The following is a 144,179-nucleotide window of genomic DNA, read 5'->3' as shown; positions in this document are numbered from 1 at the left end:
ACGCTACAATGAATGTAGGAGTGCAGATAGTTCTTCAAGACACTGATTTCACTTCCTTTAAATATATTCCTAGAAGTGGGATTGCTGGTTCATATGGCATTGCTGTCTATTGTCCCCTCAGTTCTGTTAACATTTGCTTTTTATATTTAGGTTCTCCAATGTTGGGTGCATATATATTTACAGTTGTTATATCTCCTTGATGAATTGACCCCTTTATCATTATGTAATGGCTTTGTCTCCTGTGTGAGTTTTTGCATTAAAGTCTATTTTATCTAAGTATAGCCACCCCTGCTTTCTTTGGTTACCATTTTTGTGGAATCTTTTTTTTAATTTCAAAATATTAAGGGGGTACAAATGTTTCTGTTACATGGATACCCTGTATATTGCTCAAGTCAGGGCTTTCAGTGTGCCGGTCACCAGAATAGTGTTCATTGTACTCAATAGGTAAGTTTTTACCTTTCGCCCTCTTCATGGTTTCTAATGTCCTTTACATCTTTTGTGCCTGTATGTTCCCATCATTTAGCTCCTAATTATTAGAAAGTACATGTGGTGTTTGTCTTTTCATTCCTGAGATAGTTTACTTAGGATAATGGTCTCTAGTTTCATCCAAGTTGCTGCAAAACACATTATTTCATTCCTTTCTATGGCTGAGTAGTACTCTATCATATAAATATATACCATGTTTCCTTGGTAGGGCTGCAAATTAGTACAAACTCTTTAGAAAACTATATGGAGATTCCTCAAAGAAATAAATGTAGACTTACCATTTCATCCAGCAATTCCACTACTAGGTATCTACCCAAAGGAACAGAAGTCATTTTATAATAAAGACACCTACACTCAAATGTTTATCACAGCACAAGTCACAATTGCAGAAATGTGGAATCAACCTAAGTGCCCATTGGTAGATAAAGAAAATGTGGTATCTGTATACCATGGAGTACTACTCAGCCATAAAAAGTAATGGGATATCTTTTTTCATCCCTTCACTTTCCCAGCCTGTATGTCCTTACAGTTAAAGTGAGTCTCCTGTAGGTAGAACCACAGTTGAGTCTCTTTTTTTTATCCATTCAGCCACTCTGACTTTTAATTAAAGAATTTAATCCATTTACATTTAGAGTAGTTATTGATAGATAACAATTTGCTATTTCTATTTTGTTAATTGTTTTCTGACTGTTTTGTTGTTCCTTTCTTCTTTTATTCCCCTCTTTCTGTGTGATTTGATGATATTTTGCAGTGTAATGCTTTATTCATTCAATTCTCTTTATCTTTTGTATCTATTAAAGATTTTTTCTTTGTGGTTACCATGAGGCTTACATAAAACAGCTTACAGTTACAACAGTCTATTGTAAGCTGATAACAATTTCACTTTGACCACATACAAAAACTGTATACTCTAACTTCTCCTCTTCTCACATATTATCTTACTGATGTCAAAATTTGCATCTTTTTTATTGTCTATCTATTCACAAATTATTGTGGTTATGGTTATTTTTTAACACTTCTGTCTTTTAAATTTTATACTAGAGTTAAAAATGTAATGTTTTACATATTACAATTACAGTATTAGAGAATTCTAAATTTGACTATATTCTTACCTTTACAGTGAGTTTTTTACTTCCATATTTTTATAATGTTAGTTAGCATCCTTTCATTTCATTTTGAAGAACTCTCTTTGTATTTCTTTTAAGGCCAGTCTAGTGGTGATGAACTCCCTTAGTTTTTGTTTGGAAAGGTCTTTATCTCTCTATTTCTAAAGGACAGATTTGCTGGGTATAGTATTCTTGATTCACAGAGGTTTTTATTATTCTTATTATTTTAACACTTTGAATATAACATCTCACTCTCACCTGACCTGCAAAGTTTCTGCTGAGAAATCCACTCATGGATTTATGGGAGTGTGCATGGGACTAGTCGCTTTTCTCTTACTGCTTTCAAAATTCTCCGTTTATATTTGTCTTTGGAGAGTTTTATTGTAATGTGTCTTGGTGAAGATTTATTTATTTATCTGAGATTCTTTGGACTTCATGGGGCTGGATGTTCAATTTTCTCTTCAGATTTGGAAAGTTTTCTGTCTTTATTTCTTTAAGTAGGCTTCTGTCCCATTTCTCTTCCTTTGCTTCTTCTGAAACTTCCATAATAAATATGTTAGTTTACTTGATGGTGTCCTACCAATGCTATAGGCTTTCTTCACTCTTTTATTCTTTTTCCTTTTTCATCCTCTGACTGGGTAATTTCAAACAACCTATTTCTCAGCTCACTGATTTTTTTCTTCTGCTTGATTGAAACTACTGTTATAGCTCTCTATGGAATTTTTTAGCTTAGTCATTATGTTCTTTAGCTCCAGAATTTCTGATTTTTTTTTAATGTTTTCTATCTTTGTTCACCTGCTTGTTTTGTTCATGTATTATTTTCCTGATTTTATTTCATTGTTTATTTGTGTTCTTTTGTAGCTAGCTGAGCTGCTTTAAGACAATTCTTTTGAGTGCTTCTTCAGGCAGTTCATAGATCACCATTTCTTTTGGGTTGGTTACTGGTGCTTTATTTTGTTCCTTTGGTGGTGTCAAGCTTCCTTGATTATTCATGATCCTTATAGCTTTGCATTGGTGTCTTCACATTTGAAGAAGTAGGCACCTCTTCCCGTTTTCACAAACTGGCTTTGACAGGAAAAGCCCTTTGCCTATCACCATGTCCAGAGACTCTGGGTGAGCCATCTGATAGGGTTCATGGATTGGCTTGATTCTGGAGTCCTAAGGTGGACTGGCCTAGTACCTAGGTCCACAGAAATATAAAGCAAAACAAAAATATCAGGACCCCCCAAGTCCTCATGCAAAAGGGAAGATCAAGCCTGAACACTGAGTCATGCAAATGATTCCCCCTTCCAAATGAATAACTGGTGCTAACATTATTCATTAGCCAGATTCCTATGGAATGGCAAAAAGCCTCAGGCATCTATGAAGGACTGCCTCCACAGATCATTCATAAGAAAATTCTTTGCTGGCCTCACATTAACAAAGACTTGTAAATTATAACATTGGGTATACAGGCTAAGTCTAGCTCCTAAAACTAAAGTCTGTTTGATTCCACACTAATAATGTTGATTATAAGTTTAGGTTCCTAGGTGCAGAATAGAGATAGGACAAGATCAGTCATTCTTCCACCTATCCAAGGACATTTGCATAATTGATTCTTCATTTACTGCCTTTTTCTCTTCAAACATTCACTGTATCTTCAGTAAAATGTAGACTTTTTGGACACTAACTAAAGTCTCACAAGAATGTAGCCATTTTTCTTACTGCCCACCTGCCCCTCATTCTACATCCCTCACCTGCTTTAAGGAAATGTACAAATACTAAATCTCTTAAAAACCTTTTTAGAAAAAACAGTCACAGGTGCTTCTGTGGCTTGTGTTTTTCCTGGACATGGCCTAAACCTGGCTTAATAAAGCTTGATTGATTGAAATCCTTGTCTTAGTCACTCATTTTGGGTTATCAGGGACAAGCCTGGATCCCTGGTCTAGTAGGGCAGGTCTGGTAACTGGGTCCCTGGGAGTGGGCCTGGAACTTGTGTCTGTAGGGACAGGCATGGAGCCTGGGTCCATGGGGGCCAAACTGAAACCTGTTTCCAGGAGAGATGACCTGGTGCTAGGGCATGACTTAGGCATGAATCCATAGGGACTAGCCTGGTACTGAAGTGGGCCTGGCACCTGGGTCCCTGGAAGTGGGCCTGGCACCAGCATTCACTGGGTCAGTCCTGAGGCTGAAGTTGGTAGTGAAGTTGGGTGCTCACTTCACTCTTCTTCCCCCAAGTGGGGGTATCTCTCCCCATTCTGTGCTGCCCAGGTTTGGAGAGGGGCGATGCAGAGAGGGTGAAACTGTCCGTCCTACCCTCTTCAGTCTGTTTTTCTGACTTCTGTGCTTTACCCAAGTAGTATAATCTCTCATGTAGATTCCTTAGCTCTTGTGAAGGTGTTTTTATGCATGGATGGTTGTTCAAATTGATATTTCTATGAAAGGACAAGTACTGGAAATTCCTATGTCACTATGATGCTGGCATCACCCTCCTGCTCTTGTTTTTTAAGCTATCCCACAGCATGCAGTTCTGTGTATTCACCAAAGGTTATTTAGCTAGATAGCTTATGTTTTATTTTTTTAAGAGAGTAAGGGCATAATGGAACAAAATAATTAAAACAATACAGAATGATAGAAATTACGAATAATAGTCTTAGAGGTACAATAGATACCCTGAGAGGTAGGGAAGAGGCTGGCATCTGAGGATTAGCAATTTCTCTTGAGAGCAAGAATAGGCCTGCTGGTGATGAGCTTTTAAATCTTCTGTTTAAATTCAGTGCTAACCTCAGCTCAGTGAGAATTTGTAGGGAACATTTTATAGCATTTATAGAATAGAACTTTACTAATATCAGAAAATGTCCCCCAATGTTGTGATTGTCCCTAACTGATCTCAGCTAATTTTACAGCAGCTCAGCAAAGGTGTCAAGAAGTAGGAGTCAGAGTCTTCAAAAGCCAGCCTTTTCTGCTGTAGCAGGAATCAAACCATTATAAGGGCTTGTTATTCCCTTGATGAACATTTCCCCTTCATCCAGAACTGTGCTTGCTGACTGGGGGGAAGCTGGGAGTGAGTTTAATGGAGTCTCCCAAGTGGAAACAGCCAACTGGAGCGCAGTTCTTAATGGGCTAAGAAGAGTCACGCTTCCCGGCTTCCATCGGTTGCGAGGCAGTGAGGAGTCCCAGGAGAAGAACATTGGCTTTGGGGTCAGACCATGCACCTGAGTTAAAATCCACTCCATGCAGCCATGTGTCCTGGGCATGACTGAACCCTCCGAGCCTCTGTTTACTCATGTGTAAGGGGAGGTATATTAATTCCTTCACTATAGAGCTACTGGGAGAAGTAAACAGGATTGTGTATGTACTCGTGGGCCAGACCCCACGTGCACTATGTCCAGCACTGTGCTGGATTTCCAGGGGCGAACGCACGCTGAGCACATGGTAGGCGGTCACTTAAGACTTTCTGAGTTGACTTGATCTCCGAAAGTAATTGGGAGACTCACAAAATGAACAAAACAAAGAATGTACTCGAAAGGGCTTTGCAACTATGTATGAGACAGGAGATTAAGTGACCCTTTAAACATAAGCTCCTGGGCCTCTTTTCCCAAAAATAGAAATGGAGAGAAGAAGCAGGGAGAAGAAAAACAAGATTTTTTTGAGGCTAAAAGAAAAAGATTCATAAAAATAACGTATATGGTATGTCCACTGCAGCATGAATCCTGGGCCCTTTCACTTCCAAGATGTGGGTATTTAGAGCAGCATTTCTCAACCTCGGCACTTTTGACATTTGCAATAGGTAATGCTTTGCTGTCGGGGACTGTCCCATGCATTGAGTGTTTAGCAGATTCCTGTCCTCTGCCTTCTAGATGCCACTAGCACCCTCTACCAAGTTGTGATAATGAAAAAAAGGCTCCAGATATTGCCAAATGGTCTTCGGGTAGCAATATTGCTCCTATTTGAGAACCAACGCTCTTGGATCTATTGAACCAAAGAATGTAAGAAAAAATATTTTTAAAAAATTATATTCCCTAGAAAGAGATTCAGCACACAGGCTTAGCCCAGTAACAGCACCTCAGTTGGTGGGCCATGTCTGGCTGCAGATGTTTCTCCCACCCAGATTTGACCTCAGTCAGCTGTATGTTTGTGCCCAAGGGGCAAAGAGACTACAGAATTTGGAAAGGTCTATTTTTACCGAAGCTGCTCAGAGCCATTGGGAAATATCGCCTTTCCTTGTCTATCCTCTCTCCCTCTTGCTAACTGCACTCTAGCCACTGCACCCCCTTCACGTCCCTCAAACACGCTGGACGAGTGATGTCTTATTCTGTATATTTTACTGCTTTGACATCTTGGGGTCTTGCTGACCCTGGAGGAACTTTCCCTCTTAGAGCTTGCTGATCCCTAAGATTGCAGACAGCTCACCTGTGAGTGTGTCTTTTATATACAAACTAACCGATCCCTCTGTTGGGCTCTCACCCTCAGGGCCATTATACTTCTTCCCTAATCACCCCAGGGCCAGGTACCAGAAAACCAGGGACAGCCCTGGTGCCCTATAGCCACTGAAATTATTCCAACTAGCCAACCCACAGCCACAGACCCTGCCTCTCCTGTTCCCTCCCGTGGACGTGACAGTAAAAGCTCTTTCTTTCAACCCAGCCTGGCTTTGCACCTGTTGTCCTCACGCGTGTTCACCCACAGCCCAGGGGCAGTCCCAGTTCCTCAAGCGAACCTCGCTCCCTCCTGACACAGCACTTGCCCTGAGGCCTCCGGGCCACAGTCTAGGGTCAGCCCGTCCGGGTGGCTTCCTCTCTGGTCCTCGTGGTCCTCAATACAGTCTGCGTTTGCCCACCCAAGTGGTTACTTGATTAAGCTCTGCTTCCCCTTTAAGATTAGAAATGCTAAGAGGGCAGCAGCTATGTCTGCTTTTTCTTATTATTGCATTGTGGGCACTGTCCGGCACGTGGTCTGTGCTCAATATTCATGGATTGAATGAATGGACGAATCTCTTGGAAACTACTAGGAATGAGAGGAGTCTTTGAAGTCTCGCAAAAGAAAGCCGGAAAAGAGTCAGAGAAATACAGTTTATTACTATTAACACAGTCTCCTTTCCCCCAAGCAGCTGGATCATAAAAGACAACATAAGATGTTAAATAAATAAGAGTACATACTTGTGATGGAATAGTATACAACAATTAAAAATTATGTTTACAATCTAAATGTCTCCTAAGTATGGCATAGTTAAAGAAAGAAACACTAACTAGATATTCAGATTATGCTGCAAATTTATGTTGATTAATATGGATAATGGTCCTGTTATTATTATTCAGTTAAAAAAAGCAGATTATAGGATAATCTGTACAGGTGATATTGGTTTGTTTAAAATTGGCATAAAATTATAAATATGTGCTTAGGATATGCAAGACATTGTAAGAAACATTTTATGTTTACATTAAATATAACAGTCCTATAAGGAAATTATTATTATTATTTCTTTAAAATATCTAATTTTAATGATAAAAAAGGAAGTTTTTAGAGGTAAAACATTTGTCCATAGTTCAGGGCTAACTAAATATGATTATCTCCAGTTAGAATTATCTTTTTGTAGCTTTCTTTTTTTAACTTTATTTTCTAAATTCTCTGCCACAAACATAGATTAATTTTACAATAAAACAAATAATTTCAAAATAAAATGTGAGCCATTAAAGCATTAAAATATTACTGAAGGCAATTAATTTAACATTAATTTAACTTATACAGATTATTCTATAATCTGCTTTTTTATTGAACACTATATCAGGACTATTTTTCTATGCTAATAAACATGACATTAAAATGTTAATATTTTAGTAAAATATTTTTATGCAATGTTTTCAAAACACAGTAGACTAAATTATATACATAGATAACTTCAATTATATTCTTTTTAAATAAAGAGAGAATGGGAAAAGGGTGCAAATATTATAAATGAGTCAGTTTTCTCTTTACTCAGGCATTTTATGGTTAGTTCTTATCAATAACATTGTATCTACCATCATAATTAAGCAGTTTGCCAAAGTTGCCTACTATTCATTTCAGACCAAATCCCCAAAAAGTATCTGAGGCAATTACAACTCTCATCTCACAACGTCAAATGTGTAAGAAATTTTAAGTTTTTTTTTTCTTTTAGTAAAATTAATTTTTATTTCAAGTCCTCATTTTGCAAGAGTGGAAAACCTTGATCTCAATAAATTTCATTCTCCTTTTGTCCTCAGCCGACCTCTACCTTCATCCTTGCCTGGAGCCTCTTCCTGTGGATTAGCCTCACATTTTAGTACGTCTCACAATATCAGGGAAACAGCAACATATGTTAGTATTTGAGAAATATTACCCTTCCTTATGCCTGCAGCACTGAAACACCGATGACAAACAATCGGTCCCAAACCGGACGAACCCGGGTTCACCCTGCAGAGGGAACAGCACGCTGGCCACTGCTGGGGAGCACTAAGTCACAAAAGTTCCACCCTCCTGTGACTTGAGGTCAGCCAGGTTTGCCATGACCTCTCTGTTTTCAGGTTGAGGGTTTATTGTCAAACGGAGATAGAATCCTCTTTGCTTAGAAAGGGCGGTCACGCCAGGTCATGCTGGAGGGAGCTGAAAGGGAACATTGAGCCTGAGCTGGCAGCTGCCTCTGCCCGTGAGGTCGTCCTTCTGCTCCAGGGCAGATGGCGCTGGCAGTGCCACCTGAGTCCTCCTGGAAAGACACATTTGCAAGTCGCCTTTGACTTTCCACGGTAAATGTCCTTTGAGAGAGAGAGTGTGTGTGTGTGCATGTATGTCCACAAAGATATACACATGATTGGCATTTATGTAACGCTTAGTGTGCAGGCTGGTCTGTCAGTGTATGTTTGGTGCCTACTTAACCCAGCGCTTGGCACACACTGTGCACTCAATCCTTGTTTGTTTCATCAATGAATAAATAAGTGGAAAGTACAGGAATTCACCACCTTTTCATGAAAGGTGACTAGCCACAGAAAACACGCCATAGCTGTGACACGGTTCAGAAGTATTTTATCCATACACCTGGAGTTTAAAGGGAAAGGCGTGCAACGAGCTGCTTTGCCCAGAGCTCCAGAGTTGGAGCAGAGGAATCTGCTGCAGCGATCCTTCTAGAATAGGAAATCCTTAGGGCTGTGCGGTGCAGGGTGTGGGGAGGAGGGAGGTCCTTGTCACCCCAGAGGAGCACTTCTGAGTGGAGCCCTGCCAGGGGACCGGAGCCACCATGAAGGATCTACTCAAGCTGGGTTCGGGTCAGACTCAGGGGAGGCCCAGGTCGAGCGCTGTTTCCCCGGTGTCCGGGGCGGCCGGAGCACGCAGCTAGGGAGGGGGTGGCTACAGAGCGGAGGGGTCTTCTGAGCCTGGTATTGCAGCCCGCCAAGAATTCAATCCCGAATAATGATTTGGGAATTTGGAACTGGGTGCCTGGCAACACCTTCTGTTTCCATTATTGTTGTCATGATCATTAACTTTGCAATTACAGTTCTTTGAACACCTAGAGACCAGGCACTACGCTGAGCACTTTGTTTCTTTGGAAGGTATTATTATCTCCATGTTACAAGAAAGCAAATTTAGCCACCAGAGAGGCTAAATAACTTTCTCCTGGCTTCCAGCTGAGAACAGGCTTGCCTTCTCAGCTCCAACTGACTCCCCATCACCTACGTTGCAATTTTTATTTAGATTTCAAAGAGCCCTAGGACACCGTGCCTTAGGAAACCATAACCCTGTTCCTGAGCACGTCTGACCCTATTGTATTGGCCACACCGCTGTTCCTTAAATACGATTCATGTCTGTTTACCTGCATGTCTCTTCTTCGCTCTCCCGAGCTCATGTTGTTTGTTTTTCCACCCACCTCCTAAAGCTTCACCAGTTCCCCTGCCTGGAAGCTCTCTGATGTGCTCGGAAAGCACAGAACACTTTGTCTTCATCTTTTTTATGAGACTGATTTTATACTCCTTTGAATCAATCACACTTAATTGGAGTTTGTATACTATATATCTTCTTCCCTGAGACACACATATAAACCTGAATAATCTATACTTATTTAGCTTCCTTGCTCAGGTTATTTATTTACTGAAGATCTTTACAAGGAATGGAAAATCAGGACAATTTCCTAATTTGGTCTGATTAATTTTGGCTGTTGTTTTAATTGTAAATATTTACGGAAATATATATTCATAATATAAACATCATGTACCAAAATTAGTATGAGACAGATCCAATGAAGAATCAGTGTAATAATTAGATAACTAAGATGAAATAGAGTCCCAGAAAAACACAACTGTAAAAAATCAACATAAGTTGAAATAGAAAATCTTAAGAACTCTGCATTTATTAAAGAAATCGAATTTATAACAAGAAATCTTCCCTCAAAAAAAAATCATGATTCAACTTCTTAGGAAAATAGCTAGGATGTCTGGCACACAATATTGGAATCATTTTTAGACAGTAAACCTCGGTAAGTGTATGGGATTTTAACTCACTCATAAACATTCTTTATACTTTTTATGTGATTTATGTGTTTTTATTTCGATAGGTTCTTGTGGTTTTGCAATTTTTTAATCAAAGAACATTCTGTGTTGCTACATTACCTTCTTCATATTCTGATGAGTCAGCAGAACCAGTTGGCCACTGAGAAATGACTGCACTTGTCAGCGTCAACCGAGGTACTACTCACGTCCAAGGGCAACTGCGAGCATTTGTGCAGGTGCAATATGACTCAGAGGAAATATTAATCAGAGGAAATGTGTAATATGCAAATGATTAGAGTATGCCCTCTATTGATAAATTACATGAGTAGTTCTCTGATTTCTGCTCCAGTATCTTATAGCTGCCTGGTAATACCATCAGAATAATCCTTTATTTCTACCAGAATTTGATTGCCTACCTTGGTTTAACGTTTGAAGGAGGCAGAAATGAGGCAGAAGACGGAAGCCTTGAGACCACAGGGGTGAGAGGGTTCGTTTCCATGGCAGCAAGAGAGGTGAGAGCAGTGAGGGGGAAGTGCTGAGTCCCCCGATGATGTGTCTAGTTGATGGAGTGTGGAAACAAACAAAGACCAACCAAAGGAGGAAAGCAAAGGTTTTCCTTCTGAGCTTGCTATAGCAAGAGAGTCTACAGCATCACTTGCTTTTTGGCAGAGACTCAAAGGCAGGCAGAGAAGTGGGAAAGCTTTAGAGTGTAAGAACGGGAAGTCTCAGGTGTGCCCTGGTTGGAGGCTATTGGCCTGAGGAAGCCAAGGTAGGATAACCATAATCCAGGTGTCCTTTGTGATTGGTTAGGGGTGCATACCCAGCTTTCTCCATTTGCTCCTAAATTGGAAGCAGGAACAAAAATTAGGGAAGCTCTCAATTATTTATTAAGTCTTGGGCATTTGGGAATGATTGTTACAGAAGTTATTGTTTGGCTTCCTGGATTGTCACTACAGATAGGATTGTCACTAAACTGAGCAATCAAGCTTTCTGCAAGTACAGCTTACGTGAGGTTGGCTTCCTGAGCTGCTGATTGCAGATCAGGAGCTAGTTTGCTGGGCAGGTTGCTGCAGGTTGTGGGTCAAAGTTCTACTTTTTTATATGGTCTGGCCGTTGTCCGCTTGCGTGTTAGTCTCTCGGGAGTCTCTATCAGTCGTATTCAAGCTGGTTCTCCACGAGGCCTGGCTCTCTGATTACTGAGACTGTTTTTCCTTTACTTTCTGCTACTGAAACAATTTCTGTCTCAAAAGTGGGACTGTCTTAGGTTTAGCACAAAAACCCTTCTATCCCAGGAAAGCCCTCAGTTCCAGGCAAATGGGGATGGCCGGTTACCCCGCCTGTATGTACCCTTTCAATAGCCCCAATTAACTGAGTTGAAGAGCAAAACATTGATGGCTTTCAACATCTCATCCTGTTCGATTTCTCTGTTCCTAGAAAAATTAAAAAGCCTAACTAACAGAAGGCAAAGATGAAGCTCTTGTTTCTAATAAGCAGAGTAGTAGAAACTATTGTGCATTTGTTTGATTATAGATTTATTGAATATCATTTGAATATTAGGTGCAATAGAATGTTGCACCAGGAAGTGGGAAGTCTGCACTGGCTGCCAGGCAGCTCTGTGAGCTTGGGTAAACTGCAGAGGAGTGTCGGGGCTCAGAAAATGACACCGCAAAGTAGGGTGCTTTGCATGATGAGGGCTCTGAACTGAAGAGGAACCCAGGTCTCTTGCCCCTTTTTCTTCCCCAAGCACAGGGAGGGGCTCTCTCTAAAGTTCTCTTATCTCACTACGGGAAGCTCTTCCAGAAGGAATGGCATTGTCATGAGACCCTCTCTGTAGGATCTCATCAAACAGGGAAGAGCAACTCACAGGAAAGAGGACCAAAGATCCCTGCCACCACCTATTCTTTTGAGCGCTGCTACCTGAGAGATTTAATGAATATAACATGACACCTCTGTGCATCAAGCAATCCCCCCCCCCACAGCTTGTGTGTGTGGCCACCTCACCGTGAGAAGCCCCAAGCCCCTATTTCTTTCTGTAGCTCAAAATGCTATTTAAGCTTCAACTTCTGGCCCTTCTTTGAGTCTTGTATTTTGTGAGGCTCCTGTGCATATACACATAATAAATTTGTATGCTTTTTCTCCTCTTAGTCTGTCTACTGTCACTTTATCCCAGAGACTCAAATTGCGGAACCTTCAGAGAGGGCAAGGAACGTTCTCTTCACCCCCACATGGGCATGATGGTAGCATGCACAGTTTCTGGAGACAATGTACAGACCTGGTTTTGAGAATTCATTTTCTATGACTTTGAGAAAGTCATTGAACTTTTTAAGCTCCACGTTTTCTCGTTTGTAAAATGGAGGTTCTAATAATCCAGCTTTTCGAGTCCCTGTGAGAAGTATATCGTCTGTGTCAGGTCTCCACCCCAGCTGGAAACAAAGAAGTGAAGGAGACTCTGTGAACTGCCTCTAACGGCTCACACCTTGTTGCAACTGTCAGAAGTGAAAACCTTGGGTCCATCACACCAAAGTGAAGAGGGAGGTGTCCCATGGAGGAAGAGGACCCAAGCCCCCAGTACAAGGGGCAGCCTTTAGGCAATCTAAAGTATCTGTTTAAGGAAAAGGGAAAAATGAAAATGTTGATATGTTTTCTAACCTTTCTTTGATTATTTGTGCTGTCTATAGGATAGAGAGACAACTCCTTAGTGAGGATTTCTCCGTGCTATTCAGACAGATCTTCTGTTGATCTGTCTGGCTGCTGGGTTTGTCATCCTAAACCTTGTTTGGTGTGAGTATTTCTGCATATGATTTCTGAATTTGCAGAAGCCAGTCTCTCGGATCCCCTACAGGGTGAAACTAGTAGCTCTTCACTTACAAGTCCCGTGTTTCTTCCTAACCCAGCTCTGTAGCAGATATTATGTACAAGGTGACAGTCCATGTCGCACTGCCAATTCTTACTGCTGTTGCTGTTGCTTATAACCTTTTTCCACCTGCTAATCTGTTGTCTTAAATATACAGCCAAAGCTTTTTAATGGCATATATAAGTATAAAACTTCCATCTGAAACATCACACCCATTCAGCAGGAAGCAGATCAATGACTACATGGCCCCTGCTCCCGTAGATATGGAAGGGAAACATTGACAATGGGGAATATGTACAGAGGAAATGACCTAGAAAAAAAATGGCGGACATGTTTCATGTCTCTTTAAAACATCCCCCACTGCTTTTGGAGAACTAGGACCTGCGTCATCCTCTTGGCAGATTGCTGTCCTGGATCTTTGGCTCCTTGCTTGGGAGAATCACAAGCAGAGCCCGCACATTGTCGTGACCACAAACAGGGAGCAATTTCACACAGTTTTTATTACAAAAAATAAACTATACAAAGTGAAAATACGTTTCAAAGAGGAAGGAATGAATCAGTCTCCAAGGGTGGAGAAAGACATTGCAGGCTCCCGAGTGGTCTCCTTTTGTGGGCCGGGTCTGGGGAAGGGTGTGGGGTGTTACCCAATGACCGATGTACATGACTCACAGGTGTTCTCACAAGGTTGCCCTCATTTATGCTCCACACATGTGTAAACCTCAAGGCCTCAGATTCCTGGTTTTCCATTGGCTGCATTTTCCCACAGTCCCTTTTCCTGATTGGTCTCCTGGCTTCTCCACCCCTAGGAGCCGCCCTCCTGAACTACACCTGCCACCTGCAGATTTTATCGCTCCTAACAATCCCTGCCTCTGTCCAGCAGTTGGGAGGGGTGGGGGAATGTCTTTTGTTCTCTGTGCTGCAGGAGATGGTCTACATTAGGAAGGTCGTGGTTGGAAGTCATAGGATTGTCTTAGGCAGAGATGGTACAGAGATAGGGCGATTAGAATTACCAACCATCGTTGAATAGCAATTGGGTAAAGCTGAGAACCCACCCTTTAAAAGCTCTGCATTTCTGCTTACTATTAGAATGATGGCATTTTTAGACAGTAGTCTCCATCTTCCTCATTGCCAGCAAATTAATAAATCTCTTTTGCCTTCTCCTCCAAAAAAAAAAAAAGAAAAAAATATATATATATATAATGTATGTAAAACAATTGTCCTGTTGCCTGGCATATAGTATGCTTCAATAAATTTATATATTTTGAGATTGAATTGTGCCCCTTCAAATTCATATGTTGAAGTTCTAACCTCAGGATTGACAGTATTTGGTTGGAGATAGGGTATTTAAAAGGTAATTAGGTTAAAATGAGGTCATTAGAGTAGGCCCTAATTCCATATGACTTGTTTCCTATGAAGGAACGCAGGAAATTTTACCCCAAAATCTGACTCCCTCATATAAAGAGTATTAAAGGCCCTTAGAGATCATCAAGCCCTTGGAAGGGGCTTTCCCTCTATCTGCACAACCAGACAGACCCATCAAAAGAACAATTGACTTCCCTTCCCCTCCCTGTTATCTTCATATATTGCAGGAAAGATCAAGAATGCAACTCTATCTGGCCTGAATTATTTTAAACATAATACCTGTCTCTCGGGTTAATTTACAAGTCAGTCTGTTTCCCCCATCCATTTATCCTCCCTAGCAACTATTTCTTGACCCTAAACAGAATTACCTGTGTTCCTCCTCCTCCCCTCCCCTCTAAGATGAGAGTATAAAAATTTCTGGACCTCATTGGGATATTGGGTAATCACTCCCATTGGGTGATCCTCCCCAGGTGCTTGGTAAATAAACTTCTTTCTTTTAATAATCTGCCTTAATTGTGAGTTGATCTTTAAGCAAACTTTTGGGGGAAAGAGGAAGTTCTCCCTCACTCCCCCACCTTGTAAGAAGAGATGGTCAGGGCACAGATGGGGACAGAGGGAAGACAATATGCAGACACAGAGAGAAGAAGGCTGTCTACAATGTAGTCGTGAAGAGAGACTTCAGACCCCTTGATCCTGGGCTTCTAGCCTCTAGAATTGTGAGAAAATAAATTTTTCCTGCCTAATCACTTAGTCTGTAGTACTTTTATATGGCAGCCCTAGCAAACTAATCACCTCCTAAGATGATAACATCCTAATTTAAATAAGCAACTAGCTTGTGCTAGAGTAGCAACATAATACAATCTGCAAATGGACAAATTATTGTTTGATTTGATCTATATCTGATTCTCATAAACAAGAAAATGTCATGCAAAATGTCTCTACTCAAGAGATCTCTGTATTGAGCAAATATTTGAATATAATCAATGAGTTTGATTGAAATTACAATATTTTCAAGGTATATATTTTTCATAAACACCTTATTCCTAATTTCAACAAACACAGCCAGGTGCAGTGGCTCATCCCTGTAACCCTAGCACTCTGGGAGTGCCAAGGTAGGAGGATCGCTTGAGCTCAGGAGTTTGAGACCAGCCTGAGCAAGAGGGAGACCCCATTCTCTACTAAAAATAGAAAAAATTAGCCGGGCATGGTGGCGCATGCCTGTAGTCCCACCTACTCGGGGGGCTGAGGCAGGAGGATGGCTTGAACCCAGGAGTTGGAGGTTGCTGTGAGCTGGGCTGACGCCACAGCACTTTAGCCCAGGCAACAGAGTGAGACTCTATTTCTAAATAAATAAATAGATTCAACAAACACGAAAAACGATGTTTCAGAAAACTGCCTACATATTCCATGAAGAACACAGAACGCTCTCCGAGCCAGCCAGGCCTCTTAGAAGACATGGCTGTTGTTGCGAAGGATTCCTGCTTTCCCATCTTTCACTCTCAGTTCCTCCACCGTTCCCTGGCCCCGGATACAGTCAGGAATCCTCCCGTGCGAAGGAGCTCCAGCTCACCAATAGCCGGGAAGTGGGGGGCTGTCATCTTCATCCAGGAACCGCTGGAGAGGGCCAGGGAGGCTGTTGGCCCGACTCTGTCACCCCTGTGATAGGTTAGTTTTCGATAACACGCCCAATCAAGGAAGGGCAGGACATTTCAATGATCGCAGTTCAAAAGTCAAGGCTGCAACCTCAATGCCCATTATATTGTGAAGTCCCTTTTCTTCACTGTCTGGTGACGGCGGGGCACTGGCTACGTGCAAACGCCCAGCTGGAGAGAGACTGGGCTGCAACTCTGCAGCAAGACTTCCCACCCCCCAGAGCAGAGCGTGAGCTGCCGTCACTAGGAAGCCAAGCATCAGCCCAGCCTGTGTGTAAAGTCCCTGCGCAAAAGCAAGAAACCGTGTAAGAGAAGAGACCAACACGAGACAAAGCAGGCAATCTTGCCGTGCTCGGTGGCAGTCACGACTGAAACAGGAAGCACACCCTCCCAACACGAAGACACGCTCAATCTGGACGCCTTGATGTGGGACGCACGCACGCCAGAGCTTTGAAACAAAATAAAACAAAAAAAACCTTGAGACATCGAAGCTGGTGGAGGTTCAAAAAACAAGCAAAAAACGGGGAGCACCCCGGAGGGAGCGGAATGTCTGGCTGTCACAGGCAGAGTGCCAAGGCCTCTCGGTGGTGCCATGGCTGCAGGCTCCAACTGGGTCAGGCATCTACACCCACGTCACACGCTCCGATCGACTACGGCTCCGGATATTCCGTCTCCTGTGAACTCAACCTCCCTGCGGCTTCTGGTCCGGATTCTCTCCGCTCCTCCTGTCAGTCGCGGGAAAGGGACCCGGGTGCAGGTCGCAGGGGCGCGGACCGCTTCTCTGGCTGTCAGGGAGGCAGCGGTCCCCTCCTGGCAGGGCAAGGCTTCCGCCTGAAGACTTTTCTCCAGTGCTTTTTACCTCCTTTGCCCATTTCCAAATTTTTGTTCTATAAACATCTGGGTAAAATTTGGCTTTACTACAGCAAATAGCTAGATCATTGACTCAGTTTTTAAGTGGCTTTTTAAATATTTTGAAGTCATGTAGGTAGGGCTATCATCTGAGAGTGTTTAGTTTGGGGAATGTTTTGTTCTCCAAGAAGCCAAATGGCAATTCCCAACCCACAATTACAAAGCCAGGGGAAGGTCGGCCGGGGCTCCCAACTTTCTCTGCCAAAGGAAGAGGACAGTCAGGGGATAAGAGAGTCTTTATCTTTAGTTTCTGGAAAGTTCTATCAGTCTGCAAAATCCCCATGAGTCTTTTTCACATCCCTTACACGGTGGCATTGGTGTGCTGATGACCATAACTTAAGTAGGTTTAGTAACCTTCTCCAGAGGTTTTTAATTCAAATTCAATGATTTTAATTCAAATTCAAACTAAATTCAAATTCAAACTAAATTCAAATTAAATGATTTTAATTCAAATTCAAACTTCTACTCACCCAAGCACTGACTTTTTCATACTAGATTTAATTCCTTCGTTGCCTAATGCTATGTAATAATTTTAATATGACTCAAACTAAAAAAATAAAAATTTCAACCACATCCTTGTACTTAATAAGGTCCTACTCTATCTACACCAAGGCCCACCTCCGATCTTTCTAACGATCCTTGAGAATGCTTCTCCAAACGGATTTAGTCCCGTGAGACTCCCACAGCACCGCGCCTGCCCATCTGCAACGGCGCTCGGCATATCAGAGATGTCTCTGGCCACTAAATTACGAGCTCCTTGAGCAGAGCAGTGTGTGATTTCTCTCTGCATTCGCGGGCCCTGCCGCAGTTCCTGGAGCAGGAACTTAATCCTTGCTGAACTGAATCATAAAGGTGCCATCGACGTCAAAGACGCTGGAGGACGCCTCTGTGACGTGAACACGTCCCTGTGATCAGGGCGCTAAATGATAAGGGGCGCGCCAAGCCCCCGATAACAAGCGGTGCTCCTTTTCTGGCGTGATTTCCTGTGCAGTAACGGACACAATCTCAAATCTGGAACATGATGAGGACCATTGTCCTTGGAAATTATGGATCATTGAGGAAAGGGCCGACGTCCAGGTCGTCACACCTCTGGGAGCCATAATAATGTCACAAGAATGACCCGAATCACGTTAAAGACCTTGTTCTGAGTTCTCTCTTTCTCTGTTTCATCGAGTGAGGCAAGAGTGAAAAAGAATCGGGTCGAGTCTTTGCCTCCCTGCTCGTCTTCACGACCACGGCATTCTCTTGCTTAGTCATAGGCACGGGTGACGCTGGAAAAGGGCTTATCATTTTAGGATAAGTTCTCCTGCTTTGATCATGCTTTGACTTAACATTTTAGGGCCTAATTCAACAGATATGCGCGATTTACTGTTTGCCAAGCACAAAAAATGTTGGAATTGTAGCAGTCGCTACTATTTCCCCACCCAACATTCAGTCCCCTTTCCCCCAACTTCCTTATGGTTTGTTCCAAGTAACAATGTGTCTGACTAAAAATTCCGACTTCCTAAACTCACTCTGAGTTTGCAGGGTGAGGGGGTGACACTGTTGCAAAGTGACACGTTGTGGACAATAAAATACAAACTGAAAGTGTCTGGGAAATAACCCTCATGAGTTTAAGCCAGTCTTGGAACAGTTCCCTGTCAGTGGCAGCTAAATGGGTTGTGACAACACAGAACAGGCAGCCCACGGACTGCTGAAGAGTGGCGGTTCTCTGTCAGAGGAATGACAGGGCTTAAACGCTGACGTCTCACATCCTGAGCCTTTTATTTCTAGACCAATCTGAAATCGTAGTGGGTGGATGAATGAGAAGAATTGAGGAAATACACCTTCCCCTGTTTCAGGAAAGGAAGCGGATTACAGGGCCATATTCCTACCACGAGGCCTCGGAGCAGCGGGCGTTTGTCACGAGGGAGGGGACTTGCGTGCCAGCGGATCCTCTCGGAGCCTGTGTTCCCTGGACTGGGAAGAAGTGAAGTTGCACGTGAAGGATCAGTTCCCATGCCGCTATGAAACTCCTCCTGGGCAACAATCTGGCACTTCCAGATTGTTCTGCAACACTGTTACAGCAGGCAGGACCGGGAAACAAACCGAGAGCCACACCAGGGTACTGCAAAACAGGCTTTTATTATGCCGGCGGGCTCGTAGGGGTCTCGCCTCCAAATTCTGAGCAAAATGGGGTCAAAGCGTGGTGGCTTTTATGTGTTTCATTAGGAGGAAGCTGGTGGTTACAGAAGCAAATGGTTACAAAGTCTGCACAAGATTGAGGTCCAGTCAAATGCTACTCTATAGTTGCCTAGTCATGCTATTTTGCAGTTAGGAAAGGAATTATTAAGAAATATTATTAGGAAGTATTAGGAAGGGAGTGGAAAAAATTCTCCCTTATAACACAATCATTATAGGAGGGCAAAAAAGGCTTTTTCTCTCTCTCACCATCCTGGTTTCCTTGCAGACATTGCCGTTCTACTGCCCTTTAGAAGAAGGCAGACCGGGACAAGGATTTCCTTATGAGCAAACAGGTTATGGCCAGAAAGATGAAATAGTTAATAGAGCAGACGTTGCAGAAGTATTTGGTTCGGGGCGCGGGGAGGGTGGTGCTGAATGCACTGAAGTGGGGATATATTGCCACTGGATCATCTTTTATGTTCAAGGTGTTGTGATCATCACTCACCTTGACTGCAAAAGCAACCTCATTCCTACTGGCCACGGGAAACACTGTGAGACACTTGCAACACAGCGCCTTTGAGAAGCCAGGTCTCCTGTAAGGAGCAAGCTCGTCTCAACAACAGAGACACAACCAAGGGGCCTCCAGCGGGCTGGCTGGGAGTTCTGGAACTCAAACAGCTGCTTCCGGAGGCATCATTCCCACCTTTCACAGCCTTTCAGCGGAAATATTTATTGGCTCACTCACAGGATAGAAAATCTTCCCAATTAAGCAAGTTGGTGAAGGGCACAAGGTGGGAGCCGGCCCAGCTTCCTGGAGGAGCCCACCTCCAGCCCGGCCTGGGGCGGGCCGAGGGCAGGCACGGCGCTGTGTGCAGCAGGTGGGACAGCCACAGGCGTGGGGCCAGGGCGCCTGGGACGGGGTCCTGCTTGTTTTCTCTGTATTGTCTCGTTTCTGATATTGAATTCTTTAGCTTTTCTAAACCAGTATGTATGGGGAGGACCCATAATTCTCCCCAGGCGGTTGTAAGTGTGTGTGCATATAAGGATGTGCTTATATTTTTGGAGAAAAGAGAAAGTGGGCCGGGCGCGGTGGCTCATGCCTGTAATCCCAGCACTCTGGGGGGCCGAGGCGGGCGGATCGTTTGATCTCAGGAGTTTGAGACCAGCCTGAGCAAGAGGGAGACCCCGACTCTAGCAAAAATAGAAAAAATTAGCCGGGCATGGTGGCGCATGCCTGTAGTCCCAGCTACTGGAGAGGCTGAGGCAGGAGGATCGCTTGAGCCCAGGAGTCTGAGGTTGCTGTGAGCGAGGCTGACGCCACGGCACTCACTCTAGCCTGGGCAACAGAGTGAGACTCTGTCTCAAAAAAAAAAAAAAAAAAAAAAACAGAGAAAGTGGAAGGGAAGAAAGACCCTCCTTCTCCTTGGAGACTGATACATTTGTAGTTATTGAAGACAGTTATAAGTAAATATATGTGCCCTATTGTGTGTATGGCTCAAACATAAAAAATAGAAAAGAAGGATGGACTAAAGTAAAAAGTGAGTCTTATAAAAGGGCCTCAGTTGAAGAGCAGCTAGGTCTGAAGAGCAGTTTTTTCTCCGTCTGTCACCTGCCTACCAGGTCGTGGCCAGCACAGCCTGCCAAGGCCAGTGACTCAGCAGAGCGTGCGCCCAGCAGCTCCGAATGACAGCTTGGAGCGGTTTCTGCAGTCTCTCCACCCCTGCGAGCACTGCGGCGACCCGCGAGGCGGTGTAGAAGCTCCTGCTGTGTCCATCCTGCAGTGCTTGCCCACCGCTGCGTGTGTTTTCGGTGCGTTTCTGCGTCGTCTCAGTGCTAGAAAGCAGCGCAGCGACGTGCTGCTGTGGAGGCCTCCCGCAGACTCAGTCTCAAGCCTGCTGTCTCCTCTCTGACTTGGCATTTAGGACAGCTGGACGGCTCCAGCCCCTGCCCATCGTGGCCTGGAGCTGTGTGCTGGGGGTGGCTTGCATAGTGGCTTGCTCTTGCATAAGTAAGAGCATATGCTTTCGCTTTCGTTGACTTTCTACAGGCCCAGAACTGAAATCCATCCAAGCGGTGAAACCCTGATGCAGCGAACGATAAGCCCCAAGGCTTGCTGCTGTCACGGACAAAGCCCGAACTCGGCTCTCCTGACACCCTCGGGAGAGCTCGCCCTTCACTTCGGAGCCGTGCATTTCCCTCGCTGCTGAAAAGCACGTGATCGCCATTAGATGGAGCTCGATGAAAGAAGGAATGGACGAGAGGATGGGCTTTTTCTGGGTTAGAAAGAGGTTTTTCCTAGAAAGTCTGTTGGAACTGTGCTAAGGGGCAAGTTTCATTCTGGTACGTGCTTCTCCAGAGGGAGCCTCCGTGTAAACCCCAGACAGCTCTCTGACAGTGTTATCAGTGCAAACCATAAGCACTAACATCAGACATGAGACTGGCAAGTGTGAGATATGAGGCCCTAGGAAATGACATAAAAATCCAGCAGGATAATCTAGTTTATGTTGTGTTAGAGTATAGGAGCGAACCTAGGTTTCCTTATAATTTGCAAAGTGCGATCTTGCCTATTCTGTTTCCATTTCCCTGCTCCTCAGTTACCCCGCCACCAGGAGATGGCGTTCATACGTGGAAAGGGCTAAAGTCACAGAGACGTGCAGCGTGGGAGGAGAAAGGCCACCTAGTGTGAGTGGTGGAAGGAAGTTTCCAGTCCGGCGTTGTGTGAGGATGGGCATCACGGCTGAGCCGACGGCTACAGCCAGGCAAGATTTTTCCTTTATGGCTGGGATCAATCAGAACGTGTGTGGTCCTGTGAAATAGGCAAAATGTATGTGTTACGGGAAAAATCCAATCCTTCTGAGTATCAGAGGGGGGGAAATACTGAAGTATTTGTTAATACTCAACTAGTAATATATTTTAATTGTGTCATAACTATTTAGTTTCCATTAAGTGATAGTGGGAATTTGTGAAGGACATTTCATTTAAGAACCTCTGCATGCTGAGGTTTTATACATTACCATAAAAATAAAATTATCAAGGGAAATAAAATAAAAATAAATCATTGTACTGCATGTATTTATATCTACATTAAACCATAGTAAGAGATTTGTATGCTATAAACTATGAAGAGTCTATGGATTTAAAAACTGAGCTTGGTTCTATGGACTGATTTGTATCAGTCAGTTTTTGAAAGAAGCCATTTTCCCTCTCTTTTCCAACATGTGCGTCTATACAATTCTTCCACCAATGGAGGGATTGCCCACTGTCCTTTCACTCCACGCACACCACTGGGCTCCTCAGAAGAGATCTGCCTTTCAAAGAGTTGTTTGTAGATCAAAATATATTGTAGTTACACTGTGAGGGTCTCTATTACATTATTGAGAATCATGTCACAAGCAAAACATCTTTTGGAGGGTGAATAATTAAGCTACAGTACGTTTTTTGATATAAATAGGAGTTTATATAGTAAGTGTGCATAAAGCAAAACACTCCACACAAAGCATGGTTTGTGGTACACTCTCCGTGTATGGAAGACATTCCCAGTTCAGCCAATTAGCTCACATTTTACAGAAATACGTACCACAGTTCTTCCAAGACTCCAGCTTGGGGACTTAAGGAGCCAGAAGGAACTCTGACAAAGTGAAGCCACCTGAGCTTCTCCCTAGCCCTCAGGCGATGACCTCACATTCTGATTCTCACTCTGAAAACAACTGCCCAACCGACTCTGAGAATGTCTATATCCAAAAACAAAGGTGGTAAGGTATCAGGAAACGAGGGACTTGTTACTGAGCGTTTGGAAGATATTCCCTCCCCAAAAATAAGGGAATGAACCTTAAGGAGTAGGAGGGAAGCTGGAAGTAGAGGAAGACAGCACACCATAAGAGTGTTGTGATACCAGCCTGTGATCCAACATTAGATTCCTCAGTGAGTGCTTGGGTGGAATGTAAATTTGGATTTATATTCCTGCATTGAACCTCCTTTAAGACGAAAAGACATGAAGATTCTCCTCAGAACTCAGTGACAAACTGGGGAGTGAAAGAAAGAAAAGGGTCAATGATGACGTGGGTCTCGTGACTTGGATGGTGGTGTGGCTCACTGAGATCACAGCGGACACTTCCAAAAGTTCAGTGCTAGGTTGACAAGTGTGGACTATGTCTGTCTATGCTTGGCAAAAGGCAGTGTCATAAAGAATAATGGTAACTATAGCTTATATTTATATAGTGCTTTCCAGTTGCCAAAGTGTTTTCACAAACACAGTCTCATTTGATACTCACAGCAGCCCCATGATATAACTAGGTTCGTTATCAGTAGCCTTGTTTTAAAGATAAGGAAACTGAGGCTCTAAATGCTTAAATGATTTTCCAAAAGTCACAGATGAAATGAGTGTTAAGGAGGAAGGGAGAGGGAAGATGCTTGACCAGAGACATCAGCTGCCAGAGTGTCTCAGTAAGAAGGGAAACAAACAAACAAGCATAGATCGGGTGTGATTCTGAGGGAAGGGTGCCAGAACCTACAAGAGACTCCACAGGATGAAGTTGCAGAACAGAACTGGAAGGAGCAAGATATGGGCAGAGATCAATCCCCAAGAGGCTTGGTGTCCAGTGGAAAGGGTGGGTGGAGCCATTTGTTCCTCCCACCTTCGCATCTCTGACAGTTAGCAAGTTCCCTAGCTGCTGGAGAGGCTTTCTCCCCTGTTCATGAACCCCAAAACTGCTGCCACCAGTGAACTGGGAGCTTCTTGTGGACAGAGCACCAGGTCCCAGCCCCCTGGGGCACTTCCCGTCACCACAGACCCGAGCCAGGAGGCAGGCGCCATCTTGCTCTTCTGTCCGCTGTGCATCTTTGTGCCCAGGGGCCTTCAACTCCTCAGGTTTCATCTTGCTGGTTTCCACACAAACATTTCCCAACTCCGGCCCAGACTGCCAGAGCCAGAGGGGTCCAGTGGGTCCCAGGGAATGTGTGTGACTCACGGGCCTGGACATTCCAGGTGGGCTGCTCCCAGAGAGAGGGACAAGGATGACCAGAGTACTAGCTTTCCTCCGCCCAGACTCTTTTCCTCCCCTTCCCCTCCCTAACCTGTGGCTGCCAGGAGAGACAATTAAACCATCACACTGAGGCTTCCACAGAGAGTGGGGCTTAAACGTTTCCTCTTAAGGCCCAGCAGTGGACTGAGGGGCGCTTGGACTGTGAGCTCCTGGCCCTCCCTCGTGCTGCCTGCCTGGTGGCTGCATCAGAGCAGGACATACATACTCTGAAGTGGAGGGACATCAAACATGCTTGAGCACCCCATAGGCAACCCGGGAGCAGCAAGCTATTCCCTGGCACCATCAGGGATTGGCCTTTGGGGAAGGGGGTATAGGCCTGATCTCATACCCCCAGGTCTCGATCATGTTGCTTGGGGGCATGGAGGGGAGATTTGGGAACTAATCTCAGGAGAGGAGAGTGCAGTATGCTGGTCCCAGATCCACCTTACTCGTGGGGCACCCCTCTCCCCACAGGAAGGCCAAGCTTTCGGCCCAGGCTGGGATCCTAGGTGGGGAAACTCCCAGTCTGCAGTGCAACTGTGGGGGAGCTCAGCTAGTTTGAGCTTCTGCCTGCCGGCAGATGCCAAAGAAAAAGCACAGAGCAGGGGAGAGGACAGCCAACTCCTGACAGCCAACTTGTGAAAAGAAAACTACAGATCAATATCCATTATGAATATAGATGCAAAAATTATCAGTAAAAAAGCAAACTGAATTCAACAGCACATCAAAAAAATAACCCACCATGACCAAGTGGGCTTTATCCCAGGGATGCAAGGATGGTTCAACACACATAAATCAATAAATGTGATTCACCACATAAATGGAAGCAAAAACAAAGATCATGTGATCATCTCAATAGATGCAGAAAAAGCATTCGACAAAATTCATCACCCTTTCATAAAGAAAAAAAAAAAACCTCAGAAAACTAGGCAGAGAAGGAACAAATCTCAAAATCATAAAAGCCATATATGACAAACCCACAGTCAGTGTCATACTGTATGGGGAAAAGTTGAAAGCATTCACATTAAGGACTGGAACAAGACAAGGTTGCCCATTATCTCCACTTCTATTCAGCATAGTGCTGGAAGTCCCAGCCAGAGCAATCAGACAAGAGAAAGAAATGAAGTGTATCCAAATCAGGAAAGAAGAGGTCAAACTATCGCTTTTTGTAGAAGATATGATCTTATAACCAGAAAATCCCAAAGATTATCCCAAGAGACTCTTGGAATTGATAAATTTTGCAAAGTCTCAAGTTACAAAATCAATGTACCAAAATCAGTAGCATTTCTACATACAAATAACAGTTAAGCTGAGAGTCAAATGAAAGACTCAATAACATTCACAATTGCTACAAAGAAAATAAAATACCTAGGAATATACTTAACCAAGGAGATGAAGAATATCTACAAACAGAACTATGAAACACTGATAAAAGAAATCACAGATGATACAAACAAATGGAAAAACCCATTATGCTCATGGATTGGTAGAATCAACATTGTTAAAATGTCTATACTACCCAAAGAGATTTACAAATTCAATGCAATCCCCATCAAAATACCAATGTTTTATTTCACAGATCTAGAAAAAATAATTCTGTGCTTCATTTAGAACCAGAAAAGAGCCTGAGTAGCTAAAGCAATCTTAAAAGAAAAGTAACAAATCTGGAGGCATCACATAACCAGAATTCAAACTATACTACAAGGGTATAGTAACCAAAGCAGCAAGGTATTGCCACAAAAATAGAAACATGCCAATGGAGCACAACAGAAAACCCAGCCATAAAACCATCCACGAACAGATAACTGATCTTTGATGAAGCAGACAACAATGCACGCTGGGGGAAAGAATCTCTGTTCAATAAATGGTGCTGGGGAAATTGGATGGCCACATGAAGAGGAATGAACAGGGTTCATATCTCTCACCACTCACAAAAATCAATTCAAGATGAATAAAGGACTTAAAGGTAAGGCATGAAACCATAAGAATTCTATAAGAAAATGTTGGAAAAACTCTTCTGTATATCAGCCTAGGCGAAGAATTTACAAAGAAGACCTCAACTGCAATCACAGCAACAACAAAAATAAATAAATGGAGCTTGATTAAATTAAAAATCTTCTGCAAAGCCAAGGAAATAATTTACAGAGCAAACAGACAATCTACAGAATGTGAGACAATATTTGCAAGCTATACATCTCATAAAGGACTAATAATAAGAATCTACAGAGAACTCATGAAAATCAGCAAGAAAAAAATCAAACAACCCCATTAAAAACTGGGCAAAAGACATGAACAGAAGCTTCTCACAAGAAGATAGGAAAATGGTCAATAAACATATGAAAAAAAATGCTCAATGTCCCTAATCATCAGGAAAATGCAAATTAGAACCACAATGAGATATCACTTTACCTCAGTCAGAATGGCTTTTATTAAAAAGTCCAAAAACAACAGATGCTGGCGTGGATGCAGAGAGAAAGGAATGTTTATACACTGTTGATGGGAATGAAAATTAGTGCAACCTCTATGGAAAACACTATGGAGATTCCTCAAAGAACTAAAAGTTGACCTACCATTTGATTCAGCAATCCCACTACTGGGTATTTACTCAAAGGAAAAGAGTCATTTCATCAATGAAATGCAAGTGCAAGACACCTGCACTTGTGTTTATTGCAGCACAATTCACAATTGCAAAGATGTGGAATCAGTCCAAATGCCCACCAATTCATGAGTGGTTTAACAAAATGTTCTATGTGTATACCGTGGAATATTACTCAGCCATGAAGAAGGGTGATTTAATGCCTTTTGCAACAATTTGGATGGAACTAGAGATGATTGTCCTAAGTGAATTATCTAGAGAATGGAAAAACAAACACCAGATGTACTCACTATTAAATTGGAACTAACTGATGAGCCCATGTGTGCACAGAGGGAAGTAAAATTCAATGGAAATCAAGCATTGCAGAGCAAGAGATGGGCAAAAACCTACCTAATAGGTACAACAACCACTATCTGGGCGACAGGCACAGTTTTAACTCTGACTCAAGCATGACAAAACCGATCCATGTGAACAAAACATTTGTACCCCCATAATACTTTAAAATTTAAAAAAGTAGGTGAGGCTTGAAATTCTGACTCTAAATCTTGACATCACTGAGTTTAGTGCTGAATTCTGTCTCTTAACGTCATGAATGTTAGCTTACTATTTTCCAGTTAGAGTATATAGTCTCTGAGGAAGAGGATACTAGCATATATTTAGTCCTGGAGGTTTTCGATGGGCACTGTTGATCTTCGGGCCAAGGGTTGTCTTTTGTATTGTTGGCGTCTAGAAGCATCCCTGGCCTCTACCCACCAAATGCCAGCAGCACGCCCCAAGTAGTGACAACCTAATATGTCCCTAGTCATTGCCAAACATTCCCTGAAGAACAAACTTGCCCCTGGTTGGAAATCACTGATCTAGTCCTTTTACAATTCTGGGTGTATAGGAGAAGCCCTATAAATTCTTGGTGAAAATGAATATGCATTCTGAAGCATTTTTAATAGAAACTGGTCAAAAGATGAAGTTAAACTGAAGGGGAAGGTCAAATAATTGTCCTTTTTAGTGCCTAACTTGCCAGGGAAGACTGTGATGGTGGCTGTCCTTGTGCTGATTAGTGGGATGGTGTCATACGGAGCAATTTGGGAAGGCAAGAGAGGACCTTGTTTCTTTCTAACGTTGATATGTGCTGAATTTTCAATGCACTTGCACACTGAGGCGGTGGGTCTTGATACAGAACACACTTGTTTAGCGATCCCAGGCACCAAAGAAGAAGTCATTACGGGGCTGGGAGTAGAAGGAGCCCGGGATCTGAGCACCTGGGGCTTGGAGTCTATTTCTATCTCTGCTACTAACCGAGTAGTAAGACCTTTGGCAGGCCACTGCACTTTTCTGGACTCAGAGTCCTCATTCATAAAAAGAGAAGGTTGGAATATATTATCTCTTAGGCGCCTTCCAACTCAAACGTTTATTTATGATTTTATGATACAGGTCCTCGATTCTTATTCGAAAACCTTGGTATCATATGTTGCACGTGTTACTGAATTCAAACTTTTCACATCCCTTTAGAGGTATTAAAATGCACAAACTATTTTTTAATAACATTTCTAATGGGGGCAACAACCTAAAATTAAGCACATAAATATTTCTTTAGTAAAATGTATGGCTGTTCATACTCAGTGAGATAAATAAAGATTATTAACAGCCTTGTGTTAGTTCAGGTTAGATTTTGTTGCCAAATGAGTTTGTAACAAATTCAAACAGAAACTTTGGCTTTCAGACTAGACTTCAGAATTGTAGATATCCAATTTTGTATGTGCAGTCAGTTTTAATTATTGATAACTGATTAATAAATTCTCTTATAAATAAGTAAAGTCTGCTAAATAAACCTAGGATATCCTTTATTTTAAAACCCTCTGGAAGATAGAGTTTCATTAAAAAATAAAAGTTCTTTTCTTAATATTTACTGTCTCGGTTCCCAAATTTTAAATCTGCCATAATAGGCATTCTCTCACACCTTTATTTTTATTCTAATATTTTATCACTAGGAAAAAATTTATTAGCCTAGCAATACACATATATAGGAAAAATACGAATGAAAATTAAAAGAATTACTTTTTAACCTTAATGTAAAAGCATATGACAAATTTCATAAAAGCCATAATAAAATGAAAACTTATCAACATAAATAAATTTAACAAATAAAGTAATCTTGTTTGTTTTGTTTTATTTTAATTATGGTCATATCGACCTGTACTTTGGTCACGTGAAAAGAAAAAAAAACCTGGTGAACACTGTTTGCAGAGCAATGCTACCAAAGAGCCAGTTGTTCTGGCTGGCGCAGATGTCAGGCTCAGGTTGGACTTGAGTCTTACTCCTACGGGTCTCAGTTCCCCAAACCGCTATTAATAGTGCTGCCAACGCCGGCACTTTCCTTCACTCGCTCAGCGTTTTCTTTCACAAACTAATAATACCCCACAACAGAAAACACCGTTGAACTAAATACGTCAAAGGCCTTTACCAAACCGCTAATGTACGAAAGGGAAAGGAAGGCGGGTGGGCAGCCAGCAGTTAAAGTCACACAGTCTTTTTGTCGGGGCTAAGCGCACAATTCCAATTGCCTCAACTCTCTGTGAGCAGCAAGCCTAAAACTAAAGCTTTAGCTATTTTAAATGATAGAGAAATTGAGGAGAAGGGGTCGGGTGAAAGACAGAGGAGGAAGGAGAGGAGGAAGGGAAGAGCTGGTGAAATGCTATTGGTCATGGACATGTACCAGGAAATACCAAGCAGTTATCCATTAATTTTGTCTCATTCATTAGTCTAATAATGATAAATTGTAATGAGAATAAAAATTGTAAATGTCAGGGATAGTGGTAGGTGTCAGGAGTACAATGATGAACAAGACATTTGAAATGTACACATTTTCGTTATTTTTAACTTACACATAATAATTGTACATATTTATGGGGCATTATGGTGTGATATTTTGATACATGTATATAATATGTAATGATCAAATTAGGGTAATTAACATATCTGTTGCCTCAAATATTTATCATTTCTTTGTGATGATAACATTAAAAATAGTCTCTTCTAGCTATTTGAAAATATACAATAAACTACTGTTAACTATAGTCACCCCACAGTGCCGTAGAAATGAGCTATGATCGTGCCACTGCACTCCTGCCTGGCCACAGAGCAAGACCCTGTCCTCCCTCCCACACACACACACAAAAAAACCATGTGCAGGTGATTCTGAGGCTGAAAAATTGGCAGATCACACTTTGAAAACACTTACTTGGAACTTAAAATTTAGCATAGTGGAGGTTAAGAGAGTGGGCTCTGCAGCCAGGCTGCCTGGCTATCTACGCTGAGCTCTGTCACTTCCCACAATCTCCAAGGCCAGCCTATGCCTCAGTTTTCGCAGCTGTAAAAGGGAGTCATGGTACCCACCTGACTGCCTTGTGATGAAGATTAGACAAGTTAATAAATGAAAAATATAGCGTTTGACACAGTTTGAGCACTCAATTAATGTTAGCAATTATCAACTGCAAAAGGATACCAATATTGCTTGAAAAGTGTTCAGTGCAATTTATATGTGCAATTCCAAGCCCTGTGGGTTTTTGCAGTGCTATACATATACAGCACAACAAAGAAGAAAAGTTATATCAACATCCATTTTTATCTCAAGCATTCTTTCATATTCTTCATTGTCACTCTCGGCCTATCTTGAATCTCTTCAACTCGGCAGAAGTATTTGAGAACGTTAAAATGGGAGGAAGTTAGCGACGCTATTGGGAATGCTGAACGAACGGTGGTGGAGACGACCGTCCTGTGCTACTGGCTTCCTGTCTGTCCAGCTTGGAGGGCGGCTTGCACGGAGACCCCGCCGGCCTGCCCCGCCCACGTGCCCGTCTGTGGGCAACGTCCGGTGCTGGCCCCACGCCCGCACTGGCACAGGTAGGCAGACGCAGCGACAAGGCCCCGCCCTCTGAGTCACTACAGGACAGGATGATGACAACCGACGCCACCCTCGGTAATTCCAGGCCACTCTCTGTGCAGGAAATCGAGGCAGGTGGTGCTGTCCCCATTTTTATGAATGAGGAAGTTGGAGCCCCAAAAGTTTACGTGGGTAATAAAAAAAGCAAGTTAGGATGGAAACCCAGGTCTTCAAATGCACTCTAGTCTCCTTTTTCCCCCTTACTGCTCTTTCTGTGCAATAAAAGGGGAGGCTACTAAAAATAAAAATCGAGCTAGAGATTAGAGTAGGACTCAAGAAAAAGAGAGAGAGAGACACACACAGAGAGAGAGAGACAGAGAGAGAGACAGAGAGAGAGACACAGAGAGAGAGAGAGAGAGAGAGAGAGAGAGAGAAAGGGATAGCTATGTACTCCTGTGCACATGAAGAGTAAGCGGGTGGCATCCAAGCCCAAATGTGTAGGTACCCTCATCTGGAGGATGTTTGAATGACACAATTACGACATTAATCTGTATATAGAGAAAATGATTTTGAGCTGTGCAGGTATGAGAAGCAAACGTTATGGCAGCTGCTGAAGTCAACTGAGTAACACGACACAAGTGGGGTTATTCGATGGTTGTAAGGCGACTCTCTGACAAAGGGTATTTTCATACCTGCTTTGGGGGACTGTGTGGGGGAACCACACTCATTACTGTTTATGGGGCACCTACTCTGTACGGGAATTTTAAGTAGGTTGACCTGAGTGACCCTGAAAAGAACCAAGAGAGGGAGGAACTGGCTTCCGCATTAGCAGAGGAGCCCGAGCCTCGGGGTGGTTTGTCCAGTGGGGCAGGTCTTGTCTGCAATGGAGGGTGCACACTCTGGTCTGCACATTCTTGTCCTGCGCCAGCTGCCACCAGTTAACGGACTCAAAAGAAATCTCATTTCTTCGTATCCTGATTCTTTAATGCCAAGTGTGCTGAAACCTATTCTCATTACTTGACGTTTCTCCCAAATCTGCCTCTCCTCGCGTGTTTCTTCTTTCTGTGACCCCCACCCTCCCAGCCACGGCAGCATCCCAATTACTCAGGCTCGACCCCTTCCATCAATCCTCCTCCCCATCCAATCTGTTTGCAAGTCCCGGCAGTTCTAATTCTGTCTTCATCTTCACGTGGGGCCCCTAGCTCCATGCCAGCAGGAACCACCTATGGCAATGCCGCACAACTGCCAGCTTGCACGGTTGAAACAACCTCAAAAATGGCCTCCAAGGATGCCCAGCTGCTGGGGTTCACACCCTGGTGGAATCTGCTTCCGGGAGTGTGGACTGGGGCTGGCACCCGCTGCAGATGAACAGAGTCCGGCATGAGGAATGGGGTCCAGAGCATAGGGTGGGGTGTCGCTTCAGAGATCAGGCAACAAAGATTCTGGTCTCCGTCTTGCTCCCCCCGCGTCTCTGTCTCCCCTGTTCTGAGCCGGCGGCCATGTGGCGAGCTGCCGTGGGAAGGGACTGGGGACCCTCGGGCCCGGCGAGTGGCCGTGGAGTCGCTGAGGCTCCTGTCTGGCAGCCCTGGGAGAGCTGAATCCTGCAAACAACGACCCCCAGATTCCTGACCTACAGAGACTGCGACTGACGAATGCTTGTTGTTTTAAGCTGCTGACTTTGGGGATAATCTGTCAGGCAGCAATAAATAAATAATATACTTTTTAATGGGCATTCCCATTAAATCCAGAAGTTGTTCATTTTTCTGCTGCCAAATGAAATTTCTGGAAATACAGTTCTGTCTATGTCATTTCCATGCACAAAACCCTTCCATGACTCTCCATTTGCCTTGGAAAATATCTAAGCTTCTCAGCTTGGCAATGAAGATGCCTTATCACCAAGTCTCAGCATAGCCGTTAACAATTAATTAAGAATTATTTGATAGTTGAAGGCAATAATGTGTAATTCAGATATCAACCAAGCCCACGTTGTTCGCTTAAGGGCTAAAAAAGATTGGCTCCAACCGCTGACACACATTTTGTGCAAGTTCTAACACTCTTCCCAATATGTATATCAATTTCTAGTGGGTTTATGTTCTCATACTCCCCTGTGGCTTTCTTTGGCTTTTGCTGAATTAATTCAATACGTAGATGCTCTCTCAATCCCACACCTGCCTCTGCTCCTGCGTGCAACGTCCACTCAGATTTGGAATTCGAGCCCTTTCCTCGATGCTCACACACCCACACACAGACACACCGCCTACGAGACTGTTGTGGGAAGCAGGGTTTACTAGATTTTGAGGATTATCCTCACAGCTCCAATAACAAACTGAATATTAAACATCACTATTAAAACATTTTTAAGGTGATTAATAACTCTATTTTGTCCCTACTCTCAACTTTAGCTCTAGGCCCAGCTTGAACAAAGCACAGAGAGAAACCTAACAGTGGCACTTTTAAATGCAACTCCTGCCTGACTCTCCCAGTCCCAGCACACAGAAGAAGAGGAGACTAGTGGGAAGGAGTTGTTGAAGAGGCTGTGACATTACAGAGAAGGAGGAAGGAGGAAAACTGAACAGGTGAGAAAAAAAATATCAAAGGCAAATTGTCCTTAGTAAATAACTTTGCTTGAAACCAACTTGACTGTATTCTCTGGTCTTCTCCTGACATCTCTTGTGAGCATGTGTCCCAGATAAGCCAATAAAACCTCAACTGTCTCTGATGAAAGAAGTTATTTAAGTGACTTCCAATTCTGCAGTGTAATTTTAAAACAACATCAGAATTTTTTTTTAATTGCACAAAAATTTGAACTGGCACTTCATGCCAGACAATATGCAAATGGTAATAAATATATTAAGGTGTGCAATTTCATTAGTCATCCGGGAAATGAAAATTAAAACCACAATGAGATGTCTTATGCACTTATAACAACTAAAATGTAACAGACAATACCATATGTTTGCAATGTTGTAGAGAACTACTGGTGGAAGCGTAAATTGGCACAATCACTTTAGAAAATGGGCAGTATCTACTAAAACTAAACCTCAGCATCACAAGAATATCCTTTGACCCAGCTATTTCACTCCTGGGTATATTCCAAAGAGATCTGTATACATATGTGCTAAAATCTAGAAGCTTCTCAAAATGTCCATCAGTAGCAGAATGGAAAAATTATGGATTCCATGCAATGCATTATTATATAGCAACAATGTTGCTGAAAGCTTGACTACTAGTCCAGGAGGCTGAATCAGAAGAATGAAGGCAAGCTATTTGAGGAGGAAGGAAAGAGAGTTTACTTTGCTGACAAAGGAGGAAAAATGGTAGACCTTCTCATCTCAAAATCCCACATTTCCTGAAAGGCAGAAATACAGAGCTTTTAAAGGCAGGGTTCTCAGGTTCAGGCAGCTACTGTGGTTAACTATTCTAATCCTCCCCTCTCTGCCTGTGAACTCCACCAGCCACCCACCTGGGGCTTGGCACCACTGGGAGTTTTAACAAAAGACTTAACCTTTCTCAGGGATGCAGGTCAGGCTGCTGTTCCCAAAGGAATGGGAGGTGTTTTCCAGGCCATTCCTTCCATCTGTTACAGCAACAATGAGCAAACATGATATTAAGTGGAAGAAGCCACACACAAAAGGTTCTGTATCAGCCCATTTTCTGCAGCTATAACAGAATATCACAGACTGGGTAACTTATAAAAAATAAGGTTTTTTTACTCATAGTTCTAGAGCCTGGGAAGTCCAAGAGCACAGCGCCAGCATCTGGTGAGGGGCATCCCATGAGACATCACATGGCAAAATTCCATGTCTCCATGGCATTTACATTTGGAAAAGGTAGTTTCAAAACTACAGATAAATAAATGACAATTCATTTTTGGTACTATAACAAAATACTGGATAACATATAAAGAACAGAAATTTATTTTTTCATAGTTCTGAAGGCTTCAAAGCCCAAGTCAAGGCACCGGCAGATTCAGTGTCTGGCAACGGCTGCTCTCTGTTTCCAAGATGGCGCCTTCCTGCTGTGTCCTCACGTGGCACAAGGTGGGAAAAAGGGACGAACACTGTGTCCTCACGGGGCAGAAGAGTTGGAAGGGCCAGGCAGCTCTCTGAGCTTCCGTTATGAGGGCATGAATTCTGCTCATGACGGTGAATCCCTCAGGGCTTAATCACTTTCCCAAAGGCCCCATCTCTTAATACCACCACTATGAGGATATGTTTCAACATGAATTATAGAGGGATACAAACATTTAAACCATAGCAGATACTAAAAACAAACTTGTTGATAAGGTCTTAATAACCTTTTCTGGAGTATAACTTACTATTTGTATAACACACATACAGAAAAGTACATACATCGCTTTGATAAACCTTCACAGTGTGAACACCTCCATGAAACCAGCACCTAGATTGAGAAACAGAGCAGAACCATGACCCCAAAAGTCTCCTTTTAGCCCTCCTCCCAGCGATTATCCATCCCCTGAAAGTAACCACTGTCTTGACTTCTCACATCTTAGTTTTCTGGTTTTCAATTTTATGGAAATGGAATCATGGAGTATGAACTTGCTACGGTATGAATGTGTTATCTGAAAGTTCATGTGTTGAAAATTAATTGATTTCATGAGTGAAATGGAAATGATAATGCCAACTACCCCATGAGTTAAGGAGAAGAGTGAGAATATGTTAAACATTTAGCACACTGCTGGACATATTTTGAAAGTGTTCCATAAATGTTTTCTATTATTGCTTCAAGTAACAGTTAATTTGTTTATAATTTCTATGTCATAAGATGATTTTTTTTTTAGTTTTATGTAAATGTAACTATCTTTGAGACATTTAAAACCCTCAGTTCTACTGGTTACTTTTATTCTGCTTCTTAACCAGCTGTGTGACCTTAGGTAGGTCACTTCACCTCTCTGAGCCTCATCTTTCTCAGATGTCAAATGAAGAAACTGAAATAAGCAATTCCAGTTTGAAGGTCCTGACAATGCCCACAGTCTATACAGTCATGCTATGGTTTCTGCAGCTTCCTAACTGCATCTCACCACTATCCCCCAACCCCCTTCACACATCCCATATGTTAATCAAAAAGAAAAGCTCACAGTTCCAAACATCTTCTCCCACCTGTGCGCTTCCACTTTTTTTTTTCCAGAATATTACAGGGGTACAAATATTTTAGCTACGTGATTGCTTTTGTACTGTTTGATTCAAAGTTACGTGTGCCCATCACCCAGATAGTGTGCATTGTATCCATTAGGTATGATTTCACCCACCCCCTCGACACCCCTCCCATCTGCTTGATTTCCACTGAGTTTTACTGCTATCTATGCACATGAGTGCTGATCAGTTAGTTCTAATTTAATAGTGAGTACATGCAGTGTTTGCTTTTCCATTCTTAGATACTTCATTTAGGAGAATGGTCTCCAGTTCCATCCAGATTGTTGCAAAAGATATTAATTCATTTTTTATGGCTGAGTAGTACTCCATGGTATACATAATACCACATTTTATTAATCCATTCATGAATTAATGGGCACTTAATTAATGGGCACCAATTAATGGGTTGATTTCACATCTCTGTGATTGTGAATTGTGCTGCAATAAATATTATAGTGGAAGTGTCTTTTTGATAAAATATCTTTTATTTCTTTGAATAAATACCCAATAAAGAGATTGCTGGATCAAATTGTAGGTCTACTTTTAGTTCTTTGAGGAATATCCATACTATTTTCCATGGAGGTTGTACTAGTTTGCAGTCTCACCAACAGTGTGTATGTGTTCCTATCTCTCCTCATCCACACAGTATCTATTGTTTTGGGATTTTTGATAAAAACCGTTCTCACTGGGGTTAGGTGATATGTCATTGTGATTTTGATGTGCATATCTCTGATGATTAATAACCAGAATCTACAAAGAATTCAAGCAAATAAGCAAGAAAAAAATCAAACAACCTCATGAAAAAGTGGGCAAAGGATGTCAACAGAAGCTTTTGAAAAGAAGATAGACTAATGGCCTAAAAACACTCTTCTGCTTTTATCTCAGTAGATCCATATCTATTTTTAGTGCTTCTTTCTTTAGCAAACTTTCCTTTTTTTTTTTTTGCCCTGTTGGATATCATGTGTATCTCCTCTAAAATCCTGTAATATTTAGTCTGTATGTGTCTTGTGGCAACCATCTTCTTTACTTTGTGTTTTATTTACTTATATATTGTTTCTTATTCAAGACTGAGCTCTTTTGAGACAAATGTACTTGTATTGCCTAAATGTGCTTTGCCCATGATAGATGATTATCAAGAATTTGTTGAACTATTAATTCACCTAAGAATGTTAATTAATAATATTGAACCATTCTTTACACCACAAAAGAAATCTAATATAGGAATTTCTCTAAAATATCTGAATAAATGACCAAACAGTCATCATCATTTTATAGCTCACTATGTTCCAGCATCAAGGTTTCACAAGAGACAACTAAAACAATCGAGTCTGTAGTTACTATACCCCAGCGCTGTGATCTAGACAGATTGACCTTAAGGCAGACTGACTGTCTGCCTAAAAAAGTGTGTGTTCGTTTCTGAGACTGAAATTAACTCCCTTCCTAAGTAGGGCAGCAAGAACACGGCAGAAGAGCTGACTTTATTTGTCTCCTGTTGGTTCTCTTTCCTTCTCTGGCCTCCTGGGTGTAACAGATGCAGAAAAAGGCTTTGCACAGTTATAGGGAAGCCAGGAGAATCATCCCCAGGGACGGCTCAGTTAACCTTCATTAGTTGCTAACTATCTTTTGCAGGTTGTTTCTAAATTAAGTTCTGTAGACTAGCGGCTTTCAATCTTTCCACGCTCGAAGCAAACTGTTCTTGCTCCTGTGAGTAATCCCTAAGGAAGTCACAGTCGTGATGATCCATGCGTGGGTGAGAACTAATCTCACCGGAGGGGTTTCGGGGTAATAGGTGTTTGTTTTTTAATGTCACTTTCAGTTAGGGATGTAACTTAACGATGGAGAATGCTTAGCAATTAAAATGCACATATCTCTCAAATAGGACAGATACGTGCTTTTACAAAAATCTTTTACAAAAGCTTTACAGAGAAAAGGCAGGTTGCATCAGTAACATCATGGAAATCGTGACAGTTGACAGTCATGAAGAGGGGCGTGAGCTGAGCAGCTCCTTCTCTGCTTCTCTTACGTTTCACTGTCTGGAAAGGCAAATGTCAGACCTCTCATCTCAGGTGGGGTTTCTTCGATTCATAGAAGAACTTTATCTTACTGTGAATCCCAGTCACACTGTCAAGGATGATGAAGGCTATGTAGTAAAGATGTTATGCTGAATTTGTTACAAGAAACCTTAATCTTGGGTTCAACTATCCTGCAGAGGAATCCGAAAAGATGTATTCAAAGTTCTAAAATGTGTCTGTGCTTTGACCAAGAAATTGCACTTCTGGACATTGAACCTGAAGAAATAGTTAAGGATTTGTTGCAAATATATGCCTACGAGAATATTTGTATCAGAACAATTTGTAAGAGTGTGAAGTCAGAACAAACCTAAATACTCAACAATAGAAGATTAATTAAATTAATTATGGCACAATTGCAGCCTTGAGTACTATTCAACTGTTTAGGGAAGTGTTATAGAAACTCATCTGATAAAAAGGTATTCACAATAGATGCTTACCTTAAAAAATGTAAGTTACACCTCATTAAAAAATCTAAACAGCTGGAATGTGTTGAATTGTGCTAGATACTCAGTCAGCCCTCCATATCTGTGGGTTCTGCAGACACGGATTCAACCAACTATGGATCAAAAAATTTGGAAAAAAGAAAGAATGGCTGTATCTGTGCTGAACATGTACAGAATTTTTTTCTTGCCATTATTCACAAAGCAATACAGTATAATAATTAGTTCCATAACATTTAAATTTTATTGGGTATATAGGTAAGCTAGAGTTGATTTAGTGAGTGGGGGAGGATCTGGGTAGGTTATATGCAAATACCATGCCATTTTGTATCAGAGATTTGAGCATCCATGGATTTGGGTATTCATGGGAGGTCCTGGAACCAATCTTTTATGGATACTAAGGGACCACTCTACTGCTAAGCATTTATATGCATCTTTAATTCTAAAGCAGTTTTATGAAGTGGGTACTTAAGCGTTGCTTAATGATGGAGATACATTCTGAGAAATGCTTTGTCAGGCAATTTTTTTGTTGTGCGAACATCATAGAGTTACTTACATAAACGAGATGGGACAGCCTCCTACACACCTAGGCTATGTGGTTTAGCTTGTTCCTTCTAGGCTACAAACCTGTAAAGCATGTTACTGCACTGAATACTGTAGGCAACTGGAACACAACGGCAAGTATTTGTGCATTTCAACATATCTAAAAATAGAAAAGTACAGTAAAACTAAGGTATAAGAGATAAAAAAATGATAATCTGTATACAGCACTTCCCATGAATGGAGCTTGCAAGACTGGAAGTTGCTCTGGGTGAGTCAGTGAGTGGTGAGTGAATGTGAGGCCTAGACCACCACTGTACACCACGGGAGACTTTATAATACTGCACACTTAGGCTAGATAAAAGAAGTTTGAACTTTGAGGTCAAACACAGCATGGATTAAATTCTAGCTCTACTGATTGACTGTATTCATCAAACTTCTCTCTCTCTTTCACCATCGGTTTCTTCATTTAAAAATGGGGACAGTGGCCGGGTGCAGTGGCTCACACCTGTAATCCTAGCACTCTGGGAGGCCGAGGCAGGTGGATCATTCAAGGTCAGGAGTTCAAAGCCAGCCTGAGCAAGAACGAGACCCTGTCTCTACTAAAATTACAAACAAATTAATTGGCCAACTAATATATATATAGAAAAAATTAGCCGGGCATGGTGGCGCATGACTGTAGTCCCAGCTACTCGGGAGGAGGCTGAGGCAGGAGGATCGCTTGAGCCCAGGAGTCTGAGGTTGCTGAGAGCTAAGCTGACAGCACAGCACTCTAGCCCAGGCAACAGAGTGAGACTCTGTCTCAAAAAAAATAAAAATAAAAAATAAAAATGGGGATGGTAATACCTAACTCAGTGAGTTACACAGAGAATAAAATTCAGATAATGAGTAAATGGGAGTGAACAATGTATTTAGACTCCTCACAGTAGCCCCTGGCACAGAATAAATGCCCAGTAAATGGGGGCTAAACAATGCACATCATCACAAGAAGCAGACAGCGTATAAAATGCAAGTAAATAAAGGTCTGGGCCAGGGAGCTTAGAGAGAATGTTTGGAGAATGGTGGGCGAGGCCAAGAAAGTGCTAGGAGAGTCCTAACCAGACACTTAAGGACCCGGGGGCTCCACGTGGATAAGAAACCAAGTGTGGCAGCCTGCAGGCGACTGAGATTAGAAAGGCCACCTTGCCCCCTGTGGCGGGCCACACAGCTAGGAAACCAGAGGGAAAGGGGGGAAGAGGCCCACGGCCTCCTCTGCAGGTGTGCCGAGCCGCAGCCCGGCGCTCCTGCCTGCACCCTCGCCCGCCGGGACGCGAAGGCCTCTCCGAGCAGGGACGCGCTGCGGCCGTGGGCCTCTCGCGTGGCTCCCGCACGGGGCCTGTCCCCTCCTTCTCGTGGTCTTCGATTTCCCCTCTCCTGGGGGAGGCAGTTTTGACCATCGGAAAATCCTTCCTACCGGCTGTGCGCCCGTGCCGCGCGGGGTGTAGACGGCTCCCGGCCTGAGTGGCAGTTAGAGGAGGACAGGGGAGGCGGCCACACTGCAGCTTTCTTGGAGAGACCTGCTGCTGTCTGTTGTTTCGCTGCAGATCTTTGCCTGCGAGGAGCCATCAGCTGTTCCTACCCTGCAGCGTGGCAGGTCTAGGTCCCACGATGCCTGTGCCTCCCCTTTGGGCGCTCTTCCCTGGGCCCCCCACGACTCTGCCACCTGTCAGCCGACTCCTGCCTGGGGTGCTGTCACCTCTCCACCGCGCAGGGCAGGAGAGCCTTATCCCGGGACATTCCTTCTTTACACGAATACAAATTCTCTCACCTCCCCCCACAGTCCAATGCATCTGTCTATTCCCACGCCGTATATAGTTTCCCAGCTGGGTTGCTGTAATTATTTGCTGAGAATTATTTTTGATGTAAACTAATATTACTATTAATATTTGCCTACCATCTTATCAGTATGATTTTTGGGGGAGGAGAAAGGCTGAAATATCTCACCTTCCTCTGTGCAGATCTGTGTGGAAAGAAGGGATTCCGGAGAAAAGCAATTTTGCACATTCAGAGAACTTGGAAATGAAAGTTTGCATTATTCATAGTATAAAAATGCTTTCCCCCTACAACTCCAGAAATCCTTTATTCAAGTCATTTACTGTGACATAAATCTTGTGGCTGAAAGTGCAAGCCTTTGGCTTCACCTATCCTTCAATTCTGAAAGCTGTCTGTTCATTTAATTAATGTTTCACTCCTCAAATCACATTTATTAGCTCATGGAAACACTAACCAGGCTCCAATACCCCAGAGTTCTGGAATCCAAACACAACTATGAAATCCAAAGTCAGTGTCATTTATTAGTGATCAATATTTGCCAAGAATCGGGGCACAACTTGATGGTTTTGATCTGTTCTGTCCAGGTTAGTTCAATGATCCGAATGCATCATGCCAGGCAGAGGGGACACAAAGACACCTTCATGTACGTGAGGGTGCCCTGGGGGTGGATCCTTTCGGCCCGATGCCATGCGCCATGGCTGTCCTTCGTGGTGGTTGCTGTGCAAATACAGAGAGCGAATGCTTCACCAGGGAGCAGTTTGGAGAAGATCTGGAGGAAGCGCCCACCAGAACGAAGCCGAGAAAGATGCGTAGAAATTGATCAGGCCGGGAGAGAAGGCGGGAATCTGAATTCCAGCAAAGGATTTTACCCCTGTGTGTGAAGTATGAGCTCGGGAAGCCGGAGAAGCTTTAGGTTGGCCAGAAAGCATTCTTCTATTCAACAGAAAAATGCAACAGAAAGCATCTTCTATTTGACCTACGGAAATGGCTAATTCACACGGTTCTAGCCAGTGGAGTTGGTGATGGACTTTTGCATTAATTCCAGGTTAAGGAACTTGGGCTTTATCTTGCACGAGATGAAAAACTAATAAAGGATTTTAATCAGGTGATTTTCCTGCCAGCTCCGCATTTTAGACAGATAGTTCTCACAGGCTGAGAGGGTGGCAGAGACCAGTTTATCCCTCCTCACCAGTTCCTGTCTCTCCTCTTCCCTCCTCTGGGGACAGCCCAGCTGAGCGCAGGTGGCAGCCTGCGTTAGGACTAGAGGACTAAAGCAGAGGAGGGAACAGATGAAAACACGTCATCACGAGAAAAAGCCCGTCAGGTTTCCGGTTAGTATGACTGGGGGGAAGTCAGAGCCACTAACTCAGATGAAAAAAGGAGAAAAATAGAAGCAAGTTTGGGCATGAAAATGGGATATTTTAGACATGTTGATTATGAGGTACCTGTGGAATATCCAAAACAGAGATATTTGTCCAGAAGGAAACGAAAATCAGCATCTAGTCCAAGGAGGACTCATGACTGGGAGAGACGACGTGGCTGTCACAGCATCGTGGCGTGGCCGGGTGGGGGGCGTGGGGCGGGTGGTCACGCGCACGAGAGTGGCTGGCTGGCACTACCTAGTGGGTGGCACACAATCTGCGAGGGGACTCTAGAGAGCCAGTGTTTTCTTGACATGCTCTTCAAAGGAAGAACCTTTAAGAATAATCCTACTCAGAAGTCCAAAGTCTGAAAAAGAGTTGCTCGGGCTGAAATGGGGTGAGAGCTACTCCTTTCTCAGCCCTCCAGGTAGCCGCAGAAATCTCTGAGGAATAGTTGAAAATGTGTGATCCAGACCAGGTTCAGAAAACCACCTCCCACAGGCTAATCCAGCCTACCGCCTGTTTGTGTGAATAAAATTGTGTCAAAACACAACCACGCTCATTTGTGGATTTCTCCCCACACTTGTTGGTCATTTGAATTTTTTTTAACTTTTATTTAAGTGTGACAATGACAGAAACTACCTGAAACACAGCCTAAAACATTTACTGTCTCATCCTTTCCAGAAAAAGGTTGCCAACCCTTCATTCCAAGGATCCTCAAACTTTTTAAACAGTGGCCCAGTTCACTGTCCCTCAGACAGTCAGAGGGCCATTGGAGAGTGCGGGCACATTCCACACATGCGCACTGTGGGCCCGGGACCAGTCGGCTGCTAAGCAGGACAGGCAGCAGCGGCAAAAACACCCAGCGGGCCACATAAATGTCCTTGGCGGGCCGCATGTGGCCCGTGGGCCATAGTTTGAGGACGCCTGGTTAGACTAAACCGTTTATTCTATAAATGAGAAAGTCGAGTCCAGAGAGTTTGAATGACATCTGACAAGCTGCTCGGGGCAAAACCCAAGTCTGGGGATACAGACTCCACTGTCCTTGTTTGTAAAAACTAGAATTAGTCATCCATTTGCCAAAGAATGAACTGATCCCTGCCCTCTCAAAATAAATCTCATAAGACCAGCAAACTAACAGCTCTGAACTTCTTTTCACTATTGAACAAAAATTGGTTTTCATGAAGTATTTTTGTTGGTATCATCTCTAATACGAACTTAAAACTGTCTTTATCTTATGCCTGAAGTAAAACATTGGATTATTTTTTTTACTAATTGTTCTTCCCTAATTCAAAGACCAATTTTATTTTAAAGTGTGAAGTCCTGTGTACCCTCCCTCTCTCTGACAGTAAATGACGTGGGTTGAAAAATGAGCTCTCCAAGGCAGAGCCACCATGGCAGTTCCCAGAGGGGACAGGGCCTCTCCGGGTCAGACTGTGCCCTCCGCACACCCCTCCATGCTCCAGCCTCGCCCGTCACTCCCATCCCTCCCCTCATTTCTCTTCTTCCGTGCATTGCTCCTGTTGGTAGACGGCATGTAAAAATTGGGGCCAGCAATGAGCTAGGGGAGCAGAGCACAGGCCCTCCAGCCCAGAGGACTGAATGGGCAGGGGACAGGTGCGGGCCCTGCAGCCCTGCCTCGATGTCCTCTCCCCGCTCCAGCAGCTCTTCCACATTTGGGCAGAGACAGAAGCACGAGGCAGGAGGCGCCCAGCACAAAGTTCTAAATGTGGTTCAGGCAGCACCAACTGGGAAGGAAAAAATTTCCTGCGGTTCACTAGAAGGATTTTTCGTGCAGTCAGTTAGAGATCTGGACTTGAAGAAACATAAATTCAGTCCTGGTTCACCTACAGACAGAGCAATATTGAAAGAGACACCCCATATTCTTCAATAGATCTCCTGGATTTCTAGAACACAAAGACATGAATAATAAACACTTATTTGTCATGTTCCTTGTCAAAAAGGACAAGGGGGCGTGATCAGTCATAAATGAAAAGGAAAGCATTATCTTTCTTCTAAGGTCTTTAAAAGTGTTACGGTAAGATTCCCAGTGTTTAGTTTAGACATATTTATAGATCACAGTAAGTGGGGAAGAAAAGCGTGAAGGAAAAGAATAGAATGAATTCATAAGAAGATGAGTCATTTAACTCTTTTTTTATAAATATACCAACCCACTTAATACATCTACCCTCACTTATGTGAAGCATTAGTTTCACTTCATACTGTTAGCCACGTGATTTTAAGTATAATAAAACCATATGGAAGGTTAAATTCAGGCTTGAGGATGAATATTTTAGTATTATGCATTTATTTATCAAATACCTATAGAACTGTTTATTATGTGCTGGGAACTGTTTTAAGCGCCACATAAAGATGAATTCTGTCTTTAATATTTATGGAGTACATCTGAGAAATAACTGAACGCTGAAGGATAAGAGTTGACACAAAAAATATTAACACATGGTTCAGAAGAAAATACTAGCAATATGTTTAACAACTGGTGCCTTTACGTTTCTCATCTTACTTCTTCAGAGCAATTCCTTTCCTGATTATTTTCTTCCTAGCTTGCTCAGCTTGGAAGGTGAAAAAAGCTTTCTCCAATAAGTGACATTACAGCTGTGATCCTAATGAATTTGTCCATGTGACACTGTCCTGATTTTCTCTTTTGAATCTTTCACCCTTGGCCTCCAGCCTTCTCCCGGCATCCTTTGAGGGAGGCGCCTTTCTCTGTTAGCAAAACTAGATGAACACACCTTCCCCAGACCTTTTTTCAGAACTGGAATAACTTGCTTTCTGTTGTCCTTTTGCCTTCTTAAAGTAGAAACGAAAGAGTTGTAACCCCTGGTGGCCTGCACGTGGGTGCCTGGGCCATGGACTGTGCTCTGACTTATGGTTAAAATAACACCCCTCAATAGATCTGTCCCCACACCCAGCCAAACCCAGCACCGGAGCCCACGTGACCAGTTTTGTCATGTTTCCTACTCAAGTTTCTTCCTGCCCCCAATTTTTTTCACATTTTAATTTTTATTTCTTATGACCCCCTCGGAGTGGCACCCAAGACTCTCGGAAGCGCCCTCCACTCTCACATCCCTAACGCGCTCTACTCTACCCGGTGCAGAGCACGGGGCGGGCACGCGGCCACCGTCAGCAAGCCACTGCCTTCCAGATGCCGTTCCCTCGCGTGGGGAGCGAGGGCCATGCGTCTGTTTCTTTCTCTTGCCCCGTAACAAATCGCCACGAACGCAGCAGCCTACACAACGCACGTTTATTGTCTCATGGTTTCTATGGGTCAAGAGTCTAGAGAAAAACACGCTTCCAACCTGCTTGCGTCTGTTGGGAGAATCCATTCCCTGGCAGCCGCAGGGCTGGAGATCCTGCTGCGGCAAGCGTTACAGCTAGCGTTACAGCTCTTGCTCGTTTGACCAGGGAAAGAACCGAGCGTCACGCGAAGAATCGGAGAACAGCCTTTTATTCTTCCACAGCAGGAGCAGCACACCCAGTGTTACAGTTCTCTTCCCGTCTTCTGACCCTCCTGCCCCCCTTCCTCGGTCTCCTCCTGCTTTTATACCTTTGGGAGGGCTCAAAAAGCGTCCAATCAACACCAAGCTTTAACATCCAATCAACATCAAGCTTTAACATCCAATCAACACCAAGCTTTAACATCCAACCAAAAACAGTGGGATTCAAAAATTACCCAATCAGGACCATGCAAGCAGCGTGGCCGGAAATAGGCAGCGGCTCTCTGCCTTGGGGCCCAGCCCCAGCAGCGTGCCTTCCAACTGGCCACGCGCAGCGCTGGCCCTCGGAGATGCGGAGCAAAGGAGAGGTGGCAAGCTGCCGCGTCCCGGCACCCAACATATGGTTCCCCCTTTTGATGCCCTTATCAGTTACACAGAGGCATCAACCTCTCTATGAATCTAATAACTGCATTGGGCAAGCTGGGTCCCATGGTTACCATCAGAAGGTTCTTTGACTTTGGTAGTTACGATTCCTGATTGGTTTACATATTCTTCCCCAGAGAGCCCCAACCAAGAACACAGAGGCACCCCATGTAGACCCAAAAAAGGATTCCCAAGAAGTTAGTCCAGTCTCTTGGGGTGAAGGCCCCAAGTCCAATTCCCATGAGAGTCTAGATAAGTGGTCCCATTCAGCCCTGCCAGATTTAAGGACAAGCCACATACATTGGCCCTTATGTCTTAGGCATACCTGAGAGCCTGGATGAGCACACATAACTCTGCCCTCTGGGCTGACATCCCTGAGGCAGAGGGGCTGACGTGATGACTTCGCTCCCTGTGGTGACTGCGTAGCCAGCCAACTGTTTGCCATCCTGGATGTAGCTGCTGCTGTCCGCATAGAGCTCCAGGTCGGGCGCCAGCAACAGACCATCCCCCAAGTCTGCCCGGCTTGCACAGACCTCCTCCACGGCCTCAGCACAGTCATGGTCCGGGGGCCCTGGCCCGGTAGGAAGGAAGGGGGCAGGGTTCAAGGTCCACACACGGACACCCTGTCCAAATGCAAGCCAGTCCACCTCCTTAACCAGCAAGATGGTCACTGCCAGTGCCCGCAGACAAGGCAGCCATCCCAACGCTACCGAGTCCAGCCACTTGGACAGACAGGCCACTGGCCCATAGTCTGTGCCAGTACCCCCATAGGTACCTGCCTCTCACCTCTGAGGGCAGCCTATTCAGCTTCAAGCTGGGCCTGGAGCTCCTGCACCATCTGTTCCAGCATCTTCTTCATCCGTTCCAGGTGTGCACTTGTGTCCTGCTCTTTCAGTTCCTCAGCCACCATGGTGGCATCGGTGATGGCCTTTTTGGCCTCCTCCACCTCCCCACTCAGAGCTTCTTCTTCTGGTTCAGGAGGCCTGTGTTCTGCAAATCCAGGAGGTTGAGGTATTCAGTGGCCTCCAACAGTTCCTGCTCCGCCAGCTGCTGGCTGTGCTCACCCTGCTTCAGCGCAGCCTGCAGCTCCTCCAGCTCAGAAGCCAACAGCACAGCCCAGCGCTCCAGGGCCTGCGCCTGCTCTCGGAGCTCAGCTGCCAGCCGCTGCTCCTCATCCCGCCCTGCCTGCTTCTCCTTCAGTTGGGCCTGCAGCAGCTGTGTGGCCACCTGGGCCTCCGTGGCCTGCTGGGTAGCATGGCCAGCTGTAGCTCCCTGAGGTTGCCCTCCATCTTCTCCTGGAGCCTCAGTGCTTCATTGTGGGCCTGGGTCTCCGCATCCAGGGAGGCCTGCAGGGACGCCACTGCCCACTGGTGGCTGCGCCTCAGGTCAGCGCACTCCTTGTCTTTCTCTGCCAGCTTCTTCTTGGCCTCCTCCAGCTCCTCAGTCCTCTGGATGGCGTCTGCCTCATACTGGCTCAGCAAGTCCCGTCCCAAGAGAGGCACCGGACAGTCTGGCATGTGGAGGACCTCGTGCCTTATAATTGAATGTTCTGCTCCAATGTCCACAAATGTCATTTGTTGGCCCCCCACTTGCATCTCGACTGTGGCTTCCCAAGGGCTGAAGGAACCCGGTCGGCCCAACTCGGAGTCACTGCCAGTGAGCCCCACTAGCTCTTGGGCTTCCGGTTTCTGTTGGGTTGTCCTGAACAGGGCCCTCCCTTGTGACAGGTGACTTCTCTTGTGGGGACATTCACTCTTCCAATGGCCAAACCCCTTGCAACTGGCACACTGATCTCTTGCCAGAGGCACCTGTCCTCTGGTTCCCCCCTTTCGTGGGGGTCTGGGCCACCTGGATGGGTCGGGTCTACCGAGGGCAGCAGCTAGGAGGGCGGCCTTTTCCTTCATTCTCTGGTCTTCCTCCCTCTGAGTGGTCCAGTCCCGGTTGACGTACACCTTCTGGGCCACCTCCAATAACTGCATGATGCCCATGCCTGCAAATCCTTCGAGTTTCTACAGCTTCCTCCGAATGTCAGAGGCTGATTGCTCGAGGAACGCTGCATTGACCATTCTCTGGTTTTCGGCTGCCTCCGGGTCGATAGGTGTGTATATTCCGTGTGCCTCACAGAGGCGCTCGTAGAAGTCATACCGTGACTCCTCTGGCTTCTGGGTAATTAGGGCAACCTTGTTCGTGTTGGTCGGCTTTTTGGCCCCTTCCCACACTCCGTGGAGAAGAGCCTCTCGGTACCGCTCCAGTGCTGCTTGTCCTTCTGTGCGTTGAAATCCCACTCTGGGTTGGTCTCAGGCTCCGCTCGTGATGCCCACTGTTCCACATCCGGGTGCCCGCCGGCGCCCGCTCCTGCAGCCACTTCCGAGTTCCAGTCGTGATCCGACGCCGTTCTTCGGTACTGAAGAGGGTCAGCAGGAGTTGCCGGCGATCTTCCCACGTGGGATGGTGAGTCTGGAACAGTAACTGCCCACAGATTATTGCAGCTTTCATTCGTGTCAGTTCATTGTTGCAATATTTTCAGTCTTTAAAGAAGTATGCTTTCAATAAAGCAACCATTCAGTGTGCTTGTCTGTTTCCGTGGATTTTTGGGCTCAGGGGCATCGAGAGGCTGCTCTAGTACTTGAAACTTCAGCTACACCATACTGGTCGAGTTGGTTTCAATGGCTTCCAATCAGCTGAGAAGTATTGAGCAAATGGGGCCATGGTGGGAGCAAAAGAGATGCATGATCCCGCCCCCGAACATGCTTGGCTTCCGGCCAGACAGACCAAGTTAACCTTGTCAAAACAGTGAGAGGCCAAAAAACGCAATTCGAGTGGCGCTGAGAAGCGCAGCAGCCCAGAGGAAGGAGAGAGGGTGTGGTTGGCCTGCGTGGATCAGGGAAGGCCCATGGAAGGAGGGCAGGTCTTGGGTTGGATGGAACAGTGAACAGAGTTGGGATGGAAGGAGGAGGGCCCTGCAGTCAAGAGGAACCGCACAGGCAAAAAGCATGGACGTTTTCCCGAGCAATTCCATTTGGAGGATGAAAATCGCCAGATTCCAGCCTTTTCCTCGCCTTCTCTAAAATGCATGACTACCTGCCCCCCATGGGGTTCCGAAAACTCAAGCCTGAAATGTGTGTGTAGTGGGTGAGAGAACATGGGCGAGTCTATCCCTGGAATAGTAACGAGCAGGCTCTTGGTTTCTCCACTGTATTTTGAAGAAAATAAAGGAGCAAATGTCACATTCAAATAGCTCCCTCCAGCAGGATAAATTTAGTTGGCTGCCCGGGACTGGAAGCCTGTCTGGGCACGTATGAGCTCACGGATATCAGTTACCTTTGGTTACTGAAGCAGAGCAGGTGTCCAAACAGAGCTGCTGCTACTCAGAGTGAATCAGAGTGACACCGTGCCCCTCCGCAGCCCCTGGGACCAGCGGGCTTGTGGCAGGTCCAAGAGCACAGCCTTTACAGATGCCTTTTGAGGACATCTGGCCCTAGTCAACTGCCACAGCCGGTGGCTGCCTCTGACCCTGACATTTGTCCTGAAAGGATCACAAAGCTGTAACAGTGTGACGCCGCTGAGCTTGGGACCAGCGACGGTGACTCCAGGACGTTTGTCCCAGGTTCTCTTGGCTTCTGGCACTTCGCTGGGTCTCTCTGAGCTGCGGTCGAACCCTAAGTTAGGCGGATGTGCCACTTGTTACTTCTGTGCTGTCACTTTTTCCATGTGTCAAAGTATGTTCAGTGATCGCTTACGCTGCGCACAGCTGTCTGCAGATGTTTGCGGGAAGAAGGAAACACAGAGATGAAGGAGGTGACCGGCCCTCGAAGAGTGCAAAACCTTCCCCGGTGGCCGGACACAAGGAACACAAACCAGACAGGGCAGAGTGAGGCCCACGCTGTAGGAGAGATGAGGGCCGGATGAATCTGCTGAGGGAGGCAGGGGCTGGGGGACTCGTTTTGAGAGAAGCTTTCTGGGGTGACCCCCACAGATAGCTGGTGACTTGTGCTTTGAAGAACAGGCAATATCATTCTGGACTGACTGGGAACAGAAATTTTGAAAAAAATAAATAAGCAAATGTCAGATTCAAATAGATCCCTCAAGAAGGATAATTTTAAGACAACAGATGACTGAAAATAAATGAAGGCACAAGAATATACAAACGCATGATGCATTTGAGAAATGATGATGAGCCCTGTGCACTTGGAGAGAATATGATGGAAAAAATATGTTTTCCAAAGTAGGTTGGAGCTACATGATGAGGAAACTGAGAGCCAAGTTAAGGATACATGCTTTTTCCTATATAAAATAATAAAGAATTACTCAAAGTTTCGAGCAGGAGGATACAGCATGATTACACATGAGCATTAATTTGCTCCTAGGAACGTGAATGGTGAACTGGAGATTTTTCTTGAAGGCCAGTTAAGACCAGATCCCCGTATTCCTAGAACGAAGCGATGGAGGCCTGACTTGGTTCAGAAACAGCGACAGTGGCTGCAAAGAGGCCGGCTCAGCGTGTGGCAGGACACCGGCAGGAGCAGGAGGTGGCCGAGCGCCTGGCTGAGCTGGCGTTGGCGTGCACGCCACACGCTTTTCATGAGCGTCCGTCTCACCGCCTGGGGCCAACGCCTGTTTCCATTCACAAATCAAGAGACTATAGTTGCAGACCTTCTGGATCTGTCCAGACCAGAATGAACTATTAGTAAAGCAAGACTAGCAAAGAATCTGAGGGCAAATTTGGTGACTGGGAAGAGCAAGATACTTTAAACGAGGAAGAGGAAACGGAAAGCAGAAACCTTCACAGGGGAAGGCGCGGGGCCACACTGGATCTTAGGCTGCAGTCGTCGGGGTTCAGTCTGAAAACGTCGGTTCTTGGCGAGCCCATGGCCAAGGAATGACCAGACACGCCAAAGTCAGGCAAGCACGAAATGAGGTTTATTGAGGAGAAAGGTAGGATTAGAGGGCAAGCGCAAGATATGGGTTTACAGAGCATGGTACACACGCCACAGACGACGGCCAGACCCAGGTCGCAGCAGGGCAGGCGGGAGGAAGGGCCAAGAGAGAGCTTGGCTATGGTCTGTGCCCTCTTTGACAGTGTCCGGATAGGGACCTCCCTTGTGGTTCAGAGGTCACCATGGAACCACTTTGATTGGACAGTTGGAGTCACATGACCTGAGCCGGAACTATACATGTGGGTTCTAGGTCACTCTATGGTACCCATGCGGCTTGGCCCGTGGGCCAGAGCGTCCTCTGCACCCTTCTGCAGCTGGTGCGCCAAGTTCTGACTGGCAGATTCGTAGGATGCTCCCTCTCCCCCAGTATGGAGAGTTAGGGTTGGGCAGGACCAAGATGGGGACAACAGCACCCACTTTCATCCCCAGGAGACCCGGAATCCCTCACTATCTACCTACCACGCTCTGGCAGTAATTAGAAATGCTCTCCTGGTGTTCTCTCGTGGTGTTCAACAGAAGTCACGGCTGCTGGTTCAGATGTGTGGGAACATTTAGGATGCTATTTTGTTTGCTTCGAGTCATTTGTTCGTTTGGGAGGTTAACCACTGGAGCAACATAAGACTGTTCCGGTTCTGGCTCATCTTCCAAATTGGAGACAGACAGGAAAATGGAAAATATCCTCGGAGAGCAAATCTTTTCTAGAAAACTTCAACAGAGTGTTGAGGCAAATACTGCATGAAATCTTGTAACAGAGGTAGGGAGGCCACGATCGTTTGCCTTTTTAGGGGGAGGCCAGACAGCACAGACTGAGGTTCACTTTGTTAGGGTAGAAAAGCTTGCAGGTGCTCATGACGTGGGTGGAGACAGAGATTAAGATATATAAGTAAAGTCTGTTTTATCCTTAGAAAGACACAGAGGGAGAGAGAGGAGAGGAGCAGGGAGGCAGTGGCATCCCAAAGAAAGAGCAGGGAGATGCCAGCAGGCCACATGGCTTGCTGCTTTCCCACGGACAAAGAGAAAGAGAAAAACTAGTCATTGTTGTGGGGTCATCAGCAGGCAGCTGCCAGACTTCAGGTTGTCTTTCTTGTTTCTTGTTCCTTCTGTTCCTGGAGACTTGGCTATTTCTGAAATGTAGTCAGGCTCATGCAGGCGACCTGATTTTGCTCCTGAGATACAGTTTCGGGGGGGGGGGGGAAACTAAGGTTTCCAGTTGACCCCCTGCTGTCTGTCCAGGAGCTGCTGGGAACACCCTGGGGCTGTAGAGACAAATTCTCGGGGCTATGAGCTGGTGACCTTGAAGAGAAAGACTGGCTTTACCTTTTTGTCTGTCTGGCTCCTTTCAGAGGCTGTGAGAGGACCCCACGGGGTGCTGCTGACTAGGGAGGGAGGAGAGAAGACTGATCTTTAGCTGTTGCTAGAAAATTGTGGGATATTTTCCTGTTATTTCAACAAGGCGGCCCTTACAGCAACACCTGTAGGTGATCTTGCCTAGCATCTGGATAATCGTCTAGAGCAAATTAGGTGACAGCATTGCCTTTTACTGCTTCTAAAACACTTTTACAAAACATTCTTTTTTTAATTTTTTTTTTTTTTTTTTTTTTTTTTTTTTTTTGAGACAGAGTCTCGCTTTGTTGCCCAGGCTAGAGTGAGTGCCGTGGCGTCAGCCTAGCTCACAGCAACCTCAAACTCCTGGGCTCGAGTGATCCTTCTGCCTCAGCCTCCCGGGTAGCTGGGACTACAGGCATGCGCCACCATGCCCGGCTAATTTTTTTTTTTTTATATATATATCAGTTGGCCAATTAATTTCTTTCTATTTATAGTAGAGACGGGGTCTCGCTCTTGCTCAGGCTGGTTTTGAACTCCTGACCTTGAGCAATCCTCCCGCCTCGGCCTCCCAAGAGCTAAGATTACAGGCGTGAGCCACAGCGCCCGGCCTTAATTTTTTTTGAGACAGAGTCTCACTGTGTTCCCCGGGCTACAGTGCCGTGGCATCAGCCTAGCTCACAGCAACCTCAAACTCCTGGGCTCAAGCGATCCTCCTGCCTCAGCCTCCTGAGTAGCTGGGACTACAGGCATGTGCTACCATGCCTGGCTAATATTTTCCATATATTTTTAGTTGGCCAATTAATTTCTTTCTATTTTTAGTAGAGATGGGGTCTTGCTCTTGCTCAGGCTGGTTTCGAACCCCTGAGCTTGAGTGATCCTCCCGCCTCGGCCTCCCAGAGTGCTAGGATTACAGGCGTGAGCCACCTCGCCTGGCCTACAAAACATTCTCGAATGACAAAAACGAAAAGTATAAATAAAGCAGATTTGAGACGCCCCGATGTGAAATTTGGGTAAGTTCATTCGTAGTTATACTTTGGCAGTGTGTTGAACCAATTGACACTTTATAATGATACTTGTTACTTAGACCTCCTGAGCAATTGTGAGGGGTGTGTGTGTTTGATGTTTGCCTCCACTTACAGCAGAAAACGTGCATAACTTTGCCATGTAGGAGACACTCTTTATCCACAAACATTTCTTGATTCTTGTGCTATTTCATCATCTTACAGTTTGAGGAAGGCGAAAAAGTCATCTGAAAGGAAAAATAGCCTTAGGAAATTCACTGCTCCTTCCTTTGATTTTTAGGTAGTTTCCACAAAGCTGACATGGTTTTCTTGTGGTGGTTCCTCTTACAAAAGACACGAACAAAAGTGTAAAAAGGAAGATCCTTTAACAAGACTAAGTTTTACCAATGGGTTTGGTCCTAAAAGCAAACAATCTGAAGACACAAATTTTCCAACATTTTTATCCATAAGAAGGCACCATTCACCTTCCTAACAAGAATGAGAATGATTTTAGGTAATTATACCTTCCCGGGGTGCAAATTCCCATGATGAGGGTCAGTGTGGCACGAGAGACCAGTGGAAAGTCCAGAGCCTTCTCGGGGCCTTGGACACCGTGTCAGATTCAGTTCTCTCTGCCCCAGCCCTTGTCTGGCTCATGCCCAGTCTGGGTCTCTTCTGCTGAACTGTGTCTGAATCTGACAGTTCCCACACTCGGTGGAAAATTACCATCTACACATGTTGTCTTCCTGAGGCTGGAAGACACATAGAACATTCCAGATTTCCAGAGTCATTTCCAGTATTAACTGTTTTGCATGGCAGGTGTCTACACATCATTCCGTTCTATAGATGGTCAGGCTGAGTCCCAGAGATGGAACGGCATGCCCCTGAGAATCTTCTACAGAACAACAGCAGGGCCAGGCTCAGAAGGTAGGGCCCCCCAAGAAATGGGGCACCCCACGTGCAAACCCAGGAAACGAAAATGGGGCCTGGAGCTCAACTGCAGGGAAGAACGGTTAGTGACGCTAAATATAGCCGCAGTCTGGACGACAGCCAGGGCTCAGGGTGCCAGCCCCGAGGCTCACAGCAAGAGCAGCACTCTAGGATCCCTAATTGCACAGGTGGAGCACGTAGCTCTTTGAGATCTCTCCTAAAAATAACCCTTTAATGAGGCGAACTGCAAGAGTTGACTGTATTGTCATTTCAGAATGCAGGGTGGAGGGAGGTAGGGGTGAGGAGGAGGAGAGATGGTTATTCTTGGGAAGTGGGGCGGGTGCATTCTCTGAACTGCTGGGGAGTGGTCTGGAAAATGGATTTTCTTTCTTCTTTTTAAACATGGCTTACAGACACCTATTTCATTTGCTCTTTAAAGTGTTTGCTTCGTTTTGGAAACACCTGAGAAATGTATATGAGGCTCTGCGATTCCTCATTTCCCCGTCTGGGGCGAGGCTGCGTGTCATGCGCAGTTGCCTGTTTGCAGCCCACGAGGCGTCAGCTCCGTGCAGAGGCCAAAGAGGTCCCCACTCCACTGCCCGGAGCCTGCTGGAGCCAAGGGGGACCGGAAGAGCAGGTGGGCGTGAGCTGGGGCCCTGAGGCCAGCCAGCCCCGAGTCTGAGTCAGGCTTCCACCCCGTCCTGCCCTGTCTCTAGGCAAGCCGCAGCTTTCTTCCTCCCCAGAGACAATATTCCGGAACCTTCCTCACCCTCACAGGGAGGCTGCAGGGGGCTGGAACACACTCCCGCTCGGCGTGGCTTCAGGGAACCTTGGCATCTAAACAACCGCCTTGCAATTTAGGTCAGAGCAGTTACTTTGACTGCATCTAAATACTTTTATTGTGAAATGAGAAGGGAAGGAAAAACTAAAAATTAAAAAAAACTTTTGTAAAACAATTTTGCATGGAGTATAGGATATCAGGCATAGGGTAGCGTTAGTTTTATACATCACGGTGATTTATGGGGTAACTCAGAGAGAATCTCTTATTTTCTGGCTACCAGAGGTACAGAGGGAGGAGGCTAGCTATTCTTAGCTGGCATTTCAAATGTCCCTGGGTTTTTGTTTGTTTGACTCCCAATTTAAAGTCCAATGAATTTACCCTTTTTAGGAGAAGATGAGTGAATTAAGGCATCGCTCCACCATGGGAGCCCAGCGATACTGAACTGGCTCTGTGCTCATAGGTTCGCCCTTCGTGGCCTTCCACATGTTCATGTGCATGCTTTCCTCCCCGTACAAGCAGAAGCCGCACAAGCACCTCTGTCATTACCTACTGGGGGAGGCAAAACGTTCCCACAAGCTCCTAGCAACTCTGGCTAGGACTGCCATCATAAACAGGTTAGTAAAAGAAAAGCACAAACTTTTTTTTTTTTTTTTTGAGACAGAGTCTCACTGTGTTACCTGGGCTCAAGTGCCATGGTGTCAGCCTAGATCACAGCAACCTCAAACTCCTGGGCTCAAGCCATCCTCCTGCCTCAGCCTCCCGAGTAGCTGGGACTACAGGCATGCACCACCATGCCCAGCTCATTTTTTCCATATATTTTCAGTTGGCCAATTAATTTCTTTCTATTTTTAGTAGAGACGGGGGTCTGGCTTTCGCTCAGGCTGGTTTTGAACTCCTGACCTTGAACGATCCTCCCGCCTCGGCTTCCCAGAGTGCTAGGATTAAGGCCTGAGCCTTAATCTGTGCCCGGCCAAGCACAAGCATTTTAATAATTTTCTTTACATGTACATGAGAGCCCACATAAGAAAACTGAAGTCCTAAAGAAGCTGGGCTGGGCAAAGAGCAGAAAATTATGAAAAGGTGACATGACAAAGGTCTTGGGGGAGGGGTGGGCAGTTAATGGCGGAAAGGTGAATGGGAAGAGAGGGGTTAGTTTAACAAAGTTTGTTTCTATAGATTTCTTCCTGGCTTCAACCCCTTGTCTCTAGTGATAAGAATGTCCCTTTTCTTCCTAGTACAAGAAGGGAACCTTCACATGGGAGTTTTAGCCACTGCCTTCAGGAAGAGAAGGGGGTCACAGTGCCCTTCTTACACGTGCTGTTTTTCAAGTGTCTTGAACTCAAAATAATCAGTGTCCCTGAGTGGAACACCTTGAGCTGAACTCAAGGGTGGCTGAACTCTTTCAGCTGTTTCCCAAGCCGGCGACTGTGTAGTGTCCCGAGAGCCCTTAGCTGGGGGACTGTCAGGTGCACGCAGCCCCTCTGCTGCTGAGGGGCTGTTCCGGACGCGCCCGCGGCTGGGCTCCCAGCTCGCCCAAGCCGCCACTGGCCTTTCCGGCCACGAGTCACAGAGGGGGACGGAGGCAGGGCCGGCCCGGAGTCCCCGGGCTGCAGCTCAGTCTCTTGAACTGTATTCCTCCGTGTAAACATAACCCTCAATAAACAAACAGCTTTTTTTCCCCAAAAAAAAGTTGGCCCAATTTTCGTTTCACTGTTTTTGTTTCACTTCAGTTCTACTCCTTTGTGTTTTCTTCCTACACATTCTTTTTTAAAAAAGGTTTTTCTCTGAGACTTTTAGATTTCTTGATGCTGGTCGGGCGGGCTCATGTGGCTTGAATTTTGTTTATGTGCTTTTAGAATCCTAAGTATAACTGTCGCTCTGGAAAGGGCTCTACAAAGCAGGAGCTGGAGGCCTTGTGCTGGCAGGCACGGGACATGCGTGTCACTTGGGGCTGGGTACGGCTGCCTGGGACGAAGGCGTGCGCCAATGCATTGTCACGGGGTACTGAGTTCGTAGGAGGAGGCCTGGCTCAAGGAAGGTGACAGCCACAGTGTTCAGCAGGAAGCCGGCCGCGTCTCCGAGTTGATTTAGGGATACCAGTGAATTCCCTAAAACGATCCCCCATTCCAGTCTCTGGAAACAATCCAAGCCTTTCCTTCTATAATTAAAAGGTCGAATTTGGAATCAAAACGTCTCTGGTGACATCACAGTGGGCCGCCATACAAGGGTCAGCCCCTGACCGGCCGGGGCCTGCCACCAGCAGGCAGCAGCGGTCGAGCCCTGAGAAGGAAGAGCGTCGCAGCAGGAATCCGTTTGTCCCTTCCGTTACTGGGCGAGTCCAGCGGAGGGAAACTGGATTTTTCCCTAAGGGTGATCATAGAGGGGTCTCAGGACTCCTTCTCTTCTCCTGTCCCCCACCCCCAGCGCACCATGTAGCCTACAATCTACCATAAACCATCAGCCTTTTGGATTAAGAACTGCGTTTCCCTGCCCCCACTATTGTCGTTGTTTGCAAGTGTCGGGGCTGGGGGGGCAAGGCACACATCGTTGCTCACACCCTTGCTCTCCAAGTGCAGCTGACGGATCAAGAGGAACTGAAATGTGAACTAAAATAAAATCTTAAGGCTCCCCCACCAGCTGACTGAATGCACCCCCTCTTGGCCAAGGGGATACCCTAAAACTACATTGCCTGCCACGAGGAGGGAGGTCAGACAGGCCTCATCATGCCCCCCTCCCTTCTTGGGGACGTCCTTTGTAACCCATTAACCGGCCTAAGGGTGTGCAAGACACACCTGCAGGCCCTCAATTTACGCAACAAATCTATGTCAGGTGGCTTGTCTCTGATTAACACACCTCATTATCTTAAAACATTCCAAACTTTTAGACAAAGCTTCATGTCTTTAACCAATTATAAGTCAAAGAATCTTTAAACCCACCCATAACCTGTAAGCCCCTCGCTTGGAGATGTCCCACCTTTTCAGGCCAAACCAGTGTCTGCCTCCCACGTACTGATTTATGACTTTGCCCGCACCCCTGTCTCCCTGCAGTGTATAAAAGTGGCCTTGGTCAAGGCTTCTTGGGTGTGGCTCTGGGCCATGGTCCTCAAATTTGGCTCAGCATAAACCTCTTTAAAATTATTTTACAGAGTTTGGCTGCTTTTCCACTGTCAGAACCAAGGTCACCCGCGCTCCTCATCATCACAGACACCAAGCCCCCTCGGACCCGTGCGTCAGAGCCCGCGCTGTGGCACTGCCCCACGTGACCCACTGCACGTTGAAGTGTAGGAAGCGCTGACCACAGCTTGCAGTAGATTTACTTGGCTTTGATCTGCATGTTGGCAAGACGATCCATCTTTTCTAGATGTTCAAAGAGAAGCAAGGACACGAGAAATCGTACCCTACTCCATTTCTTGGTGCATTTACTTAAATATGCCCCAAGGCCCATCAGCTCAGCAGTCCTGGGCAAAGTCCCTGTACCAGCTTGTTCCTGTTATTCCATATTAAGTTTCTGTCCGAGCTGTGCCATGCTGTGAACTTCCCCCCGTTTCCCTGAGCAAACTGCAGTACGAAGTCAGCTGTCCCCGACTCTTTGGCAAGAGGGCTGAGTTTAGAAGGACCTGGTCCAGTCTCGGGCGTGTGGGGAGAGGAGGACCACCTGGAAGCCACGCTGCTGGCTACGTGGCTTGGACTTCAGCAGAAGCAGGAAGTTGGGGAACAGTGACTGTGACGGGGCGAGCCCCCAGAATTCATGGAAATCCCGCTGGATTGCCACAGTATGTGGGATGGGGCAGCGTGGAATGATTATTCTTTTTCCATAATAATTAAAGCAAAGGATGACCTCGGCAGGCTTCGGGGACTTGGCTCACTTAGGGAGCAATGACACTACTGAGCCTAAGTACGCGCTTTCCTTCCAGGACACAAAATTTCGCTGGAGAGTCAGCAGGGTTAGGCTGAGTGAGGACCAAGACGAGACTGCCCCCTGCCAGCCCCTGAAGCCGTGAGTCCTCACCTACGGGGACTTCCCTCCCAGGACTCTCTTCCTCGCTCCCTGAAATCCAGCCCAGCCCTCTGCCCTCTGCCCTCTGCCCTCTGCCCCCTGCCCTTGTCCATCAGACCGCTCGGTATGCATCTGAACCCCAAGTCTGGATAACGTGAGAGTCCCCCACCATCGGATGGGCCACTCAGAAAGCCTGGCCTGCTGCGGGCACTTCTGAGATCTCCGCAGGGAGCCACCAAGCCCCGATGCCAGCCCAGCGAGTCTCAGCCCAGCGAGTCTCAGCCCAGCGAGTCTCAGCCCAGCAGTCTCAGCCCGGCAGTCTCAGCCCAGCAGTCTCAGCCCAGCAGTCTCAGCCCAGCAGTCTCAGCCCGGCAGTCTCAGCCCAGCAGTCTCAGCCCAGCAGTCTCAGCCCAGCAGTCTCAGCCCGGCAGTCTCAGCTCAGCCGCAGCCAAAAGACACTGGAGACAAAAGAGCCTGAGGTCACTTAGCTGCCGCCACCCAAGCCTGAAAACCTTTTCTAGTCTCTCATAATTCGATTCCTTCTCCTGCTTCCATACACCCCCACCTAAGCCCCTAAACTTCTAGAAAAAATTCACCTCTTAGTATCTCCTTTAAATAGACAAAAATGAATTACACGTTAAGCAAAACTTCTCCTTACCACTCTTAAAGTATTTAAAATACCAAAGGTCCCCTATTCACACGATTAACAGGAAAATCTCAGACCCACGGGCCAGCCAGGAACATTGACAAAATCTGCAAAATCGTGGCTGTGGCTGAACCGTTTTCCCTGTGCACAGGGAGTGGCTCTCAAACTGCTCTCACCGTGGCACCGGGCACCCTGAAGACGATCCGCTGTGCCCAGTCTCCATTCCAGGGCCGGGTGCTAGTCTAGCAGTGTCACAGTCGCCTGCATTCCGTATGTTACTTGAAAATCACGCGCTTTCAAGATTCATATTTACTAAATGAACTGAGAAAAAACAAAAAAACAGCAACTAGGCGCTTCAGGTGCACTGCACTCGCAGGGACAGAAACCCCTTCTAGGAGTCAAAGTGAAGTTTGGGTTTCAGTCACTTGTCACTCAAGGCCTTTTGGTGAAGGTCTGGACTGTTTGAAACCTGGGAGACAGGTAGCAAATCACACCTGCACCACTAGACAGTCTGGTTTTGACGGCGTCGTCTACACACGTGGCGGCAGTAGCGCTGAACCCGAGCCACTTGAACTCGCAGCCACCTCTGCAGGGAGGAGGGAAGCCGCGGGCTGAGCCCCGGCCCGCGCGGCGCGAGCGCCCCCTGGCGGCGGCGCGCCCTCACCGCGCGGCCCTGCGGGGAGCCGGGCGCGGGCGGCTCAGACAAAGCCGTCCCTGCACCTGCGAGCCACGGTTTTCACTCTTAGGGAGTTTACTTTACGCAGGCTCCAAATGGACGCACAGCATGAGCTGAGGTTCGGGTGTCCCGCGACCTTCGCTCCGGCCCAGGAGACGCTGTGGTGGCAAGAGCGGCCCGCGGTGTGCAGACTTGCCCAGTGGGGCCAGGAAGCACAGGCCAGGGCTCCCTGCAGCCAGCGCCTGGTGCTTCCAGCCCGCTGCCAGCCTGGTAACCAAGGCACCGGGTAGATTGCGTCTGGGACCCTCTGCATGGAAAGTTCTACCACCCCTCCCACCGTTCCTTAACTCTGACCCCAACGGGGGAGAACACTGGTATTTAGACTAAGTCACCCATTCACGCACCTTATTGTCCCCACTTCCTGGCTGACACATTTTCAAAAGTCACATCCACCCAGGCGCCTCCTGAAAGCCAAGCGTCTGGGAACTATAGCATTAATAGCGCAGCTGGCCAGGGGGGAAATCATTTGTGCTGTTTGCCATGACACCTGTTGGTTAGAACAGCGATCTTTGCAGATGGGGTTGGACCTCGAAGATGAAAAGGGTTTAGAGAAGGCCCACGGGATCCAAGAGTCTGCAACCTGACTTAGTTTCATTTGGTTGACTTAGCAGCTGCTTTTGCAAACTTAAATGCAGAAGCTGGTGTGTTTGAGGTTTCACTTTAGTCCCGGCTTTCATTACTCAGAAATCAGTGGCCAAACCATTGAGCCAAGTGACCTTTCCCTACAGAGGGTGCCACCCTCCCCCAGGGCAAACAGCACCTGTCACACTCACCCTTAAATGCAGATGTTTGCATATTTTAAAGACACAGTGTCTCAAAATGGTAAGGTCAGTGCTGAAGGAAAGGCTTTGTAGAAGGGGCCGTAACATCTCTTAATCTGTTTGCATCATCTGTTAAGAAAGCCATCGTGCAGTTCCAGGAAATTAGGAGACGTAAAACACAGCACTCTTCTTAAACCACACTGACATGTGCTTTTTTAACATTATCAGAATAATGTACAAACATTGTTCTATCTGGAGGTACGTTGGTTCGCTTTGATAAGAGGTGTTTCATTAAATGCAAATGGTTCCCAGCTTCGGCACAAAGCACATGATGGATCATGCATGCGTTCAGGGTGGCTTCAGCACCTCGAATGCTGGTTTCAGAAAAGTCACATGATCTCGAAGTTCAAAGGAATCTCAGAGTGACTTAGAATAACTTTCCTCCAAATGTAAGAATCGTTTTGACCAGTGGCATACAAACGTGGGTGGGGCAAGAGGTTGGGAGCAGGTATAGCCAATAACAGTTGAGAAACAATAGTAAAACCAACAAGAAGTCAGTCTGCCTTTTATTGTCACCAGGAGCCAGCAATTCTGAGCACTGCTGGTGAGAGACTACACCTCCCCGCAGAGACAGACCACGCCTCGCTCCCTACCACACACTGAACGTTTGTGTCCCCCACAGTCCATGTTGAAACCTAATCCCCAATGTATTGGTATTTGGAGGTGGGACTTTTGGGAGGTAATTAAATCACAAGGTCATAATCCCTATGAATGGGATTATTGTCCTTATAAAAGGGGCCCCAGAGAGCTCGTTACCCCTCCTGCCATGTGAAGACACAGCAAGAAGACAGCCGGGTATGAACCAGGAAGCACACCTTCACCAGACACAAATCCGCTAGTGCCTTGCCTTGGACTTCCCGGCCTCCAGAGCTGTGAGAAACTGGGGTGCTTATAAATCACCCCGTCAGCGGTACTGTGCTATAGCAGCCCAAACAGACTAAGAGACTCCTCCCAGCCCAGCCCACCTATGCCCCTGCTTTCTATACTATCTGGCCTCTGCTTAAAATTTAAATTACTGAGAACATTCTGCTTTCTAATTTAAAAAAAATGGTTTTCTGCTTCGTATCTCCTAATTATCAAAGGATATTTTATGGTCTAGAAGATACAGAAGCAATATAAAGAAGCATTTAAAAATTTTTTCCTAATCTCACTATTCAGAGCTGCTTCCAGTCTACGATTTGACATATGCCTACATTCCTTTGTCTATCAATTTCTTCTCTACATGATCGAGATCATTTGTGTATTTATATTAAAGGTCCTTAATCACATTATTAAAGGCTACATAAGATTCCACTCTATGGCTGTATCATACATTTCCTAATCATTCTGTTAATGTTATGCATTTAAGTTGTTTCCAGCCTGTCCCTCTTATAAGAGAATGTAATGATGAAGTTTTTGTTTTGTTTTGAGACAGGGTCTTACTCTGTCTCTTGGGCCAGAGTACAGTGGTGTCAGCCTAGCTCACAGCAACCTCAAACTCCTGGTTCAAGGGATCCTCCTGCCTCAGCCTCCCGAGTAGCTGAGACTACGGGGACATGCCACAATACCCACCTCATTTTTCTATTTTTTGTAGAAATGGGGTCTTGCTCTTGCTCAGGCTGGTCTCGAACTCCTGACCTCAAGCAATCCTCCTGCTTCAGCCTCCCAAAGTGCTAGGATTACAGACTTGAGCCACTGTGCCCAGCTAAAGATGCTTGCATTATTTTTGTTTTTAGTCTAATTATTTTGGTGAAAATTCATAGAAATCAAATTACCGAATCAGAGATTAAACACTTCTTTTAAAGACCTTAGAATTATACTGCTAAATGGCTAGTTTGCATAACCAGTGCAGTAATTAAAATGCAGGTCATAAAGAACCACGTCAACATTCAATATTACCAGGTGACAATGATTATTTTGAGAGTGGGGGAAGGGAAGGGAGGTGGGTGGTTATTTTCATTTTTGTTAATTTGACAAACAAAAAAAAGTATCCCAGTGCTATACAATTTATATATTTTTTTTATTACTAGTGGGATTTTTTTTAATTTGCATTTTCTCGCTTACGGATTTCTTTTCAAGTGTGTTGCTTTGATTGGTTATTCTTTGGAACTTACTTTTTACTGCAAACTTCACGAAGAAACACTGTCTTGCATAGTTTGCATGCTCAGGCAACTGTCGCATTGCAACGTCTCCTCTGCTGCCATGGCACCGACCTGCGACAGAGCCCTGCCTGGGCAGTCACACGCACCAGGCTCCTCTCCACTGCGCGGACTCCAGACCCTCAGCGACACCGGATGTCCCACTCTGGGATTTCTGTCCACCACCCTGGTTAGTTTACTGGAGTCCTCTAGGGCGGCGGACACAAAGAGGTACGATAATTTAGGGACAGTCTCACCAGGAGGGGAGGAAGGACTCCAGGCTCTGTTGATATGAGTGCCATTTGTTTCTGTGAATGTTACCAAAAATGTCCCTAAACTTTTTCTTTCCTGTCCTATCTCACAGGAGTCTCATAATGAGTAACAAAGCTACCCAAACCCCAACTCTTTTTTCTTATGAACTCGTCTCAAAGCAGATCTGTTTGTTCTGTGCTTAAAGGCTCGATTCGAAGGTCCTGAAAGCAGATCTTTATACTCACGGAGGGGGTGGCAACCCCACTAACGGCACACAAACATCCGTGCTCCTCTCTTCCTGGCACGTGGCTGAATCACGTCTCCCAGCCTCCCTTGCGGTTAGGTCCAGCCACGTGAGTAAGTCGTCCCTGGAGGAATGCGAGTGGAGATGTGTGTCCCTGATTGGCCCAGCCCCTTATTGGAAACCTCCCTCCCACTCCTCTCTGCTGCCTGGGTTCTTGACACCAAAAGCCACTTGGAGATCCAAGTGCTCAAGGAATCACAGCCAGCGTCAGCCTGGATTTAAATGGCTGTGAGATGGAAAGTTGCCCCCACTGGCTTGAGTAGCCACGCTGGACAGCTATAGGAATAAGAAATCTGCTCTATCCAGCCCAGGTGCAGTGGCTCGTGCCTGGAATCCCAGAGCTTTGGGAGGCCAAGTCGGGAGGATCACTTGAGGCCAGGAGTTTGAGACCAGCCTGGGCAACAAAGCCAGACCTCATCTCTACGAAAAAAAATATTTAAACATTAGCTGGGCATGGTGGCATGAGCCTATAGTCCCAACCACTCAGGAGGCTGAGGTGGAAGGATCAATCACCTGAGCCCAGAAGTTCAAGATTGCAATGAGCTATGATTGCACCACTGCACTCCAGCCTGCGTGACAGAGTGAGACTGTTTGTAAAAAAAAAAAAAAAAAAATTGAACTATTAAATTTTGGGTCTAGGCTGGGCGCGGTGGCTCACGCCTGTAATACTAGCTCTCTGGGAGGCTGAGGCGGGAGGATCGCTCAAGGTCAGGAGTTTGAGACCAGCTTGAGTAAGAGTGAGAACTCATCTCTACTAAAAATAGAAAGAAATTAGCCAGATGACTAAAAATATATAGAAAAAATTAGCCGGGCATGGTGGCGCAGGCCTGTAGTCCCAGCTACTCGGGAGGCTGAGGCAGGAGGATGGCTTGAGCCCAGGAGTTGGAGGTTGCTGTGAGCTAGGCTGACGCTGCAGCACTCTAGCCCGGGCAACAGAGTAAGACTCTGTCTCAAAAAAAAGAAAAAAAAATTGGGTCTATCTGCAGTAGCAATTTAGCACGCCATGATGAACCTAGGAGAAACAGAGGCATAGTGAAAAGCACCTGGACTGAAATCACTCTGTGCCGGTTGTTCATCTGTTGGCTCTCAGCTCCAGTCCTGACCTTCTCTGCACGCCTTGTTTCATAGGGGCGGGAAGCTTACAACTGCATTTCACGAAGTCCCTTGCCAGCTGTCTTCTAGAAAGAATTTGCTAATTGGGAAACTGGAGACAGGAAAGAGAGAAAGGAAAGGAAAGGGAGGCGGAGCGCCAATCGCAGGAGCAGCGGCAGCCCCGGCGGCCGTGGCAGGCTCTGGAGGCACCAGTGCCACCTACAGCTGCATGGGCAGAAGCGCGTCCCCCTGGCCCCCAGAGCAGCAGGCCGCGACTCCTGCAGCTCACCACCAAGTGTGGACGTCGCGCCTGGCTCCACGGTGGTTCCAGCTCCACCGTCTCTCTCTTCCTCCTGCCATTCTTCCCCCTGCTTTGTGGCCAGTTGCCTGCACCCTGTCCCTCTCTGCCGCTGTCCCCAACCTTTTTGGCACCAGGGACCGGTTCCATGGAAGACGATTTTTCCACGGACGAGGGGCGGCGGAGCTCGGGTGTTCATGTGCCACCGGGTTCCTGGCCCGCCTGGCGCAGGGGTGGGGACAGCAGCCGCTTGGGACGAAATGTCCGCGTGGCTTCGCTTTCCTTAACTGGACGCCAACTGACACGCAAACTCCCTTCCTGCCTGCTGATTACCTGCAGGCTTTCTAACGTTTCTGAGCTCTGAGTGTTTCACCTGTTAAAAGATAAGAGCAATAACTGCTTTTGCTTCATTAACATAATATTCATGTCATCCAAACAAAAATGATTATGGAGACTTGTAATTTAGAGATACATGATGATATTTTTTTATGAATCTTGGTTCAGTTTGCTCTTATTGGTCACATCCTTCTCATTCTAAACCTTCAGGAGCCTCTTGAATGTTTCTAAATCTTGACCCAGTCACGTATGTTGGTTATTTCTTCCTTTGAAAAAGATTAATCTAACCAACAGGGAGAGCTGTTCCTTTCTATCTGCGAGGATAACTGTATTTCTTATTTGACGGCAAAGCTTCGGTTGTTTCAACGCTGCCTGTTGGGGACTGTCACCAATGAACCAACCAGCCTGACTCCCTGTGGCCATGCAGAACGGACTCAGTGCCAGTGATGGGCGTGGGCACTGAGCACGTGGTAGACAGACAAAGAGTGTCCTCAACATCCCACATTAAAGTTTCTTGACTTGTCCTCAACTTGCTCTCAGCTCTCTCTCCCTCTAGTCCTCCCCGGGTATTTCTGGGAAGGGCTGGCTTTTTATTTCATGTTAGCTCCCTCTCTAGGAAGGTGACTTTGCATTGCGACCTGCAGTGCATTTACTGTATCATAGCTTTTAACATGCTCTGGGAGCAAGAAAAAAATATCCTCGAGGTAGTAGTCCAGATAGCCTTTTTGGTGTTTTGGCAGGACAATTCTTTGTCGTGGGGCCTGTCCTGTGCACTGTAGTACGGTCAGCATCATTGCACACAGGGTGCCATTTGGCTCCCCAAGCAGTGACAAGTGAACGTGAGAACCACCCCAAAAATGAGGCCCAGCTGAGAACCACTATTTTAGGGCTTATGGATATTGTATCAGTCAGGGTTCTCTAGAGGAATGGAACTGATAGGATGTGCATATGTGGGGGGACGTGTGTGTATTTGCACACACATGTATATATAAAAAATAAGGAATTGGTTCGCACAAGGCCAGCAAGCCCAAAATCTGCAGGGTGGGGCCGCAGGCTGGAACCCCAGGAGAGCCAGCGTTTCAGTTTGGATCCAAGGCTGAGTGCTGTGGAGTCAGCGAGAGCTGGCGTTGCAGATGAAGCCCAAAGGCAGTGGCTGAGGGTTCTGTTGCCAAGGGGAGGCTGGTCTTTTTGATTTAGTCAGATCTTCAACTGATTGGGTAAGGCCCACCCACACTATGGAGGGCAATCTGCTTTACTCAAAGTCTACCTATTTAAATGTGAATCTCAGCCGGGCGCGGTGGCTCACGCCTGTAATCCTAGCTCTCTGGGAGGCTGAGGCGGGCGGATTGCTCAAGGTCAGGAGTTCAAAACCAGCCTGAGCAAGAGCGAGACCCCGTCTCTACTATAAATAGAAAGAAATTAATTGGCCAGCTAATATATATATAAAAAATTAGCTGGGCATGGTGGCGCATGCCTGTAGTCCCAGCTACTTGGGAGGCTGAGGCAGGAGGATTGCTTGAGCCCAGGAGATTGAGGTTGCTGTGAGCTAGGCTGATGCCACGGCACTCACTCTAGCCTGGGTAACAAAGTGAGACTCTGTCTCAAAAAAAAAATTAAAAAAAATAAAAAAAATAAATAAATAAATGTGAATCTCATTTTTAAAACACTCTTAAACACCTAGAGTAACCTCTGACCAAACATCTCTGCACCTGTGGCCTGGCCGAGTTGACACATAAAAGTAACCACCACGGATACGCAGTGATCAAATAGTAGAACAAATATTTCACATTAGAGAAAGAAGAATGAGAAAGGAGTTCGAGATTGAATGTTGAAAATGAAAGGAGGGAAACGACAGAGGAGAGGAGGAATAAAGAAGAGGAAGGGAGGCGGGCTGGGAAGTTTCCTCTGGGTTTATGTTTCTGGCGGGTGTCTTCGCTATGCCAGGAGGCGGCGCCTTCGGGACCCACTGCCCACATGCACGCCAGGCTGTCCCCGCTGCTCCCAGCCCTCGCCGGAGCACAGGGGGCTGCGGAGCTGGCACCAGGGACTCGTTTAGTGGCCAGTCCTTGCTCTGGGGCTCCCCACGGGCCTGACCATGACTTTCTGAGAACTGCAGTCTGAGGCCCTTTCTACCCAGCTCCCTTCCCATCTCTTTCTCTCCCTCCCCAGACTCCACTTGCTCTGGACTGGATAGTGTCCCCCAGAACTCAGGTCTGCCTGGGACCTCCGAATGGGACCTTGTTTGGAAATGGGGTCTTTGCAGATGGGATGAATTAAGGTGAGGTCACACTGGGCTAGCGTGGAGCCTAAGTCCAGTGACCGGCGTCCTCATGAGAAGTCCAGGTGAAGACGCGGAGAGGAGGCACTGCGTGCAGATGGACACAGAGATTAAAGTGACGTGTCTCCAAGCCAAGGAGCACCCAGGACTGCCGGGGACCAGCAGAAGCTGGGAGGGAGACGTGGAAGAGATTCTTCCTCCAGGCTCCAAAGGAACCAATCTGACCGGCGCCTGGATTTCGGACTTCTGACTTCCAGAACTGTGAGACCAGAAACTTCTGTTTCTTGTAGCCATCCGGTCTGTGGTGCTGTGTGAGGCAGCCCCGGGGCACCAGTGCACGGCTCCGTGTGGTGGCCTGACACCCTCCCCATCTACACCGTCCTCTCCTCTGTCCTTCATAGACATTCCCACCAATAAATCTCCTGCCCCTCCGGTTCCATCTCGGCATCTACTTCCCAGGAGACGCAAATGGCCACATCCCTACAATAAAGCATTGGCCCAGTTTTCAGCGTTCAATCGAAAGTTCCAGAGAGGGTCTTTACCATTGATGCGACAACAGGTGTTGAGCTGCTGCTCCTCTCCCGACCGTGCTGAGTGGAAGCAGTGTAAAGATGAACAAGACGTGGACTCTCCCCTCAGTGCTCTCTCTGTCTAATTAGAAAAGGGCTTCGTCTTGAGGAATATATGAAGAAAACAATTTAAATCTCAATACAGTGGCAACAACGTCGTAATCGAGATAAGCAAAGCACGTTAAGGCAACGCAGAGGCTGAGACTCTTAGCGGCAGACGGTCCCCTGACCCAGATGGGAGCCACAAGAAACCTAGGCAGAAAAGGAAAATCTGATGCTGAGACTGGAAAACGAAAAGGAGTTGGCCAGACAGAGCCTAGGTGAGGGGCATTCTCGGCAGAAGGCAAGCAGGTAGGAAGGCAGATATATAATTTACAAGACTAAAATGAAGCAGATCGTCAGCATCCTTCACCTTGGGAGAGAGACAACACGGCCAAACAGCTTCTTGGAATGGCCGTGGAATCGTGCTGAGCGGAGCATACAATGCAGAGTTTGCACTATTGCCTACACTTCCCCCACCGCCTGCTCCTTGCCCAGCGAGACTCGGTCCTAGTTTTGCCTGGGATTGGACAGACCCTGTCTAAAGTTGGGATTAGACATAACAGACACGCACCTGGAGATCTGAGGAATCCAGCAGAAATCTGCTTATAATCGCCAGGGATGTCACATCCCAGCGCGGAACAAAACTCAGTGTGAATCGGCAGCATCGAAATGAGCCTGTGAAATAAGTAAAAAGGAAATTATGTGTTTCTTAAAGACATACCTCGCACTTGTTTGGAAGGTGTTTGGAAGCGAAAGTTAAGGTCCCTTCAATAAAGAAAAATATATCATCTGAACATTCTGATGTAAAGTAAATTACCAAATATTGTTATGAGCATCAGGCACTTTGTCGAAACTGTCTAGTAACACTGTAACACCGAGTGTGCAGTTGGCGGGGCGGTAGGGAAGGGAGGGGTCCTGGAAAAACGGAACGAGTGACAGAATGGAACGAGGACATCAGAGCTGTGGCTCACACCTGTTATCCTAACACTCTGGGAGGCCGAGGTTGGAGGATTGCTTGAGGTCAGGAGTTCGAAACCAGCCTGAGCAAGAGCGAGATCCGTCTCTACTATAAATAAATTAATTGGCCAACTAATATATACAGAAAAATTAGCTGGGCGTGGTGGTGCACGCCTGTAGTCCGGGCTACCTGGGAGGTTGAGGCAGGAGGATTGCTTGAGCCCAGGAGTTTGAGGTTGCTGTGAGCGAGGCTGACACCATGGCACTCACTCTAGCCTGGGCAACAAAGTGAGACTCTGTCAAAAGAAAAGAAAAGAAAAGAAAAGAAAAGAAAAGAAAAGAAAAGAAAAGAAAAGAAAAGAAAAGAAAAGAAAAGAAAAGAGAAAGGAAAGAGGGCTCATCTTGGGAAATTCTGCTTCTCCCTTCACACACACAAAAAAATTTAAGAAAAAAATTACTGAAATAGCAACCAAATAGATACTATTAATAAAACCCTGAACAGAGGGGTCTAGAAAGACAGGACATCTGGTGCACAGGCTGTTCCCGATGTCTGCCTCCCTGGCTGGGCTGGCCTGCCCCTTCCCGCGGACCCTGCACTCCTCTCGGGACAACATGCAGCCAACAGAACTTTAAACGTGCGTGCACAGCCAATTCGTGCGTGTGTTCTCGGACCGCAGCCTCCCCCAGGCCGGCTCTAAGCGCCGGCATCTTTCACCGGTCTCAGGAATGGCAGGGAGCGGGAGATCGGGCAGGGACGGCAGGGACAGAGCTGGTCAGCTGCAGAGACGCTCGAGCAGCGGGCCCTCTGCCGGGCCGATCCTGGGAGCACTGAGCAGCGAGTCCCAGAGGCTGGTGAGGGCGGGGAGGCGGGGAGGGGGCAGGAGAGAGACAGAGAGACAGACATTCCTTGCTGAAGGCGCCTGAGAACGCAGGAGGCAACACAAGTCCCACTCCAGGGGTAGGGCAGGGGCCGTCCCGGGCCGCGGGCGGGCCAGGGCAGGGCGAGGGGCTCCCGGGCTGCAGCGGCTCCAGCGCGCCCACTGGGCGGGCGCCGGGCCCACCACCTTTCCACCTTCCTCTCCCCCAGTCCCGCCTCCGCGGGGGAGACAATTGTCCCCGAGTGCCCCGCCCCGGGCATCAGGGCGCGCTAGAACGCGGGGAAACTGAGCAGAAATGTTGGGAAGGTGCTAGAAAGCAAACTTCAGGTTGGAACTCGTGGCGGGGCTGATTTCTTCTCCCACCCTGCGGAGTTCCTGGCACGAAGCGTGCTCGGTGCTCGCCGGGCGCGGGACAGGGGCGGAGGGAGGCGAAGGAGCGCCCCTCCACCGCCACAGGCCGGCGGCGCCCGGGACCACCCGGCTCGGCTCCCGAGGGCGGCGTGGCCGCAGGACCGGCCGCTCTCCATTCGCCGGGCGCGTGGGCGTCCCCGCGGGCGGCACCTGAGCCGCACGCCCGCTGACACGCCCCGCGGGCGGCGGGGAGGAGGGACCGGGTTTCGCTTCCTCGCCGGGAGGCAGCCGCGCCGCTCCTCTGCCACAGCCGGCCGCCCTCCGCCTCCGCCGGCACGGATGGGCAAAGCGGAGCGCGCGGAGCGGAGCATGGGCACCCGGGATCCCGCAGACCTGTGGGGCAGGCCCGCCGGGGACGCCGAGCTGCTCCGGGACTTGGGGTAAGAGCGCGGGCTCCTCTCGGCGCGCCTCGGGTGGACGCGGCCCCACTCCCGCCCGCGGGCCCCCCACTCCCGCAGGGCCCCCCACTCCGGCCCGCGGGGCCCCCACTCCCGCCCCGCGGGGCCCCCACTCCCGCCCGCAGGCCCCCCACTCCCACCCCGCGGGGCCCCCACTCCCGCCCCGCGGGGCCCCCACTCCCCCCCGCGGGGCCCCCCACTCCCGCCCGCGGGACCCCCACTCCCGCCCGCAGGCCCCCCACTCCCACCCCGCGGGGCCCCCACTCCCGCCCGCGGGACCCCCACTCCCCCCCGCGGGGCCCCCCACTCCCGCCCGCGGGACCCCCACTCCCGCCCCGCGGGACCCCCACTCCCGCCCGCGGGCCCCACTCGGGCTGGCTGTGATCAAGGGCGTCTCCCCCCACCTGCCACCCTGTCCACTTTTCCCCTGGGTCTGTCGGGGATCTTCCGGGCTGGGGCGCTTCCCACCGTAAGAGTCTGTATTATTTCCCAGATGTGAAATAGGCAGGTGAGACAAGGGGATGGAAATCAGACACTGGGCACCCTTTGAGAACAGGGACAGGATTAGGAGGTGGCAGGTGGCCGCTTGCTGTTCTTGATGTTGCTCTGGTTGATGGGTCGATGCGCTGTTGGAGAGGTTTGGGCACCGGCTCGGGGACAGTCAGAGGACTGCGTTGCAGTGAGATAAATAGAAAGCCTCCCCTGCAGTAGGGGACAGGGACTTTTTCAGAAACGGAGAATGAGGAAGTTTCTGCAGCAATCTTGCTGCTGTGTGTTGGTGAGCTCTTGTGTGCGCACGTGCGACGGGCAGCCTCGGGCCTTTAAACACCAGCGATCCAACAGGAGGATGAAATTTCTGCCCCCAACAGGTAGTTTAGGTAGATGGGGTCCCTGGAGTTCTGTCTTTAAGAACGGACCCAGATGAGGCAACTCATCAGGGCGCAGTTAATAAAAGAAGTGAGTATTACACAAGACGGGGTAGGGGATTTCCTGGAGAAACTGAACCTTCCTCCTAAAGCACTGGGAGCATCCGAGGAGGGGGTTGACACCTGGGGGTGCGGAGAGGGGAAACCCTTACTTTCTGTCTGGGTAAATAGCTCTGAGTCTTCCCAGCACAAATGGCACAGGAGCGGGCGTGCAAACAAGCCCCAGACAAGTTTGAATGATTGTCACCTGCCAACTAGTCTCGCCTCCTCAATTAATTGGCAAAGCTGACTGTCCAGCCTGCCAAAGGCTCTGACCTTATGAAAAAAAAAAAGAGAGTTGAACTCTCTGTGTTAAGACTACAGAGACTGTATCTTTTTGTGTTGTATTGCTGCAATAGTCCTAAATAACTCCTGTTTTTAGATTTTAAAATTTTGGTCTCAGAATTTAACTCTGCGTTCATTTGGCAAATCAGTTGTAACACCTGGAATTTCCGATAAAGAAAACTCCCCTTATTAGGAAATCAGAGTTCCAGGCTCCTTCTGTCCTTCTAGACGGAATCCCCAAACAGGAGCGGTGACAGGCCCTTCTGTGAGCAAAACAGGTGTCACTGGGTTCGAGCACTGAAGCTGGATTTGGGGTTCTCACTTAGTGCCTTATGAATCATTGGCCAGTAATGCTTGGTGTGTGTTTTATCTGTAGTCTCAGCCCTTGGTAGTAGGAAACCCCAAAGGAGAAACAGACAGAGGAGATATTTAATTCTCATCTTTTAATTAAACAAACAATCCTTGAACCACACTCTGCGCTTGAGGACTGTGGGCACACACTTAGGTGACAGAGATGAACGGCACGACATCTCTGTGCCCTGCCATAATGCCAACAGCAGGAAGCAACTTTAGGTCAACCCCACAGGGGAATGGAACCGAGTCTTTCCTCTCTGTGCAATGAATAGTCATTCAATACAAAATGCCAAGTCTAACACGCGCGTGCACACACACGCATGCATGGCGCATATGTGTACAGACTTCTCTATTTCAGAAGGCCTGGAAGTTTATTGAACATGTGAGGATGATTTCTGTAACAATGGGCAACCTGCAGTTACCTGGGGGAACTGCTCAGCCTTCCCTGCTGTGGGTTACAACAACCCGAGGAGTTTTTAAAAAACTCCTGGTGCCCAAAGCCACATACCTGACAAGTGACTTCAGGGTTTCTGGGGGTGAGTGTGCTCTTTTTCAACCCTCTGAGTGATTCCAACGTGAGCCTGAGCTTGAGACCCACTGCACAGAATATATATCCACCAAAAGCATTGAGTCAGTGTGCCCTTATTTTTCATTTTAAGTCTGCTGGGTGTGTACCTGCATCTTAAGGCCACCAAATCATTGTTGGCATTTTGTTTGTTGGTTTGGGGGCATTTTGGTTAGCAATTTTATTAAGGTATATTTTACATACCATCAAACTACCCATTTCAAGTGTACAGTTCAATAGTTTTTAGTAACTTTAAAGAGTGATATAACCATATCATAAATCTGATTAGAACATTTTCATTTTTTGGTTTTTTTTGAGATCACACAGTGAGAAAAACATTTTCATCCCCCCAAGAATAACCCTCGGGAGAGGGTTTCTGATTTCGAATATTTGCCTAATTCTTTGGTATAAATACTCTCATCATAGCCAATTTCAAGCTGCCAAAACTTTAACATCCAGCTTGCAAAATTGAACATTTAATAATCAGCTTAAGCCAGTGCCTGCCCCTGCAGTATGCCACTGGTACACTTTTTATAAGTAATAATTTCAGAAATCTTTACAATGACGTGTTGCCTCTGTCAGAATACTGAATACGAATGAAAACTTTTCTCTGAACCTTGAGCCCAGAACTTCTGATGAATTCAGTTTTTAAAAAGCTCAATAAGAACAAAATGATGGAATGTAATTAATAGATAAAAAGTGGCTGATTTAATGACTTAATTTTAAAGTTATTTTTTAATAACTTATTCAAATAGTTAAATTCTTATGTTTATATTTTTGGTAGATACAAACAGATAATTTAGGGGTTAAATTACAGAGACATTGTAAGTTTTTGTTCTTGGGTCCCTGTTTTTCTCCAGGCTCGGGATGTGTAAATCCTATAAACAGAGCCCTGGGTCACTTCTCGTTCTAGGACATGGGCCACTTGCTCAGAGCACAGCTTTATTGTTTTCTAAGGTGCCTGAATCAAGCAACTCGGATGCATTTGGGTGTCTCATTTATAAGCAACAGTCTAAAATCATTTATTTTCTTTCATTCTAAAGGCATGAATGTGCCCAAAAGCAAAGGAGAAAATAAACAAAACCATCTTCAATTGTTGCTCAGCTCCACTTAGCCTGGGTGTTGTTGATGGGGGAGGGGGAGGGGTGTTGAGGGAGGAAGGGGGAGGAGAGGAGGAAGGAGGAGGAGAGAATGATGGGGGAGGAGAGAATGATGGGGGAGGAGAGAATGATGGAGGAGGAGAGAATGATGGGGGAGGAGAGAATGATGGGGGAGGAGAGAATGATGGGGGAGGAGAGAATGATGGGGGAGGAGAGAATGATGGGGGAGGAGAGAATGATGGGGGAGGAGAGAATGATGGGGGAGGAGAGAATGATGGTGGAGGAGAGAATGATGGGGGAGGAGAGAATGATGGGGAGGAGAGAATGATGGTGGAGGAGAGAATGATGGTGGAGGAGAGAATGATGGGGGAGGAGAGAATGATGGGGGAGGAGAGAATGATGGGGGAGGAGAGAATGATGGGGGAGGAGAGAATGATGGTGGAGGAGAGAATGATGGAGGAGGAGAGAATGATGGGGGAGGAGAGAATGATGGGGGAGGAGAGAATGATGGGGGAGGAGAGAATGATGGGGGAGGAGAGAATGATGGGGGAGGAGAGAATGATGGGGGAGGAGAGAATGATGGGGGAGGAGAGAATGATGGGGGAGGAGAGAATGATGGTGGAGGAGAGAATGATGGGGGAGGAGAGAATGATGGGGGAGGAGAGAATGATGGGGGAGGAGAGAATGATGGGGGAGGAGAGAATGATGGGGGAGGAGAGAATGATGGGCGAGGGGGAGGAGAGAATGATGGGCGAGAGACAGGGGGACCAGGACAGTCTGCTGCTTTCTGAATGAAGCCATGGGGAAACAAAATAAGGAATAAACATTAGAGACATCACCCAAGTAATAAACTGGCATAGAACTACTAGTTAGTTAATTATTTAAAATTCCAGCAATTCTTTGGTTGTAATAAAGGATCCTACAAGATAATGTGGGAATAGTATAGTTATATATAACCATAGATACAAAAGGGATACTGTCAAATAAAAACATTTCAGGATATTTTAAAATTAAATATTCAAATGATCTAGTTAGACCTAATCCAGAGTGAAAAATATAATCAATATACTTTCCCAGATCTCAAATTTTATAAGAAAGTCCCAGTGTTTGGCTGGGTTGGCCAAGGCCAGGAAACTAGATTCTAAGCTCTGGATATTTAAATAAATACAAATTTCTTCATTTCTCTGCCCTTTAATTTTCCACATATAAGAGAAGGTTAGAGGAGATCAGGGATCAGCAATTTTTTTCTAATGAAGGTCCAGGTGACACATATTTTAGGCTTTGCTGGCCTTCCGGTCTCTGCCACGAGACTGCTCACATCTGCCCGTGCTGTGCAAAAATGACCGGAGAGCACAGAACCAGATGTCTGTGACAGTGCCCACGAACTTTATTTGTGGGTGCTGAAATGCAAATTTCATGTAACTTTCATGAGTCACAAAATACTCTTCTTCTTTTTTCCCCAACCATTTCCGAGTGTGAAACCACGCTCGGCTCTCGGTGGGTACCGACACAGGTGGCTGGCAGGTGTTGGCCCTCTGGTAGGGGTGCCGCCCACGGAGTAAACGACACTAAGCAGGACATTGCAAGGCAGACAGTTTGCAGACGCTGTCTCTGGTCTCCAGAAGGCATTCGCGTCCCAACTTTACACTGGAGGAGACTCAAGAGCAGAGAGATGGGATTGCTGAAGTCCCAGGGCGTCTGGGTCGGAAGCCCATGCTTGTTTCATAACCCAGGCTGCTTCTCTATTGGGTGCTCAGTGTTCGCTGAGACTACCCACTGAGCCAGCACCCTGCCAGTCACATGCATACTCATTTAGCCTTCACAGGGACACTTTCAAAACAATGTCATCCTGCTCATTTCATAGATGCAGAATGACTCCAAATAAGTTAAGTGCTGGGTCCAGGTCCAAGTCACAGAGCTCGTAAGTGGCGGAGCTGAGACATGCCTGGGGCTCACCCTGAGCTGCTGCCCTTTGCTCGTCACACTGTGCCAATTCGGCAGAGCCGGGTGATCAGAGGTTTGCATCCTAATAATGGCGATCAGTCGTTATTGGATGCTTAGCCTGTGCCAGGCACTGTTTGCAGCCCTTTGCGTGTATGAGTTTATTCAGTTCACACATAGCAGTGAGGCGGGTACTATTACTAGTGTCACCCCGTTTACAGATGAGAAAAGGACAGAGCCATAATCACGTGCCCCAGATGACATTCCAGGAAACCTTCAAATCCAGGAGTTTTGCTCCAGAGCCTTCATGCTTGACCTGTCATGCAACTTCCTAATTTTCATCAAACTTCTGTCTTCTTGTCATACTAGCACAACTTACTAGTGCTAGTGGCAAACTGAGAGAAGAAAAGAGAGCTCTGTGATTTCCACAACCAACAAAGTTTACTGCGAAAGACGTCATGCCTTCTGCTCCCCACACAACGCACAGGGCGCACGGCCAGGCCGGCGTCCTGGTCACAGAGGTGCGACGCGAGGCGGAGCGGGCGCTTGCGGGTCCCCGTGCTGTGCACAGCGCTGCAGTCGCGGACTGGCGCGGAAGGCGGGCTCCTGCGGTCGCGCGGGGTGCGACTGTGGCAGCGCCATCGCTCGGCCCAAGTGAGTTTCCCCCCGTCGCTGTGCTTTCCTGTTCCTCTTTCAGGTGACTTCGTTCGCCCCCCAGTGATGGCCCAGCTCCTCCATGTTGGGTGGAGTCACCTGTTCATTCACTCGCTCTGCCGTGTGGTCAGTCACAGGTCCGCCCGGTGCTCGGTGACGTCGGGCTGGCAGCGCGGGGGAGGCCGTGCCAAGGGAGGAGCGGCTGTGCGGGACGGGGCGTGCAGAAATGGGGCGTGCAGGGACGCGGCGTGCGGGACGGGGCGTGCAGGGGACGCAGAGTGCTGGGCGGGCGTGCGGGGGACAGGGCGTGCGGAGGACAGGCGTGCGGGACGGGGCGTGCAGGGGCGGGGCGTGCGGGGGACGCAGAGTGCGGGGCGGGCGTGCGGGGGACAGGCGTGCAGGATGGGGCGTGCGGGGACGCGGCGTGCGGGGACGGAGCATGCGTGGGCACGCAGTCGGGACGCAGCGTCGCGTGCGCTGAGGGCTGTCGCCGTGTCGCCGTGTGCCAGCTGCGTGTGGCAGGAAGGGAGGGACAGCTGGACAGGAAAGATGGCCCTGGGGCCGGTAGGGGTTTTGCTAGTCAAAGTGGGGAAAAGCGACATTTCACACAGGGAACGTGGCACGAAGGTGGCAATGCCCAGGACTCGGAAAACACAGAGCCCGCGCGCACGCGGACGCGCCCGGCCTCGGGCCCAGCGGCGGCTCTCCCCGTCCGCCCGGCCGGGTCTGGCCGCCGCCCGCGGCCCGTCTGCGGGACGCTTCCCCGCCGCCTCTCCCGCCCGCGTCCCAGAGCGTGGCCCTCGTCACGGCCGGACACGTGCGGCTCCTGCTCCCCGCGTGCACCTGCGCGAACCGGCGCCGCCCGCGCGGCCGTCCCGCGTGTCCCGTCCCGCCACCTCCTCCCGCTTCACTCCGCCCGCGCGGCCGTCCCGCGTGTCCCGTCCCGCCACCTCCTCCCGCTCCACTCCGCCCGCGCGGCCGTCCCGCGTGTCCCCGTCCCTCCACCTCCTCCCGCTCCACTCCGCCCGCGCGGCCGTCCCGCGTGTCCCCGTCCCGCCACCTCCTCCGGCTCCACTCCGCCCGCGCGGCCGTCCCCCGTGTCCCGTCCCGCCACCTCCTCCCGCTTCACTCCGCCCGCGCGGCCATCCCGCGTGTCCCCGTCCCGCCACCTCCTCCGGCTCCACTCCGCCCGCGCGGCCGTCCCGCGTGTCCCGTCCCGCCACCTCCTCCCGCTCCACTCCGCCCGCGCGGCCGTCCCGCGTGTCCCCGTCCCGCCACCTCCTCCTGCTCCACTCCGCCCGCGCGGCCGTCCCGCGTGTCCCGTCCCGCCACCTCCTCCCGCTTCACTCCGCCCGCGCGGCCATCCCGCGTGTCCCCGTCCCGCCACCTCCTCCCGCTCCACTCCGCCCGCGCGGCCGTCCCGCGTGTCCCGTCCCGCCACCTCCTCCCGCTCCACTCCGCCCGCGCGGCCGTCCCGCGTGTCCCCGTCCCGCCACCTCCTCCCGCTCCACTCCGCCCACGCGGGCATCCCGCCTGTCCCAGTCCCGCCACCTCCTCCCGCTCCACTCCGCCCGCGCGGCCGTCCCGCGTGTCCCGTCCCGCCACCTCCTCCCGCTCCACTCCGCCCGCGCGGCCGTCCCGCGTGTCCCCGTCCCGCCACCTCCTCCGGCTCCACTCCGCCCGCGCGGCCGTCCCGCGTGTCCCGTCCCGCCACCTCCTCCCGCTTCACTCCGCCCGCGCGGCCATCCCGCGTGTCCCCGTCCCGCCACCTCCTCCCGCTCCACTCCGCCCGCGCGGCCGTCCCGCGTGTCCCGTCCCGCCACCTCCTCCCGCTCCACTCCGCCCGCGCGGCCGTCCCGCGTGTCCCCGTCCCGCCACCTCCTCCCGCTCCACTCTGCCCACGCGGGCATCCCGCCTGTCCCAGTCCCGCCACCTCCTCCCGCTCCACTCCGCCCGCGCGGCCGTCCCGCGTGTCCCGTCCCGCCACCTCCTCCCGCTCCACTCCGCCCGCGCGGCCGTCCCCGCGTGTCCCCGTCCCGCCACCTCCTCCCGCTCCACTCCGCCCGTGCGGCCGTCCCGCGTGTCCCCGTCCCTCCACCTCCTCCCTCTCCACTCCGCCCACGCGGGCATCCCGCCTGTCCCCGTCCCGCCACCTCCTCCCGCTCCACTCCACCCGCCCGGCCGTCCCGCGTGTCCCCGTCCCGCCACCTCCTCCCGCTCCACTCCGCCCGCGCGGCCGTCCCGCGTGTCCCCGTCCCGCCACCTCCTCCTGCTCCACTCCGCCCGCGCGGCCGTCCCGCGTGTCCCCGTCCCGCCACCTCCTCCCGCTCCACTGACTCCGCCTGTCCGCGTCTGTCCGCCCGTCTGCTGCTGCACCTTCTTGGCTTAAAATGTTTGTAACTTTAGCCAGGAGGGTGGCTCATGCCTGTAATCCTAGCACTCTGGGAGGCCGAGGCAGGAGGATCGCTTGAGGTCAGGAGTTCGAAACCAGCCTGAGCAAGAGTGAGACCCCGTCTCTACTAAAAATAGAAAATAAATTAGCTGGACAACTAAAACTATATAGAAAAAATCAGCCGGGCATGGTGGCACATGCCTATAGTCCCAGCTACTTGGGAGGCTGAGGCAGGAGGATCGCTTGAAACCAAGAGTTTGCGGTTTCTGTGAGCTAGGCTGATGCCACAGCACTCTAGCCTGGGCAACAGAGTGAGACTCTGTCAAAAAAATATATTTATAACTTTAAAAAGCATAAGAATAATAGTTTGTTTTCATAACAGTATGATGAATAAAAGGATGTTACTTTTTGGAGACACATGTTGAATTATTTAAGCATCATGATGTCTGTAATTTACTTTCAAACTGTAAAATATATAAAGAAAAAAATAGGACAAAAGGTTAAAAATTATTCTACCTAAAATATGGGTATTATTGAAATGTGGGTATTATCTAAACTATTTTATACTTCCCTTTATATCTGAAATTATTCATAATAAACAGTTAAAATAATAGTAATATCTCTTAATTATTAAAAATTTGGAAAATAAAAGCACCAAAATGTTAGCCATGTACTACCACCTAACATGACATTGTTCAACTTCTTTCTACTCTTTTAAAAATACTTCTCTGTAAACACACAATGCATACACACTCACACACACAGTGCAGATTGAACTGTAACCACACTGTGTGTATAATTTTGCTCTTGCTTTTTGATAAGATATTTTTCTATCATCTCTTTCTTGGTCTGTCTCAAAGCAAGCTCTGGGTCTGTCTTTCCTGGGCTAGCCTGTTTCCCTCTGCTAAGGTTTGGATATTTAGGTTGGTCGGGGGTCGAAAGGGTCTAAAATGGATTTGGTCAATGGACGATATGGACTCACTGAACGTTTGTAGGAATGTGACCTTACAAGGTAATCATGTTTTCTGTGTAGGTAGATTAATCCAGTGGTTCAGTGGGGTGGGTGGCAACCAGTCCAGAGCCAAGAAAATCAACCCGTGGTGCAGTTTGCAGATTAGTGACTAGGAAAGAGGAGGGCTGAGCTGGGAATGACCAGGAAGAAACAGAGGCGTGGAAACCAGGAATTCCATTGAGTGAAACGTAATAAGTGATTCACACCCAAACAAAACCAGTTCTTCTGCTTTTATGTATTTTTTTTTTCAGGATGATATAAAAAAAAATCTTGTAAACCTTAAGGTCTCATAAATATCTTAGTTCTTGGGTTCCATCTGACTGCTCCTAGGTTCTGACTCAGTGCCAGCAGATTCTACATTTTGGGTCGAGTCAACAGATGTCAATCCCAAAGAGCTAAGAGGCTTGGCTCCTGCTTAGGGTAGAGCACTGTAAACTCATTTTGATGGTGAACCCTTAGGTGCAGGGCTGTAGGCTCTTGATGGTTGTCTTCATCTGAGCACACCACGTGACAAAGAGCAGATGTGTCCGTGTGTTCGTTGAGTTGCCCCAAGTTGAGTCAAAGCCAAGACCAGAACTCAAGGATCCTGACGTCAGCCCATGAGTCTTCACCACCAAAACAGGGAGGTACTTGCATTCTTCACCCTCCGACTCCCTCAGCCCCTTTATGCCCAGTGGTTTTGACAGGTGGGATAAATTGATGCTAGTTATAGTTACCATCCGAACCATGGAGTAGAGATTAACTAGTGAAATAAGATCCGCCAGTATTTTTTCCATCCCCCAAAGTTTGGGGCTCTTTCTTGCAGCTGTAACTTTCTGAAAGTGACTCTCTTCACAATGGTAGGTTGCCAATGGCAACCACAGTCTGAAGACAATGACATTGAATCAGCATTTTATGAGATGCAGGTCACGAGAGTAACCAGAACACATGCAGAGTCAGGCTTGATTTCCCTCGGAGATGAGCCCTCCTGAGAGAACCTCTAGTTTTCTTTCCTTTCTTTTTTTGCTTGTTTTTTTTTTTTTTGAGACAGAGTCTCACTCTGTTGCCCAGGCTAGAGTGAGTGCCGTGGAGTCAGCCTAGCTCACAGCAACCTCAAACTCCTGGGCTCAAGCAATCCTGCCTCAGTCTCCCGAGTAGCTGGGACTACAGGCATGTGCCACCGTGCCCAGCTAATTTTATATATATATAGTTTTTAGTTGTCCAGCTAATTTCTTTCTACTTTTAGTAGAGACGGGGCCTCACTTGCTCAGGCTGGTCTTGAACTCCTGACCTCAAGTGATCCTCCCACCTTGGCCTCCCAGAGTGCTAGGATTACAGATGTGAGCCACCACACCCAGCTAGAACCTCTAGTTTTCAGTCCCTGCCCGGTCCTGCCAGGCCTCCTCAAGGTCTCATACACGAAATGTTGTCTCCAGTCCAAACCCAGCGTCCCCAGGCGCAGGGGAGCCGTGGTGCTCTTCTGGCCTTGTGGCCATTCCCGCAGGGAGCAGGCTGCCTTCGGGGCTGAGCACGGGGACCTCTGCTGCAGTGAGTTGCAAAGTCACTCCTCCTCCGAGTCAGCGGCTCTGTCCCCCCGATCTGCCGTGTCCCTGACGTCCCTGGGGGGTGTTGACCCATCCCTGAGTTGGGCTCTGTGGATCTCTCTGTGTGCACCGGCGTCCTTGTCTCCCTGGTCTCTCTGCCTCTGTCGCCCGGATCACTCCGTCAGGGTCTGCAGGTGTGTTCCCTAAGTCACGTCTGGCCATCTGTGTTGGGCCTTTCTCTGTCACCGAGTTTTGTATCTGTCTCTTTCTATGTCTCTATCTACCGCTCTTTGACTTTTGAGTCTCTGAGTCTCTGTGTGTTTCTATCTCCCACGAGTGTTTGCCTCATTCCTCAGACACCTTCAAGAACAAGTGTATCCTGGTCTCTAACTCCCACAGAATTCTCTCCTCCCTTCCAGTCCTGTTTTTCTTCAGCCTCGACTCCCCCGAGAAAACTTGGGACTCACCTTTAGTCCATGAATCGAGATATTCACACACTCTTCCCCGGCGGTCCCTCCTCTCTGTCTTCTCCAGCCTGGGCAGCTGTCCCCCCCACCCTACCCCCACCCCCACCCCCAGTCCCACCCCCCCAGCCCCACCCCCACCCGCAGTCCCACCCCCCCAGCCCCACCCCCACCCCCAGTCCCACCCCACCACCCCTACCGCCACCCCCACCCTCACCCCCAGCCCCACCCTCACCCTCACCCCCAGCCCCACCCCCAGCCCCACCCCCACCCCCACCGAGCAGCTCTGCTGCGGGGCAGGTGGATGTGCACAGTCAGAGAGCAACGCACACAGCCATGGCCGGCACAGAAACTTCCCGACTGGAAAGCCCTTGTAAAGGCTTCTTCAGCCTCCTCTAGGCCTCCCACCTCGCCTCTCTGAGACCTTATTAGATCTTCCAGAATCCCCCGCAAGGCCTCCGCTTTGTCCTCCCTGCTTGGACGGGGCCATCGCTGCCGCCAGCGGACAGGGAGGTCCACGCTGCAAATACGCGGCTCAACGTGCCTGCGTGGACAGCACCGTTGTGTCTTAGATATGTCACCCCACGGCAATAATCCAAAGTGCAACGCTGATAGCCCTTGAGTTAAGAGGGTCCCTTATTATCCTAAATCCCTGATTCCTATGGCATAGAAGGCCAAGTGCTTTGCCTCTCAGGAAACTGGAGAATCTAGCGCCAGCCCTATGAACAAATGACACCAAGGAATCAGCAGGCCGGCAGAACCGCAGGGCCACTCCAGTGCTGAGGACAGATCACCCCACGTGAAGATCGCCTAGAGCAGGACGTCCGGTGACTCCTCGTATGTTCTGCCACCTTGGGCTCAGGACTGCGAGGCCGAGAGAGTAATTATCTGTGTCATCCATGGCCATAGAGAGGGGCAAGTGTCATGTATTTGCCATTTTTGGTCTAGAGGCTTCTGAGGGTGTGTCAGTGTCATTCAAAAATAAGAATAATTTTGAAAATGAAGCAAAGAGAGAAGATTTTCAAAGAAGAGTGCCTTTGTTGGCTGTTCAACTCCAGGGCCTTTTCAGCGGCTTTCACATAACCAGGAGTTTCTGTTCTTGCTTTCGGTTGAAATCCTTGTCCTCTTAGTAACTCTGATGGAACAGAATCCATGTTCCATTTCACTTCTCTTTGCCAGGAAGGAGAAAAATATGTCATTAAATATATGAATAATCTGTAGATGGGGGTTTCTAAGAAATTCTGTCACCGAGAAATACACAATCTACGCAATCAAGGAGTCGGCTGGTTAAAGAAAAGAAAAGAAATGTACAATCGAAGTGGATGCATGGCTCACGTTTAAAAATTTTAAAATGCGAGATTGCTTTCTGTGTCCACCAGGTCTTCCAGTATTACCGTGCACCCCACTCCTGGCCTGCCCCTGTGCCCCAGCTGGGCCTTCAGCTGCCTGCATCCACCAAGCACACCTCAACCCCAGTGCCTTTGCTTAGGCTGTTCCTCCTCTGGGATTGCCCTTTTCTCTCCCCACCTAATGAATCCTATATTCACTCTTCAGCCTTCAGCTCCTGATCTTCCTCCTTCCCTGAAGCTTCCTCTGATCTTCCAGCCCCCCACGAGCTCCTGCTCCCGTACCAGTCACTGTCCAAATCACCAAGGGGACAGCTATTTGGTGACTTTTTCCATGTTTGCCTGCAGATCTTTCTCTTTTCCTCTTCATTGATACTGAAAAGCAACTTAGTAAGCATTTTACTTTGCCTTTCCCTCCCGTTGCCAAACACTGTGGACTCAAACCATCGATGTTATTGAGGTGAATTAAAGTTTTTAGGCCTGAGAGTCCTTCACATCCGTGCTTCTCAGACTCTAAACTGAATGACAATCTCGGTGAGGGAGGAGGGCTCCACAGGTCGGGGCAGGGCCTGAGAATGCGCATTCCTAGCAAGGTCCCGGGCGGTGCTGGTGCTGTTGGTCCAAACTTTGAGTAGTGAGGCTTTGAGTTGTTTTTAAACACCAGGTGCAACTCATTGGTGGTCTGATGGTCACTTAGTGGGTCACCTGACTATTTGTGCAAAAGAAATAGAAAAGAAAATATTCAAGTCAATAGCGTACAGAAGGATGTGTTGTTTCCTGCAACTTTATTTGTGTATGTGTGTGTACATATATAGGAAGTGATATAGAACGTATTTTATATTGTGGGCCAGTTCGAGCCCAATTCAGAAAGTTCGAAAGCCTCCCCTTTAAAGCTGCGGTCCCCAAGCCCCGGGCTGGGGACAGTACCAGGCTGTAGCCTGTTAGGGACCCGGCAGCAGAGCTCTGCCACCACCCTCCATGCTCCCAAATCAGTGGAAAAATTGTCTTCCATGAAACTTAAGAAAGGACAAGGGCACACAGCAGGAGGTGAGCGTTGGGGGGGCAAGAGTATTTACAGCTACTCCGCATGATGCTGGCATGACCACCCCAGTTCCACCTGCACCCCACCATCCCCCCCACCATCAATGGAAAAACTGTCTTCCATGAAACTGGTCCCTGCTGCCAAGAAGGTTGGGGACCGCTGCTTTAAAGAACAGAGCAAATGAGACACAACCTTAGGTCAGTAAATCAGACAATAAAACCCAAAGGCCTAAGGAACTATGAAGGTTCCAGTATTCCAGGGCAATTTTCCCGATGGTTCTAGCTCGCAGAGGCACGGGAATGAAAGGGAAGGAGGCTGGACCGAGGCCCAGCTGCCTGGATCTCGCCCGGCCGCCTTCTCTGTGGCTGGGTTAATCTCCTGCACCTCACTAAGAGGCAGCTGGGAAAATGCTTCAGTAAGTGGCGTGCCCAATTGTTACTCTGTCACGGAAGGGGTGACACCACTGTTTCCTTCAAGGCCAACTGCTGGCTTTGATAATTTTTTAAGCCCAGTACAAATTTTTTTTTTTTTTTTTTTGAAGCTTGATTAGTCTCTGTTGACTCTGTTAGCTTTGAGACATGATTATGGTGACATGTGGGCCTTAGGGAGAAAGGCAAATGCAACATGCATTAATATACGTGCTTATATGTCTATTATATATGTATATTATTTGTATATGTATTATATATAATAATACATGCTTCTCATGTATTATTATAAACAGTAGTTTCTTGCTCTTTTTTACTTCTTCAGGGAAAATGAGACCAAAATCATCTATTTATTTATTTATTTTTATTTATTTATTTTTAGTTTCAGGACAATGAACTTGTTCCAAACCGCACTGAAGTGTATTCCTAACACCCAGCACAGTGGCTGGCGCATTCCAAATGCATTGCACAATTTAGCAAAGTTGGTAGCTTGTTTGCTTCTGTAAAAGCTAAAGAACTGTGTAAAAAGTGTATAAAAGAAGACAGTGTTCCGATATGTGAAAACAAGATTTTTCTGCAGGCATTGTTACTAGTCACCTTGATGATGAGAAAGCTGAGGTCGCTACTGCACGGGTCACGTGGTTAGTATGGGAGCAGTCAGTCGTGGAGCAGACAGGCTAGCTGAGGAAATGACGGGAGACAAAGGCGTGACCTGCCCTCACCGGGGTTCTCCCCTGGACTTGGGTGGCCCAGGTCGCTGCTCATTAGCGTCCGTCCTCACTTGTCATTTCCCGGTGCTAGAAAGGGTTCTTTCTTCACTCAGTACTAAAGGCATCGCCCTCTTAGGAGCAGCAGAGGAGAATGACCTAATCGGAGTTGTCATCTTTAGTAAGTTCAGGGTGAGTCGCACGTGATGCAATTCTGGAGAAGCTAATGCAATTGGCTGCCCGTGTGTGTGTTTATAGCAGCTAGAACAGGTCCTTGCTGCTACGTTTTGCATGTCAAAGCTTTTCTTTTAAGATAGATTTTACTAATTTGAAAGATATCCACAGGAGAAAGGTTCTCTGAGTGATAAAGGGACTGGAATCGTGTCACAAAAGAAGTTGAAGATGAAGGAAAGAGAAGAGGGCGCATTCTAAATGCTTTCCACTGTTTGTGCAAGTGTCATCCATGTAACTCCAGGAAGTAGCTTTGGGACCGTCTTCTCAAAGCCATCTATACAGCAGGAACCAGCAAATCAGTGTAGGCAAGCGTTTCTACCCACCAGTCATGGAAATACGGAATGAGCCTGGCTCTGCAAGTACTGAGTTCTTGAGCCTGGCTCTGCAAGTACTGAGTACTGAGTTCTGCAAGGAATAGCCATGTGCAGGGAAAGATTGGATAGGAGTCCTGTTAGAGTTTAGAAATTATTCAAACACTGTATGAAAACTAAAGGGAATATAATCCAAGTTGATGGCTATGGTCTTTTCTGCCATGGGGGTTTTATGTGGCTTTTATTTATTAGGTTAAAAAAATTTTAATTATTTAGTTTTTAAAATAATAAAAAGCATATATGACTTTTGTAATCAGAGGTGAGTGTATTGCAAAGCCAATGAAGCTTCAGCTCAAATGACCCCAGCGGTAGAGTTTATAAGGGTTAATAAATTTCAATTCAAAGAGTATTGAAAATGAGTCCGTGTACACAATAATTTAAAATGCTCTGTTTCCATTCCAGTATGCATCAAATTAAAAAAAATAAAAATAAAAAAAAATAATAAAATGCTCTGGACTCTTTCAGCTCACATATGAAAGGAACCTGGTAAAGGTTCCAGAATTCACCAACAGTCCATAGAACTTCATGACCAATATCACAGTGTGAAGCTGAGAATAACTTTTCTACATGATCAATAACTTTTTTAAAAAAAGAATTCTAGATGAAAGATTGAATTGTTATTACAGTTCTTCTATCAACAATTATATTATAAAATTGTTATTACATGATGAGACAATCAAAGCCTGTACAGCAAAAATACAGTGAAAAAGTAGAGGCATGTTAAATAGTTAATTAATGAAAACAAGTCATTTTTCTCAGTTGTGTGATGTTTGTGATATTTATAATTTGGAACTTCTCATTCTAAATAAATATGCTTTTCATATTTTGCTGTAATTTTATATTTTTTCTTAAAGAGACCTCCAAATTTTATAAGCTTCAGATGCATTACGATCTGGCTCCTACTGCTAATAATCAAAATAACAAAATAAAAAGTTTTTAAATATAGTTCTGATTCCAGGAAATTTAAAGTCCGTGCAGTTATGATTCTGTGCAATGAGCTGTCTGGATGTGTGCACTGAGCCATAGAAGCTCTACAGACGCCAGCCGAGGGGCCGGCAGTGCCCGGTGCCACCTGCAGCAGCCTCGTCTCCCCCAGCGCCATCTGTCCTCGTGCCCCTGCCGTCCTTGTCACTCACCCTGAATTACTCGCACGATGACATAGTTTTCTGATTCTTGTACATGCCGAGCATTCTTTTGCTTCTAGGCCTTTGCTTGTGTTAGTTCCCTCCACCCATGGCATGTCTCCTAGACAACTGTCACTCCGAACCCCACCAGATCTATACTAGAGGAAAAGTCAGTCTGTCTGTCTGTCTCTCTCCTCTGTCTCTGTCTTTCTCTTTTCTTCCTCTCTCTCTCTCTCTCTCTTTCTCTCTTTCCCCCTCTTTGTCTGTCTCTGTCTTTCTCTTTTCTTCCTATCTCTCTCTCTCTCTCTCTCTCTCTCTTTCCCCCTCTCTGTCTGTCTCTGTCTTTCTCTTTTCTTCCTCTCTCTCTGTCTCTCTTTCTCTCTTTCCCCCTCTCTGTCTGTCTCTGTCTTTCTCTTTTCTTCCTCTCTCTCTCTCTGTCTTCACCTAAGTGCCTGGGCCAGTTCCAACACTCAATAAACAGGAGTTGAATATATGAAAGACTAAGGCAAAATATTAACAGAGTCATCTCTGGAGGTTGGATTAAGGAAGAAATGAGCTTTTGTTTTTCTAATTAAATTTCAGTTACCCAATTAAAATAGGAGTCTACTTTTTTTCCCACTAGAACAAGCTAAATTAGGAAAATTTGATCAAGCTAGTCTCTTTGACACAACCTTAATCCTAGTTGCTTCTGCAAAGGAAACCATACTTACAAGTTTGGTGTGTATTTTTTGGACCCATTTTATGCTTTTACATTTCTTAATATGTAAATGTATATGTGTTGCATTTTGGGAGAGGGTGTTAAAAATAAGTGGTGTCATATTGTGCCTGCAACTAGTTCTAACTTTGCAATATATTTGGGGATCTATCAACTTTGGGAGGTGTGTTCACAAATACCTTCAGCATCTCATGGCTGTGCTCTCAGCATCATGGACAGTTCTCAGGACAGTTCTTGGTTGTTCGGGATGCTTCCTTCTTGTCACATGTTAAGCATTCCTGGCACCTTCTCACAAAATGACAAGAGCACCTCAGCCTTTGGCAACCAAAAATACATGTATACCTTTTCAAATACTTTTGGATAACTTTTTACATAATTCATCCTGTGAGCACTCAGCTTTAGTTATCACCTCCCTGCTGATGGACATCTAGAATGGCCCCAGATTTTTGCTCCACAAACAATGGTGCAGTGAGCACTTTTGTTCACATTTCCTTCTGTTTATGTGTGGCCGTTTCACTAGGCAGACAGTAGACGTGGAATCACTGGTCATATGTATGGTTTAGTTAGGCTCTATGTGCTAAATGCCCCTGCAACTCATACTCCTAACAATGAATAATAACGTCCATTCCTCCAACACTTGAGTATTCTCCAGTATTAACACTGTCTAACTTTTCCAGTTTAACCAATCTGGCAGATAAAGAAAAATATCATACTGTTTTCATTTGCAGTTCTCTGACTAGTAGTGAGATTGTTTATTTGGCATATATATTTCCTCTTCTGTAAAAGACTTTCATTTTCTCTTCTTTACATGTATATATTTTAATGTTTACTACATATGCTTTATAAGAAGAAAAAGGGAATACACACTCAAAAAAATCACCTAAGTGTCTTTCAAGGCCTACTTAGACATTGGCTTATGCAAGGAACCTGGTTTTGATCTTTCTTCCTAGAACATTCCTTGGGTATTTTTCTCTCTCTCGAACACAGTTTGCAATATCCTTGTCTTCTTCTGACTGCATTAATGGGTTCTCATGGCCCAGTCTGGGGCTTTGTCATTTTTGTTCCCTTTGACCTGCCCCGCATGATGCTTTGCACACGTCTGAAGCCATGATGGAAGGTAGAGAAGGTTGACTATGGGACAATTACCAACTAGACTCTATTTTTCACTTGCAGTTCTTTATGGACACATTCTGGAACCATCCTTATCAAAAGTGGACATATTCCTACAAAGGGTACACAGTGTTATTTGGATACATGTTCTCTTCCCTGGAAGAAATACTCAACAAAATGTTCTAGGAAAGGAATGCTGAACTCAATGAAAAGGGGAAGTTTAGGTTTTTGGGAAGAGCTATATGGGGATATCATTTTTTTTAGGCTTGCTCAGGCCCTGGACTCCATAAAAACCCAAAACACAAAACTTGCTGCCACCCAGAATCAATACTTTCTGAGAATTTTCCAAACCACAGCACAGTGGGATTCTTCTTGCTTTATATGCAAGTATTCCTTATGTATTTATGGTATACAGTTATTTTTTAAGTTACCACAAAAAATTCTCAGTGAGAACTGTCTTCAGGCTGTAATTAAATATCAAAAGATTCAAGCAAATCAAATGCTCTTAAATTTTTTAAAAACCAGGAGAATTCTGTAAATGCTTTAAACACAAACTTCAGATCCCACTGAAAAGAATCCAAAGGGATTTCCAAATCCTTTGGTTCATGATTTTGTGAATCAAATATTGCTTCTGATAAGTGTTCTGGCTCAAATGGAATCGTGTGATAAAAATTAATTTTATCTGTATTTAAAGTCTCATGACCTTGTAGAGATTTCATCTATCAAAAAGAATTAGAATTTTGGTTTTAGCTAAACCTGAAGTTCATTATGGCTTCACTTGTAATTCTTCCAATTGTCCTTTGAAAGTATTTTGTAGTGAACAAATTTGAACTTGTCTGAGAAACAGACAAGTTCAATGAATAAGGCTGCTCTGGATAAATAACTCAGTGGGTCTTCTTGTAAAATGTTTTTCATGCATTGTTTTCACCCCAACAGACATTTCTAATACAGGGTGGAGTCACCTCTGCCTAAAAGAGGAAATATGCTAAAGAAACATGCATTAGGAAATGAAGATTTAGAAAAAAGATATCTTGGAGCTCTGTGTAGACACTTCCTTCCACAGATGTGCTTATATTTATTACTCTTTATTACTCAGGCTAAAATGTTTGTGGTGCAGGGATGTCACTGTGTGCAGGGATGACACCAGTGTGGTTTGTGACAACACGATTCCTTACTGCCAGGGTAGGGCTTTCCCTTGAAGTTCTTGTGTGCTGTACACCCCTCTCTGACAGCACTTAGTTCACCAAATGGACATCATTCAAATAACTGCCTGTCTGTCCTTTATCCCCTCTGCCCTGGACTGTGGGGCCTTAGCAGTGAGCAGCGGCCTCTGGTTTGTAGCTCTGTCTTATCCCATCTAAATAAAAAGCATTTGAAAATGATATTTGAGCAACAAGAACATCATGCCACAGAGGGTAAATGGCCAGGTATGGCTTTGCAGGTCTCAGTGACTTCCTGACTGTCACTCACGTGCGCTCAGCACTGCCGTTTGTCCTGCTTGCTGTTGGGCCACTCCACCCGCGTTGACGTGTACAGGAATCACGATTGGCAAACGAGGTACAACTGTTTTAGACGTGAGGAGGCTCACGTTGGTTTAGTGACTTTTCCCAGGTTGCACAGGTAGTGGGGGGTGTCACCTGGATGGGGACCCAGGCAAAGTGATTCCCGGGGGACAGTCCCAGTCATCACACTGAACTGCCTCGAGGATGTCACTTAAAAGAATGGGAAAGAGCTGTCATAGGGGAAAGAAACAAGGTGCAGAGCAGTGGGCCCGGCATGCTCTTGTTTCCGTAGAGTCTGGAGTGGGGGACACACCTTCGTGCCCCTAGGTGCACAGACGGTCTCTTAGGAGGACACACGGGAAGACGGGTAATAGGGTGTGCTCTGGGGACGGGAACACTGCACTGAGGGTCAGGGGTGACAAAAAGGCTTTACTTTCACTGTGTCTCCTTGTGGGCTACTCGAATTTTTTTTTTACCATAGATATATATTACCTTTTCTAAAACATAAATATCATTTTTTTTTTAACACAAAGAACAATTTGAATCTCCTTGGGACTTCCCCAGCTCCTTAGATATTTGTCAGATGGAAACGACACTTGATGGGACATCACACTGTGAGGAGCCTGGATTCCTGTGTCCAACTTTGTTTCACTCATGACAATAGACGCTGGAATAATAGCTCCATGGTTTCCCCAAGAAATGTTGCCACACTGGCAAAACAATGTGAGACAGAGACTCTCACACAAAGCACAGAATATTGGCCAAAGCCTATTTTATACTTATTTTAACTTGGACTTTCTTAAAACTTCTGGTTGCAAAGCACCGCACTGCGTTAGCTTGCTAGAGCTGCCCTGATGAAGCACCTCGGACTGTGCGGCCCAAACAGCAGACGCCTACCGTCTCATAGCTCTGGGGCTGCAAGTTCGAAACCAGGCGCCGACAGGATTGGTGCCCTGTGAGGCCCCGAGGGAGGTCTGCCGCGGGCCCCTCTCCCCAGCTGGAAGGGACTGTCTTCGTGCTCGTGTGCTGTCCCTGCATGGGAGTCTGCCGCCTAATTCCCCTTTTTGCAAGAGGACAGTGGCGCATTGGATTAGGGCCCACGCTAATGACCTCGCTTTAACTTGGCAAAGACTCTTTCTCCAAATAAGGCCACTTTCTGAGGTGCAGGGAGTGGGGCGGCGGGGTAGGACTGCAACACTCGAGTTTTCAGGACACGGTTCAGCCCGAAGCCGGCTGCTGTCGCCCCCTCTCCGCTTGCCCTCGGCTCTCCCAGACGCGTCCTGGTCCTGACGTTCGGGCTGAGAACTTGTCCCCGGGCTGCTCACGGCGGACATTGCTGCTGGGTCACCTTCTTTGCGAGGAAAAGCCAGGGCAGGAGTCGCCCCCGTGGTCTGCCCTGAGTGACGGCGCTGTCCTCTCCTTTCCAGGTGGTACCATGGCAACCTGACGCGCCACGCGGCCGAGGCCCTGCTCCTGTCCAATGGGTGTGACGGCAGCTACCTTCTGAGGGACAGCAACGACACCACCGGGCTGTACTCGCTCTCCGTGAGGTAGGCCGCTCGGGACCCGCTCGCTGAATTCAGCGTGGGCCCATCTGTCACTTACTGACTCTGTCACCCCCCAAATTGCCAGATGACAAACTCTCTGATGCCTGTCGGGCCACCAGGTCAGAGGACTCCAAACTCGGAATGCCCAGAGCACGATAAAGGGCCCTTCTCCATCCATTAGCGGGATGGCATTTGAACTAAGAATGAATGACTCAGGCGGAAGGAACAGTGTGAGCCCAGGGACAGAGGCGAAGGCTCCTTGAAGAAGAGCAGCAGGTCCGGGTGGCCAGAGCGGCGGTTCTGAGGGTGTGGCTCGCCCAGACCAGCAGCGGCACCTGAGAGCATGGGAGGAATGCAGATTCTCGGGCCCCGCCCTGCACCCACGCAATCTGAATCTGGAGTGGGGAGGCAGCACTCTGGGTTTTAACAAGCCCCCACCCCCGGTGATTCCGGTCACACTGCAGTTGGAGCACGGGCTGCATGGCGAGGAGGAGTGGGAGGGGAGGCTAGAAGATAGAATGAGAACAAATAAAATGGATATACATGTACAGACATATCTATTATTTAATTCTCTGATGCATTTGGAAAATGACCACGTATGAAATTTGATATTTTATTCCGAAGACAGTGGGACATGCATGGGAGGAAATGATCTGGGTTCATGTAGCTGATTAAGCGACAGAAGCCGAATTCTGACTGACTCCCAAACAAATAAGGGCCAAGGACAGAGGAGGATTTGAGGTTAGGGTGTTACATGCCATGTCTGTCATTTCCATTCTCTGCCCTTCTTAAGCTCATTTCCCTGCAGAGGGTAATGTTCAAGGATGCTTTCGGTGAGTCTAAGAGTAGGTAGGAAGAATTGTCTCGTTTCTTCCATTAGAGCAAGACTCTGCCACAAGAAACTAGTGGTTCTCTATAGAACCCATGATCTCAATGGCTGCATGATTCTCAGTTCCTACACAGGGTTCATGGTGATGCCAATAGCTAAGATCTTACTTCCCTTCACAGAAGATATCCATTTGCTAAATAACAGTAAACACTTCTTTTTCTCTTTCAGAGCCAAAGACTCTGTGAAACACTTTCACGTCGAATACACTGGATATTCATTTAAATTCGGCTTCAATGAATTTGCATCTTTGAAGGATTTTGTAAAGCATTTTGCAAATCAGCCTTTGATTGGAAGTGAGACAGGTAAGCTCTGCACAGGTACTTGGGCTCTGAGACGCTGGTTCAGGATGAGGGAGGAACGAGGCAGATTGCAATGAAAGAATTTCACAGTTGTCACTAAAGTGTCAGCATTATTTTTAGTAGCAATTGATGTAGTTTGTATAATGCAGAAATTTTCTCAGAATGCATTACTTAATGGATTGGTTACAGATTGCTTAAAAGCCTATGATTTCTTTAAAATGGCCTATCCATTTTAAAATAATATATATAATTAACAAAAAAAAGAACAAAGGTAAGAAGGACTTTTTCAGGTACAGGGAGTTTGCATGTGGCTGAGACCCATAGAAGTCAATTTTGAGCATTTTTAAAATACTCATTTAAATTTTCACAGTGATCCATGAACACTGAAAATAATGGCTAGAGAGCACATTCCTCAGTTATAAAATTTTCCCTCTGTTGTCTTGGTTACTTATAAGTTTTTAAACTGGATTTAAGAATGGCTAGAAAAGTTTGAAATCTCCTATTTGAATGGTTAGAGAGTTAAGCCAGAAAATTCATGTTAAGAAACAAACAAACACCCTATCCTGGTGGATTCTCTAACTTGTTTGTCTGTGTTATTTACATAAAGATAGGAAAAAGTCATCCCTGTTAATGGGATAAACTCACAACTTTATTTGTCCTAAATGGTGATAAATCTCAGTTGATCTAAGATGGGAAATTCCAAGAACCTGTGGTGTAAGAGAAACCCAAGACTTAACACAGCCGACTACCATGAATTCACACCTGCGTGTTTTCTTGGTAGCTTTGCCAGTGGGCTTTCTGTCGGCTTCAGCGTGGTGAGAAAAGATGCCACCGTTGGCTGTCGCATGTTCTGCTATTTCTGTGGCCTGGACAGTCCCTACTATGAATCATTCAGTAGAGAGGAAAAGCATAATGGAAGCTGCACAACAGTTGTGCTTTGCACTGGCTACGGGGGGCCTATATAACAGAATACACCAAAATACGAAATTAAAGCTATCATCATTTTTTTCTTTTTTTCCTGGTGGAAGTTCTCCCAATCAGCCCTGAAAATCACTTCACCATTTAACCAGCAGTTGTTCTCATAAACAAATAGCAAGTGGAGATGCGTTTGTTTCCGCTGGTACCTTGGCCTTGGCGAGTGTTTCAGTTTCTCACATCGCTTCAGTTCGTACTTATTTCCTACTCGTGTCTGTCTCTGCACTTGACGCTGTTCAATTCTGGGTGGAGGCAATGGAGAGGAGATTCTCGAAGCCAGGGCTTTGTTTTGTGTGCCTCTGTTTCTGTCCTCCCGCATGTCCACCCGGTCCTGGGCCACCGCACGGCTCTTTGAGTGAATGAATGAATGGATGAATGGATTACTGTGAGTAACAGCTCCTCGTAGCTTTCAAAGCTGTTGTCTTTCCCTTCTCTTTTTTCTCCAAGCAAGTGCAGCTCCTTCTTTAAAAAAACTCTTCTAGACTCTAGTTTCAACCGCTTTGACCATTCTCTGTGTTTCTTCTGGACTTTCTCCAAGTTTGGGAAAAAGTACATATTCTGTCTATTGGAATATTTTGAAACAGTCTGAGGTCAAAGTGCATGCAGTACTTTCTGGGTGAATTCCTCTGGCACTGACCAAATCACTAGGCAGAGGATCCCCTAAGTCTGCTCCCAAATAAATGTGCCTTGCCATCGTGTTTCCCTGTAAATACGTTATTCTAAAAGACGCTTATGATTAGTGCATTAGGGATTGTCAGGATTTGTAATCCAGACTCCTACAGCCATTTCTCTAAAGCTAAAACATGCTGCATCGTTATCATTGCTATAATTACTATTTTACGTATTGCAATAAAACTCAGGAACCTAATATTTTATCCTCTCCCCTGCCTCTCCTCTGTCCTATTCATTAGCCAAGGAGGAATTTGCTGCTATTGGAAACCCCACTTCAGGCCCCGGTGCTGGTGGATGTGTCTTTGACTTCCTGGCTTCCAGCCTGTGAGTTAGATTCCACTAACTCCATTCCTCTTATCTGTCCCGGCCAGAGGCAGGCAAGCCATCGAGGCCGGGAGCTAGGGCTACACTCATGACAGATCAGTGTTCCGCCCTCGCCCCTCTGGGAGCGACAGGCCTCAGGAAACCAGATGAAGTGCCCAAGTCATGATGACCCTTAAACCCAGAAGGTCCTTAGAAGTGGGAGAGTGAATACTGGCCCATAAAGCATGAATACCGGGATGCCACCTTCTAAGCATAGTTCTTTTCTCCTGTGAATTTAGGAGTTGGCTCCCAGGGCTCAGGAGGCCTCCAGGCTGAGGATTCCTTGTTCCCACCAGATAGGATGCCAGTTCTTCTCACAGTTCGTGTCTGAGGTCCCCCGGGGAAAGCGTCTGTCCACACGATGGACAAAGTCCCGCCAGGGCTTCACCTCTGGATTCCCCAGATGGGAAGGGCTAGACTCGGACATTTCAGGACACTCCTGTTAGCCAGACCCCACCCAGGCCCAGCCTCAGCCTGCAGGGCCTAGAGAGTGAGTTTATTTAAGAGAGACTTTTTACATTCATCTACTGGCGAGAGTGTTACCCCCTTTGAGGGCAGTGGAAATGATGTCCAAATGACCAGAACCCTACACTTCACCTTGCAGTTGTATACAGGCCCTCAGTGGAGTGAAACCCAGAAAACTGGATTCTGGGTTATAAGAAAATCTTTGCACTCCGGACGGGTGAAAGTATTGACCTAAAGGGATGAATACTACTTTAAGATACCTTTTTTACTGTTCTATTTCTATCCTCTATTCTTCCAACTCTCAGGATTTCTGTTTCTTAATCTAAAGAACAAGGGTTTCTAAACAAGATCTAAGCCTCCCGCCAACTTTGAGTCTATTATTATAATTTCTACTTTCCCTTGTAATAATCCGCATTTCAACTCTCTACTGTCCATTAAAGGCTCTGTTCACTCTAATTTCTGTTGAGTCATACCCATAAACACTTTTAAGACACTTCCAATTGTCGAAACCAAATAATTTCCCAAGTCCGTAATAGACATACACAATGTACTCACTTGGGTTGTTTTTCTCAATAGCCCTGTCACCTTCTGACATACTATATATTTCACTCATTTTTAAACATATTTTCCTCTTTCCACAGTAGTGTGCAAACTCTATGAGAGAGATTTTTGTCACTGTTGTTTCCTGCTATGTCCCAGAACCTGAAAAACTAAATGCTAATCGTGTCTGCGCTATGTCACGCTGGGCATGGCATCACCAAAGCCTGCATTGCAGTTTTCTGGTGACATTACAACTGACAAACTTATGACGATTTCAACTTCCCGAGTGGGTACAAAGCGTAGTTTGCAATGACATTTTGTGTTGCATGTATGCACAATGATGATGGCATTCAGAATTTGCCTTTCATTTGTTAATAGTAAGATGTTATATATAAAATTTATATTCATGTTTGTACATGACTTCTAAACTCATTCAAATAGACTTGAAAATTTGAGAAATGTTTTATTATAATGAATATGTTTGGTCCATTATTAATTTTTACCATATCCTCTTATAAGTAGCTAAGTTTTGTGTATATGGTCTTGAAAATGTAGACAGTATTTATCTTTATACTTAAATGTCCAAATATTATTAGAACAAAAATTACCCTTCCCATCACTTTTTGTTTATATTTCAATATTTCTTAATGTGAAATTGCCATGTACAATTTATTATACTGTGTTGGGACCTTAATCACTGTCATGAGAAAATATAATACAAGTCCAGCGTTGCATTTGTGCCTACCCTTTATAATAATTGGTTCTCAGTTTTGAAGATCTTATCTGGGTCTTTGGCAAATGTCAAATGTCCGCTTCTCTTTTTGTTTTAATATGGGGATTCCCAACCTTTTGATAACCACTACAACTATTATTATTTTATTATGTGACATTAGCCTTTTTACGCAGGTGGCATTTTAAAATAATGAAGTTAAAACATTTTCATTTGAGAACTGTCTGATACTTCTGAAAATAATGAGTGACAACTTGGATTTTGCCAAACCACAACCAGGAATCACTTCTTTAATTTACGTTTGCCAAAAATAAACATTTTCTTAGTTTGTAGATGAAGTGTGTTTGAAAAAGCAAAAATCAGGCCAGGAAGGGAATGAAGCCAACATTGGTGGAGTGCTCACTAAGTTCTAGGCATTCTGCTAGATGTTTTCACCTACATCACATTTAATCTTCTCAACCACCACAATAATGTAGACAGTGGTCCCATTTTCAGATGAGGACATAAAAACTCAGAAATTTTAAGTTACTTGCTCAAGGTTGGACAGCCAGGAAGTGTCAGGGCTGAGGTGGGAACCTGGGCTAACGTGGTCCTAAAGCAGAAACGCTTTCTGAGCACTTTGCTGTCTCTGATGCCAGTCCCACAGTGACACTGCGATACAATGTTGTCACAGCACAGCATGGCCTTAAATGGGTTTGGATGGGAAGACTCTCCATGACAATAACGTAATAGAGGTGTGTAGAACGTGGCAGGACTATGACACATGTCTTAGTCCTGTTCCACAATCTCCTCTTTAAAGTCTAAAATAATGTGTTTGGTGTGTGATAGAAACCTCTTGTTCTAAAGGATGTGAATTGATTTGAATTTCCACCTTTGTATTTATTGCTATTTTATTTTATTTTCATGAATTGCCATTTAAGAAATTATACGAGAGGAAATCTTAAAACATAAAAAGGCTGACTGGAAAACATCCCCCAAACACTTAAGCCCATCTTATTCGTGTCTCTCCAACAAGGATATCGAACAGCCTATCTAAATACAATAAGGAAAAAGTACACTTGCAGTTTTAGAGAGTGGAAGGAAGGGGAGATGAGTGGCGGAGGGAACATGGCACCAGGAACAGAGTATTTCAAGTGACTACTGTGCGTTTACAGGAAGCAGCATATGCATTTGGTCACCAGGCCTCTCAATGATGTTTCCCCCTTCATTTGGGCCTGGGTGTTTAACTAGATTGATAGGATGTTAAAGTTGGGAGGAGCTCAGGGACGATTTAATTTCTCCTTTACAAATGAAGAAACTGAGGCCTGGTGAGAAATGTTGAAGCAAAAACTCACATCTCCCTTCCTCAAGCTGCCTCCTGAAGAAGCCATTTCTTCAAACTTTGGTTCGTACGTGTGAATTCCTGCCTGCGATGGAGTACACATTTCCCATGCCATAGAAGTTTCCATGGTGACTACGCCAAGGCTGAGAACCATTATGCTATAATGAGTAAACACATGAATTCTCGGTTTCAACTCCATCCTCTGCCATCTGCCAGCTGTGTGTCCTCCGGCAAGTTATGTGACATTCCTGAGCTTCAGTTTCACCACTTTATAAAACTGATCTCATGGTGAGAGTTCATACTTGACGGACCTGTTGTGAAGACGGGATGAGATGAAGCATGTGAGACATCTGGAGTGATTCTTGACCTGGCTATTTGAACAGAATCTTCTCGTGCCCTGACTAATCTCTCCACTTCTCCTAGCTCACTGCATTTCTCCCCATAAGACTGGATATCGAACATTAAAGCTCCTTCACATGTAAAGGAATGTGGGTTAAAGTCCATTTGCAGAGCAGGTGGCAAAAAAGAAAGGAAAATGATATTGAATATCCCTCTAAACCCCACCTTAGAAATCCACTGGCATTGGCAGGAGGAGACAGAGAAACCTGTCATGCCACTTGCAAAACTTGTTTTCTGAACCTGAGCGTGGTAATGAAACATGGATGGATGCAATCTGATTTTAATTTAATTCAACAGATATGTATTGAGTGACAAGTGTGAGATGGCTCTGTTAGCCACTGATTGCATCCAGAGATAAATCAGATCTCATTCTTGCACTCAAACACCTTACAGTGGAGCTGGGGTGCCTTTTGAGTAGGCACTGGCCTTAGTGCATAAACGAAATATTCCTAAACAAAAGTTTCCCTGGAGGAGACATCTGTGGTCTACACTACACTCTATTTCAGATGCCTCACCACGCCTGAGACTTGAGACTGATCTTACCCATTTTCGGAATTCCTGCTGGAATACGAGAAATGCAATCTCGTGCTATTGCACGCAGAGTTACAGATGTAACTCTTCCAGGACTTTGAGTTACCTCGCAGGCAAAGCAAGTTGGATGCCTGCCTGGGTGCAGCTCTGATCATCTCCAGGGTGCACCTGCACCAAGCATGTCTGCAGCGAGGTTTCGTGTCAAAGGCAGGAAACAACAATCACCTTTATGTAGCTCAGAAGCTGAAGTGAAACTCGCAGCCAAGTCTCCAAGGCCTGTGGTTACTGATCTTCCTTCCCTTTCGTCCTCTGCCACCCGCTGCCCCTGTTGCCTTTTATCTGAATCTTCCACCCGCGTCCCGGGGTTCATTTGGTCTCGGTATCACTCACCCAGAGTTCCTTTCCTACGGAGCTGAGACACTATCTTGGACCTTGGATGGAAAGTATATGAGTGTGTGTTGGCTACATTAGATACATTTCTTTTGATTGCAAATAAGTGAAATCAACTGTAGCTAGCCGAATTTTTTTTAAAAGGTGGGGGAGTAGGCTACAAGGAGAAGAGTGGAAGTTTTAGGAGGATATTAATCTACCCTCTTGGAATTCAAGGGCAAGTTCAACCACCAGGAAACTATAAGCAAGTCAGCCTGGTGATCACAGCAGCTTTCAGTGGCTTCCAGGCACCCAAAGTGCTCGTCTTGGTTCAGCTCTCATCATTTGAAAAATGCACCTCCACCCAGCGTTTCTGAAACCAGGCGAGGAAGTTGAAGGCAAGAAACAACAGTCTGCTTCATCTACTTCAAAAGTGAAGTTGCTGGACCTTCTCTCCAGAGAAGGGACCAGGTGGACCCCCAGCAAGTTAATCCAGGGAGTGTGGCCCAGGTTAGGTGTTTGGGGGAGGGGCAGGGCCATGTGATGCCACAGACGGTGGGCCCTATCTCTACGTACTGGGATGGGACAATCTCTATAGCAGGGAACCCGACTGTAAGCCCCACAGCCACGCCAAGAAGTCTACATACTGGCTCTTCTTTGGTCAAGAATGCCCAGCTAAAGGGATCATCTTTTAGGACACCAGATTTTTACCAGTGGAACGTACCACTTTATCAGTAGGTTGTCGTTTTGGTCATCCCACCATTCAGTTTGGCCTCATTCATGGTCTTACTGGTTAAAATCAGCCTGCGATCAATTCTGCCCTCCTGGTTCACTGAGCACCATTTCCCTGCATTTAGCTTTTGCTGGGTTCAACTTTACTCAGCAGGTTTTTGAAATAGAATTCGGGTCCTCCCAACAGAGATTTGAAGAACCACGCCTGGAGTTGTTGTCCTGTCTTGCCCCAGGCCAGGGTAGCGGTGGGTCTGGGAGGCTGGTTCATCTCAGAATTGTAAGATAATACATTTGGTGGCGATTGGCTGCAATGGCAACAGGAAACTAACACCGGTAGGAGTGTGCTAGGAACGAGTGTGCCTAGTCGTGTCAGCTTCTTTCTAGAGTATCATTTAAAGCATTGCTTTCATCAAGTGTATGGCATAGAATGAAAATCTAGCATTAACTTTGAAGCTAAAGCACAAGATTTCAAAATGTTTCTAATTTGTGACGGAGTGTGTAGGAGGCGCCGGTGTATCTCAGAACCGCAGGCCGGGCTGACCAGCTACCCCCTTCCACTGCTAGCAGAATGTCGCATGCAGGTCTTTTTCAGCTTGACATTTTAAAATCCACGTTTGCAAAGATTGCAATCATTGGAATTTTATTTAAGGATTTAAAGACACTCAGTGTCAGAGAATAACGACACCTAACATTTTACAGCCATTCTACAAACGCTCATCTGGTGCTAAGCACAGTCTCGGGAAGGAAGCGTGGCCCGCCTCACCAGTCAGGGCAGGAAGGGAAGCTGGTGGCTGTCCCTGCCCGCGTGTCCTGTGCTCTTGCCGAGAGGCGGGTGGCCGCGGGCACACCACGGAGGGTGTCCCTCTGGGGCGGGTCACTTAGGAGCCAGGCCAGACTCCCCACAGCCCGGCGCCTGCTGCGGGCGAGGTGCCCCGCCTTTCCCCTCCTGCTGTGACAGGGTGACTGGCCGCTTCTCCCCCCACGGCTGGACCTGTTCCTAGGGAAGGATCGCTTTGACGAGAAAACGGTATCCCAGAAGGGTTTTGTTTTGTGTAGACGTGTTATTAACAGTAGGTTTATGTTTTGTTCATTTAACAGAGGAGGTATTTTTCCTTTTCCATCTTCTCTCTCTTACTCCAGTTCAGGGTCTGTCCTGACCAATCATCTTTCCAAAGCTGCCCCCCAGTCCGTGTAGACATCAGCCTCTCCCAACCCTGCCCTCCTTCCCCTCTTCCCCTCACCCTGCTCCATTCGTTTTGCGACACCCCTCACATCTAAGACACCATGGCAGGTGCTGTGTCTCCTTCCTTGGCTGCCGTGTTCCCAGTGCCGGGGCAAGTGCCTGGCTCGGCAAATGTTTGTTGAATGACTTGCTGAATCCCCCATACCTTCCCTATGTCTAGTGCCCTCCTGCACCTGCCGTAGAAACGACTCTAGTGAAATAAAAGCTAGAAGCCCGCCGGGCGCGGTGGCTCACGCCTGTACTCCTAGCACTCTGGGAGGCCGAGGCGGGCGGATTGCTCAAGGTCAGGAGTTCGAAACCAGCCTGAGCAAGAGTGAGATCCCCGTCTCTACCATAAATAGAAACAAATTAATTGGCCAACTAATATATATAGAAAAAATAGCTGGGCATGGTGGCGCATGCCTGTAGTCCCAGCTACTCGGGAGGCTGAGGCAGGAGGATCGCTTGAGCCCAGGAGTTGGAGGTTGCTGTGAGCTAGGCTGACGCCATGGCACTCACTCTAGCCTGGGCAACAAAGCGAGACTCTGTCTCAAAAAAAAAAAAAAAAAAAAAAAAAGCTAGAAGCCATAACAAGGGAGAAAAAACCCTTAAGTTGCTTTTGTTATAGCCGTTGTCTCTAGTTTCTGGTTGACAGGGGAAAGACGTGGAAACCGGTCAGAAGTGCTGAGTCAGAGCCGCTCCAAGGCCCTGGGTGAAGCTCCCAAGACCCCTGGCCCCTGGGCAGAGCCCTTTACCTGCCCGGCCCCTCTTCTAGATGCAAGTGAGGCGATCACACGCGAGCTCCGGCCTGGTCAGATCACAGTCACTTACTTTGTTTGTTAATTAGGTGACAGAGGCTGGAGAGAATGCTGTGAGTCCGCTTTTCTGTGATCACTGATTTGTTCCAAGTTTGTTCTGAACCAGAAAAAGAACTCAGGGCTACCGAATAGACCCTCCCGTGCTTGTGTTTACTTGTGTTTTCATGGCTTTTGTCCTTCTGGAAAACTTCCAGTTTCTGCTTAAGGTCTAAATCAAACATCACCTCCTCTATGGAAGGGTTTCTAGATCATTCCAGAGAAAGGTTCTCCAGGGCCTCTTGGTGCTGGCATCGTTGCTGCGTGGGTCTCCCTGACCTGGCAAGTGACCGTATTTGCTACAGCGCTGAGCACCGGGAGGCCGGAGACGCCTGTGCCGTGCTTTGTGGCTCGGTGTCCAGCTGAAGTGCCTGGCACACAGGGGGCGCTGGGCAACTTGGGAAGATGAGCGAGTGAATACGTGAAAAAACCGGAGACTTTACAATCTCGCCACAGTTCTCTGGTTAGCGACTGGACCTTCCTTCTGGGGACACCATTCGATTATCCATGTTTTGTCTTCATTCAGGCACTCTGATTGTTCTGAAACATCCCTATCCAAGAGAAGTGGAAGAACCTTCCATTTACGAGTCGGTCCGGGTGCACACGGCGATGCAGACGGGACGAACGGAAAGCGACCTCGTGCCCACCGCGCCTTCCGTGAGTGACCCCGGCTGGGCTGCAAGCTCTCTCGGTGCCGAAAAGCAAGCAGGGGCCATAAAAGTTCATCAGAATCCATTTGTTCACATCAAATTTCTAGCTTGGGATCTAAAACTTGGAGAGAAACATAAGAGCTGAGCCTGGGACTCGGTTCATCTGGTCCAAGGCAAATCATAAAAAACACAATGCGACAGTGATAGGGTTTCAGATACTTAGAAAATGACACCTGAGTCTCTGTCCTTAGTTAACCACACAAGTTCATGGTAGAGCGGGCAAGAGACGTTTGTGTTCACATAGTTGACCAAACTGTTATTCTTTGACAATTTTCTTAAATTAAGAAACCAATTTTTTTAATTTTTTCACATTTCAACTGTCTATGGAAGAAAAGGTATTTGTTGCCTTTACTGTAAAAACATGCGCTGTTAATTTTTCCAAGCGTTTCCCCCTTTCGCTGATGCAGACAGCAAACACTTGCATTCCTTGCAGCGTTAACTGTTGTCCAGTTCCGGTGTGACTCGGGCACTCTGCCCACCCAGAGTCCCGCGGCGTCTGCTCTGCGGGCTGGGACTGCAGGGTTCCTCGGCGGTCCCCTCCTTCCCTGTTCCCAGGGCCCCTTCCCTGTTCCCAGGGCCCCTTCCCTGTTTGAGGGATTCTGGTATGAGAAATCTGGATTTGCGCAGAGGATCAAGAGGACACTACCCAAATGAAATGTCAAGAAATCATTCTAGAGAGCCACCATCACTCTCGAAAAATAGTCAGCTGACAATACCGAGCCACAAACTATATTCACATGAGTGCGACCTTTCTGTCTCAGTAGTACTTTTTCCTACCTGCCACCAGAGAGATCTTTCTTTAAAAGCACATTTACCGGCCGGGTGCGGTGGCTCACGCCTGTAATCCTAGCTCTCTGGGAGGCCGAGGCGGGCGGATTGCTCGAGGTCAGGAGTTCGAAACCAGCCTGAGCAAGAGCGAGACCCCGTCTCTACTATAAATAGAAAAAAATTAATTGGCCAACTAATATATATAGAAAAAACTAGCTGGGCATGGTAGCGCATGCCTGTAGTCCCAGCTACTCGGGAGGCTGAGGCAGGAGGATTGCTTGAGCCCAGGAGTTTGAGGTTGCTGTGAGCGAGGCTGACACCACGGCACTCACTCTAGCCTGGGCAACAAAGTGACACTGTGTCTTAAAAAAAAAAAAAAAGCACATTTACCATGTGAGCTCCCTGCTGAACGTCCCCTGGTGGTGCCCATGGTGTCCGTGGCCCACCTGGGCCCTGCCTACCTCTCTGGCCTCATCTCGGATACTCCACACTCGCGCTGGGCAGCCTGTCTCGACGGTGTGCATTTCTCCGGACGTGCGCTTTCTGCCCTGCCGGCACCATTACTGTCACTCGTCCCTCGGGTCCAGCGCCAGGGCTCAGGATGTTCCAGGAGGCCCCCCTCGGCCCCTGGCTTCTTTCTGAACGCCCCTCCTCTGTGCTCCAGAGCACGCTCTATCTGCCTTTATCCTAGAGCTCTCGTGCCGCAGGCTGATTGCCTGCACACCTGTCTTCCCTCCGCCCCAACACGACACTTCTGAAGACAGGAATCACTGCTTGTCTTTGTGGCCTATAGCCAGGCCTGGGTCATGGCATATCTTGCATTTTTGTTGCTATGCTTCCTTTCCCTAAAAATAAAAATCCTCGGCCAGGCATAGTGGTTCACACCTATAATCCCAGCCCTTTGGGAGGCTGAGGTGGGAGGATTACTTGAAGCCAAGAGTTTGAGGCTAGCCTGAGCAACATAGCAAGACCCTATCTCTAAATATATATATATATATACACACACACACACACACATATATTAGCTGTGTGTGGTATTGCACAACTGTAGTCCCAGCTACTCAGGAGGCCGAGGCAGGAGGATCCCTTGAGCCCAGGAGTTGGAGGTTACAGTGAGCTATGACTGTGTCTCAGTGACAGAGCAATACCCTGTCTCTAAAAAATAAAGTAAAATAAAAAAAAAATAAAAATCCTGGAAATTGACTGAGAAAGATACTTTGGCTTTGTTAGAGTTGGAGGAAGACACTCAGACCTCTGCACTTGAGAAATTTTGGAAAGCAAGGGGATAAATAGTCCAAAGTCAGAAAAGGCCCAAGAACACATCAAGATCTACCCTCCAATTCTCATTTTCCAGTTGACCAGTCCCTTCATATTTTCCTCTTTATCTGTCCTTAATCTGCCACCAGTCACTTCAACATCTCTTTCATTCGTGCTCTCAGTTTACCCTCACATTCTCCTCGGTTGAACTTCCCCTACAAGTCTCTATTGAGGGACAGTCAAGCCGTATCCTTCTAAGTGTGTCCTTTATCAGTAGTAAAATGCAGATGATCCCTAACGTGTGGGTTGGCGAGAGCGTAGGGACAGCTCACACAGGCAGAAACAGGCCCCTCTGATCACACCCTGGAAGGCTTGCCATTCGCCTTCTTCGCTCACGCCAGGCACCGTATGGATTCACCTGCCCAGGTATCTAAACGTGACGCGCATAGAAGGGTTCCAGGTAATGGCGCATTTGCAATGGTGGCGAGAGGCTGGTTGAGAACAACTGAGCTCGCACTGCATGATGAGAAGCCCACGAAGTTCACTGTGCATCACTATGGAAAAGAAAAAAAAAAGCAACTCTGAAGGCCTTCTAGTGGGTCTGAATGCCTCTCATTGCTTCTCACTGTGGCATCGCTGATGGCTGGTCACCGTGCCTGGGGAAAGTTCTGGTCTGGTCAGAATGCCCTCGTCCCTGTTCGGACACTCCGACTTCACTTGTTACCCCGCGTGGTCACACGCTGGGCACCCCATCTCTGACCTGAGAGCTCTGCGGGTCTCCGACTTCTGCTTTCTCTGTTTGGGACGCGGTTCTTGCACAAGCTCCAGCAACGGAGGAAGAGAATTAACAGCACTTCTTACTTGAAGCGAAAATGAAAGATGCCCCATTGCCCAGAAATGCAGAGGGTTGTGCAAAACTGTTTGCCATTCTTTGGCAACTACGTTTTGGGGAATTACCATTTATATGTTGTATGAGCAACACAGCATTGAGTTCCTGAGACAGGATTACATTTATTTCTTTTGAGATAGGGCCTCACTCTGTCACCCGGGCTAGACGGCAGGGACACATTCGAGGCTCGCTGCAACCCCATACCCCTAGGCTCGTGTGCACCACCACGCCTGCCTAATTGTTTTATTTTTATTTTTGTAGAGATGTGGTCGGTCTCACTATGTTGCCCAGATTGGTCTCAAACTCCTGGCCTCAAGCGATCCTCCCCCCTCAGCCTCCTGAAATGGCTAGGATTACAGGCGTGAGCCACCATGTCCACCCCAACTAATTTATTATATAAACTTTTAAAAAAAAGTGCCTATGCTGCAATCAGCATTGTTTTTAAGCACTGGGAGCTTGGCAGTAAATTAGGCAAAGGCTCTGCCCTCCCTGAGCTCACAGTCTAGTGGGGGGTCACAGACAATAATCAATGTCATTAATAACATGATATCAGATAGTAATAAGTCATAAACACAAAAGTAGACTACGAGGCAAGGAGGGAAGCAGGGCAGGAGTAACATCTGATCAGAGACTTTGCTGACGGGAAGGAGCGAGTCATGTCAAGATGTGGGAAAGTCTGCAGGCAGAGAAAGTAGCACAAGAACCCCGAGGTGGGAACTAAACTCAGGTGTCTCGAAGGCCAGAAAGGCGGTCAGGATGAGCTAGAGGGAAAGTGGTGGAAGACAAGATTATTGAGGTAATGCCCAGCCAGATCCTGGAAGGCGATGGGGTTCTCAAAGAGCAGTGCCTTCCGGCTGAGTGTTTAGACATTCATGAGAATGTTCTAGTCAGCAAAGTGCTCTGGGGCCCTGCTAGCATTCCTGGATGTCAAGAACCACACAGAGTCTGAGGATTCATTCTACTTGCAAGTTAGACTGCCAGTGTCACGGGGCCGTGACTCTGGGTTAGAGACAAAGGACCCTTTGTTACTCACAGCAATTGGAGGAGCCAGAGTGTTAGCATTTGTGCCAAGTCACAAGACCCACAGGGCGACACTGAGAAGGCCAGGTGACACCACAGTGGGTTGTTACAGGAGAGGAACCCAAATCTTCTACAGTGGGCGGTTGGCATGTCCGCCATTTACTCTAGAGAGAGACCTTATTTCTGTCTTCCAAGGCTGTTTGTTATACAAACATGCCTTAAAAATTCATTTGCAACAAAATGCTGTAAATGCCTTGGTCGTAAGGCACGTAGAGACACAAGACACCCATAAAGATTATTTCCCAATTCCCAGTTGTTTCAGGGTCATGCCAGCTAAATATCCTGCAATGCATGTTGAAGAATGATCCCGCCCCAAATCTCAATTGTGCCTTCTTCCTTCCTCTTCTTCTTCTTCTTCTTTTTTTCATTAGGGAGCTACTCTTATGACCTCTTTTAAACCTAATCACCTTGTTAAAGGTCCTATCTCCAAATAGGGTGACATTGGGGATAAAGGTTTCAACTGTTAATGGAAAAAAACCCTAACTCTGTAAAATAACATAAAGAGGGTTATTCTGAGCCACATGTGTGTGACTGGCCTGGAGTACATGGCCCCAAGAGGTCCCGGGAAAACGTGCCCAGCACCTACTTTACATAACAGGAAAGATCTGGTAGCAAAGGTAAAGAATTAATTTTTGTGCTAAGTGTTGATAAGAAATTAGAAGAGAATTTTTAGGGCCGGGCGTGGTGGCTCAGGCCTGTAATCCTAGCACTCTGGGAGGCCGAGGCGGGCAGATTGCTCAAGGTCAGGAGTTCAAAACCAGCCTGAGCAAGAGCAAGACCCCGTCTCTACTAAAAATAGAAAGAAATTAATTGGCAAACTAAAAATATATAGAAAAAATTAACCGGGCATGGTGGTGTGTACCTGTAGTCCCAGCTACTGGGGAGGCTGAGGCAGGAGGATCGCTTGAGCCCAGGAGTTTGAGGTTGCTGTGAGCTAGGCTGACACCACAGCACTCTAGCCCGGGGAACAGAGTGAGACTGTCTCAAAAAAGTAAATTAAAAAGAGAGAAAAAAAGAAAAGAAATTAGAAGAGAATTTTGAGTAAGTTTTTAAATCTTTAAAAAGATGCTTGTGGACTGCTAAGTGGTAAACAGAGAGAGGGCAAAGTTGGAGGCAAAAACACTAGTTAGGAGACTAGTTAGTTGTGGTAGTCTTGGTAAGAGGTGGTAGTTAAACCCAGACAGAAGGGTTAAGCACTGGCAGTTAAAGTGTAGGGAAGGGGTAAGAACTGGTGAACTCCTTGCCTTGAAGGTAGAAGCGACCAGACTGACAGGAGGATTGAATGTGGTACCAGAGAGAAGAGGAACAGGGTCCTCCCATTTCCTGAGACGGCTTTGGGGACGGGAAGGAGGACTTCTGTCGTGGACACGTTAAATGTGAAACGCCAATCAGTTAGATTAGCAGACATTACATGAAATAATAGGTTTCAAGTTCCTGACACAGAATAAGTCCTATCTAAAATGTCAGTTTCCTCAGCTTCCCCTTTGTGGTATTTGACACTTTTAACAACTCCCTCTTTCTAAAAATTCTATTTCCTTTGCTTCTGCAACGTCTTTCTCTCTTTATTCTGTAATCTTCAACACATTTTACAGTTCCTCTTCTTGGACACCTTCCTTGCGTATTGGCCCTTTTCAGTATTTTGTTCTTGAAGCCCTTCTCGCTTAACATGTTGGTGTTTATCCTTCTAATCTTTTTCTTGAATATATGCATGTATATATGCACACATACATAGACATATGTGAGTTCTGCATTGTAGATAGAGTTATAATATGCCTGTTTAATTAATTATAGGTTATGTCATCCAGGTCATGGCATAGTTTTCTAAAACATCATTAAATACATTCCAGTATTTGGCTGTCTCAGCTTATTTAGTTAATCCTCTATTATATTTTTACATGCGACTTTTTTATTTGAAATACTCTCAAAGTTGCAGAATCCTTACAAGAATAGCGCAAAGAACGTTGCTTTTCCTGAGTGAGCTGAGAGGAAATTGCTACCTGATGCCCCGTCACGCTGAATACTTCTGTGTGTGTTTCCCAGAAACCAGGCCCCTGCTGAGTGACCACGCAGAACCGTCCCAACTAGGAAAGTAACGCTGACCCTGCGTCACTGTCTCGGGCACAGGTCTCGCCCAAGTTTCTCTAGTTTTTCCAGGAAGGTCCTTTTAGAGCAAAAAGACCCAATCCCCAATCCCCAGCTGCCCTGTTTGTCCTGTCTCTGGAGTGTTCCTCTGGGACACTTCCTCAGTTTCTCCTTAATTTCATGACTTTGACCCTTCTGAAACATAAAGGCCAGCTAACATCTTTCCTGTTACAGATCACAGATATTTTTAAAGATAAATCTGCTGCATAATCATTTAATTTCTTAAACCCTGAGTAAAAGTAATATTCTCAGCTTTTGCCTTTGCAGGCCTCCATTTATCTGTCAAAACCTTAGAAAAATACTGATAGTATTTTGGAAGGGGGTAATATGGAGAGAGTAGTGTTATTCCTTAGCTCAGTTTCAATGAATAATTCTACCAGGTCCTTTTATATAATAATTTGCCTTTAATTATTTTGTCTGTATAAACATTAACCTGCAACAACCCAAAAAATGTTAATTTTGGCCATTCCATAATATAATACCTAAACTCAATTCAGTTGGTTGAATTTCTTTAACATCAAATAAATCAAACTGATTATAGGATATCAAATTCATTAATATTGTTTAACATTATTTGAACAAACATTTGGGTAGTTTATCCTTTTATGCCATTATTTCTTGCTTGAATTCTTTTTACTGTGGTGGTGCCTCTTTTTATCTGGTAGCGAGAAGTCACCTTGGGACAAAGTACCCTGCAAACTGCCACAAAATGGTGTCAACCAAGTCATTTCCCAGTTTTAATAAACATTTCCCAGTTAACGTTTATTAACTTTGTTCTTATTAAGACATATTATAATATCACATTAGAACAAAATACCCTACCGGGAGTGCAATTTCTTGATGTTAGGTTCTTCTGCAAATTTCGATTCATACAATTCCCCACCATCCCTTGTTTTTCACAGGTGCTAGCTAAGTGTGTCGTTCTCTTTGAATTAATGATACGTGGGTTCAGAGAAGTCATTCTCCTTTCAAATCTCTGTTGGTAAATCGGCTGTAAACAAATCCGTGCTCCTGACAACCTGTTTCATGGAACGTGGGTCTCAAAGGAGAGTCTGTGACCAAAAAAAAAAAGGGGGCAGTGGTGTTGGGGACAGGGAGGAGGAGTGTGTGATAAAATGAGTGTTGGAAATGATGTTTTTATAAACATCCCTCTTAAAAATTCCCAAAGCATCTTAGCGTAGTACAGAGTCTAGGATTTCTGAAGTAAAGAAATGCTTCTATTTTTCTTAATCCAGTTTCCCAAATGTATTGACCACAGACGTGCGCGTGCGTATGCATGTGCTGACACTTCTGCAACGGTCCGAGCAGCTGGATCCCACATAACACGCTTTGACAAACACAGACTTTTATAAGTGCAACGAAGGGCTTCATTGTTTGCAAATCACTAGCTGGAGTTAGTAGAGAGCCTTGAGGGTGCTTCCTGTTGCCATGGAGTCACACCGGTGGATCCAGTCTGCAAACTCTCTCAGGCCGGGCGAGGTGGCTCACGCCTGGAATCCCAGCATGAGGCGGGTGGATCCTTTGAGCTCAGGAGTTCGAGACCGGCCTGAGCAAGAGCGAGACCCCATCTCTATTTTTTTTTTTTTCTTAAAAAGAGCACATAGAAGATTTTCAAGTGCCTCAGTGAAAAGTGAAAGACGGCCATTTAAAAATCAAAGGCAAACTGGTTCTTCATTTTCAACCAGGTCAGAAATAGAAAGACAAACGTCATGTTGTGATGGCTCTGGCTTCACTGGGTGCTTTTCTTTTTCAGCTGGGCACCAAGGAAGGCTACCTCACCAAGCAGGGGGGCCTGGTCAAGGTAAGCACGCGTGGCTTGCTCACGCCGGCCACAGACAGCAAGCGCGGGCGTGTAGATGCAATTCCCATTTCTGTGTTTTTTCTTTTAAGCACAATTCCCTGCCCATTTTGACCCACTTACAGTATCTACCTGTCTCATGAGTTCACTTTTATGGCTTATTAGTCAACATTCTGGAAAATGACTCAACTATTCTTTGGCAAAGCCCTGCAAAAATGTACCATGTAGTTAATACTCAAAAAAACATCAAATTCTTTTAATGGAATGATTGAGGAGAAGGTAGCAAATTAACTCTAGAACATTTATTTTCTTTCCTTTTCTTTTTTTATAAACAAAGAAGAAGAAGTCAGAATTGTATAAAATGTTTACCTAAAGGTAGACCAAAAATGTCACTGGCACTAATGACATCCACAAAACAACACAATTTAGGACTTTATACGTTCGGGGTATCCAACTGTTCCCCATTTATGTGATTGGACCTTTAAAGTTCCTCTACTTCAGTGTGCCAGGAAGGCCTTCATGGACTATGTCTGCTCCTTCCTATTTTAAGAGCCAGGGTGCTTGACCTCTCCCAGGGACCAGCCTGCTCACAGTGAACCTGATCATTTTATTGTTTGAGTCCCTGCTAGACTGGATGGCTCCTGAGGACAGAGATAATTCACACTCACAGCATACTTATTTTTAAATCCTCTGATCCTCCGTTCCTTCTTTTAACTGGGCACGTTGCCACCCAGGGTAGATTAGGGTTCTGTTCGTACATAAGAAGGTAACAGGGCTCAACAACAGTTTTTACCACCAATGCCATGGAATTCCTGGGCAAGGTTTAAAATATTGTGTGGTTCAAGGTTCTGAAATCTCAATTCACCTATTTGTAATACAAGAATAATAATATTTGGCCAGGCTCGGTGGCTCATGCCTATAATCCTAGTACTCTGGGAGGCCGAGGCGGGAGGATCCATTGAGGTCGGGAATTCGAGACCAGCCTGAGCAAGAGTGAGACCCTATCTCTACTAAAAATAGAAAGAAATTAGCTGGACAACTAAAAATATATAGAAAAAATTAGCTGGGCATGGTGGCGCATGCCTGTAGTCCCAGCTACTCGGGAGGCTGAGGCAGGAGGATCGCTTGAGCCCAGGAGTTTGCAGTTGCTGTGAGCGAGGCTGACACCATGGCACTGTAGCCTGGGCAACAGAGTGAGACTCTGTCTCAAAAAAAAAAAAAAAAAAAAAAAACAGAATATTTGATATTTTTGTATGAGGATTGGCTATAACACATATCAGCCTCCAAGGATACTATGTGGTCCATATAAGTGCTCAAAAACAATATTTATTTTTATTATAGAGTTAATAAAATGGAAATTTTAGTGGTTTATTATAAATCACCTTGAATATTTATGATAGCCTCCTTCTTTTTATTTAAAAAATATACTAATGATACCTCTGCCTTCATTGTGAGCTTAATGTATGAAATTACTTTAATTTTTGTAGATATTTTGAAACCTATTTCTTAGAAATTAGTCACAAGAATTTTTTCAGGCATATTGTATCAAATTTTTTAGATTTTTTAAAAAATGAAAGTAAATCATCTAGTTTAAATATTACATTCCTGTATCCAAAACCTGTGTGTTTTAATTATTATTATTTTTTTCTCAGACCTGGAAAACAAGATGGTTCACTTTGCATAGAAATGAACTGAAATACTTCAAAGACCAGATGGTGAGAAACATGACAATACATTTTCCTTTTAAAAATCAACTCTCTGAATGAAAGAAATATCTTCCCTTAAAATCTCTGAAATTCTCTTTATGTCCACCTGAAACACCCAACAAATGATTGGAGATATGAGTTCTTGATTCCCCATGTGAGCAGAATTCTTTTGCAAAGATGAGACGTGTTTGCCAGAAGCTCCTCAAGGCCCATAATTCCTTCAGGTCATGGAGGTAGAATTGTTCTCTCACCACAGTTTATTAACTGTCTCTCTGCAGTAATTTCCCCCTTTATTAAAAATCAGTATGCCCATTTTATCAAGCCCATTTTATTAAGCCAATTTAAAATGATTTGTTTTTGTTTTCCTTATACAAAATTTCTGAAAAAGTAGAAGTTTTAAAAAAATGTGAGAAAAATATGACTCTCCTGTTTTAAGGTCCATCTTCATGATATATAAATTGTTAAAGACAGTCTCTTAATTCCCAGTCTCATCAAGGCTAATTCCAAACCCAGGAGGTGTGGGACTTCCATTAGTCTCTTCTGTTATAGGTCCTCTTCGTGAAAGGAAATTGACAGTTGCACCTAGTAAAAGATTTGTTAGGGAGATCAATGATGGACAGATTCGTGTGTTTTTTTTATGCTGACATAGGTTTTTTTGGTTTTGTTTTTTTTTAGTCTCCAGAACCAATTCGGATCCTAGACCTAACAGAATGTTCAGCTGTACAGTTTGATTATTCACAGGAAAGGGTAAACTGTTTTTGGTAAGTTGTTTTATAAAGGGAATGTTTCTAAAAGTCTTCTTGCCAGACACTTATTTTAGCTAAGGAATAAAAAGCTGTGTGTCTTAGTCTCTACAATGCAGGAATGTGCACACATGTTAGGAGTGCTTGCAGCTGAGAGTGACATACCTCATTTAAAGTGGCTTAAACAAATAGGCAGGGCTCTGGGTTTAGGTTGTGCACTGCACAAGTAGGACATGCATAAGAGGATGCCATGCACATCCTAGACAACTTTATTTCTTTGAGGATTGTTCCCAATTTTAATTGTAAGTTTGTTGACTCTTACGACGGGTGATTTGTATTGTTATGACAATTATGGCAGAAGGCACAAAAGTGTTTTGTTCTAATATAATCAGTATATTATGAAATTTTTCTAAGTAGGAGAAGTATCTTGAGAAAAGAGTGTCTTATTTCCCTCTACCTTTTATTTTAGAGGTTTTCAAGCAAACACAAGTTGAAAGACCTAAATATCTGTGCACCGTGCCTTCACCTAAATGTGCCAGTTATTAATAATTTGTCATATTTGCTTTAATCCTCATCTATCCACTTTTTTTCTGAACCAATTGAAAGTAAGTTGCAGACATCATTGACTTTACCCCTAAAGACTTGAGTATGTATCTCCTAAGAATAAAAATATCACCTATAGAACCATAATATCATTATCACACCCAAGAAAATTAACATTGATTCAGTAATATCATCCACCAAAGGATAGCTTTTTAAAATTCACAGAGATGTTTCCTCTGAGCTAGCAGAGGTTTATTTTTCTCCTAACAAAGAACCAAGAGGCAGGCAGCTGCCATGGCCAGGTCGGGTCCAATGTCTCTGCAATTCTCTTGGCGTTTTCTCCCGCTGCCTACTTCAGGGTCCAAGTGGCTCCTACAACTTTAGGCCTCGTGTTTTCAGTGAGGCACAAAGAAAGATATAGGAATGATGTCAGGCATGTCTGTTCCTTTTTATCAGGAAAGCCAGTATTTCCCCAGAAACTCCCCATCAGATTTTCCCTTATAGCTCATTGGCCAAGACAAGGTGCCCTGGCCATCCCTGGCAGCAGGGGAGGCTAGAAAAGAGTGATACTATGATCATAATTGGCTTAAACTAATTAGGATTTATTGCATAGGATTCTGATTGCAAGAAGAAAGGGAAAAGTATCTGTATTAATAGGCAATTAATAATGTCTCCCCAAGGGAGTACCAAACAACAGCAATTCCAGAAACCAGTTTCATAGCGTCCGCACGATGTCAGAATCACTCCCTCCCCTCACTGCCCATACGCCCCAACTGCACCCCACGTCAAGGTTTCAACTTCCGTACACAGGCTCTCACCTCTTACCGATTCAACATTAATTGCTGATATCAACAAAATATGCTGCCTAGGCTTTGGGATATAGAAACCCTTCTGAAGTCTTCTTTTTTACAAAAGGAAAAATGATTTTTAATATTTTGCATCTCAACTGTTAAGTACAGGAAGTATGGGCAAGATACAAGTTAGGGCTGACCTTATTACTCACATGACTTTGACTATGCAGCAGAGACAGTCAAACGAAGGATGAATATACACGTAGGGAAAGTCTTTCATGCCAATAGGAAGTTCGTCTTCCCTCCAGCAGACAATAGCTCTTGGGCAAGAGATGGGAAAAATAACTAGTTGAGAAGTCATACTGCCCCTTTTTCCTGTCCTAGCTAGTTGAGACTGCCTGCGTCCATAGAAGGCATTGAAGCAAACTGCACAAATGAGTTCTTTTAGCAAACTCTCTGATCTTGCTTACTCTTTGAATGATAGCGCAGGTTCTGAATCACTTGAGAGGCTAGCTGGATAAACATGTAAGACAGGAACAACAGGAGGATTGGAGGTATCCTAGATATGTTTCTTTCTTCTTTGAGGTCTCATTAGAGTATAGGATCTGGCCCGTAATGATAATATGTAGCTGCAACTTCCTCAGTTTGCTGGCAGGACTAGTTCCATATATACCAATCCTCCAAGTTACTCATCTGGGCTCTTTATCAACTTTTTTTCCCTTGGAATATTCTAATTAGTGTTCAACTGATATATATATATATATATATATACATATATATATATATATGTATGCATATATATGCATATATATGCATATATGAAATTATTTTTTATGCATATATATATGCATACAACTAACCATCTGGAGTATCTTATGTTCTTTCTTTTATCTTACCAGCTTAGTATTTCCATTCAGGACATTTTATCTCTGTGCAAAGACAGGAGTAGAAGCTGATGAATGGATCAAGATATTACGCTGGAAATTGGTGAGTTATAAAAGTCTTCAGATGCCTGAGAAATAACATGTTGATGATTTCAAATATATTTCTGTTGAAAGAGTCAGACTGTCTCCAAGAATCACAGGATGTCTACTTGCAGGCTTGTGGAATAGTCTGTTCATTCTTCCAGGACATGGGAAGAGATAAAGACAGGGCTGGAGAAGAGAAAGAATGGAGCTGTATTCTCGTCTCAGCCTTAGCCAGGCGCCCCGGTCAACCCTCAAGGGGTGCAGGTTAGCCCAGTTTTGTCTGGGTTAGGACATTTGGGACTACAAAGTCTCACAGAGGAACGTTAAAATATTTCTCCAGTTGAGAAGTCTTTTAAATGGTCGCAGAAGGAAGCTTGTCAGAGGAACTTAGCTAAGTTTCCAGTGCATCACTATGTGTAGGTCAAGTATAAAAAGGTGGCTTATTTTATCTGCTTTCTAAACACTTCCCAGGGGAATACAAAATAAATGCTAATAAAATTTACCAGTCTCATACATTTTCTGCATGTGTTTGCTGGTTAGTAAGTTATTAGCCAAGAACTTATCCTTACAGATTACTAAAATTTCCTGGAAATACCATCTTGAATCCCTTGTCGTTTTCAAAAAACATTTTTCCTAATTATTTTTTGTAAAAGAAAGTTCCTTTCTGGACTTTTGCTTCTGTTTATCGTTTCGGTTTGAAATTTAAATAAATATACTACTCATTTTGAAAATTTTCCAATGTATTTGATATTTAGTGTGGAGACACTTTGCCATATGAAACCTTTGCTCAGATATGAATTAATTTTTTATTCTTTCTATTTTGTAGTTGTCCAAGTGATACAAAATCATTATAAAAATATATAAAATGTACATACTTTTAAATTTCTCCTTGTGTGTAAACATTTAAACACAAAATTTAATTCTTCTCTAGTGTTCTTTACTCATTCTATTTAACACTATATTATGAACATCTTTCCATATCAATAATTTCAGTTCTATATCTTCCTTTGAGTCATTGAATAGTATTGTATTTTATGTTTTACTACAAATATTAGGGCAATTCCCAATTTCTACATGTTTTAGCAATCACTTTACAATATGTGTTCTGAGAAAAATACAGAAAATAAGATTAGAAACTTGGTGGGGGGCATATGATATTAATAATTAATTTATAGTTGCACATCTTCCTTACTAATCAATATGTCTTATTTTTCATTTGTTAAAAGCCAGAGTTCATTATCTTAAAATCACGCAATAATAGATACACGTGTGTGTGTGTTTTATTACAGTCACAAATAAGAAAGCAGCTCAACCAAAGGGAAGGCACCATCCGATCTCACTCCTTCATCTTTAAGTAGAACTTTCTCGGCGAGCTCCACCCGGCCCAGGAGCAAGGTGGAATGCCCCACGCTGCGATCCGCTAAAGATTTTGCCCTAAAAACAAATCAAAAGCAGAGGCTGTTTGGGATCCGCACGTGACGTTTGCTAGCTCACGGCACACTCTGCCCTTCCAAGAAGTTGTCCCCACCGAGAAACTGAAGCCCTCGTCCTTGTGATGTGACTGATCACACCCACTCTCGGAGCGCACGGCGTGAGATGGAGGGATTTCGCTTTCACTCAGTGTGGTCCCCAAGCCTGTTGACATCAGGGGACCCACAGTTGACAGGAGTCTCGCCCCGAGTCATGCCAGCCAGTGCGACACCCAGGCTGTGCTATTAGCCAGGAGGGAAACGGTCGGATACTTAGAGGCTCGGAGTCCTTCCTCAGAAATTATATTGAGATAGCAAACATCAAAGATTTCCCCCTTGATACAAAAAGCAGAAACAGTTTCCAAAACTAAAATGGAAAATGTTTGTGGTATTTATTTTCTCTTTCTAAAAGGCTCAGAAAGGTAGCGGGCCCTTCACTTCTAATGACACAACCGTGAGAACTCAATGGGCAATTAGGTAGTGCGATAAAGATAAATGAACATGTAATTTTAAAAACATCTCTTTTGACCATTTGGGGGAAATGTTTTAAAGAGTGAGAAGACATACATTGAAGGGTGATAAAGTAGTAGATAACTTGCAGTTTAATGATAATTATTGTTATTGTAGTAATCATAATGGAGCACTTGTAAGCACTGAGTCATCTCCATTCACCGTTTCTCCAAAAGGACCGAGAGGCTTCTAAAGGAGAGTGTGTTTTAACAATCCCTTCGTCAGAATCAGCTGTTTAGGGCTGGGCCAGGAGACGTAAGAATCACCCAAGCACCCTGCACCTTATTAAACAGCAATTTCTGTTGCCAGTTGAGGGAATTACACTAAATCTACACGAAATACCTACTAATGTGTTACACAGCTTTTTCAAACTAGAATAAGGGGAATGAGAGCTGAAACAGGGGAATGAGACGCAGGTGCCCGGAGCTCACAAACAGATTCTAACCCTTTCTATTATCCTTATCAACACTGCTTTTTTAGATAGAAGTTTGGAGGGAGACAAAAATGAATGAAGAGCCCGAGAATAAAAAGGTTATGGTACCAACTGCTCTTGCAATCCAAAGGGATACCTTGTTCAGTAAGTTTCTTCTGGTAAACATCCAAGACTCAGATATTTCATAAACTTTTTGCATATTTCAACAAGGTTTTTAATGTATTTTGTTATGTTTGTATTCTATGGGGTAAAGCAGATGTCAGGTTAGCTGTATTGTGTCGAGTTTGCAAAGCAAGGAGTCACAAACCCTCACTGAGATGTATGGTTTTATGTTTTGTTTTCTTAGAAACAGCGGTGTTTTTTTGTGTAGGTACTATTGTTTTTACTTTTTGTAAAACATGTTTATTTATATTCTTTGGTTTTGTTTATTAAAAGGAATATGATTTTGCTGTGTATGTACTCTTTTGCTATTAAAATATATTTTTAATATTTGTCATTTAAAAGAAACACAACTGATTAATATTATAAATAGCAATAGAGAATCCACTTTAGTTAGACTATAGGCCACAAAGGATTGGCAGTTGAATAAATAGTCCCAATCTCAAGGAGTCCTTAGTTGAACATGGAAAAAACAATAAACACATCTACGACAATGTAGAGAAGTAAATAAGATAATTATTGCAAGACAGGCACACAACGTTGTATGATGGGAATGGGCTTCAGCAAGGGATAGAACCATTCATTGGAGTTTTGGTGTGGAAAGGGTGAGCTCACATGGACCCACTGTGTAATTAGCCCTGGGCTAGATGCTTCGCCCCAGCTGTCCTGTGACGAAGTGACCCACCTTCTGAGCGGAGCCTGGGGAGGGGCGCTCAGCTATTTCTCCAGGTCCACAAATAGCATGTTTGTGCCAAGGCAGATCGGAGTGGGGCATGTGGGAGAGGAGAGAGTGGAGGGCCTGCGTCAGGCCCTTCTGCTCAGAGGACGTACTGACATCCTAAAGGAAGCACCTCGTGAGGCCCAGCCAGAGTGCTGGCGGTTACTCTCAGACTTCCGTGGGGACCAGTGGAGTCACCTCGTGGAGGGGAGGCTGACACAGACAGCCCCCCACTCACGGCGCTGTGTCCCTGTTCAGGCGGAGAGCTAGACAACTCTTGCACGGAAACGTTAGTGCTGCTTCCCTCCCCCACTGCTTCCGCCCCACCGCAGCAAGCCTGTGCTTCCAGCAAGTTCTTCCTGGCCAAGCACACTCCGCGGCGGGTGCCAGGCTGCAGCCACGCTGCCCTCGGTCGGTGCGGGCTGCCTGCCCGTGACGTGGGGCACAGTTTCTCAAACCATCTACGGCAAAGAACCAGATCTTCTTTCTTTCTTTCTTTCTTTCTTCTTTCTTTCTTTCTTTCTTTCTTTCTTTCTTTCTTTCTTTCTTTCTTTCTTTCTTTCTTTCTTTCTTTCTTTCTTTCTTTCTTTCTTTCCTTCCTTCCTTTCTTTCTTTCTTTCTTTTCTTTCTTTCTTCTTTCTTTCTTTCTTTCTTTCTCTTTTCTTTCTTTCTTTCTTTCTTTCTTTCTTTCTTTCTTTCTTTCTTTCTTTCTCTCTCTCTCTCTCTCTCTTTCTTTCTTTCTTTCTTTCTCTTTCTTTTTCTCTTTCTTCTTTCTTTCTTTCTCTTTCTTTTTTCTCTCTTTCTTTTTCTTTTCTCTCTCTCTTTCTCTCTTTTTCTTTCTTCTTTCTTTCTTTCTCTTTCTTTCTTTTCTCTCTCTCTTTCTTTCTTTCTCTTTTTTCTTTCTTTCTTTCTTTCTTTTCTCTCTTTCTTTCTTTCTTTCTTTCTTTCTTTCTTTCTTTCTTTCTTTCTTTCTTTCTTTCTTTTCTTTTTTCTTCTTTTTTTTCTTCCTTTCCATTTCTGATCTATCACAGACTGGGATTTTGTAAAATTCACTAAAAATAAATTATTAGAAAAATTAAGCAAAAAATACAAATATTACAATCCCAATTGTTTATTAGATTCAACAGACATAAAGTGACTATGTCAAATGCTGTTTTTATGCGCTACAATTTTTGTGTTTATCTTGTTAAACAAACAGGGTGCAAAAAACCACATTTTGAGTAGGACAGGTCTGCTAACTGGTAGGTTCAAACACACAAGAGCCTTCTTGAGAAAGAATTCACATGAGGATGGAAAGGGTCGAGGTGCAAATGTTTCGCTGGTGGAGTATGGATGCCAGGGCAGGGGAAAGGTGAGGGTGAGCACACTTTTGTCTGAGACTCAGCCGCCCCCCCGTCAGCAAAATTTAAAGGAGCTGTTCACTAACGTCTCTAGGGGACAGACTCTGAGATTGTAAGCTGTGTCACATTTGCAGCTATGAACAACGGTGGCACTCCTGGCTGTCAGCATAGACAGTAGCAGCCTCTAGGGACCCACAGCCTCCGTTGGTGGAAGCATGATGGCCAGAGCTGAGCAGCACAGCTCATCCGGAGCACAGAACAGAGCAAAGGAAATTGGCCATGTGGTTGCAGGAGTACACGTGAAGGGCTCTATGTGGATTCCCAGAAATATATATGGCAGGCATTTGAGAGGGACCAGGTTATCCACAGAAAAAGCAGGGATGGAGCCATAGAAGTTGGCCCAGTGCACCGATCCCAGTCTGTGGTCATTTCCCCACTGCCAGATGCATAATGGGTACAGACATCCAGGCGTGCCTTGGCAATATTGTCGGCTTGGTTCCATTCCATGACAATAAAGTGAGTCACACAAGTTATTTTTGTTCCCCAGTGCATATAAAAATTAGGTTTATGCTATACTGTAGTCTATTAGGTGTGCAATAGCATATCTAAAAAGAAAGTACATACCTTAATTAGGAAACATTTTATTGCTAAAAAGTTCCAACACGTATCTAGCCTTCAGGGAGTGGCAATGTCTTTGCTGGTGGAAGGTCTTGCCTCGCTGTGGATGGCCGCCGACTCATCAGGGTGGTGGTAGTTGGAGCTTGGGGCAGCCCAGACAATTGCTTAAAAGAAGACAACAGTGAAGTTGGCTGCATCAGTTGACTCTTCCTTTCAGGAAAGATTTCTCTGTAACACGAGATGCTGTGTGATAGTAGAACTTCTTTCAAAATTGCAGTTAATCTTCTCAAACCCTGCTGCTGCTTTATCAACTAGGTTTATGCAATGTTCTAAATCCTTTGTTGTCATTTCAACAGTGTTCATGGCATCTTCACCAGGAGTAGATTCCATCTCAAGAAAGCACTCTCTTTCCTTCCTTATCCATAAGAAGCAACTTGAACCAAACAGGAGGGTTGGAATCAACTTCTTTCAAACTCCTGTTCCTGTTGATATTTTGACCTTCTGTGAATCAGATGTTCTCAGTGGCATCTAGAATGGTGAATCCTTTCCAGAAGGTTTTCAATTTACTTTGCCCAGACCCATCAGAGGAATCGTTATCTATGGCAGCAACAGCCTTATGGAATGCATTCCCTAAATAACAAGACTTGAAAATTGAAATGACTCCTTGATCCATGGGCTGCAGAATGGATGTTAGCATGTGTTAGCCAGCACGAAAACACGGATCTCCTTGAACATCTCCATCAGAGTTCTTGGGTGACCAGGTGCATTGTTGATGAACAGTAATATTTTGAAAGGAATCTTTTTTTCTGTGTAGTAGGTCCCAACAGTGGACTTAAAATATTCAGTAAACCATGCTGTGAACAGACGTGCTGTCATCCGGGCTTTGTTGTTCCACTTACGGACCACACGCAGTGTAGATTTGGCGCAATTCCTAGGGGTGGGGAACGTGTGGCTTTAAGGCCACATGTGGCCTTCTAGGTACTTAAGTGAAGCTTTTTTACTAAATCCAAATTTTACAGAACAAATCCTTTTGTTAGAAAGGGTGCAGCAGAGAAAGACGAAGCTTTTCTTGCCTCCTGTGGTGCTTAAAACAAAACAAAATCTTTAAATGAGAAGGCCATGGGTAGTTGGCTTCAACTTAAAGTCACCAGCTATAGTCAGGCACAGTGGCTCACGCCTGTCATCCTAGCACTCAGGGAGGCTGAGGTAAGAGGATTGCTTGAGCTCAGGAGGTCAGACTAGCCTGGGCAAGAGCGAGACCTCGTCTCTACCAAAAATAGAAAACTTAGCCGGGTGTTGTGGCATGCAACTGTAGTCTCAGCTACTAGGGAGGCTGAGGCAGGAAAAGAGAGAGAGAAAAGAAAGAAGAAAAGAAAGACAGAAAGAAAAGAAGGAAAGAATAAAGGAAGGAAAGAGAAAAGAAAAAAGAAAGGAAAGAAAGAAAAGAAGGAAGGAAGGAAGGAAGGAAAGGGAAGGGAAAGGAGGGGGGAGAGGGTGAGGGAGGGGAGGGGAGCGAGAGGGAGGGGAGGGATAAAAGAAGTCAGGTCATCAGCTGCATTATCCGCCGACAAGAAAGCCAGAAGCCAGGCATTGACTGCTCCTCCCTAGCTATGAAAGTCCTACATGGCATCTTCTTCCAATATAAGGTGTTTTCATCTACGTTGAAAATCTGTTGTTTAGTGTAGTTGACAACCTTCCGTTGTCTTAGCTAGATCTTCTGCATAATTTGCTGTACAGTCTCCATCAGCACTTGCTCCTTCACCTTGCACTTCTATGTCATGCAGATGCCTTCTTTCCTTAAACCTCACGAACCAACCTACGCTAGCTTCCAACTTGGCTTCTGCAGTGTCCTTACTTCTCAGCCTTCATAGAATTGAAGAGAGTTAGGACCTTGCTCTGGATTAGGCTTTGACTTAGGGAATGTTGTAGCTGGTTTGATCTTCTATCCAGACCAAACTTTCTCCATCTTAGCAATGGCCGTTTCACTTTCTTATCATTCGTGTGTTCACTGGCGTAGCACTTTCAATTTCATTCAAGAACTTTCCCTTTGCAGTCACAACTGTTCAGCGCAAGAGGCCTAGTTTCCAGCCTATCTCCACTTTCAACATGCTTTCCTCACCAGGCTTAATCATTTCTAGCTTTTGATTTAAAGTGCGAGACATGCAACTCTTCCTTTCACTGAACACTTAGGGCCATTACAGAGTTATTGATTGGGCTAATTTCAATATTGTTGTGTCTCAGGGAATAGGGAGGCCAAGGAGAGGGAGAGAGATGGGAGAATAGCCAGTCAGTGAAATAGTTAGAATACATAGATTTATTTAGTTTGCCGTCTTAAATGGATACGGTTCAAGGTGCCCCAAAACAATTACAATAGTAACATCAAAGATTACTGATCACAGATCAGCATAACAGATACAGTAATAAAAAAAGTTTGACATATTACAAGAATTACCAAAATGACACAGAGACACAAAGTGAGCACATGCTGTTGAAAAAAAATGGTGCCAATAGACTTGCTTGGCTCAGGGTTGCTATAAAGCTTCAATTTGTTAGAAAAGCAGTATCTGCAAAGTGCAATAAAACAAGGCATGTCTAGGTTGGTAAATATAGCTATTAAAGACAGCTAAGTAGGCTGGGTAATCTGAACACTTTGGGAGGGCAAGGCGGGAGGATGGCTTGAGGTCAGGAGTTTGAGCAAGAGTAAGAACCCATCTCTACAAAAAAATAGAAAAACTAGCTGTGGGTGGTGGGCCATGCCTGTAGTCCCAGCTACTCGGGAGGCTGAGGCAGGAGGATCCCTTGAGCCCAGGAGTTTGAGGTTGCTGTGAGCTAGGCTGACACCACGGCACTCTAGCCAATGCAACAGAGAAAGACCCTGTCTCGAAAAAAAAAAAAATACAGCTAATAAAGCATTCTTTACCCTTTATGTGGTAAATCCAGAGTGGCTGAGAATCCCAGCCTGGTTTGTTTAAATCAGATATTGGAGTTGGCCTTTATTAAAAAAATTTTTTTAAGGGAAAACTATGATCCAAAAAGACAGGTCTCAAAAAGGGGAAACTGAAAAGTTTACAACTTTTTTTCTTTCCTAGATAAAGATGCCATCTGTAGTTTTATCATCTTTTTTTCTTCTTGAACTGTTTTTGAAATTTTCAAATTACAATTTCAACAACTATCAATATTTTGCCATGTTGTTTCTCTCCCCTGCACTTAAAAAATTACTTTTTGGATTGGAACACTTTAAAGCAGGCCAGGAGCAGTGGCTCATGCCTGTAATCCCAGCACTCTGGGAGGCCGAGGCGGGAGGGTCGCTCAAGGTCGGGAGTTCAAGACCAGCCTGAGCAAGAACGAGACCACTACCACTATTCTCCACTACGAATAGAAAGAAATTAATTGACCAGCTAAAAAATATATAGAAAAAATTAGCCAGGCATGGTGGTGCATGCCTGTTGTCCCAGCTACTCGGGAGGCTGAGGCAGGAGGATCGCCTGAGCCCAGGAGTTTGAGGTTGCTGTGAGCTTGGCTGACACCACGGCACTCTAGCCCAGGGAACACAGTGAGACTCTGCCTCAAAAATAAAATAAAATAACATAAAAGGAAAGGAAAATTTTAAAGCAAATTGCAGAAATCATTAATAAATGAGGTATGCCTGTACTCAGCAGCTGGGGGAATCCCCACATTGGTTCTCTGACCTATGGAGTGAGGACCATTACAGTAAGAAAGGGCAAATAGAAGCCACTAGAACTGCCTCTACCTGGGAAGATGGTAAACCAAAAGCAAGACCACATTCCTGAAGGGTTTCAGATATTAGTGCCACCATCGGGACTTGATAAACACGAGACAGTGATGCCGCCACCTGTCCGTTCAGCCTATCTGACCTGTGCAGAAAACAGGTGGATCTTGGAGAATGACGGTGGATTATCACGAACTTACCAAGGTGGTGACTCCAATTGCAGCTGCTGATTTTTGCAACGATTTCATTGCTTGAGAAAATTAACACATCCCCTGGCACCTGGCATGGAGCTACTGACCTGGCAAACATTTGTTCCTTACACCTGTTAGTGAAGACCGCCAGTAGCAGCAGGTGTCCAGCTGTCGAGGCCAAAAGCACACCTTCACTGTCCCGCCTCTGTGGTCTGTCAAGTCTCCAGCCACGCGTCACGAGTCAGTCTACAGGTTCCTCCCACACCACACTGGTCCCTAACACTGATGACAACATGCTGCTGGACCTAGTGAAAAAGAGGCAGCAACTACCCTCGACATATTGGGAAGATATTTGTGTCTCAGAGGGTGGGAAATGAATTTGACAAAAATTCAAGTGTCTTACAACTCACTGCAATTTCTAAGAGTTTAATAGTGTGGGGCATGTCGAGATATCACTTCTCCAGTAGAAGATAATTTGTTGGGTCTCTCCCTCTCACAACAGAAAAAGAGGCACGATATCTAATGAGCCTCCTTGGATTTGGGGGGCAACGTTATTTCTCATATTGCTCATGGAATTCATGGGTCTTACCATCATCCTGAAGCAGCTGGCCTGAAGGAAAGGTGGAATGGCCTTTGGGTGACAGTGACAGCACTAGCTAGGTGAGGGTACTCTGCAGGGCTGGGGCAATTGTTCTTCAGGCGGCTACATACTCCAAATCAGCATCCAATATATGGTGCTCTTTGTTCCAAAGGCAGGATTCACAAGTCCAGGAACCAAGGGTGGAAATGGGAGTGGCACCATTATTATCCTTTGTCATCCACTAACACAGTTTTTGCTTTCTGTCTCCATGTTCTTACGCTCCTCAGGTCTTTTTATTCCGAAGAGTCAGGAAGTTTTTATTCCGAAGAGTAAGGCCCCCACCAGTAGACACAACAATGCTATTGAACTGGACATTGAACTGGACCCACTCTGGGCTTCTCATTCCTCTGAGATAAAAGATAGAGAAAAGACCGTACTGGCTGGAGTGACTGGTCCTGATTAGCCGGGGAAATTGGGCCACTCCTGCTCAATGGAAGGGTGAGTATGACTAGAATACAGGCGATCCACCAGGGCACCTCAGTACTACTAAGCCCTGCAATTAAAGTCAATGTTAACCTACAAAACCCAGTTCAGGCAGGATGAGCAATGGTCAGAGTCTTTGGGAATGAAGGTTTGGACTACCTCACCAGGCAGAGCCAGAAACAGCCACGGTGCTTGCTGAGAGCAAAGGGAATGTGGAGTAGGTAATGAAAGGTAGTTATTAATACCAGCTATAAACCACAGGCCCAGCTGGAAAAACAAGGGCTGTGATTACTTTATTACTAATGTTTGTGCATATATAGATTTGTACATACTACACATACACATTGAATACGTATCTTTTTTCTTCACTTCCTCATCCTCTTATTATCTAACGTAAGATGTATTAATAGTAGTTAACCTTACATCACAATATTTAAGTTACAGGATAGCAAGGAGAAAAGTAAACAACATTCAAGGACTCTGCATCCTCTTTTGGGGAACCCTCTTCTGGGGAATATTCTTGGTTGTACACAGGATAGTTGTATGATACAACCTAGTTACTGTTTCTACTGGCGATTAAAATATCGCTTTAGGAGATGCACACAGGTGCCACGTTGACTAGGGACAGACAGTGCAGGTTAGCTTTGTGTCCACTTGGCTGGACACAGTACCCAGTTATTCCAACATTGAATCCAGGTGTTGCTATGAAGACATTTTGTAGATGTGCTTAGCATCTAATACCTTGAATTTAAGTAAAAGATATAATCCTCCATAATGTGGGTGAGACTCATTCAATCAATTGAAAGGCCTCATGAACAAAATTGAGGTTTCCAAGAAGAAATTCTGCTCCTCAACCTTATCTCAGCTCCTGAGATCTTCCAGCCTCCTGGTCTACTCCACAAATTTTGGACTTGCCAGTTCCATAAACCAATTCCTAAAAATAATAGGTGTATAGCCTACTGGCTCTGTTTCTTTGGAGAATCCTGACCGATACAACTTTCTCCCCCAAATATCACACCATTTTATCGTATTATGGGGGTACAAGTGTTAAGGTTACATATATCGCCCATGTCTCCCCTCCCCTCTTGAGTAAGAGTTTTAAGTGTCTCCATCCCCCAAATGTTGCACATCTTACTCGTTCGGTTGCATATACCCAATCCCTTCCTCCCCCCTCCCACCTGCCCGACACCCGATAAATGTTACTCCTATATGTCCACTTAGGTGTTGATCCATTAGTACCAATTTGGTGTGAGTACATGTGGTGCTGGTTTTTCCATTCTTGGGATACTTCACTTAACACCATTTTATTTTAAATTTTGTTTGCTGAAATATTTTATTTCTATTTTTTTTTTAACTGGTAAAAATTCAAAAAGTACGATGAAGTTTACAGTGAAAAGGCTCACTCACTCCTGGGATCCTCATCTCCCAAGTACCTAGGTTCCTTTCCTTGAAGGTTGCCAATGTCATCAAGTTCTTCCATCTATTTCTTCAGAATAGTCTACCAGATACAAATAAATATGTATATATTTTTTCTTCTTATACATAAATTGTAGCATGCTAGTTTCACACCATGCTTTTTCTAATGAACACTATGTCTTGGAGACCATTCATCACAGTACTTAAAGCATTTCTTCATTCTCTTTTCCATTGGACAAATGTAGTAATTTATTTCAATAATTCTCTAAGATTAAGGGGACCATATAGTTTCTTATCTAACATGGGACATTTATGAATGAAAGGGGCACTATTAATAATTATACCAGCAACAGAAGGTATAAGCTGGTACTGTCTGAAAAACCAGAACACATGGTCATTCTACCTACGGTAGATTTTTTAGGTTGCAGCCAATCCTTTGATATTACCAAGTTGCAAAGAACATGCTTGTAAATATGCAACTTTGCACATCTACACGCATTGGTAGGATAAATTTCTAGAAGTAGAACTGCAGGACCAAAGGTTATGTGCATTTGAAAGTTTGACAGAGATGCCAAATTGCTGTACATAGAGGGTATACTAATTTACACTGCCACTAACAGGGCATATGAAATGACTGCCCTACTTGGATGATCCTTTCCCTACTGAGTTATGATGCGATCTGATACTATTTTAAGTCCTCATATGTATGTATTACAGTCTGTTTCTGGGTAAGTCCACATTCCATTGATCTGTCTAGTTGTGCACTTAGTTTTATACTACCTTCCAAAAATAGTTAATCTAGTTTTATATCACCTTTTCAAAACTTAGCAATTTTCACCTGCTTGTTTTTCCAGATGAACTGTAAAATAATTATACCTCCTCAGAAATTTGAACAGTGGCAGTACTCACCATATAAAGGCTAAGTGGCTCCATTTATTATAGCTTCTTTTCCTGAGATTTTTAAAATATACAATTATTATTACCTGAAAATAAACATTTGGCCACCTCATTTCTAAAGACTTTATTGTTTCATGCATCATTGCACTGGCAAAAATTTCCTGGACACTATTAAATAATAATCCAGATAATGGGAATTCTAGATTTCAAGGGGTGTGTCTAATGTTTCATTAGATTGTAATCATGCATCACTTAATGACAAGGACACACTTTGAGGAATGCGTCCTTAGGTGATTTAATCACCATGTGAACATCAGAGTGTGCTTACACAAACCTAGATGGTACAGTCCACTGCACACCGAGGCTATGTGGCACAGCCTTATGCTCTGACCACTCCTGTATGTGGTCCATCACTGACCGAAATGTTATGTAGTATATGACTGTATTTATAGCTCCCTGCAGGTAAAACGTTACACCTCTATCTATAAAGAATGTCTTGCCCATTTAGGTGGCTTGATTTTGTGATTCTATAGCATCCTGTGTGTAACTTTATCACAACACTTTCTATTCCTGCTTCCTTTACTAAATTGTAAGCTCTTTAAAGGAAGATACTACAAATTAGTATTTTATATGGTAAGGAGGGAGTCAGAGGGAAGGAAAAGCAGCACAATACTTGCCCGAATGCCTCACTGTACAACTCTAGGGACAGGCAACCGCCAAAGCACAGAAATACATGAATGGTGCTTCCTAAAACTGTGAGATGTCGTAGCTCTGGTGACTGGCACACAGGTACTCAACGCATATGTACTGAACTACAACAGTGACAAACTGATTGTTAAAGAACCTACAAGGAAACAACCTTAAATGACGAACTGCATTCCTGAACATAAAGAGCATACTGTAGAACTATTGTAACTCTTTCATGGAGATTAAACTAGATTTACGGATGAGCTTTCTTTTCTAATTGACAGCTTATATTAGCCAATCTCCAAACCAATACCCATAAGAAGCACTCACTTCTTATTCATGTAGTTGAAAGAATCAAATTAAATTAATTATGTTCTTTAAACTTTTGGGAAAATCTGGAAGGAAAAAAAAAGACCTGTGTAGTGCTCAAACTTATATTTTTAAAAATACTGTTTTATTTATACTCATGTATGAAAAAACTGGCTATACTAACATGTTTACATAATACTGATACCGGAAATAGAATTCAGTAACAAACCATATTTAAGTTTTATAAAGATCACACAAACATTAAAATACTGATTGGTTATAGAAAGCAGAGTTGTGGGGAAAATCATTAGCCATAATTTCCATTTTCATTAAAGGAAAGCAGCACCCTCTGAAAAGAATCAATTAGTAATATTCCCCTATACTGCAAAATAATAGTACAAAGGAAAGTTAGTGATTGTACTGATTTTTATTACTTTTACTAGGCCATTTTATCTTCCTTACACACTCAATGCAAAGAAATAAAACATAATCTGAAGAAAAATATGTCCTTATCATTATTCACAATAAAAAGAGTCTGCTTCATTCTGCAGACCTGGGCATACTGTACAATAGGGAAACACTCAATGGCTCAGGTGGATCAATGTACCACTTTGATTCTGATCCACTGAATAGAATCGCATCCATGTCTGGTGACTGGACTAACTCCATGGGAGCTGTGACAGACTGAACCATTTTTGTGGTATCCCCAGATCTCACTAAATAAGAAAAGACCAAACACAAGAAAATATAACAATCGATCTGTCTATAAATTATATCTATAGGATCTTTCTTTAGTAGAAGGTGGAAAAAAGGGACCTTTCTTGAGCACGTAGATACAAGTATTCCTGGGTTCTAAAGACTGCTGGATTGATATTGTGTTGCTATGATGAAGATAATGTACACATCGAAACCACTGTCAGATTAAGAAACTTCCACAACTCGTGTCAGTTCTTTAAACAATGGAGCAAGTTCCTTTTCTAGGCTGACAATTAGTCCTAAAACAAAGATGAAGAAAATTAGATTGCTAGAAAAATGTTTCTGAAAGTCTTAAGTTCTCTCTTGCACAAAATTTATAATTACCAAAAAGTAAATCAGACGTAGTTTACTTCCTATGACTAAAAACAAAAAAACCTTTACCCAAAATCCCTGGGACCAGAAATATTTCAGACTTTTGAATATTTGAAGAATACATATTGAATGAGTATCCCTAATCTGAAAATCCAAAATGGTCCAATGAACATTTCCTTTGAATGTCATGTTGGTGCTCAAAAAGTTTCAGATTTTGGAACATTTCTGATTTCAGACCTTCAGATTAGGGCTGCTCAGTCTGTATTGTAATCCTGAATAAAGTAACCAAAATTTCTATAATCATTACAAAGTTTATTTTTGCCATCTGTTATTTAAGTAAATGGATGAAAAATATATGTATTAATACACAGAATAAATTATATACACTGTAATTTGTTAGAGCTTTCAAAGGAAAATCTTAATTTATATTGTTTCAAAATATGCATTGATTCAGAAATTATATATATCTTATACTTTTTACTAAAAAACGCATGTTTTTCCAGAGCAAATTTTAGCAGATTATATCAAAAGATAGGTAAACAGGCTGCTTCAATACTGAGCAAAGTAATCAAAATTTTAAAAATTCAACAAATTTATTTTATAAATTCATAAATGAGTATTTCAAATGAAAAAATATTTAAAAGATAAATGGTAGAGTATAAAACACACTTACATGTTTAAAAAGAAGTTCAATGGTGAATCTGGGAGACAAACTCATCTAGAAATTAGCATGTCTAGCTTCTCTCCTTAGTTTACCAGAGTGAATGGCTATATACCTTAATGCCTATTTTATGATCAAACAAATAAAACTTTTCTTCCTATAGACTATTAAAAGCATTGCAAATCTCAAGGAAAGGTTCTAAGTACTATAATTCTGTACATTACTACAATGTATAACTGATGATTTAATACGTGATGATTGGTGATTTGTCAAAATTGAGGTTTAGGGCCGGGCGCGGTGGCTCACGCCTGTAATCCTAGCACTCTGGGAGGCCGAGGCGGGCGGATTGCTCAAGGTTAGGAGTTCAAAACCAGCCTGAGCGAGACCCCGTCTCTACCATAAAAATAGAAAGAAATTAATTGGCCAACTAATATATATAATATAAAAATCAGCCGGGCATGGTGGCTCGTGCCTGTAGTCCCAGCTACTCGGGAGGCTGAGGCAGGAGGATCGCTTGAGCCCAGGAGTTTGAGGTTGCTGTGAGCTAGGATGACGCCACGGCACTCACTCTAGCCTGGGCAAGAAAGCGAGACTCTGTCTCAAAAAAAAAAAAAAATTGAGGTTTACTATGCTTAAAATATTGATATCGCTACCATCCCATAAAATTTACAGTGTTTTCACACAGATTATTTACAGCTTCCTAAAATGTTTAGCAATGAAAGAGACCTAAAAGATCAAATCTATACTTCTCCTTCTAAAGATGAGATATCTAAAAACAGGCTTCAGTGACAAAACTAGAATTTGCTCAGCTTGGGCGGGGTGGGGTGGGGTGGGGGGGAGACAAGAAAAGTAATGTATAACAATTCTCAACAGCAATTAAATCTAGAGGCAGATGTTTCAAAAAAAAGTTCTACTTTATCCAAAAGGAAGTAAAACAACTATAATCCAACTGAATACTGTCACTATTTTACACATAAATATCCAGTGAAAGGTATTGGATATAATGGAATTTTACTATTTACTATCCTAGCATTTATTCTGAAATTCCTCAGCCCTCAAGAATGTATGTTCACCCTATTCATGCTCTTTAAATGCTTCATATTCATCTTGCTCATTATGCAAAATTTTAAAAATTCTAATTTAATACAATGGACTATATGGAATTCAACTCATCCTTGACCATAATGTGTTTTGTTTGGTTATATGCTTTTCCCTCTTTTTGTTTTCTGCTTTAATGTGAGCAACATATACAACTTAAGAAAACATTTAATTTTTCTATCTCAAAGAAATCACCTGCCCATATACAGTCTCATCTGAACTAGAAAATAACCCCATAAGATGGAGGAAGCAGATATTAGCTCCATTATACGGATCTAAAAACTAGAATCCAGAAGAAAATCATATTTCCCAAGATCAAGCAAAAAAAGGGCTGCAAATTTAAGTATCCAACTCTAAATATTAGAGCACACAGATACAGTAACTAAATCAAGTTAAATTGAATTAAGATATGGTAATTAAATTTAAAAAGCGTAAGAACTGGAAGCTGTAAGGCAATTAAAACATACCTGTATTGGCACTGCTGCTGGCTATGAAACTCACTACCAAAGGTAAACGATTAAACTGAACCACCTAGAAAGAAAATGAGATCTAGATAATGTCACATCATATGCAAAGGCAGTATAACTCAACCGAAATGTCCTAATCTTTCAGAACTTTTTAGATTAGTCAGTGCTACTAGCCTAACATAGTATTACAACATAAAATATGAAGAGCTGAAAGTAAATATTTCCATAAAACAGTTACTGATAATTTCTTAGAGACATTAATACCACTTAGCCTGAATAGTTTCTAAGGTGAAACCATGTCTTCATCTTTTTGTCTCTAAAGCTCAGCAGAATGTCAATTGCCTAGTAGGGGCTCAATACATACTTGATAATTAAATGACTAAAGGTAGTATTTCGTCGTCGTTCAAGTAGTTTTATCTTCATATTTCCTGACTCCTGTATCCTTGCAATTTAAATTAATTTAAATTCAAATTAACTTTAAGTCAACTACCTTTTAAAAACGTAGCTTCAACTTAATCCTTTACTGGTAAAACTAAAGGTCAGATGAGTTGGTTACCTTTTAGTGTATATTAATAGACTAAAATATATAATTTTTAAAATAAAAAATATCACTTATGTTATCACCAGTTGTACATCAATGAATCATGTAGGAAACATCACTCTAAAGCAGAAGGGATTAATTTATTCTTAAGACAAAAATACAGGCAGAGAGCAAGAAATATGTAACTACAAATTTCTTCCCCACAAATAATAATCTCACTTACTATACACACCATTTCATATCAAATGATGGAATCAGCAGCAATAACAAATTTAAATAAGTTATCATTTGATTGTCATGGAAAAATTTTTATTTGTCACACAACAAAAAAATGTGTCATTTAAGAAATCACAGGTTAGCTAAGGGCACCACCTACTGGAGGTAAGTGGTGACCTGACTTATCCTTTTTAGGGTAACATGTACTTTATTACTAAATCTTTAACTATTTTTCCAAAGTAATTATATCCTGGTATAAAATGTGGAAAAAAAATCATTATAGTTTAACATAACCAATTTGAAGGCTAAAATTTTAAAATTTCATCCTCCTTCAAAAATTAAAATTTAGAATTATAATACAAGCTATTTTACATAAAAGCACAAAAATGAGAGTTGAAATCAGCACACCATTTGATAATTATGAACTTACCTGGTAGGTGTTATAGTAACAGATGATGCTTTTATTTTTTGAAAGTCCCAGTTTGCTTCCTTGGTCTGTTGCAAGGGCAAAAGTAGATAAGAAACCAGGTCTCAAAGCATGTTCTGGAGCATTATCATTGGCCACTAGAAAAATTACACAGGGAGAAGCTTTATAGCACTTTTGAGAAAAACTTAAGTCCATAAAAAAACTGAACACAAAGGTTATGTTTCACAATATTGAAAATCACTATTTGGGTCTCATCAATTTAGGTGTGAAAAATTGCTCAATGAGTTCAGTGATTGTAACTAGGGAAATAAACGCTGATTCTCATATTTTTTATTTTTAAAAGCATACTGTTTTTATTTCCTTGATATCTGCCTTAAAATATAGATTAAGCAGTACATTTAATAAATTGAATATTTTGGTTATCTGAGAATCTAGACTAGAATAAACTAATGAAAAACGCTACAAAAACTTTTGTTCTCATAAAACTGACAGCAGCAGTATCTCATATAGATATTAATAATCCTGAAGCTGGCTACCTGTTTCATGTTTCTCTCACTCATTAAAAGACCTATGTGGAGTTAGGCCCATGGCCGTCTAACTTTTATGGTGGGTTAGAAAGCACACTGTACCATTCAATAGGAGATGACTTCTTCTATCGCTGTGTTGTCACTGACTCACGCGCCACTTCGAACTAGCAATGTACTTTTTGTACATAACCACCTTGACTTATAAAATGAAAGAACTAAAGAGACCCCTAAACCTCCTTTCATTTCTGAAGTCTAAAATTATCTGACACATATAGCAACTCCAGGTAGAAAATAAATTGTAAACAAAATGGACAGAAAATTAATCTTTACTATTTGGTAAAGCCATTACAGTGTCCCAAAATAACTAGGAACACCCATTCTGATCATACCCAAAAGTAGAAATAGTAAAAATGGTCTGAATCTATACTGACTCTTTGTGATACCATATATACTTAAAAAATAATAATAAAAGCTAAAAATCAGGTTGAAAAATTGTTAGATTATGATTAACTAAAATAATTGTGAAGTTTAAAGTTTTAAAAAAATTTATTTCTGGTAAGAAAGTAGGAAATCAGGCAAGATTAAACAAAATAACCAATACATGATGACAAAAACATATGGGTATTATCCTAAAACTACTAGCAATATTGATAAAAAAAATGTAGAAATGTCTGTGTATATTCTATATCTAGCTGCACACACATTCATTCTCATCCCTTAAATCTGCTAATGTTTTGTATTATACCATAAATGTCATTAATGGGAAAGTGGGCCTATGACAAATCCATGCTGAAACTCTAGATTAAGTTAACATGATACATTTGACATCTAATACAGTATAGGTTCCAATTCAGCCTGACATAAAAACCAAACATTTCCCTCAAAACTAGTATCTCCTGAATTTACTGAAATGAGTTTTATATGTTTGTGAACAGATGTAAATGCACACATTTTTAGTCAAAGGCAAACAACATTTGCATTGTAAGTGCTGAGTTATACCTTTAATAACTGGTACACCATCTCTATCTGACACAACAATAGCATGGAGTCCTTCAACACTAGAAAGAGAAAAAAGTTAAAATATAAAACATTTCATTTTCTCAAAGTATGCACTTCAAAGACATAATGGTAATTGTCACATTATTTTCTAAAAACACATAGAACCTCAATTATTGATTATCATATGCTCCCATAATGTGTTTGTCAAAACTCTTCTGGAAATTGAATAAATGTGTATCACTGACATGTCTATAATCTTACAAATTTATTAATGAAGATTTAAAACATAGATGATTCCCTATTAAAACTGCTAATGTATTATATCATTCCATTATTTACAAATGTATAAAAGGTTATCAACAGTAGTTATAGTGAGAAAAAAAGAGGTCCTTTTTCCTTTCTCTTGCTCATTCCAATATGAAGTATTTGTGGCACTTAATACTTAATGATGCCATGATAAGCAAAAACAGACATAAGTGCTGCCTTCACAGAGTTTACAATTTAAAAAGTGAATGGCTATCAGTCAAATCAGCTCAGACTAACAAATGTAAAACTACAACCAGTAGCAAGTGCTATTAAGAGGTCCAGGAGGATATGAGTGCCCAGAAAAGAGGGGGTTGATGCAGACAAGTGGGTCAGGGCAGGCTTCCCTGGAGGAAGTGACAGTTCAGCTGAGGTGTTATGGCGCTAAGTGAAGAGGAGCAGAAAGACTGCTCTAGGCTGAAGAAACAGAACAAAAAGAATGAAGGTCATGCAGCAATCCTTTCAGCCATGGTTACCTAAGAAGAAATAAGCAGAATGGTTAAGGCTATAGTTCTAAAGTTAGAAATCTCTGCATTCTAGTCCAGGCTCTGCTGTTATTTATGCTACCTTGGGCCAGTTAGGGAATCTTTCTAAGCCTCAGCTGAACAATCTGAAAATGGGAATAACTGTACTTATCTTATTGGATATTGTGAAATTTAATAAAATAATGCATGTAAAAGCATAAGCCGGTACAAAGTTAACATTCAAAAATACGAATTAAAATTAACTAACACCAATGATGTCAACTGTGCACACTGACAATGACACAATTTAACACTACAGTTTAAATACTAAATTATCAGTGAGATTCCCTGAGAAATTAGCAATTAAGAAATACATACTCTAGAACACAAAAGTAAAGTGTTAAAAATTATAATGGGGAAATACTGCCAAACTTTCAACATTTATGCAAAACCCTTTATAACAAAACCTATAGCCCCCCTGTAACTATCTGTAAATTGCAACTCAAGAGATATGTTGTTCACTGTTCCTACAGTAACTCAGAATTATCCAATCCTTATTGTGTTAACCCTAATGTCTTAATTTAGGAATGAGAAATATTCATATTAACCTAATGTTAGAAGACTGAAAGTAAATTTTTTAAAATTCCATTGTCAAAAACTTAAGTCAGAGAAGTGTCATTAAAATTTGATGGAAAATGTTACAAACAAAATCATTTAAAAATAAGAATGATGAGACTGTACATAAATAATTTTTATACTATTATTGGTATTATTTCCTATTATTCTGAAATCATATATGGATTAAAACATTCTATAAGAGTAATATAAAAACATATATTATTCTAAGTTAAAAATAAGATTATATTAAAAAACCCACAGATATCTGTATTATGTGCAAATCACTTTGTACAGTTATCAACAGCAATATCACTTGAAATAGAAAAAGATGAGAAACATAATTATCCATCAAGAAGGACAAGTTAAATAAGTTATGATATACACATGCAATGGAATACTATGCAGCATAAAAAGAAAAAGGAAATTCTCTATGTACTAGCAGGGGCTGCTCTCAAAGTTACACTTTTTTTTTTTTGAGACAGTGTTTCACTCTGTTCCCCAGGATAGAGTGCCATGGAGCCATCATAGCTCAACCTCAAACTCCTGGGCTCAAGCGATCCTCTTGCTTCAGCCTCCTGAGCAGCTGGGACTACAGGCAGGTGCCACCATGCCTGGCTAATGTTTCTATTTTTTGTAGAGACAGGGTCTCGCTCTTGCTTAGACTGGTTTCCAACTCCTGGCCTCAAGCAATCCTTCCATCTCGGCCTCTCAAACTGCTAGGATTAGAGGCGTGGGCCACCATGCCTGGCCCTCAGAGTTACATTCTTAAGTGAAAAAAATACAGTTTACAATAGTGTGTACCAGAAGCAACAACTTACGTAACAAAATGTGTAAGCATGTTGTGTGTGTGTAAATACATGCATACATGTTTGCTGGCAGGTACATAAGACATCTCTGAAGATAACAAGGGTGCCTCTGAGAGGGGAACTGTGTGCCTGCAGCGCAGGAATGGGAAGCTTCTCACTCCATGTCCCTCAGTTGACTCTTGAATCTGACTTTATGAATGTTATAACCCACTTCCAAAATGAACAAATTAAAAAACAGGTAAAATAGTACTGTGACAATGTTTAGAAAAATTTGTGCTACCACGGGTAGCTTTTTCCTAATTTCCATGGAAATTAATTTAAATGCCAACTAATGCACCAAAAGAAGAAATAGAAATAAAAAAACTTTCTTTTTAATGAATTTCAGAGATATGAGTCCAAGAAAATAGAAAAATTACTTATGCTCTTCAAGTAACCACTTTTAAAAATCAGGTCACAAATATAAAATTTGTTTCCAATTCTATACACAGTGGACAAAGAGTAATATGAATAAATTTTACTAATAATTAAAAATAACTGTGATTCATTAAAAGATATACCATACTTTTAGCAGTAGTAAATTAAATTTTATGAAATATTCTGCAAAAATCTAAACTTTAAGCTCACTAAAGCAACCATTTTTATTCTAAAAATAAAATGTTACATTAGTAATAAAAAATATCATAGTTTTATTCACACAATTATGAAATACTTTGTTATTTTAAAACATAAAGTGTCATTATTAAAGCCTGAGAACGCTTTGGGTCATAACTGGATTTTAAAATCCAAGTCCAAGAATGACATTTAACAGAGAATTCAAAAAGGCACAAAACCACACATTCCATTACTATCTATAGCCATTGAGAAGCATAGAAATACAATAGTTAAAATGTATGGATCCATGGCTATAAAACCAGGATGCCTGCATCCAAATCCATACATGTAGCAACAAGTCTAAGTGTATATTCTACTATTCTCTCTAAGTGGTCCTGGTATTATTTCTTCATTCTCTTCACTTTTGGGATGTAGTAAGCCTACTTTCAGGAAATGATCATGAATATGAGTCGAATTGGCCTTAGTCACACTGAAAAAACAGATGGTACTAATCCCTTTCCTGCAATTATGGAAAGATTTTGATATTGTTTTTACAAATATCCTTAAACTGAAATTGTTTCTTGGATCAGCACAACCATCTAATTACTTTCTCTCTGGTTAAAAGATAAAAATATCAGAATTCAAAGAAGACACAAGCATTTACTTTTCAACTGTTTTTGATCAACATTAGAGCTACTCAGTAATAAATGAATACATTTTGGATAATTCTCAAATTCTTTTATACAGACAGCTTCACCATACCTAGTGTCATACACCATTATGTTCAGAGTATACCTACTTGTTAAAGTGAGACCCTCATTGTCTGAACCAATTTTGTTACTTAAAATCACATACCATGTAATTTATTGCTTTATTTATTAGATCTCCAGGTGAATAATGAGTATCTTACTGGTGGCTTTACAACTTAAGAATAATGAATACAAATTTATTGCTTCTTCAACAAGAGACAGTAACACACAAAACAGGATTATAAACTGCTAAGACTTATAAGTGGATCACCTATGTTTCCGTTCCTGTATTTAGTCACCAATGTGGTGGGTATGCCGGAGAGAGAAACTGGGCAGAGACAGGGTAGGCCTAGCTCCCTGGTGCAGACTCTCTGACTCTGGGTTCCTGGAGGGGTACCAGGTTGGGAGGCCTCAACCCTGAGGCATCAGTTGGGCCCTAGATGGGGAAGCAGGGATCTTTCTGGCAAGGGCCTGGATGTGTGGCTGGGTCACGGTCTGGTCGTGTTCACTCCTTCATTTTGATCAGTGTTCCCCAGGTGCTCCCAACTACAATTGGAGCATCCTTTCAATATGCTAAGTTTCCAGCAACTACAGATACATAATGAAAGCCCTCATTTCCCACAGTTCCAACGTGTCCATTTTAGCTGTTATGGTTTAGTTAAATAATACCATTTCTCCCCAACAGCGTGGGTCAAATTTCAGGTAGCATGGCATATTAACTGAATAAAGTACAAACTTTGCTAAGTCTTCAGGCCACAAATCACTATGTAAATAACTAGATGTAAATTAATAGATGTTGGCAGGGCGCAGTGGCTCATGCCTATAATCTCAGCACTTTGGGAGGTTGAGGCAGAATTACTTGAGGCCAGGAGTTCAAGATCAGCCTGGCAACATAGCAAGACCCCATCTCTATAAAAGTTAAAAAATTAGCCAGACATGGTGACATGCGCCTGTAGTCCCAGCTACTCAGGAGGTTGAGGCAAGAGGATCCCTTGAACCCAGGAGTTTGAGGGTGCAGTCAACTATAACTGTGCCACTGCAATCCACCCTGGTGACAGAGGGTAACCTTGTCTCCAAAAAAAAAAAGAAAGAAAAAAAATTGCACATTGTAATTAGCAACCCTACTTCTTTAAAAGTATGGTGGTGGCTGGTCACTGGACCTCTGTCATTGAGCTCACAGAAAGAGAGCAAAGCATGTAGTTTTTTTTGTACTTCCTTATCTCCCAGTGATAAACCACGTACCATTAAAAAAAAAAAATAAAGATAAGTGAAAGAAAGAATTAGCCAGCAAAAATGGAATAGAGGGAAGAAATTAAAAATAATAATGCTGGAATTGAAATTCAAATAGAAAGTAAACAGTTATAGAAGAAAGAGATGACCAAGCGAATTAGAGAGACTCTATTAGAGAGACTTTAGGTATGTAGCCAGAGGAACTTAGTGAACTCAGTGAAGGCAAATTTATTGACATAAATGAGTAAAGTGGTTGTGACAAAAATGTCCCAAAGGAAGTAATGCTGACAAAAAAGAAAAAAAAATTCATATTAAAGGAAATCTCAGAAATATCTCACAACATTGAAAATACAGAAGACAAAATGTTGAAAACTGATACAAACTTAGAACAAGAATGAATATACCAGTTAGCCAAGGTAAATAAAAGGTGTCTGCTCCTTATCTTATGACATATGAAAAGAAGCAGGCAAACACTGTTCACACTACTCTTGATAAGTTTTCTTTACAAAGAAATAAAACACTTTAATTCTCAATGTATTAAACAAATATTAATTTTAGAAGTTGTTTTTACTCCCCTAAATATTTATAACCAACAATAAGAAAGGTTTTAATTTTTTGAAAAAGTTGAAAAAAACAATTGTTATTTTTCCCATTCATTATTAAAATTCCTTTGTACAGTCTCAGCTTATATAGTCATTTCTATGGCTCTGCATTACCAGCTCCGATTGCCTACACTGCTATAGGTTGAGAACAGAATCAGCATCTTGTCTCTCTAGTTTTGTCAATAGGAGGAAGAGAATAAAAATGAATTTAAGTATTACATTAACATGAAATAACCAGAAAATAATATCATTAATTTCTAGTGGTCTGTAATCAGAGTAAAGGCACAACCTAATAGGCAAACCACACCAAGCAATTCAAGCGAAAATCTAAACAATAGTTTTCTTTCCTAACTACAGAAATAAACTGACATCTAAACTGTTTTGTAACTTCAAATAGATTTGCGGGATAAGAAAAAAGGATCTCACCACATATTCTGCTATGTTACCTCAAAGGTTATTCAGTTAATTCTGAATCACCTTATTCTGGAATGTGAAAAATGGATGCCATGGGTCATATTTTTTTCTTTCTCTCTCTCTCTCATGCTTTTACTCTGAGGAATTCTGAGTTATCTATAAATAGTTGTGGATGCAGAGGAAAGCAGCACTTGTCAAAGAAGGCTTCATTTTACATTAAACTAAACGTGAATTTTAATTCAATTAAAGTGAAAATGTCCCTTCAATCAGTAAAATATATAAAAGAAAGTTTGCTAACCTTAAAACACACAAGAGCCTAATTTATAAAATGGTACATCCAATGGGCTGTACAAAGAAAGCCTTGTGATTTTTCAAATATATACTATTAAGTCTAGTATTCTCAAATTATATAGACTGGGCAACTTGGTTTTAATATTGCTATTAAAAAGTAAAGGCAAGTTCTTAATTTTTTCCCTTAAAAGTACTGCAACAACTTTAAAGTATAATCCAGTAAACTACTATAATAATATATTTTTAAAAACTCAGAAGTGGCATGAAATCTGTGTTCTAGCCCTCCAGCATCCATTAGCTGTTTGACTTTGGACAAGTCACATAACTTCTCCAGGACCCATGTTATTTATCTGTAAATTCAAAGGACGTTTGTTGTGCTACCTAGGCATTTGAAAGTGCTAAATAATGGCCTAATATACAAATATTAGTCTAAAAACAGAAACAAAAAACTTCATAAATTAACAGATGGTATACTGAATAAATGCAATAACAAATTAATAATATCTTACCTTGGTAACTTTTTATACAGGAATCGCTTTAGGTCCTGAAGGGAATATATAAAAATCATATAATAATATGCCTTCTACTGGTTTTCTATATCCTGTTCTACCTACATTTCAGGGACCTTAGGTTATCATTGATAACTTTTCTTGCTTGTGTTTTATCTTTCTCTGTCTGATTTTGATATTTACTAGTCATGTAACTTGGAGCAAGTTAAATAACCTTTTTCTCTAATCCTCTCATTATTTGTTGAACAGGGATAATCACAGAACCTGTGGGCATACCTAGAAATGGGAAACACAAATATATATTAGATAAAAAATTGGATCATTCTTTTCATACCAGTATTTTACATACTGCTGCTATTGTGTACACTTGAGAAGATATTGTGAACATCTTTCCATGTCCAAAGACAGATTTTTCTACCATCCCTGAATAAGGTGATTAACCTCTGTTTCTTCACATGATTAAAGATAAATGACAATGTGTGTCAAATATTTGACATGGAACACAGTTAGGACTAAAGAAATAGAAGACTATTTTGTTTCATTACACTCTCTCATTTGGGGAACTTCACTGACAATCCAAGTATCAATTATGACCTTACATGGATGAATCAGGTATCTGTTGTTTTGATCCTCCAATCCCTACTATTCTCCAAACCTGAATGATCATTTTGTTTCATGTTATCACACCAGCTTACTTTTGCTCTCATATGAAACACACACACTGAATTTATCATGTTGCTAAAGAGGCATACATTAGAAATTACGTTAAATTGCTACAATGAACCTAGTAAGACATCATGACCACTTACTGGAAAAAAAGGATTCAGAACACATCTTCTACTTATCACACATTGATGAGAAGGGCAGCAAACTATCATTTAGAATTTCAAACGATAAATATACAGAGTTTCTCTTATGCCCCAGCAGGACTGGGGAGTAAGGAGAATACAATTTTCTCAACCTCAGGCACCTAGTGTCCTCCAGCCCCATTCCAGGCAGAAACTTGGGATCCTGCAAATTCATTCATATTAGTCTCCTATTCCCAATCCCACAGAAAATAATTAATTGGGGCAGGGGAGGAACCCAAACTGAAAATTTCTACTTGGGAAGTTCAACCTCTCCTCCGTCAGCAGCCTCCTCCAAATCCCTCACCCTCCCCTTCTTACGTGGGGGTGTCAACTCACATCCGCCATGATGAACCCCTTTCTCCCGCAGGGTCAATCTCCACGCCTGGAAGAGAAACTGCCGGTGACTCTTCCCTCTCGGCTTCTTCGCCCTCCCCACTACCAGCTTACTAAGCGAGCTCAGCCCCCGGCAGAACTTAGCAAAACTCCGCGGTCCCAGGCCTGCCTCAGACCGGGGAGGGAGGGAGTCCGAGTTCCCCAACTCCCCGAAAGGCAGCAGCTGGGACGCCTCACCCCAGCGCACCCCACCCGGCGCCTGCACGCCACAGAGCTGGGCCCAAGGAGAAGGGGCGTCCGGTCTGCTCTCCAGCCTCCCCGCCCGCGCCACACCCGGCCCGGCCCGAACGCTGCGCAAAGTGGCTCCAGTCACCTGGGTTTCTGGCCTGCGGATCCTCTGCTGTCACTTCAGGGACAGCTTCAAAGACAGTCTCCTGAGCAAGCCGCTGTCACATGATTCGTGACCTCGTCGAAGCTCCAGGAAGCACTCGAGACGATCCGGCGCCCCGTGACGCGGGACTTCCGGGGCGGCGGGCGGAGATGCGCGCGGACGGCCGACGTGCCCCCCCACCCCCGGCCGCGCGGCCGCGTCCTGCGCGTGCGCTCGGGGCCGGGTTCTGCGAGGCGGTCGGGCCCTGCGCTTCCCGGGAAAATGCAGGCAAGGTTTGGGGCGGCTAGACGTTCTTGTGCGGGAAGGATGCATGAGATGTCATTAGTTTTCAGGGTTTGTTATCATTAAACCTTTTTTTGTAGATGAACAAATTTGAGGGCATGGGTTTCGGACCCGTTTCCCGGTCTCTTGACTTTCCCAAGGGCGCCACCCTGTCAGCTCTACCCGAGCGAGGCCTCATCTAGGTGGAACCGAGGGCCACTGG

The 144,179-nt window shown here is 44.7% G+C and overlaps 2 protein-coding genes across 4 annotated transcripts; one reads left to right on the top strand and one right to left on the bottom strand.

Annotated features, from left to right (window-relative positions):
- Positions 1-70,644: 70,644 nt before the first annotated feature.
- DAPP1 (dual adaptor of phosphotyrosine and 3-phosphoinositides 1) lies at positions 70,645-118,869 on the top strand. Of its 3 annotated transcripts, XM_012738403.2 has the most exons (9): positions 70,646-70,847; positions 92,127-92,249; positions 93,304-93,437; positions 103,134-103,264; positions 111,207-111,254; positions 112,904-112,966; positions 113,633-113,718; positions 115,934-116,021; positions 117,292-118,869. In XM_012738403.2, the coding sequence occupies exons 1-9, from the start codon at positions 70,747-70,749 to the stop codon at positions 117,358-117,360; spliced, it is 843 nt and encodes a 280-aa protein (XP_012593857.2). In that variant the 5' UTR covers positions 70,646-70,746; the 3' UTR covers positions 117,361-118,869. The 3 variants fall into 3 exon arrangements, with proteins under 3 accessions (XP_075854887.1, XP_012593857.2, XP_012593858.2); XM_075998772.1 differs by lacking the exon at positions 92,127-92,249 and having other exon boundaries at positions 70,645-70,847; XM_012738404.2 differs by lacking the exon at positions 111,207-111,254.
- An 11,081-nt stretch (positions 118,870-129,950) lies between these two features.
- Positions 129,951-143,834, bottom strand: LAMTOR3 (late endosomal/lysosomal adaptor, MAPK and MTOR activator 3). Its single transcript, XM_012738402.2, has 7 exons — positions 143,678-143,834; positions 143,308-143,353; positions 142,124-142,158; positions 135,547-135,605; positions 134,024-134,157; positions 132,837-132,900; positions 129,951-130,537 (listed from the first exon to the last, which is right to left on the bottom strand). The coding sequence occupies exons 2-7, from the start codon at positions 143,314-143,316 to the stop codon at positions 130,464-130,466; spliced, it is 375 nt and encodes a 124-aa protein (XP_012593856.1). The 5' UTR covers positions 143,317-143,353; positions 143,678-143,834; the 3' UTR covers positions 129,951-130,463.
- Positions 143,835-144,179: the final 345 nt, after the last annotated feature.

Source organism: Microcebus murinus, chromosome 29, assembly GCF_040939455.1.
Source record: "Microcebus murinus isolate Inina chromosome 29, M.murinus_Inina_mat1.0, whole genome shotgun sequence".
In the NCBI taxonomy this organism is placed as follows: Eukaryota; Metazoa; Chordata; class Mammalia; order Primates; family Cheirogaleidae; genus Microcebus; species Microcebus murinus.
Note: the sequence above shows the minus strand (reverse complement) of the source record. Positions and strands in the feature narration are given on the sequence as shown.

Bases quoted from the DNA above. Each gene is read 5' to 3' on its own strand.
- DAPP1 (XM_012738403.2), top strand. From the start codon at position 70,747: ATGGGCAAAGCGGAGCGCGCGGAGCGGAGCATGGGCACCCGGGATCCC. The intron at 93,438-103,133 runs GTAAGCTCTGCA...GTCTTCATTCAG, and splicing joins TTTGATTGGAAGTGAGACAG to GCACTCTGATTGTTCTGAAA. The intron at 111,255-112,903 runs GTAAGCACGCGT...TTTTTTTCTCAG, and splicing joins AGCAGGGGGGCCTGGTCAAG to ACCTGGAAAACAAGATGGTT.
- LAMTOR3 (XM_012738402.2), bottom strand. The intron at 132,901-134,023 runs GTAAGTTCATAA...TTTTCTTTCTAG, and splicing joins GTTACTATAACACCTACCAG to GTGGTTCAGTTTAATCGTTT. The intron at 130,538-132,836 runs GTATGTTTTAAT...TCTTTGTTTTAG, and splicing joins CAGCAGCAGTGCCAATACAG to GACTAATTGTCAGCCTAGAA.